The sequence below is a fragment of the Lynx canadensis genome, chromosome A1, assembly GCF_007474595.2.
Source record: "Lynx canadensis isolate LIC74 chromosome A1, mLynCan4.pri.v2, whole genome shotgun sequence".
Classification (NCBI taxonomy): Eukaryota; Metazoa; Chordata; class Mammalia; order Carnivora; family Felidae; genus Lynx; species Lynx canadensis.
In genome coordinates, this window is record NC_044303.2 from 143,417,958 (window position 1) to 143,562,136 (window position 144,179).

At 39.5% G+C, this 144,179-nt stretch overlaps 1 protein-coding gene and 1 pseudogene across 1 annotated transcript; one reads left to right on the forward strand and one right to left on the reverse strand.

The window, feature by feature from the left end:
* Positions 1-14,575: 14,575 nt before the first annotated feature.
* Positions 14,576-119,982, forward strand: JMY (junction mediating and regulatory protein, p53 cofactor). The gene is made up of 11 exons (XM_030323683.1): positions 14,576-16,130; positions 54,916-55,089; positions 72,725-72,875; positions 81,402-81,571; positions 96,089-96,254; positions 96,987-97,174; positions 100,129-100,215; positions 105,927-106,022; positions 107,385-107,982; positions 109,899-110,209; positions 114,579-119,982. The coding sequence occupies exons 1-10, from the start codon at positions 15,102-15,104 to the stop codon at positions 110,204-110,206; spliced, it is 2,967 nt and encodes a 988-aa protein (XP_030179543.1). The 5' UTR covers positions 14,576-15,101; the 3' UTR covers positions 110,207-110,209; positions 114,579-119,982.
* On the reverse strand, positions 40,416-41,591 carry LOC115513586 (annotated as a pseudogene).
* Positions 119,983-144,179: the final 24,197 nt, after the last annotated feature.

Below are 144,179 nucleotides of genomic sequence, written 5' to 3' on the forward strand. Positions count from 1 at the left end.
ACTTCTGTAACATGACAGATTTGGAAATCAAAATTCATTGTTCTTCCTTCAAACAAATTTCAATTTTTTTTTAACGTTTATTTATTTTTGAGACAGGGAGAGACAGCATGAACGGGGGAGGGTCAGAGAGAGAGGGAGACACAGAATCTGAAACAGGCTCCAGGCTCTGAGCTGTCAGCACAGAGCCCGACGCGGGGCTCGAACTCACGCACCGCGAGATCAAGACCTGAGCCGAAGTCGGATGCTTAACCGACTGAGCCACCCAGGCACCCCTCAAACAAATTTAAAGCTAAACAATGTTGAACTCCTAAGATTCCATTTTGTACTATTAACTTAAAAAATGTCTTAAACTGGAGTTTTCTGACCATTTAAAGATTCAAATAACAAGGCACGGAATGGGCAAGAAAAAAATAACACCTGTAAATAAAGGAACATAGTTTTCAGGAAGTTGAGAGCTACAGTCTATCCTTTGGGTCTTGGTTCAGTATTTATGTTACATCGAACCACAAAGACAGGCCTATATGAAACCTAAACAAATTGAGCTTAAATCAGCGGGAAGTAAGTGATAAAATCTTGCAACTTTATTCAGAGTTAAAACAAAGGGAGAGAGAATTTCCTGGCATTATGATACAATCACTTGATTCAGCATTTTTAAAATTAATCCCTACATCCCTATTATTTCTATCAACTATAAAGTGTGCATTTTAAAAAGGAAAAATTTTTTTTTAATCCAGGGTATTTTCCTAAAAATGTGGGTGCTTAAAAGATGTTAGAGTCCAGTATATCATTATATCATGTGTGGTTTTCCCCCTGCAACTCAGAATAGAGGCTAGCTACTTACTGATAGAGGTTCCTGCTAAAAAAAAAAAAAAAAAAAAAGAAGAAGAAAAAAAGGTCAAGAATTAGCTCTGTTCTCAGGGTGTTGAAAGATTTTGTTTTAATAAAGCTGAAATTATATCTTACAATAGGATTTTTAAAAACTGGTTAGTTACCTGAAAGATATCCTGCTCAGTCTGTTATGCTACATTTTCCAAAAAACAATACTAATGAAGAAAAATATATCTGGAGCAGTGTTCACCAAAGTGAATACTGGCCAATGGGGAGCAAAAGAGAACAAAAAGGGAGATGTGGTCAGAGCTTTATTCTGCACCCTCCACAAGGAATTCAATAGGGGCTAAATTCCTCCCTCTACCAAAGATCTCAGCTCAGCTCTTCTAAGGTAGTTATATGATCCACACTACCCTCTCTGTGTCTCCAGTTCCAGGAACCAATCCCTTCCCTGGCCCTCAGGGATGGTTCAGCTATTTGCCTCTAGGTGCTATGCCTTGTGGGTTCCCTACACACATTTCACACCTTTGCTCCTACTCCTCAAATTACTGCAGTATGAATGTTCAGTCTTTCTATTGCTGACTATCATCAAGAGTTTGGGCCATGGTTCTGAACCGGTTTGAATCTTTAACGGACATTGAGTTGAGTTGGATATTAGGGCATAAGATAATGCAAAAATAATGATGAGGCCCAACACAAGTCTAGCACAAAACTTAACATGCTTTTGCTGGAATGTGGAAAATGTTGACCTCTTGAGTTTATGAGTGAGCACAGTCAGAGTAATAAGTTATGTAACTCAAACAGCAGCCCAGGGTTTAAGGATGACCAGCAGAGTAGTACATTTTGTGTGGACACTTTCATGGACAAGGCTATACTGTAGCAATTGGTTATAACTATTGCTGGCTTGCTTTGTGTTCATTCTGTGTTTTAACTGCTTCACACATTAAACCAAAAGTATAGTTGTAAAATAGTGTCTTGAACTCAAAACATCAAGAATCTCTAGGCTTAGTGTTTAAGCCTTGAATAATACCTCTTGCTTCAAGCCTTAGAAATTAGGTTAAAATGCAAAGTCATTTGAAAGAAGTAATACTGATGGATTAAATGCATAAGTCAGTACTTCTCAAATTTAAGAGTACATAAGAATCATCCAGAAGCTTGTTAAAAATATAGATTTCTGGCCCCTATTCCAAAGAATTTTTCATTCAGGTGTGACCTAGGAATTGCATGTTAAGTAATCTCTCCAGGGGCACCTGGGTGGCTCAGTCAGTTAAGCCTCTGACTTTGGCTCAGGTCATGACCTCGCAGCTTTGGATTCTGCTTCTGTCTCTTTGCCCCTCCCCTGCTCGCACACTCTCTCAAATATAAATAAACAGTAAAAAAAAAAATTTATAAAAAAAATAATAGGGGCGCCTGGGTGGCTCAGTCATTAAGCATCCGACTTTGGCTCGGGTCATGATCTCGCGGTTCGTGGGTTTGAGCCCCAGGTCGGGCTCTGTGCTGAGAGCTCAGAGCCTGGAGCCTGCTTTGGATTCTGTGTCTTCCTCTTTCTCTACCCCTTCCCCACTCACACTCTGTATCTCTCTCTCTCAAAAATAAATAAACATTAAAAAAAAAAATCTCTCCAGAGAATTCTAATACAGACCACATGTATTAAGGAATTATTGCTGCATAACAAATCATCCAAACTTAGCAATTTAAAATTGTACCTATTGACTATCTCACACAGTTTCTAAGGGTAAGGAAATGTGGAGTGACTTAGGTGGCTGCAAGTGCCTCTCATGAGGTTGTAGTTCAGCTGTTAGCAGAGGCTGAGGTAATTTCAACGCTCAACTAGGTGGGAGAATGTGTCTTTCAAGTTCACTCTTGTGGTTATTGGCCTGAGGCTTCAGTTCCTCAGCACATGAGCCTCTCCACAGGGCTCCTCACATCATGACAACACGCTTTCCCCAGAGTGAGTGACCAGACACAGAGAGAGAGATGAGAGAGAAAGAAAGCCCAAGATGGAACCCTCACTCTTTAATAACCTAATCTTGGACGTGGCATACCATTACTTTTATCATACTCCATGGGTCACACAGACCAATCCTCATACAATATGGGAGGTGACTAGACAAGGGTGTGATACCAGGAAGTGGGGATCATGGGGGGCCATCTTGGGGGCTGGCTACCACACCACATTTTGAGTACTTCTGGCAAAAATGATGAATATCAGCTCATACTAAGAGCTGCTTCTTGTGCGAATTCGGGTAGGGAGAACAGATGATCCAGTAAGGAAACAGAAAAAAGAACATGACCAACCCAGTGCCAGGCTGGCCCCTACGGACCCATACTCCAGACTGGCTAGGTCAAGCACCGTGCTTGAGGCTTATGCCCAGTATCTTGTCTCCTGTTGGCCTGGGCTCCTTTTGTGTCTGTCATTCTTGCTTAATGTACCCTGGCCTGACCCAGCACAATCTGTCTTGATGTAGAATACCCATCACTTCTCTCAGCCTCTCTTTGGATGCAAAATTGAAAGCAATCAGTTTCTACCACTGAAGACATTTCCCTTTATATAAAATTATTTATGTACTGCCTATGTATTTTAAAGTATTTGTCATATGTTTTTTATTATTCTATTCATTTAATCCTTTTTTTGTTTGTTCACTCAATGATTCCAACTGATATTATTTGTCTATCACATGCCTGGCATATTTCCCCTGCTTGAAACCTCCCATGGTTTCACACATGCTGCTCCTCTCCATCCAGAGTCGAGTCTGTTTCCTCTCTCCTTGAATCTGGCTGGCCTGTGGCTTGCTCTGACCAACAGAACATGGCACAAGTGGCACCCTTCTGGTCACAGGCCAGGGGCGTCAGAAACCTGGCAACTTCAGCTTTTGCTCTCCCGGGGGCCCTGAGCCACTGTAGAAAATAAGTGCCGCCTCTTTGTTGGAGAAAACGAGACAGCTGAGGCACCAGACATGGCGAATCCAGAATCTTGGATCCTCAAGCCCCAGTTAAGCTGTCCTAGCCAATGCCACATAGAACAGAGACCAGCAATCCCCACCTAGCCTTGCCCACATTGAAGAATCAGAACAAAGACACGATTTTTGTTGTTGTAACCCACTAAACTTTGGGGCAATTTTCAATGCAGCGATAGATAATGTGTATTAACAAGCATGAAACTTCAAAATAAACAAATACGAAATTCCTAAAGTAACAGGAAAGATATACTGGGGGCAGAAGACCCAATTTCTAGACCTAACACCTATTCTCGTGACTGAATGGTGTTGAATTTGATCAAAAGGAAGTTACTAGTTTCAGTAAAACAGAAGACTCAGTTTATAGAGAGTTAAGGAGAAAGTGATCAGTGAATAGTAAAAACATGCAAGTATAGAATAATCGTTCTAGAAATTAAAGCAACATAGTTTTCAACACCCCATATGTTTTATTTATTTTTTAAATGCTTATTTTTGAGAGAGACAGACAGAGAGAGAAAGAGAGGGAGAGAGAGAGAGAGAGAGAGAACATGAGCGGGGGAGGGGGAGAGAGAGAAAGGGAGACAGAGGATCCAAAGCCGGTACCACACTGACAGCAGAGAGCCTGATGTGATGTGGGGCTCAAACTCACAAACTGAGAGATCATCACCTGAGATCTCTACTGAGTCATCATTGAGCCACCGAGGGGCACTTTTGACAATGCATATTCCTGGGTCCTACCCTTTAAGATATTAATATAAATAATCTGGGGGTGAGGTCAGAGAATAGTGCTTTGAGATACTGGTAAGGATTAGAACCAGAGACTGTGAAGTATAAAAACAAGCCTGTAACTGAAAGGTCCAATAGCAGGAAATAAAAGTTTGGGGAGATTGGCTTATATTGGAAGTTTGAGGGAAAAGAGTTGGTCAACAGAATAGTGCTGTAAATTTGAAGAGAAAGAAAGTAATTGAAAGAACAGCAAAGTCAAGAGGGAAAAGAACCAAACACATAGGATGGATTGGTTGGGTGGGTTTCTAAAGAATTTATAAATGTTGCCCGAAGTCCCAAGAATGAAAGTATTGCGTGCATTTAAAATAACATGAAAGAATGTAAACCAAATAGGAGCATGGAGTCTTTTAGAGGTGTAGGTTTGTTTATTTATTTATTTTAAAAAAATTTGGGGGGGCATCTGGGTGGCTCAGTCCGGCTTTGGCTTAGGTCATCATCTCTCAGTTCGTGGGTTTGAGCCCTGAGTCAGGCTCTTCTGCTGACCGCTCGGAGCCTGGAGCCTACTTCAGATTCTGTCCCCCCTCACACTCTGTCTCACTCTGTCTCTCAAAAATAAATAAACATAAAAAAAATTGTTTTTAATTTTTTTAACATTTATGTATTTTTGAGAGACAGAGACAGAACATGAGGAGGGGAAGAGCAGAGAGAGAGGGAGACACAGAAACCGACAAACCCACAAACGCTCAAACCCACAAACTGTGAGATCATGACCTGAGTCGAAGTTGGATGCTTAACCGACTGAGCCACCCAGGTGCCCAGGGGTGGAGGTTTAGAGGGCACTTTCACTTGCTTCATTTTACTTTTTCCATAATGAGAGAGTATTACTCTTAATTTTTTTTTTTACTCTTAATTTTTAAAAAAAATTTTTTAATGTTTATTTTTGAGACAGAGAGAGACAGAGCATGAACAGGGGAGGGGCAGAGAGCAAGGGAGTCACAGAATGGGAAGCACAGAATGGGAAGCTCTCAGCACAGAGCCCGACATGGGGCTGGAACTCATCAACTGCAAGATCATGACCTGAGCTGGAGTCAGACTCTCAACCGAATGAGCCACCCCGTTGCCCTGAGAGAGTATTACTCTTAATAATTAGGCCAAAAAAATTTTTTTTTAAAGCATCTGAAGGAATTTTTAATTAGGTAACTTTTAACAATCATTATATTGTTATAACTAAATTTTAAAAAATATATTAAAATGTATAAATCCAATATTGTTGGGCCTACAGTAAGTTGATATAATAATGGCATATGAACTCAGGGTTGTAAAACTATTCACACCCTTTGGCCTAACTCCACTTTAAAATTATACCTCAAGGAAATGGCCAGAAAGGAAAAAAAGTACAAAGATGGTCACAGAAACAATACTTATAAGACTGGGAAGTTGGAAAACTCTCAAAAATTCAACAATAGTGTTAAGGTTAAATAAATTGAAGTACATTATCAAGCTGGAAAACTACAGAAGACTGACTAGGTGAATGCACAGAAATGCTAACTGAAATTAAATAAAAAGATAAAAAGACAACAACAAAATCCCTATGGAGGGATTGATACCTATGCAAAACAGAGATCTGTGAATTAATAAAGATCAGAGAGTAAGTAATAGGAAGGGAAGTAAAGAGCTATGACTTAATATTCCTTTTCCATAAAATCTTTTAAAAATATGCATTTTTAGTGGGGGAGGGGGGCACAATCTATAGCAGAATTAACTACCACCATGTTTATTCTTTAATTTTCTGTGGCTGACTACTCCAGTGTTTCTCTCCCACTGAAGCAATGTGAGTTAGCACCCACAAAAATCACTGGGCATATAAGCATTGGGGAGTATTTTTAATTAGTGATATCACGCCAGTGTTTTGAAAAATGGGTGCAGCAAAGGATATATTGGAGAAGAAATGGCAAGTATAGATTTATAAAAGACATTCTTTTACTTTGCTTTTCATACCAACCAAGCAATGGTATATTCTTATGTGGTCACTTTCATCAGAACCAAAGGAAAGGGGCGCCTGGGTGGCTTAGACGGGTAAGCATGTGACTTCGGCTCAGGTCATGATCTTCCAGTTTGTGAGTTTGAGCCCCACGTCAGGCTCTGTGCTGACAGCACAGAGACTGGAGCCTGCTTTGGATTCCGTGTCTCCCCCCTCTCTCTGCCCCTCCCATGCTCATGCTCTCGGTCTCTCTCTGTCTCTCAATAATAAACAGACGTTAAAAAAAAAAAAAAAAAAGAACCAAAGGAAAGACCCGTTGGAATGGAATGTTTACATTCTTTCAAAATATGAAGTATCTCAAACATATCAAGAAGTACCGAGTGTAATATAATAAACACCCATGTACTCCATACCCAGATTTAGCCAATGTGAATATCTGGAAATCCTCTTTGTATCCCTCCCCAATCTTATTCATCTCCTCTCTCCTCTAAGGAAAAACTATTTGAATCTTGGTGTGTGTCCTGCCCTTGCATTTTAAAATATTTTTACCACCTAACTATAGATCTGTAAATAATATAGAATGTCACTTTGCTTATTTAAAAAATTGAAATGGCATCAGGACATATAGAGCTGACTGCAATTTCTTTTTTTTCATTTAACGTTGCTTTTGAAATATATCCATGTTAATATGTGTAGCTGTAATTAATTTTGTTTTAATGACTGGTATTTTTTAATTATTAATTTTATTATGAATTATTTTTAAAATACAGAAAAAATAAAGTAATAAACAGTCATGTACTTAAGACCCAATTTCATCATATATTAGCATTGTGCCAAAATGCCATACTAATTCAGACCTTTTTTAAAGGAAGAACATTTTTAGGTACAGTTGTATAGCTTCCTGGGTGAAGTGAGGAAGAACCCAAACCCCATTTAGTATTTAGCTTAGAACTTACTTTAGAATGTCAAATCATTTCAAATAAAATAATGAAGCCATACCCTGAAGATCTGCCTCAGGAGATTCTCAAAATATGTCTATTTCTATTCCTAATTTCTGAAAATTATTCATGATAATCCACTCAAACTGAAGCCAATTGCTAGAATGTGAGCACTACATCATACACATATTTGTGCCCTAGATGCGTCATGAATCAGTGAATAAATAGTTCCAAGTTTTTTTAAAGCACAGATGGTGTTTGTGGCAGCCATAAGAATGCGTCTCTCGGATCTCCAAGCATAATACTGATGGCCTGGGCTGCTATGTTATGAATCTACTACACTTCTCATAGGCTGCTCCCAGCTAAGGACTGAGTGAGGCAGGGAGAGAGGAAACTCCCCTGACCGATGACCTTGGCTTGAGGACTCCCCATTGGCCTCGTAAAAACTTTCTTCAACTACTTTGTACTCTAAGATGCTTTCTGTGGAGACTTCCTTTCTTCCCTCTCTCCATCATAATCTACCAGCTCTCCACCTGGCTCTGGCTGCCTATCTATTTTCCCTCACAGGTGTTTCCCTCCAAAATCTTTCCCACATCTAATCTTGGAATCTGCTTGGAGGATCTTCAGTAACACAGTGGTTAAATGTATGGGTTTCAAAGGATTCTCTAGATAGGTCATTAAGAATAAAAAGAAATAATTATGTGCTCAAAGATTTAGGATACAAATATTTAGGATTAGGATTTAGCTCAAGGATGTAAGTGATGACAACTTAAAGGTTACATGAGGCCAGGAGAAGGATTATGTTTCCCAGGAAGGTCCAAAGGATTTGCCATTCATCAAGAGTGTTAGAAATGAGCTAGTACATGGTGTCCCAGCATCACTATGAAGTGTAGTGTGGCTCTCTTCTGAGGCCAGGGCTAATGGCAGAAGCAGTTACAGAACTTAACTCACTGATAGCAGTGAGGATGAAAAGGCCCTGGAGTAAGAAAGGCTGGTGGTAGTATTTCACCACCAGAAGCCAGAGGGTCACAGTGTCCACAGTTATGGGAGGGTTAAGAGAACACAGCGTCTTGAAGGATAAAATAATTGTACAGCCAAAATGCACTGCTTCATATACATAGTCAAAACAGAGCAAGAGTGGATGAGTAGGAGGTTGAACGAAGTTACCCCAAAAGAGTCCTTTGCCCAGTCTCTGGACCCGAACAATTTTTCAGTTTTCAGACCTGGTGCCCAATGACTGAAGAGATGATTGGGTCTCAGGGGGAAGGACTCTGTAATACATAAAGATTTCCCCAGTGCTTCTCCAAAGGGATCTAGGCCACGTATGGCGTGAGTGTTCACTGCAGAAAGGGAAACTTTCAGACATTTCAAGTACTGTTGGACACAGGGTCCAAGTTGGTACTGATATTCAAAGACCCAAAACTTTGTCCCAGGCTCTGTATTATAGTGAGGACACACACACAAGGGCCAGGTGATAAATAGAGTTTTACCCAAAGTCTGGGTCCACTCGGTCTCTGAACTCACCTGGTACTCATTTCCCAAGCCCTCCGATATATAATTGGGATTGATATATGTGGTGATCGGAGTCACCCACACATTGGACCTGTTGGTGAGAGCTCTGATAGTGGGGAAGGCCAAGCAGAACCCTCTGAGACTGCCTAACTCCCAGCAAGATAGTGTTACATCAGAAACAGTGTAACCCTGGAGAGGGATGGCAGAGATTAGTGCCACCCTTAAAGATGCAGGCATGCTGGTCCCCCGCATATCTCTGTTTAATTTGCCGGTTTGGTCCTTGCAGAAACCAAATGTATCTTGCAGACTCCTGCTAGCTCAACCAAGAAAGAGCCCTGATCGCAGTCATCCAGCCAGATGTAGTTTCTTTGCGAGGACAGATAATATGGTATGTAGTATGCAGCCACTGGTTTGGTGAGTGTATATTCTTCTATACCAGTCAGGAAAGATGATCAGAAATGGTTTGCTCCAGGGCTGTGTTAACTCTCCCACCATTTGTCATCGTGTAGCCTGAAGACATCTGGACCATCTGGACATATCACAGAACATCATACTGATTCATTACACTGATGACATGATGACAGTCTGGCAGATGAGTAAGTAAGAGGGTACTAGAGTGCTATTGAATTGGTAAGACACATGTACTCCAGACGGAGAGAGACACACTCTACAAAAATTCAGGTACTTGGCAACTCAGTAAAGTTTCTGCACATCCCACAGTCAGGAACATGCCAAGACATTCCCTTCAAAGTAAAGGGAAAATTGCTGCATCATGCATCCACTGTTACAAGAAGGAAATACAATGACTGTGAAGCCTTCTTGGACTTTAGAGGTAACGGTCCTAACTGTAGAGCAAGTAGCCCTGCTGTTTAGAACAATGATTTCAGCACACTCTATGGCATTTGAGATGTCAGTAGTACAAAAAGATATGACAAGAAGTTAATGACAAGTTCCAAAGGAACAACCACAACTCAGGCTCGTGGGGTTATGGAACAAGGTCACCGCATCTGCAGCAGAGAGTTATGCCCCTTTTGTAAAATAGCTCCTAGCATGCTAACGGGCCCTGATAGAGCTGAAATGCTGGACTTTGGTATGCCAAGCAACCACAGTCTGGAACTGCCCATCATCAGTTAGGAACAAGTCATAAAGTAAGCAATCCATCATAAGATGGATATGGTACATTTGAGACTGAGTATGAGCAGGAAAAAATGACGCTGCCAGGGGCATGAACAGTGGATCCAGAACCTCATGGCATCCACTATGTAGGAGTGTCCCTTCTGAGTTCACACCAGTGGCCACATGGATCTCCTATTCAATCAACTGAAGAAGGAGGAGTCCCCCTTCCCCATTTGGTTTATGGATGGGTGATTCAGCATTAGGCAAACACCCAAAGTGGATGCTGCCTGCATTATATAACTTATTCAAGGTGGCTGTGAAAAATGGTGATGAGACTCTTTGTGAAAGAAAAATCTTCCCAATGGGCAGAACTTCAGATGTACCTAGTCATCCACTTTGTGTGAAAGGGAAACTGGCCTAGAGTCAAAACATAGATGGGCTCTGGCCAATGGGGAATGGTCAGAAGCCTGGAAGGAGAAAAATACAAATATCAGAGATAAGGAGGTCTGAAAAAGAGACATGTAGACAGACATTTGAGAGTGGGAACAAGGTGTGAAGATTTTTATATTGTATTTTAATACCCATCAGAAAGCACCCACATGGTCTGAGACCCAAATGACCAAGCAGACAAAGTAACTTGACTAGCTGACATTCACTGGCATGATAGGCAAACAGATGACATGATCACAGTGAAAGAGATAGACACTTTGCATGGGTCAAAAAACATGACTTCCACTTATGAAGGTCAATCTAGTGATTGTCTGCTTTGAATCAATCTGCCAGCAATAGACACCAATGTGGAGACTCACTGGCCACTTGGTAGCAAATGGTCTACGGGGGACCATTTTCATCCTGGAAGAGGCAGTGGTTTTTCTCACAGGACTAGAAACTTAATCTGGGTACGGGTTTGCCTTTCCTGTGCACTAGCAAGCCACTTATAGAATGCCTGATCTACAGACATGAAACAACGTAAGATCCAATCAGGGAACTCATTTTACAGGTCCAGTGATCATGTCATATACTGTGTCATCTAGAAGCTACTGGCTAAATAGAGTATTGGCGTGGCATGTTGAAGGTACAGCTGTAGCATCAGCTCAGCAGCAACACCCCAAAAGGATGGGGGTACCATCCTCCAAGACATATATAAACATTGAATCACAGAACTTTATATAGCACTATGTCCCCAAGAGGAAGAATACATGGGTCCATGAACCAAAGGACGGAAGCAAGAGTGGCCTCCCCGTCACTTTGAGTGACCAAATGAAGGCCCCACAGCTCTGAATTCTGCAAGGTTAGAGATCCTGATGTTCAAAATACATATGCTCTTGTCACAAGATAGCCAAGACCTTATTGAACGATAAGCTACCGCTGCCACTTGAACACTTTGGGCTCTGTGTGGCCAGAAACTAGCAGGCAAGAATAGGAATCACCATCTTGTTAGGGGTAATTAACACAGCAGAAGGAGGCAGGGCTTGTGTTACTTGATGGGAGAGGGGAGGAACATGCTTGGAACTCAGGTGGCGACTGGGTGCCTCTTGGTACGTACTTGCCTAATTGTGACAAATGTAATGATGTGGTAATGGAGGTAAGGTCAGGTAAACACAGGTAAGGTCACCAGGAGCTCAGACCCCTCAAGAATGAGCGTTTGGGAAACACCACCATGTAAACCACTGAAGCCAAGAGAGGGATTTTAGAGCAGGTAGTGGAGAGGGGACTTAATGAGTACCAGTTTTGGCTGTGAGACCAACCACAGCTGTGGAGACTATAGTCTCTTTACTTCCTTCTTCTAACTTTCCCCTCAGGATGAGGAGCCAACCAGAGCCCTGACGGGGCCGCTCCCCACATATGTTATGAAGTAGATCCACGGACACACAAGGTAAACTGGCAGATGTGGGGATGTGTCAATCAGATCGTCTTTTAAGAAAGGACTCACTCTGTAGCTGCAAGGAATGTGGTTAGCTGGCTGACAGTCTCTCCAGCTGTTTGTGTCTTCAATTTCTGGTTACCATCCTATGCTTTTCTCAGGGTTGTCCCCAGTTAATGACTGAGCAAGGCCTAATCATTTCTACTCAATGGGGGAAGTTTAAAGAATAACCTTTGTTCTGGAGCTCCCTGTTGGAGTAGCCTGCCCAGTCCTGCTTCTGCCCCTTTTCTTTTACAGGTGTTACCGCCCGCCCCCTCCCCCGCCCCCCATAAACTTTTGCATCTGCTTCTGAGAGAATCTAATAGAGACAGATGCATCCATTAGGCCTCTGAACTCAAGTCATTCCCTGTTCCCAGTTCTGGGATGTGTGACCCAAGTAATAGAACTGCTGTTTTCTCACATGTTAAACTAAAGACTTGTTCCTTTCAAAAGTACATTACATGATTGATGTGAGGATAAAATGAAAATGTGCAGGAAAATGCTATGTAATTTGAATATTGCTATGTAAATGATTACAGTGTTTATTAAAAGGCCTACAGAGTTAAATCATTTTGCAGATTACCTAACAGTCCTCAATAGTTAAAAAAAAATTCACACAGATAATTGTTTTCAAGGCCTTTCAAAGCTGGTAAGGTGATGTGGTTTTCTATGGCGTTACTAACTCCTAGGGAGTAATTTATATACTCAAAGATCTTGCTTGACTGACAATCAGATGCATACCTAAATAAAGAATTGTTGAGTAGTATACAGTAAGCTGCCATGGGAATTTTGGTTTCTTTCTTTTCATTTCTAGGATAACAATTACTTAGAGGAAATGAGAAACATCGAAACAACCCTTTTGATCAAACACAGTGACCAGAGTATTTGGGGAAAATGCTTAATACCTGTGTGACCACCAAACAATGTTCTCCTGCACTATTGTGATCAGACACAATTTAATATCTGTGGATAAATATTGCAATTTTAATAAACATAATAAAAATATTTCCTATGAACATATCCTTTTAATGCTCATTCTTGGTATTCATAGTTATCTGTAATGTACTATGACAGCTAGTGATCATGTCATCACTTTTTATCAGAAAAACTTTTAGTGGTACATTTTTAGCAGAAGACAGGAAAATAATGTTTGCTTACCTGGTGATACAGATTTGCAATGGGTTTTCTGTCTCTCTTTCTTCCTGCCTTTTGAAAGTTAGATCTCTGATTTATTTGCACTAGACAGTTGGCACAAGTTCGGTTACAAGACTTGAAAATTTGTGGTTCCACATAAACAATAGTAAAAAAAGAGTTAAAAAATCTGTCCTTTCCCCTTTTTGCTCATCCTGCCCCAATTTTTTTTTTTTTTTTTCGGTACAAGTAGATCTACAGTTCTACAATATCCTCCTGAGTGATAGGGTTAAAACTTTTGGCTGTTTATTCAGATGTCAGTATACTGAAGTAAACCTAGATAATGGTTTTAATCCAAATGGTTTTGCATAAATGGGGCGCCTGGGTGGCTTAGTCCGTTAAGCCTCCAACTCTTGGTTTGGGCTCAGGTCATGATCTCACAGTACAGGAGCTGGAGCTTGGAGTCGGGTTCTGAGCTGACAGCACAGAGCCTGTTTGGATCCTCTGTCTCCCTCTCTCTCTCAAAACAAATAAACTTAAAAAAATGAAATATGGACAAAAGTAAAAGAATAATTCCCATGGTACTTTACTGTGGATGCAGAATACCTGCACTATGAATGGAGTGCTAATGCGAAAGAGAATGCCAATAATATAAACTAGATAGATCCACCAGGCAATTTTAAAAATGTGTTTCGTCATCGTTCAGCATAAGTAGAATTCTTCAGATTTACATGATTTTTTTTTGTATGTGCATTCTGTGATCTCTGATAATTGAATTCAACTTCAAAAGGGTTTAAGCCAGTGACTTCAAAACGAGGTTCACAGAACAGTACACAATGATGAAATCAGAAGCAATAAAACACGGCTGAACTGGAACGTAAACATTCATACTATTAGAACAAGACTGAATTTTCATTTAATTTAATTTAGTTTTGGAGTTCTCTTGGGTTGTCTTCAGACAATTCTCTTTCATATCTTAAACGGTGTCTCAAGAGTGTTAGGGAGAATCCAACAATCTGGGGTATCCTAGTAAAGTTTAGCACATAGCTCCTGTGATGTTACCGAGTATTTTCTGAATATAGGAGTTATCGATACCGACTTCCACCAGAGCGAAAAGAAACACATTTACATTTCAAGGTCCCTTTGAATGACGGGGCTTCGAAAAATCTCAGTTCCTCCACCTTTGTTCCTTCCTTCTCGAGACTCAGAGGCCACCTGTACCGCAAGGCACACCTGGCACTCTGACCGTCTCCAGAGCCAGCAGACTGACTGCTGCCAACTGCGGGCTCCAGTCTTGGGAGATGGAGTCTGCGCGGAAAGATGGACAGAGTCCTGCGCGCGGCCGCTTGCAGGCGAGGGCGGGGGACGCCGAGGGGCGGAGCCGGCGCGCGCGCACGGGGTGTGCGCGCCGCCGCCGCGTCACCAGCGTGCGGCACGTGCCCGTGTTTACGTCCCTCGTGGAGCAGCCTACGTCAGCAGCCAAATGGCAACATTGTGGCGATTCTGAAGCTCAGAGTTTAGGAGACGCGTCTCTCCGTCAGGCCGGCTCCGGGCGGTCGGGAAGAAGAGAAGAAGGAGGAGGGGCGGGGAGATCCGCTTGGACGAGCGGCCGGTCTTGACCGCCTACCGGCCTGCCTGGCCCCGCGGGACCCGCGCCTCACCTTCAGAGAGCCGAAGACGCAGCACCGCGGCCTCGCGCTGGGGGCGGCCGGGTCGGACGCGAGGCGCCGCCGCAGCGCGGGGCTTGTAAACAGATCCAGCCGCACGTGACCATGTGAACTACCTGCTCCGGGGACGCGTATTGTCTTTCCCGCGAGCCCCGCCACAAAGAAGCGCGGCGGGTTCGAGTGCTGAGGGCCGGGCGAGCAAGCGGGGAGAGCCGGCTGGCGCGCTAAGATGGCCGAAGGCGCCCAGCGAGGGTGAGCAGGGGGCGCGGTGCAGCCAGCCGGTGAGTCTTCGGGCGGGCAGGGCCCTCGGCGCCTCCCCCGCGGCCTGGCTCCGGAGCCACCATGTCTTTCGCGCTGGAGGAGACGCTCGAGTCGGACTGGGTGGCCGTGCGGCCCCATGTGTTCGACGAGCGCGAGAAGCACAAGTTTGTCTTCATTGTGGCCTGGAACGAGATTGAGGGCAAGTTTGCCATAACCTGCCACAACCGGACGGCCCAGAGGCAGAGGAGCGGCTCCCGGGAGCAGGCGGGGGCGCGAGGGGGCGCGGAGCCCGGAGCATCCATGTCGGACGGGACCCGCGGGCCGGGCAGTCCAGCTGGCAAGGGCCGGCCCGAGGCCACGGCCTCTGCGATTCTGGGCAGGAGCCCGGGACCCCGGAGGAGTCCGGCCTGGGCGGAGGGCGGCTCTCCGCGGAGTGCGCGCAGCCTTCGAGGGGACCCGCTGCTGCGGAGTCCGGCCGGCAAAGGGGCGAAGAGCCCTCTCAGAAGCCCAGTGCGGGCCCAGACTAGCCCGGTTCGAAGGGGATCTGAAGGCAGAGATGTGGCGGGGGCCGCCCCTTCGGCGCCTCCGGAGGCCCCGGTGTCCTCGGTGCGAGTAGTGAGCGCCTGCGGGGCGGTCTCCGAGGAGATCGAGGTGCTGGAAATGGTGAGGGAGGACGAGGTGGCCCCGGGAGCCCTGGCGCTCTCGGACGCGGAGCAGCCGCCGCCTACCGCCGAGCTGGAGTCTCCGGCAGAGGAGTGTAGCTGGGCTGGGCTCTTCTCCTTCCAGGATCTGCGTGCTGTGCACCAGCAGCTGTGTTCTGTGAACTCGCAGCTGGAGCAGTGCCTACCCGTGTTCCCCGAGGAGCCCTCTGGCATGTGGACCGTGCTGTTTGGGGGGGCCCCAGAGATGACCGAGCAGGAGATCGACACTTTATGTTACCAGCTCCAGGTCTACCTGGGCCATGGCTTGGACACCTGCGGCTGGAAGATCCTGTCCCAGGTACTTTTCACTGAGACCGACGACCCTGAGGAGTATTACGAAAGCCTTAGCGAGCTGCGGCAGAAGGGCTACGAAGAAGTGCTTCAGCGGGCCAGGAAGCGCATCCAGGAGGTAAGAACCTAGTCTGGGCTGTAGCAGTCCTTGCTTTTGGTTACTCACTGCCGGGGGTTGAAACCTCAGTCTGGACTGTGCGCACGTGGGAAACTTGTTTTTCTGGACAAGAGAAGGGGAAGAAGATGGGTTCCTTACCATTCTCCCCCTTAATTCCTTTCAGTGGTAGGAAACCCGTGCTTTACCTTTATTGGCCCTCTGAAGGAACTTTGATACAAGTCTTTAGATTTTCTTCTTCCATTTATCAAATAGATTCTATATAATAAAAGTTCGGTTTACTCCTCCGTGCTGGAAATAAAATTAGAGCCACTGAGGCCAAAGGCGTCAGGTAAATGGACACCGTGTGTTCATTTCTCTCTTGCCTCTCTTTCCAGCAATAACTGCCCAGATGTTAACCCTACTTTTCTGGTCCTGTTCATTTACTCATAATAGTTTGTCTTTGGGAATACACTTGGTCTTTTTTTTATCTTCATACATAGTTTGGCACTTAGGCAAATTTTAAATTCGTTTTCCTCCAAATGAGTGGCCTGTCTAAATGAAAAGGCACCACTCTCCATTGGATGCAAATGTATTTTTAAAGGTTTATAACTACTCTCAGAATCTCTCAAGTCTTGATAACTGGCTCATGTTTCATTCCTGTTTTAGGGAGGGAAAACAAGGTCCTGGGCAGGAATGTTTATTATACTTTGTGTCCTTCTAAGAGTAAAAGTAGTACCAAGCCTTTTCAAACTTTCTTAGGCTTAAAATTACATGAAATAATGGAAAAAGTCTGCATGGGTATGCATGCGGAGCTCTACAAGCAAGATAAGATATGCATAATTTGAGGTCCTGCCTACAGAACAGCTTCTGCTGAAGGAACTTTACTAAAAGAGTATTCCAAAATATATTTTAGTTTTCAGGTAGTCTGTATGGTTCAGTCTGTATAGAGTGTGCAACTACTGATCTCCTGGTTGAGTTGGAGCCCCAAGTTGAGTGTAGAGATTACTTAAAAATAAAACATCTTGGGAAAAAAAGATACACTTTAGTTTTTACCAATGGACACTAACAGATAATTCCTCAAAGCTACTATTTTTAGTATTACTACTAATTGAGGTTAGAGGTGGGGTGGGGAAATGCTCCTTTTTATGGTGTTTATATTCCTGACATTGTGTTGTCATCTGTTAACCATGCCTGTGTTTATGTAATACTTGAATCCTGCTATTAAGGCTAGGATGCTCATCTCCTGGTTTCTTCATAGAATAGTATGGTATTTTTCATTGCTAGACTTGGAGACTTAGGAAATAACTTTTTGTTTCCCTAATCCCACAGTGCTCTCTTAAAACTTACTGAATTCAGGTTTTCATTCCTTCCTGTTAGTTTATTTAGTGCTAAGCATCACCCACCTGGTAATGTGATCCTAGAGTTCCAGTGATCTGTTTTTATTTTCCACCTTATCATCTTCTGGCATCTGTGTTCTCCCTTAAATTCTTTTTGGAAGGAAGTGACAAATTTTAAATGGTCACATATATTTTCTTTAGAGTTTTGTTAAAACTGACCTGTATTTTTTTTTTTAAACTGGAAGGACAAATTAGTGCTTCTTTCTCTTACACTTTTTTGTTACATTTTGCAATTCTTACATTTCTGAAGATGTAGGCAGGTTTAGTTTTAGTTTTGTTGATATTCAGAAAAAGTAATTTTGTCTGGTTTAATTCAAATAGGGTCAAAAATGAGGATTGCCAAAAAATGTAGTTAATTAATTACAGTTATCTGGAACTCTTCCATGGGGGTGGAGTGTTACATTTTTTTAAAAGAATATCTTTTCCTAATTAAGGTTATATTGACCATAATAAATTCTCCTTAACGGAGAGAGGTTTAAAGTTTTAAAGAGTATTTTGTGTTCTGGAAAACAACTCAGATGAAGTTTATTGTAAATTCGTTGGACATTAAATACGTACATACATTTTTGGTGCTTCATTTAGTTGGCTTGAACAGTATTTGAAAAATAACAATAACAACAAATTCACTTATAGTGCTCACCCTGATAGCTACTGGAACTTTATTTTGAAAGAAATGAGGCTTAGTGGGGAAAAAAGGGTGGTGTGATTTAATTAGTGACGTCTGCTCTGGGCTTGATAATGGGAGTTTAAGAGCACACCAGCCTTGTTTTTGTTGTTGTTCCCTAACTGCTTAAGTTTTTTACTATTTTAATAGTTTGCCATAACTTTTTTAAAGTAAAATATTTATGGAAATTTTGTCAGTTTAGTACTAATGATTCTGTTAAGTTTAGTTATTACCTCTCATTGAATGGTTTTTTTGTTCCCAGTTTTGAAGTTGACTTAATTTGTGGCAGTGGCTATAGGTGTTCAAGCCAGGTGTACCTGGTAAATTAAACACATTTTTAGATACATGTTACTAGAAAATTTAGTCTTTGGTTATGGTTTTCCCTCTTTTTAATTTCTCTGGGTCTATTCTGCTTTTTTTTCCTCCATAATATTCCTTTTCCTATCTATTTAAAGGCTTCAGCTTAAAAACCACACCTGTTTTTGTTCAAAATACTCAGTAAATTGTTGAAAGGAGTTGTTTTTTTTTGTTTTTTTATTTTTTTTTAATTTTTGTTTTTTAAGTAGAACAGACTGTACTGCTAGATTGTAAACTTTTCAAGGTCACTGGCCTTGACAGTATCTTGGAATTCTCTTTGCCATCCCTGGTTCAGGGCCACACATCTTGTGAGCACTCAATATTTGTGGACCAAGAACATGAGAGGTGGTTGTTTTTTTTGTTTGTTTTTGTTTTTGTTTTTTTAGTATTATGAGAATTTAAAGGATTTGGAAGAATCTTTTTGATTTATAGTTGTAGGTAAATAAAATTTTAAAAATTGATAAATGTAAATTCCTTAAGGGACTGTACAATTTGAGAAGTAGGAGTAAAATGTTTTAAAACTGTAAAGAACTTTCTAAATAAGAGGTTGTTATCTGGCATTGATGAATTCCCTATAAATTGAGGGGAGCTATAGATGGACTTTAATGGGGTCCTTTAAGGTAGTGAGCCAAGTTTTATATGCACAGACATATTTGGATTTTTGGAGAGAAAGACTATCAGATTCTTCAAGGTGTTCCTCAGAAAGGGCTTTAAATCTGTACTGGTAATTCATTTGCTTTGTAAACTTTGGGCATAACTCTTGGAGTTTAAGTATTGGAATACACTTATGATTTAATATGGGTTATAAGAAATACTCCTATAGCTTTGTTTTGTGAAATAGTGAAGAATGAAAATCTTAGGTTTTCTGCTAAAAGTTTTATTAGTGATTCACAAGGTGGGTCGACTAGAAATAATCTGAGGAGCTGCAGTTGACACAATATTAATGAAAAAATTTTAGATGACATAAGAATTGTAAGTAGAGCTTTAATCTTGAAATTTATTACAGGGTAGATTAGATTTGTCTTGGACTTTAGAAGGGTTTAGTGAAGTACTGCTATTTATATAGCAGGCACTCAATCCCTGAACCCAGTGCCACCAGGGCCTCTTGGAATGGTTGCAGCAGTAGTGTTGGTTGTAGGTCAGAGCTGAGGATCATATTATAGTGTATGTGCTTGGGTGGCCCATACTATGGCTTACTTACCTGTGATGACCTGAATTTTGTAAATAATTTCTGTGTAAGGACAACTATTGTTGAAATGGTTGTGGTCCTTTAGATAGTAAACTTTATGATAGTAGGCTTGATTAAGATCTAGTAATCATTGTTCTCTTTGAAATTTATTATGTTTATAAAATTGCTCAGGTAACTTCTTCCCAGTGATTTTAATTTATTTCCAGTAAGAAAACAAAACACTGAGAGCTGCATGTGTTTTCATAAGTAGCCATGTAAGGAATGCTGTAGACAGAGCCTACCTAGTGTTTGGAGTCAGAAAGACCTGGCTTCCAAATAGGACTCACCACTTCTCTGACCTGCTTAGTTATTTAACCTTTTTAAAACAGGGAAAAGGGAAAGATATTTAAAGGATATCTTGAGATTTAAGTAAGATACTATGAAAAAGTACTTAACATTGTGTCTGGCACGTATAAAGGAGGCTTCAGGAAATGTTCATTTTTGGGTTTATTTTGGTTTTTTTTGTTTGTTTGTTTTGTAATAAGGATTCTGCAGAGTTTTCACCTCAACATTTATTGCAGGGAATGTAACTAGTATTTATTGGAACTACTTAGGTATTGGAGTTTCTTATTTACTCTCTCTTCATCATTCCGACTCTCTTTTTTGATAAGTGGTATTTTATACCCATTTTACTGGGGCTGAAGTTGAGACTTGAAGATGTTGGATTTGGCCAACCTTAAACAGCTAAGTTGTGATCAAACTCAAATTCAAATTTAGATTTTTCTTAATCCAAACGTATTTTTTCTGCAATGCCTTATTGAAGACAATAAAAGGGATGTCAGTCTCCTGAGAATGAGAGAATGGTACTATTTAAACATATTAGTTCAATAATGTGTTTTAAATTAAATAACTCATTTGTTTAATTTCAGGTTCTTTTTGATAGGTATGTGTGGGGCAGAGTCTCCATGTTGTGTTACAGAAGAAAGAGGTTCCCTAGTGGTGTAAGGGTGGGTTTATGTTAGATAAGAGTGCCTAATTGCTGTTTTCCTTTCTATCTTAAAATGACTCAGCTATAGATGACTCCTGACTTGAGAGGTTATTTAATGTAAAGGGCCAGGAGCTCTAGGAAGAATGCTTACCATCCCTTCTCCCAATTATGACTTAATTTTTGTGAACAACTAAGATTACAAAACTCTAGAGCCACATTGAAATCTCAACTATATATAGAGTAGATAAGTCACAGTATTTTTAGAGCCTTAGGGTGCTGGCCTTTCATTGGGCCGGTGTGCCTTGACCCATGATTAGGTATAAATAATAGAAGCAGGCTCAGAAAGGACATAATATAGTTGCAGTGGGGAGAGCTGTTCTGCTTGTATATTCCCATAAAAACAGTGTAAACACAGTTGAATAATGAAGCCAAGTGAATTTTGTGCGATTCTTGAAAGTTGACGAAAGACTTGAACGGTAGAGGCTATGAAAACAATGACTTAGATACTAATCATTTTCTTCAATCATGTGCCGAAATAAACTTGGCCATTTTTCACATCACTGAAGAAAAAGTATAGAAAAGAGATGAATATATGCTTTTAGGTTAGTGTATCTGTAATGCAGAAGCATGGAGGCTGGTGGCAGGATAGCAGCACCCTTCATGATAACCGGTTCATGTTCACTTCATTTCTCTACTTGCTGTTTAACATCACATGATGCCCAGTCCACCACATATTTCACAGGCATGAAATCAGGCATGTTTCCTCCTTGATAAAACAAGGCCAACTTTGACAAACACTTGAGCAATGTGAGTTCAAGGGGTTTTTTTTTGGGGGGGGGGGGCAGGGAGATAGAAGGGAGAAGGTGAGTGGGAGGTTTGGTTTGTTAAACACAATTGTTAGGTTTGAATTAGCAATCTTCACTCCTGAAATCTTCACATGTAACTTTAATCAGTCTCTCAGTGTTCTCCATTGCTGCTTTATTTGAACTTTGTGGAATATTGTGAGAAGTGGGAATTGAAAGCAAAAGGTGGTCTTCCATTGATGCTTAAAAGTCTGTGTGCTTACTTTTTTTGTAATGTAAAGTTTCTCATGGCTCTTTTCACTCTTTAATAGGCCACGATCCGCTCCCTTTAACTCTGTCCAGTTCCCTCAGTGATTGATGGGAGAAAATTTAAGTTGCAAGGGTAAGAAAAGACAATGAAGACTAAACTATAGTTCTTGATGCTGTTTAGTTTTTGGTAGAGGTGGTGAAGTACATTTGGCCTTTCAGGCTTCCTGTAGAGGACTTATTTCTCAGTAGCCTTAATGCAGTAAGTTGTTAAAGCTCCACAAGGGCAGAGAAGGATTCATTCAGCAAAAACCTAGAAAATTTCGTGAGTTTTCTTAAGTGTAGAAAATCGCCTTTTTATGTTTGTCCTTGAATGTTAAATTTTATATGGTTATAATTACATATGATAGACTCTTTTCACTCTGTGTTGAAGGTTTTATACTATAGGCTGTGAAATGAAAATAGGCCTGATGGGCTAGAGGAGAATGGTCTTAAGGATAAATATATGAAGTTCCTTTGTTTAAAAAAATTGTTTTTAAATGTTTATTTGGAGACAGAGAAAGAAAGCGAGCAGAGGAGGTGGGGGGGGTGGGGGGGGGAATCCCGGGGAGGGGGAATCCCAGGCAGGCTTCGCTTGATCTCACGAACCATAAGGTCTCATCTAAAACCAAGAGCTGGATGGCTAACTGAGCCACCCAAACGTCCCTGAAGTTACTTCATTAACATGGGGTTTTATTTGTAACTTTAATATTTGAAGGTGATGGCTAGAGGCTTAGTTTATATAATGAATATTAATGCATTTAGGTAACATAAACATAGGGAGAATACAGTGATAAAAATGTCATTTTCTTCAGAAGAAATTTTGAATATGGTTCATCACCAAATTGGCCTGCTGCTAGGAATTAGTTGAGGCAGGTTTTTTTTTTTAAATGTTTATCGACTTGGTTTTTAGAATGTTTATTTTTGGCGGGTGGGGGAGACCGAGACATCCCAAGCAAGCTCAACACTATAAGCGCAGAGCCTGATGTGGGGGCTTGAACTAATGAACTGTGAGATCATGATCTGAGCAGAAATCAAGAGTTGGATGCCCAACTGACTGAGCCACGCAGGCACCCCATTGTTTTTATTTTCATCTTATTTTTTAAGGCAGGGTATTTTTTACAGAGGCTCTCACTACACTGCCTTTAATTAGTGTTTAGGGGAAAGAAAACTTACTGAACATGGCTCAGGAAAATGTGTATTTTTCTCCTAATTCTGATACTAGTGGCTTGACCTTAGGGCTGTCACTTACCCTCTGTCTTAATGTCTGAGGTAAGACTGAGGTTAGAGATAAAGGATCTGGGTGATTTACAGTCCCTGTGTAGCAAGTGTTGGGACCTGATCCATTTGTTTTATGTGCTTGTATCCAGGTGTAGGTCTCCCTGCTGTAAGGTAACTGTTTAAGTCACAGCATTTTTCATTTTACTACATCTTTTTAGGCTCCGAAAAAAGCCCTGATGCATTTTTGGGTGCAGAGAGCGTTAGAAGAGGGCAGAAGTGTTTCTTCCTGTTCTTGGGCTCCCTTTGTTCATTACTTGTTGTTGAAGGTGTTTTGTTTTGTTTTCCTTTCCTTTGGTGCATTTCCCTGTGGTTTCTAGTATTAAAACTGCTTTTCCCAGTTTTAGATAACTTGAAGTTACATTTATAAAATAAATGTCTAGGGGCGCCTGAGTGGCTCAGTCTGTTGGGCATCTGACCTCAGCTCAGGTCATGATATCACGGTCCGTGAGTTCGAGCCCTGCGTGGGGCTCTGTGCTGACAGCTCAGAGCCGGGAGCCTGCTTCAGATTCTGTGTCTCCCTCTCTTTCTGCCCGTCGTCCCCCATTAACGCTCTGTCTCTCTCAAATAAATAAATGTTAAAAAAATGAAACAAATGTTTAGTTACTAAACATTTAATAACTAAAGCTATTTCTTTAAGCTTTTCTTCCTCTTCACCTTCCTATCTAGGTGAGTCTCTTTCCTCTTTACTGACACCAGTGGGGCCATGACTGGAGTGACCTGTTTAAAGTGATGTATGTGAGATTTTAATTTCAGTCATCAAAGTAACCTTTATTGAATGCTCCCCGCTTTCTGTTGCTCAAGCACTGTGCTGAAGTATTTAAATACATTATCTAAATTAGCATGTAGATAGGAGTTGAGAGGTAGGATTTGAGTTTTTTTGAGTCTTTGCTCTACTTAATAGCTTTGTGAATATGGGCCTTACTAATTCTTCCTTGGTTGCTGCTTCTGTAAAGTCAGGGAGTACTGCTTTTGTAAACCGAATATGGCTCTCCTCATCTGTAAAGTGAGGAGAATACTGCTGCCTTTAAAAATAGATCTAATGTAGGGACACCTGCGTGACCCAAATGGTTAAGCATCCCACCTAGGCTCAGTAAGCATCCGACTTTGGCTCAGGTCATGATCTCACAGTTAGTGAGTTCCAGCCCTGCATTGGGGCTGTGCTGTTAGCACAGAACCTGCTTCTGATCCCCTGTCTGTCTCTGTCTCTGTCTTTCGCTCCCCGCCCCCCCTTGCCCTGTGCGCGCGTGCTCTCTCTTTCTCAAAAATAAATGAACATAGGGGCGCCTGGGTGGCTCAGTCGGTTAAGCGTCCAACATCAACTCAGGTCACGATCTCGCGGTCCGTGAGTTCAAGCCCCGCGTCGGGCTCTGTGCTGACAGCTCAGAGCCTGGAGCCTGTTTTGGATTCTGTGTCTCCCTTTCTCTCTGACCCTCCCCCGTTCATGCTCTGTCTCTCTCTGTCTCAAAAATAAATATTAAAAAAACATTAAAAAAAATGAACATAAAAAAATAAAAAGTGTACATTAAAAAAAAATTATTCAAGTACTTAGAACAGTGCTGTATGCCCAGCAAAACACTTGGTAAATGTTAACCCTTAATATTAATCTTCATATCATACTAAGATGTAGGGATTTTACAGTAGAGGAAACAGATTCAAAGAGAGTAGATAAATTTGTCCAAGGTAACATCTGGCATATAAGTGGACCAGATTCAAATTCAAGCCTGATTGATTCTATACTGCTTTCTTAACCATAGGCCCATCCTCTTTCCTGTAGAAACAGAGTGAGGCTAACTGATAAACATTGTCAAATTGAAACACACGGTCAATGTCTCATCCCTGGGTGAAAACATTAACAGTGTTTGGCTGCTGAGTGTTTTTGGAAAACCTTGATTATATAGGAGGCTAATTTAAGTTTGTGCCTGCATTTATGGTACATGAAGCTCATTTGTGAGATAGGATGCATATGTCCGTCTTAAAAGAATCATTTATAAAAATAATAATTTTGGGTGGAGCCTGGGTTGTTCATTCAGCTAAAATGTCTGACATACGCTCAGGTCATGATCTCAGGGTTCTATTTGTGGGTTCAAGCCTTGCATTGGACTCTGCTGTCAACACAGAGCTCACTTCAGATGCTCTCCCTCCCTCTCTCACTGCCCCCTCACACTCGTGCTTTCTCTCAAAAATAAACATTAAATACAATTTTTTATAACCACAGGAAGAAAAAATGTACTGATATTTAAATATTCTGTTGTAAATTCTTCTGCGTATATAAGGTTGCTAAGGGTGAGTTGGTTTAGACAGTGTGATGATTTTCCTTTTCACAAGTGTATTTTACTTTAAAGATGATTTATTTTCTAATGCTTTTTTCTCCCCATGGTAGAGCTAGAGAATTTGATATAGTCTGAGTTAAGACCTGAAATCTACCTACCTATTCTGCTGTTTATTCTCATTTAAAGAATTAGTCCATAACATCTAATAGTGAATATTTTACTCCCTTTTCTTTAATTACTTATTCCTCTTAAATAATTATCTTATTGGCTAATTTTTTTCTGGCTAGACAGGGGAAGAGGGCAGTTAAGTGTGTTAACTTCTCTTTATCTTTTTAGTTGGAAATCCTACCCCTTTTTTCTCTTGTATTAGGTGATGTGAATTTTGGTAGTGGGGTTGCTAAATGAAAAGGTTATGAAAGGTAGGGTTAAAGAAATGAAGAATTAAGAGAGAAAGGGGTCAAGAATTAACTTCAGTATTTAAACTTGAAAAATTAGTGGGAATGGATATCTTTGTTTTAGGAAATTACATGCCAGCCCACAGTTTGAAGCCTTTGTGGGTGCTTGTTGGAGGGCCTTGAAGTTGGCTTTTTATTTTTATTTATTTTTTAACATTTATTTGTTATTGAGAGATAGAGGCAGAGTGTGAGCAGGGGACGGGCAGAGAGAGAGACAGAGACACAATCCAAAGCAGCTCCAGGCTCTGAGCTGTCAGCATAGAGCCCGACACAGGGCCCGAACTCACAAACCGCGAGATCAGGACCTGAGCTGAAGTTGGTCACTTAACCGACTGAGCCACTCTGGTGCCCCTTGAAGTTGGCTTTTGAATTGGTTTTATATTACACATTGCACCTTTCAAATTTCAAATAAGACTATTTTATGTATCTTGGTGGAGATTATATAAATGAATGTCAAAATGGTAATAAAAGTGTGACAGTTTGTTTTTAACTCTTACTGTATCCCCAGTAGAAACTCCTAATCCCTGGTTCCCAAACCCCTTGTTGCTGGCTCATGTGAATATTAATATTTTGGTCGACTTTGCAGGATAGGATGGTCTTTTTAAAAGCCAGCCTTTTCTATAGCTCTTCCTTTTTTTTTTTTTTTTTAAATATTCCCTATTCCTTTTGTTTGTAAGTATCCCAGACAACCCTGATCACAATTGATTTGTAGATACTCTAACTGAAATAATTATTTAAGAAAATAGTAAGGGTTGGGGTGCCTGGGTGGCTCAGTTGGTGAAGCCTCCGACTTCAGCTCAGGTCGTGATCTTATGGTTCTCGAGCTCCAGTCCCACTTCAGGTAAGCTTGAGGCCTGCTTCCAGATCTGTGGTGACAGTACGGGAACTGGGTGGGATTCTCTCTCCCCCCTTCTCTCTGCCCCTCTCTCATTCATGCTCTGTTTCTCAAAAATAAATAAGTAATATTTTTAAAAGAGGATAGTAAGGATTAACTTCTGGAAGTCCTTATAGCCCTTAAATCTCCTCATTGGTCATCTATTTAGCATATCCTTTTGTGCCAGGTGCTAGGTGTGCCATAGAAAACAAAGACACAACCCTTTTCTTTAAGCTTCACTACAATTTTTTTTTTAAGTTTATTTATTTTGAGAGAAGAGAGAGAGTTGGTGATGAGCAGAGGGAGGAAGAGAATCCCAAGCAGCTCTGTGCTGTCATTGCAGAGCCCCACACAGGGCTTGATTGCACGAACCTAGAGATCATGACCTGAGCCAAATTCAAGAGTGGCCTCTTAACTGATTGAGCCACCCAAATACTGTCATTCTAATTGAACTTAATTTATGTTTTTGTTTGTTTTAATCTTTATTTTTGAGAGAGAGACAATATGAGCAGGGGAGGAATGGAGAGAGAGGGAGACACAGAATCAGAAGCAGGTGTCAGGCTCTGAGTTGTCAGCACAGAGCCTGGCATGGGGCTTGAACCCATAAACTGCGAGATTATGACTGGAGATGAAGTTGGATGCTTAACCCACTGAGCCACCCAGGCGCCCCTATTTTTTATTTTTAAAAATGTTTATATATTTATTTTTGAGAGAGAGCACAGTTGGGGGTGGGACAGAGAGATAGAAGGAGACAAAGAATCTGAATTAGGCTCCAAGCTCTGAGCTGTCAGTGCAGAGCCCAATGCAGGGTCAGAACCTACGAACTGTGAGGTCATGACATGGCTGAAGTTGGATGCTTAAGTGACTGACCCACTCAGGTGCCCTGACTTTTTTTTTTTTTTTTAAACAAGTCAAATTTGAGAATTTCCATTTTTTTTTGGTTGAAGAGGAGTGGATAATTAATGTGCTCTAGGACAATTGGGTATACCTTTGGTTTTTTCCTTTACTATAAATAACATATTTTCTTCTACAGATGAAATAGAATTTGTAATTGTTATTACAGGGAAGGTAAAGCATTTGGGATACAGAGTCTAGATGGTAATACAAATTTTGCTTCATCTCACCCTTGAATTCTGTATACGTAAGCTACCTAATTGTACTAGTCTCATAATGTTCACTTTTTGAAATGTGAAGCCATTATAGAAAATAATGTGCCAAGCCTAACTCCAGTCATTACACAAGAACAGTACTATTAGTGCAATTTTTTTTTTTTTTTTTTTCTGGAGATAGTCTTAAACCTCTTTTCTAGCTTAATGACATGAAAAGTGTAGCAGGGCTGGTATACTGCAATAATACCTTTAGAATCAAGTAGCCATTTTGGAAAGTGCAATGGAATAAATCGGTAGAGGGAGGATTACAGCACATCACTTGTGCTACAGGTCAAGGTTTTTGGAGATAAAGTTTTTGAGTTTTCATAATTTTTAAAATTTTGTCATTTTCTCATGTAGTGTGTGAATAGGTTGTTTTTAAAACTGGTGTTTGATGTCTATGTGTGCATGTGTGCTCCTGGAGTCTTAAGATAAGTCGAGTTTTATTCTCCTTCTACCCTGTGGTCATCTCATCCTAGAGTAGTATGTATGTATGTATGTATGCATGCATGTATTTATTTATTTATTCTAGGGAGAGGGCAAGAGGGGGGCGTGAGGGGCAGAGGGAGAGAGAGACAGAGACAGAGACAGAGAGAGAGAGAGAGAGAGAGAGAGAGAGAGAGAGAGAGAATGAATATCTTAAGCAGGCTCCATGTCCAGTGCAGAACCCAGTACAGGGCTTGATCCCATAGCCCTGGGATAACCCCATAATCCCATAACCTAAGCTGAGTTCAAGAGTCTGATGTTCAATTTATTCAACCACCGAGGTACCTCTCTCATCCTAGAGTTCTAAGTCTAACATTTCCAACTTTCCCTTGATCTGGGTGCTCTATTGAGCTTCTTTTCATTCCATTTATCCAGAGCACATCCTCCACCTGCCATCCCTGAGTTGGTCTGTGGATCTCTGTGGAGCAGCACCTTTAATCTGAGTCTTTGCTATTTCTGTGGAAATGCCTTACTTCCCTCAATTCCTAGAACTATTACTCAGTTCTTCCAAATCTGGTGTTGGTTTTAAGAAGCTATCGATTATGACATATGTTTGATTTTATGACAGATTTTCTTCAGTGTGAGGGAAAAAAACACTTTTATGTACACATTGATTTGTAAATACATTTGATTCAGAAATACTAAATATGAATTTTAGTAGTAAAGAATAAAATACACAGGGGTGCCTGGGCGGCTCGGTTGAGCGTTGGGCTCTTGATTCCTGCTCAGGTCATGATCTTGTCGTGGGATTGAGCCTCCTCTGTCTCTGCTGAGCATGGAGTCCATCTGAGATTCTCTCTCTCTCCTTGTTTCTCTGCCCCTCCCCTGCTCGCGCTCTCTCTAAAAACAAAACCACACAGAGAACAAACTGCACTCTTCCCATTGCTTACCTCTGGCCTTGTAGACAGAGCCCAGATTCCTGACATTCTGAGCCATCCATGTTTTGGTTAGCCTGTTACCCCCTAATGTCTTCCTTTTTTGGTCTAAATTCTACCCTTCTTTCCAGGGCCAAATGAAGTGCCCCTCGTAGCAAGTCATTTCTGACCACTGTCAGGAATTTCTGTCAGAAATTCAGAGATCATAGAGGCCTTATGTTACATATGATAATTGCTGCCCTGTGTTTTTCTCTATTTGAGCCATTCCTGCCCTTTAAAGTGCATTATATGCCCCTAAGAGACAAAGATGGATTTTCTTGTTACTGCTTTCTAATGCCTCAGATTCCCCAATGTCTCTGTATACAGGAGGTACTCAGTTAATGTTCTTTAATCTTCAAAAAATTGGCTGTTCTACATGACATGTGTATGTAGCTAACATTTTGATTAAAGGTATGTGTTTCTCCAGGAGTAAAATCAAATTTACCGCTTCTGTGGAATAAAGAGGCTATAAATCAATGTTTGAAATACCAGAATGAGTAATTACTGTCAGCAGCCCTTATACTTGATAAAACTGGGTTTCAGCTTTAATAGTTATTAATAGATAATCAGTGATTAACATACAAAATAACATGAAAATGATTCAGCAGTTTTACAGAACAAGAACAGAATTGAGCAGTGTGCTTTGTGAATGTGGAAAATGTTTGGCTTTAGTCCTTACTTTTCACTTGAAGAAACAGATTTAATAGACCTAAGGGGAGTTCAAGGGCCACACATCAAGTTTCATTACTGGGTTAGGACTCTCCTATCTGAGGACCCTAGTGCTAGTCCAGAGTCACTCCTTTTTACCAGCAGGTAATTATTTGCATGTCTTAGCAATAATATAAAAGTGAAGATATTTGTAGATTTCATTATGTTGCTTCTTAAACATCTAATTAAAAAAATATAAGAAGACACTCAGCCTTGGGGTTTGACACAGAGTAGGAAGCAAAGTTATGAAACTACACAGGAGAGTTTAGCTTCTAAATTTTATGTCTAGAACTTCAGTAATTATTTCATGTTCTTCAAGGATAGTAGCAGTCCTCTAATCCTGAAGTTAGAGAAATAATGCTTGAATGAACTCAGTTTGGGAAGGTACAGAATGGGGACTCCATACATAGTTAGACAAACAGGAGGTGTCTTCTCCGTCTCTCCTCCTCTACTGGTATTGATCATTGGCAAAGAAACCAAGTTGAATAGGACTGGGGAGAGGAGTGGTGCACGGTTATTTGCAGTGATTATAGGGAGGCTCTAAGTTTTTTTAACTGTTGTCACGGACTCCTTTAAGAACCTTTGCCCTAGAAAAATTTTGCGGAGAGCAGAGTTTTATTTCAAATACTGGGTAATTGAGACCTCATAGGTTAAGAGCCTAGTTCTTATCAGGATTAGATCAGAGGAGGCAAAAATAAAGTATCCATTAGGGAAACGAGAAAGAAGGGAAAGATAAAAATGTTCTTACGAGGCTAATATGTTTGTTTAATTAATGCTTTATGCAATTGTGCTTCATTTCTTTTAAGTGTATCAATAGAGCAAAATAACTTTCTAGAATTGCATGAAATGTGCCAGGTCTTGAAGCAGAAATTAACTCAAGTTGGTATTTCTGTGCCCCTGTTCCCTGCTGTCTCTTCTTTCCTCTGCATCCTACTACTATGAGCATCTCCGTATTGTGTTGGCTGCCCTTGAGCCCATTCATTCTTGTGTCAGGCATGTTATGATTCTCATTCAGATCAGTCTACATGCTGACTCAGTTTGTGTCCGTCAGTGAATATTTCCAAATTTAGCAAACCTGCATTTTCTGTATTTTAACTTCAGGCCTTTCCTATACATGGCAAACATCCTTAATCCTAAACAATCCAACTCTATCCAATTTCTTTGTACTTTTTTTTTATTTATAGTATCTTGCACATTTCTCAGTTTGTAACCTGCTAATGTCTGCAGCACAGTTTATTTATTCCCAGGGTTTTGTGAGTTTTGGTTATCAAAATAAAAAAATAAATTGTTATTATAATAGGTTAGTGATTATATTCTTTGATCAGTTAAATTCTTTTATCATAGGTTATAGGAAATGGTTTAGGCTAAAGTCTAATGCTTACTAAATTGCATCTTTTGAAGTTCTTTAAAAAAAATTTTTTTTTCAATGTTTATTTTTGAGACAGGGGGAGACAGAGGGTGAGTGGGGGAGGGGCAGGGAGAGAGGGAGACAGGCTCTAAAACAGGCTCCAGGCTCTGAGCTGTCAGCACACAGCCGGTTGCGGGGCTCGAACCTACCAACTGTGAGATCATGACCTGAGCTGAAGTTGGATGCTTAACTGACTGAGCCAACCAGGCACCTCGCATCTTTTGAAGTTCTAAAATGCATAGACTTTGAGTATTTTCTCTATTTTTTCTCTATATTTAATCTATTTAGATTAAAATAGATTGCTAATTGGAGCTATAATTGGTTTTAAGGTAATCTAATGTTGGAATAACATGAAACTTTATAGCAGAGAGAACAAATTAATAAATTAGCAGTGTTAGGTGAGATGCCTTGGGCTTCTCTGCAAGAGTATTAAGTTTAGTTGCTGCATAATAGCCTTCTAAAGTACTTTTCTGTTTCAGAATAAAACCATGTTGCAAATAATACGTAAATATATTAACATTTGGATGCAGTAACTGATTTTTGTCTTGTCAACTACACATCCATGTAGAGTGGTAATGTGATTTAATTAATAAGTGTATAGTGACTTAACGTTTTGTGTTGGCAGAAAATAGTGTCTGTTTAGTGTATTACATTTACTTTAGTGTCTCTGTAAGAAGAGCTCAAAGAAGCCTAGTGTCTGAGGATTGTCTTACTGTTAAATGGTAGCATTTGATCCCTGGTAAATGACTCCAGAAACTTTATTATTGAGAGATGTTCTATAGTTTTGTTTTCTCGTTCTTTTAATAGTTTAACTTTTCTAAAACTTGGTAGAAAATCATTATCTCAAAGAAAGTCATCCACTTTTAAGTGGAATAAAAGAGGGCTGTGAATATACGTTTTCTGGCAAGAAGGAAATTACTACCTTTACTATAAAAGGATAGTTTCTAATTTATTGTAAAAATTCATTTTAATCCATTCTTTGGTTGCTATTACACATTTACTTTTCCCCCTAGTTTTCTTACTCTTCCTTAATCTAGTTACATTTTTGATATGCCACAGCCTTGAGATGGTAAGCCATGGTGGAGGTGAGCACCTTTGCCACCAGTTAGAACTGATTTTCTGGGACTGTGCTGTGATTAGAAATTGATCAGCTGCAGAGCGCCTGGGTGGCTCAGTCGGTTAAGCGACCAACTTTGACTAAGGTCATGATCTCATGGTTGGTGGGTTCAAGCCCTGCATCAGGCTTTGCTGGTAGCTTGGAGTCTGCTTCAGATTCTGTGTCTCCGTCTCTCTCTGCCCCTCCCCCCTCATACTCTGTCTCTCTCTCAAAAATAAACATTTATAAAATTAAAAAAAAAATTGATCAGCTGCTGTTACTTTCATAACTCTACTTTTTAATTGTAGCTAAAAACAGATGATTCAACACATGACTTAGCTACTTTTTGAATAGTAGGTGGGTGGGCACAGGAAGAGAAACATGTATCATTTTCATATTTCTCATACCTTATCCTTTGGAAAAGTTAAGTAGTTTTGGATGTTGTGGCAAAGGAGAAAATTTAATTTTCCTATTTTTGATGTGTAAGCCAGAATACCTTAGAGTTAGGGACATAGAGAAGGAATAGAGTACAAACACCTGCTTAAAAAAAAAAGTACGGGGGTACCTGGGTGGCCCATTAAACATCTGGCTCTTGATTTTGGTTCAGGTCACAATCTCAGGGTTTATGAGTTCCTGCGGAGCCTGCTTGGAATTCTGTCTCTCTCTCTCTGCCCCTCCCTGACCATGTGCGCGTGTGCTCTCTCTCTCTGTTTCTCTCAAAAAAACAAAACAACAAAAAACCTTAAAAAAAAAAAAAAAAGTATGTATTTACTTGATCATGACTGGAAAAAGTATAAATGTAAATCTCCTCCCCAGTCACCTCCATTTCCCTGTCTGTGGTTCCTATTCTCAGAGGCAATCAAATTTCTAGTGTGTCTTTCAGATTTAGTCCTATATACAGAGATACATAGGAGATACATAACTTCCCATCTTTTTAACATTCAAATGGTAGCATTCTACATACTGTTATATATATATATATTTTTTTTTTCTCTTAACAGGCTGCATTTTATTTTGTTTAATTTTTTTTAATGTTTTTTATTTTTGAGACAGAGGGAGACAGAGCATGAGTGTGGGAGGGACATAGAGAGAGGGAGACACAGAATCTGAAACAGGCTCTGGGCTCTGAGCTGTTAGCACTGAGCCCAATACGGGGCTCGAACCCACGAACCGTTAGATCATGACCTGAGCGGAAGTCAGACACTTAACCGACTGAGCCACCCAGCTGCCCCAGGCTGCATTTTTTTTTTAATGGCTAAATAGTATTCTGCTGAATGTATATTTTTTTGATAGTTTTTTGTTTTTTGTTTTTTTTTTTTTTTTTTTTTGCTGTTGCTGTTAAAATAGCGTATCTTTTCCCACATGTACTAGTATATTTGTGAGCTAAGGTAGATTTCTATAAGGGGAATTTCTGGGTCAAAGAATGCATTTTGATTAAAATTGTTTTCTGTAGAGGTACACCAGTTTACTCCCTCTCAAACAAAAGGTTGCCTTTTGTTTCTACATCCTTTTCAAGACTAAAGTGTATTTTCATTTGTTAAAAATATTTTTAAATGTTTATGAGAGAAAGCATGTGTGCACGTGCACTGAAGGTGGGGAGGTGGGGAGGTGGGAGGGTGGGGGTGGGGGGGCGGGGAGAGAGGGAGACAGAATCCCAAGCAGGCTGAGCACTGTCAGCACAGAGCCCAATGTGGGGCTCAAACTCTTGAACTGTGAGATCATGACCTTAACCAAAAATTGAGTCAAATGCTTAACCTACTGAGCCACCCAGTCACACCAAGAGTATGTTTTCAAAAACTTTTTGGTCTTACTGGTGACAGGTTTTAGTTTGTAATTTATTTTGCAATTCTCTTACGAGTAAGTTTTCATTTGTTTAGGAGTCATTTCTTTGAATCCATTACATTCTTTACCTATATTTGTATTGTTTGTGGAAATTGTCTATGTGTTGAAAGTATTTTTCCTTTAATAATTTGCCTCTTGGGGTGCCTGGGTGGCTGTTGGTTAAGCATCCAACTTTGGCTCAGGTTGTGATCTCCCCGTTTGTGAGTTCAAGCCCTGCATCAGACTCTGTGCTGACAGCTCGGAGCCTGGATCCTGCTTTGGATTCTGTGTCTCCCTTTCCCTCTGCTCATGCTCTGTCTCGCTCTCTCTCAAAAATAAATAAATGTTAAAAAAATTTAAAAAAATAATTTGCCTCTTGATTTTATTTTGTATGCCTTTGTAGCCAGATGAAAATTTTTGCAGCAAAATTTATTAGTCTGTTTTGATAGTTTCTGGATTTTGAGTCATGCTTTAAAGCCTCTCATGATGAGATTATTTAAAGCAAGAACAAATAAACAAAACCCTACATGTCTTCTCCTAGTTTTATGATTTTGTTATTTGCATTTACATTCTTGATCTAGCTGAGATTTATTTTGGTGTAGGGAAAAAGATACAGATCCATCTTACTGTATTTCCTGATAAATGAGAGTTACCACACAATTTCTTGAATGATCATATTTATTGTGCACTAAACTTTGATATAGCTGAACTCTTTAATACTTCATTGTATTTGTATTTGATGCTTTTATCAAATAATATCAATAGTAATAATACAAATAATAAGGCCATTGCCCCCTCCATAGTTACTCTTCATAATTAAAAAAAAATTTTTTTTAATTTTTTTGAATGCTTATTTTTGAGAGAGAGACAGCATGTGAACGGGGAAGGGGCAGAGAGAGAGGGAGATTCAGAACTGAAAGCAGGCTCGAGTCTCTGAGCCGTCAGCACAGAGCCCAATGCGGGGCTTGAACTCAGCACCCGTGAGATCATGACCTGAGCCCAAGTTGGAAGCTCAACCGACTGAGCCACCCAGGCGCCCCAGATTTTTTTTTAACTTTAAAATTGCCCTTTTCTTATGCAATAAAAAAGTCAAGTTATTTTTTTACCATGTGGAATTTATAGATTAATTTAGTAAGAATTGATAGTTTTGTTATTAGTCTTAAATTTATATCATCTTTTGGTACCTTTAAACATTTTATGTGTTTATATAAACCTCTTAAGGGGTTTAAGTTTATTACTATTTTTCTGGTTTTTTTTGCTGTTTTGTTGTAAATGGAATCCTTGCTAGCTGTTTTTACTATAATAGGGTTGTTGGTTTCTGCATACAAATTATAACTAAGCTTATTGAATGCTTTTTCTGTTGTAATTTTTCAGTTTATTCTAAATTGCATTCTTAAATTGCCAGTTTTTATTTTTTAATATTTTTAGAAGTTTATTGAGAAGAGAGAGTGGAGGAGGGGCAGAGAGCAAGAATACCACGAAGCAGGCCTCCTGCTGTCAGAACAGAGTGTGATGCAGGGCTCAAACTCTCAAACCGTGAGATCATGACCTGAGCTGAAATCAAGAGTGGGTAGGTTGCTTAACTGATTGAGTCTCCCACGTGCCCCAGAACTAGAATATCTTTATGATCATTTTATTGTTTGTTTGTAGGAGTAAAAAGCTAATAATAATAAAAAAAAGCAAGCATGTCATCAGAATGAAGAGAGTTAATTTGATGGTCTCAAATCAGTGGCCATTGCCTTTAAACTTCCACCTTCACTGAATACATGAAGGCTTACGTACTGGAGATAAGATCCTGGCCAGTGCTAAAGAAAAGACCAGACTTATTTGTCACCCTTTACCTGTCTTTTTTTTTTTTTAATTTTTTTTTTTTTAACGTTTATTTATTTTTGAGACAGAGACAGAGCATGAAGGGGGGAGGGGCAGAGAGAGAAGGAGACACAGAATCGGAAGCAGGCTCCAGGCTCTGAGCCATCAGCCCAGAGCCTGACGCGGGGCTCGAACTCACGGACCGCAAGATCGTGACCTGAGCTGAAGTCGGACGCTTAACCGACTGCGCCACCCAGGTGCCCCACCCTTTACCTGTCTTAATGATTTTTCTGTGATTAGCTTCAGTCATAACTTTATTTTTTATTTTTTTTTTTTAAATTTTTTTTTTCAATGTTTTTTATTTATTTTTGGGACAGAGAGAGACAGAGCATGAACGGGGGAGGGGCAGAGAGAGAGGGAGACACAGAATCGGAAACAGGCTCCAGGCTCCGAGCCATCAGCCCAGAGCCTGACTCGGGGCTCGAACTCACGGACCGTGAGATCGTGACCTGGCTGAAGTCGGACGCTTAACCGACTGCGCCACCCAGGCGCCCCATAACTTTATTTTTTAAAGAATACCTAAAAAATGCTTTTTTTCCCCCCTCCCATGTAAAAATGCATCAGTAGAGAACTGAGCCTTGAGAAATGGGAGTTGGGGCTAAATTTTAGTTTAAACCTGAGCATACCTTAGAGATACTGTGGTTTTGGTTCTAGACCACCACAATAAAACAAGTTAAATGAATATTTTGGTTGTCCAGTGCATATAAACATTTCCACTGTACTGTAGTCTGTTGAGTGTTTAGTAGCATTACATCTAAAACAAAAACAAAAACAATGTATGTACCTTAATTTGAAAATACTTCATTGCTGAAAAATGGTAATCATTTTCTGAGCTTTCAGAAGCGAGTTGTAGTCTTTTTGCTGATAGAGGGTCTTGCTTTAGTATATATTTTTTTAAGTTTATTTTGAAGGGGGGCGAGAGCACGTGAGTGTGCCCAGTTGGGTCGGAGAGAAAGGGAGAGGGAGAGACAGAATCTCAAGCAGGCTCCGCACTAACCGTACTGAACCCAACATAGGTATCGAACTCATGAACCATGAGATCATGACCTAAACTGAAATCAAGGGTCAGATGCTTAATGGTCTGGGCCACCCAGGCACCTTGGGTCTTGCCTTAGTATTGTGATTGTTGACTGATGAGGGTGGTGGTTGCTGAAGGTTAGGGTGGCTATGGCTATTTCTTTTTTTTTTTTTTTAACGTTTATTTATTTTTGAGACAGGGAGAGACAGAGCATGAACAGGGGAGGGGTAGACAGAGAGGGAGACACAGAATCGGAAGCAGGCTCTGGGCTCTGAGCCATCAGCCCAGAGCCCGACGCAGGGCTCGAATCCATGGACCGCGAGATCGTGACCTGAGCTGAAGTCGGACGCTCAACCGACTGAGCCACCCAGGCGCCCCGTGTGGCTATTTCTTAAAATGAGACAACAAGGGAAGTGTTCTGCATCAATTGACTCTTCCTTTTGTGAACAATTTCTCTGTAGTTTCTGTTACTGACTGGTAACATTTTACCCATATTAGAACTTCTTGCATAATTGGAGTCAATTCTCTCAAACACTGCTCTTGCTTCATTACCTAAGAGTAAGTAATATACTAAATGTTGTGTTGTCGTTTCAGCAGTCATTATAGCATCTTCTGTCTCAAGGAACCACTTTCTTTGCTAATGCATAAGAAGCAGCTCCTAATCTGTTTTATAATGAAATTGTAGCAATTCAATCACGTCTTTAGGCTGCACTTTTTTTTTTTTTAATTTTTAAAAAAATGTTTATTTATTTTTGACAGAGACAGAGCATGAACAGGGGAGGGGCAGAGAGAGAGGGAGACACAGAATGGGAAGCAGGCTCCAGGCTCCGAGCTGTCAGCACAGAGCCTGAATCGGGGCTCGAACTCACAGACTGGGAGATCATGACCTGAGCTGAAGTCGGACGTTCAACCCACTGAGCCACCCAGGTGCCCCAGGCTGCACTTGTAATTCTAGTTCTCTTACTGTTTCCATCACATCTGCGGTTACTTCCTCCACCAAAGTCTTGAACCTCTCAAAATTATTCATGAGATTGGAATCAACTTCTTCCAAACTCCTGTGCATGTTGATATTTTGACCTCTTTCCATGAATTGTGAATGTTCTTCACGGTGTCTGGGATGGTGAATCCTTTCCAGAGGTTTTCACTTGACTTTGCCCAGATCCATAGAGGAATCACTATCTTTTGCCACTATAGTCTTGTGAAACGTAGTTCTTAAAGAATAAGACTTCAAAGTCAAAATTACTCCTTAATTCATGGGCTGCAGAATGGATGTAGTGTTAGCAGGCATGAAAAGTATATTAATCTCACTGTTCATCTCCATGAGAACTCATAGGTGACAGGTGCATTGTCCATGTGCAATGTTGTGAAAGGAATTGTTTTTTCTGAGCAGAAGATATTTTTTTTTCTTTTTCTTTTTTTTTTTTTTCAACGTTTATTTATTTTTGGGGACAGAGAGAGACAGAGCATGAACGGGGGAGGGGCAGAGAGAGAGGGAGACACAGAATCGGAAACAGGCTCCAGGCTCTGAGCCATCAGCCCAGAGCCCGATGCGGGGCTCGAACTCACGGACCGCGAGATCGTGACCTGGCTGAAGTCGGACGCTTAACCGACTGCGCCACCCAGGCGCCCCTGAGCAGAAGATATTTTAAGCAGTGAGATTAAAGTACTCAGTAAACCATATTGTCAATAGATGTGTTGTCATCCAGGCTACACTTTGGCATTTGCACAGAGTAGATCTACCATAATTCTTAAGGGCCCTAGTATTTTGGGAATGGTAAGTGAAGTGAGCATTGGCTTCAACCAGCTGCATTAACTGTTAACAAGAAAGTTAGTCTGTCTATCCTTTGAAACTTTGAAGCCAGGCACTAACTAAGTTCTCTTCCCTAGCTATGAAAGTCCCAGAAGGCATCTTCTTCTAATGTAACAATCTAAGACTGTTTGTCTGTATTGGGACTCTGTTGTTTAATGTAGCCATCTTCATGATTTACTTTATTTAGCTGGATCTTCTGGACAACTTACTGTAACTTCTATGTGCATACTTTCTGCTTCACCTTGAACCTTTATATTATGAGGGAGACTGCTTCTCTCCTTAAACCTTATGAAAGTCAACCTCTGGTAGCTTCAGACTGCTCTTATGCAGCTTCCTTATGTCTCTCAGCCTTCAAAGAATTAAAAAGAGTTAGGGCTTTGTCTGGATTTAGGCTTTGGCTTAAGTGAATGTTGTGACTGGTTTGATCTACTCAGGCCACTAAAAGTTTTCTGTATATCAGTAAGGCTATTTTGCTTATCATTGGTGTGTTCACTGGAATAGTGCTTTTAATTTCCTTTATTAAGTCTTTCTTTACATTCACAAGTTGGCTAACTGAGAGGTCACTCTTGGTGTTCATCATGCCTTCTTGATTAAGCTTAATCATTTCTTGCATTTGATTTAAAGTGAGAGACATGTGACTGTGTTCATTTGAACACCCTGAAGCCATTGTAGGGCTATTAATTAGGGTAATTTCTGTATTGATGTGTCTCGGAATAGGGAGGCCTGAGGAGAGGCAGAAAGTTGGGGGATTGGCCAGTTGGGAGAGCACTCAGAACATACAACATTTATCAGTTCTGTTCACCATCTTGTGTGGGTGTGGTTCATGGTGCCCCAAAACAATTACAGTAACATCCAAAAGTGCTGATCACAGATCACCTAACAAAGATAATAATAATGAAAAACCTTGAAATGTGAAAATTACCAAAATATGACCGACATGAAGTACATGCTGTTGTAAAAATGGCACTGATAGACTTGAATGATACGGGAGTGCCACAAACCTTGAATTTGTTAAAAGCAAAAATACCTGAAGTATAGTGAAGGGAAGCACAATAAATAAAAGAGGTATGCCTATAGTGCTAATTGATCTAATAGTAAATGAGAGGGAAAATTTTTGATTAAAGAAAATTTAGGGGCGTGGGGGTGGCTCACTTGGTTGAGTGTCCGATTTCGGCTTTGGTCATGATACCCTGTTCGTGGGTTTGAGCCCCATGTCAGGCCATGTGGTGACAGCTCAGAGTCTGGAGCCTGCTTCAGATTCTGTGTCTCCTTCTCTCTCTGTCCCTCCCCTGCTCATGATCTGTCTCTCAAAAAATAAAATAAAACCTTAAAAAAAAAATAGATCTGCCATTGTCTGTATAACTACAGAGACTTTTAACCTCATGTTATTGTTCATTTTTTCTTGTGTCTCTGTTTTAATGTTGTGTACGTGAACACAAGCAAGATGCTGCCCCTCTGTTTTCATGAATGGCACAATAGACGACAGTTAACCAAGTTTACATTCCATCGTCAAGTGTGATTCTCCCATTAGTTCACTATTTATTTATTTATTTATTTATTTATATTATTTTTAAAATTTTACATCCAAATTAGTTAGCATATAGTGCAACAATGGTTTCAGGAGTAGATTCCTTAATGCCCCTTACCCATTTAGCCCATGCTCCCTCCCATACCCTCTCCAGTAACCCTGTGTTCTCCATATTTATGAGTCTCTTATACTTTGTCCCCCTCCCTGTTTTTATATTACTTTTGCTTCCCTTCCCTTAGGTTCATCTGTTTTGTCTCTTAAAGTCCTCATATGAGTGAAGTCATATGTTATTTGTCTTTCTCTGACTAATTTCACTTAGCATAATGTCCTCCAGTTCCATCCACGTAGTTGCAAATGGCAAGATTCATTCTTTTTGATTGCCGAGTACTACTCCATTTGTGTGTGTGTGTGTGTGTGTGTGTGTGTGTGTGTGTGTGTGTATGTATACACACCACATCTTTTTTTTATCCATTCATCCATCGATGGACATTTGGGCTTTTTCCATACTTCGGTTATTGTTGATAGTGCTGCTATAAAAATGGGGGTGCATGTGTCCCTTCGAAACAGCACACCTGTATCCCTTGGATAAATGCCTAGTAGTGCAATTGCTGGGTCATAGGGTAGTTCTCTTTTTAGTTTTTTGAGGAACTTCCATACTGTTTTCCAGAGTGGCTACACCAGTTTGCATTGCCGCCAACAATGCAAAAGAGATCCTCTTTCTCCACATCCTTGCCAACATCTGTTGTTGCCTGAGTTGTTAATGTTAGCCATTAGTTAGCTTTTTGATGGGTCATTAATATCTTCAAATCCAGTAGTCTCATCATTACCCCTCAAAATCGTCAGTGAAAGGTTTGATCTTAAATGGAAGAGGCTGAATCCACTATCCTGCCTTGAATTCCATTTGTAATTATGGTGGAGTAAATAGATCCTGCATGTTTCTGAGTTTGGGAAATTCGTTTTATCTTGGTTGAACTGGAGATTTTATTCTGGTAATTCAAGAGGATAACTGGGCAAAAGTTTGTTTTTCTCACAAGGAAGATCTTTTTGAAGAAGATCATGACTTTGAGAAGGTCCACTTGTGGAAAGTTGAGTTACTGGAATACTCTTTAGCTGAGATCTAAATTCCTCTGGCATTCACCTTCAACTTGCTCTGTGAACAGCCTCTCAGCCTTGTTACCATCAGCCGGCCCTGCCGCTCACTTATGCTTCTGCCTCATGTTGTTAATATGGGTATGTATATTAAGGTGTTACAGAAGCAGAGTTTCTCAAACTTTGGTGTGCAGCTCAACACATGACAGTCTTAACTAAAATGCAGATTCTGATTCTGTGGATCTGGAGTAGCCCCTGGGGTTCTGTATTCCTAAAAAGTTTGCACATGATGCTGGTGTTGCTAGTCACAGAGCATATTTTGAGTACCAAGGTACTAAATGACCATCATTTAAATATGATTATTTAGCTAAGTTGACTCTGCCAACTAAAAATTAAAGAGGGCGAATTGACCACAGACAACATTCTTTATTCCTATTCCATAGATGGTTTCACTGCTCATTGGAATGTGCTGCATTTACAGACTCAGTGTGATGCTCTTTTCCCTAGTGTGTACCTTGTAGGTAGACTTCAGGGAACATAACACTTGGTTACCTCATTCATCCTACCCAGAATTCTCATCTGAAATGCTTTTATTCACATGATTTCTCAAGTCTGGGCTGCTCTCCTTCACCTACCCAGCACTTCCCATCCTTCAAGACCCAGTTCAAATCCTAGCTTTAGAACACCTTTTCCAGCTGCTCTAGCCTCCTCTATCTAATCCATCTTTTCTCTAAAATTTTACTGTCTTTAATAATCAGTATTTTACTTTTATATCTGTTGCTTTGCTTCCCTATTTAGATTTTAGACTTAAAAAAAATTTTTTTTTAATGTTTATTTTTGAGAGAGACAGCACGAGCAGGGGAGGGGCACAAAGAGAGACACAATCCCTGGCAGCCTTCAGGCTCTGAGCTGTCAGCACAGAGTCCAATGCCGGGCTTGAACCCATGAACTGTGAGATGATGACCTGAGCCAAAGTCGGACGGACACTCAACCGACTGAGCCATTCAGGCGCTCCTAGATTTTAGACCTCTTAAAGATAGTTTATCTTGGATGTTGTACATCCCCTATATGACCTCTCCTCTTGCATATCTAAAACAATTTGGATATAGTGTCTCTGAATCTGTTAATCATTGTCTCTAAAAACTTGTCTCTCTTCCTTTGTTTGTCTCAATTAGTGTCAGAAGCCTAGTAGTCTTTGCCCAAGTACTGTTGATTTTTATTTCCAAAGCATTTCTTGAATCTTGTTTTTCTCTACCCCAAAACGTAAGCTTCCACCAACTTTCATGGACTCATCTAGGAGCCTGTGAACTGATCCCTCTGCATGCACACTGGTGCCCCCTTCCAATATTTTCTCATTGTCGTTGTATAACTCAAGGCTAGCCGGGTCTGTTAGTGTCTCCAGAATTCTTCCATTGTGTTCTCCCCTTCTATTCTCCAGTTTGTTAACCATGTGTTATGGTATGTGTGGACGTTCCTCTCTGTCTTTCTGACTCAGTCTTCCCTTCCCACTTTGTCTAGTTTGTCTTTTCATCATTCAGAGCACAGATAAGGTTCTTTTACCTGGGAAAGTATTCCCTGATATTTTCTTGTAACCAGAGAGGTCTTGAGAGGGAAAAATAATACAAAAAACCTTTAATGATAGCTCTTCGCTTTCAGCATAAAGCAAGATCCCACTTGGCCTGGCTTCTTTCCACATCTTTAAATCATTTATATATTATCAGTTTAATTTTTTTAATGTTTGTTTACTTTTGAGGTGGGGAGGGGCAGAGAGAGAGGGAGATACAGAATCTGAAACAAGTTCCAGGCTTACTGTCAGCACAAAGCCCGACGCGGGGCTCAAACTTGGGAACCACAGATTATGACCTGAGCCAAAATTGAATGCTTCAGTTACTCAGCCACCTAGGTGCCCCATATATGTTACCGGTTTAGTCACTGATATCTGAGTTGATTCTTTTTGTTCTAGTTGACTTATATTAAAACAAACTAACAAAACCAAACAAGTAAAAACTACTTGTTAACAAAGCAGAAAAAGACATTGATCTGATCACCTTATGAAATAATAGGACTTAGAGATGAAAATCAGTGTTAATACGTTATTATGAATTTATTTTTAAATCTTTTTTTTGTTGTTTTACTTTAAAAATAAGCACACATACGGTGAAATACAAAATTATCTTTAGGGGTATTTTCGTGGCTCAGTTGGTTGAGTATCCAACTTGATTTTGGCTTTCTGTCTCTTAAAAAAAAAAGGTTTGTATCAGTTAAAAATTAATAGGCTTTGCTTTATATCAACTTTAAGTTTACTGAAAAATTGAGCAGAAAATAGAGTTCTCATTTATTCCCCTCCTGTCCACAGTCTCCCCTGTTATTAAAGTGCATAGTTTACATTAGAGTTCATTCTTTGTGTTATGCAATTCTGATAAGTGCAGAATGTCTGTATCTACCATTACAATATTATACTGAAAGAACAGTTTCGCTGCTCTGAAAATACCATGTTTCCCTTATTCATTCATTGGGGTGTGCTACATCTCCAACTCCTGGCAACTAGTGATTATTATTATTATTATTTTTTTTTTACTGTCTCCATGTTTTGCTTTTTCCAGAATGTCATGTAATTGGAATCAGACAATATGTAGCCTTTTCAGATTGACTTCTTGTCACTTACCAGTATGTATCTAAGGTTCCTCCCTGTCTTTGTAGTTTGACAGCTCATTTTTTTAAATTGTTGAATGAGTATTCCAGTATATGGATGTATCGCAGTTTGTTTATCCATTTACTTATTGGAAGATACCTCTTGCTTCCAAGTTTCCATTTATGAATAAAGCTCCTATAATACTTATGTGCAGGTTTTGTTTGGATTTAGGTTTTCATCTCATTTTGGTAAATATCAAGGAGCAGGATTGCTGGATTATATGGTGAGAATATATTTAGTTTTCTAAGAAAGAAATACCATGCTACCACTTAACAAAGGAAAGCTAAAGTAGCTATATTAATGTGAAGTAGGTATATTAATTTGAGACAAAGCAGACTTTGGAGCAAGGAAAATTATGAAGGATCAAGAGAATTACATAATAATGAAAGGGTTAATTCTCTAAGAAGATCTAATAATCCTTGATGTGCACATGCCTAAAAACAGATGATAAGAATACATTACCACCAGCAGTGAGTGGGAATTCTGATTGCTCTACCTCCTTGCCAATATTTGGTGTTGTCAGATCTGTAGTGGCATCTCACTGGTCTAATTTGTAGATCCCAAATGATAGTATGATATTGAACATCTCCTCTGCTTACCTGACATCTGTATATCTTATTTGATGAGATATCTTCAGATCTTTTTTTTTTTTTAAGATTTTTTTATTTTTTAATTTGGAAGTTCTTTTTTAGTTTATTTATTTTGAGAGAGACAGAGGCAATGTGAGTAGAGGAGGGCAGAGAGAGGGAGACAGAGAATCCCAAGCAGGCTCTGTAGTGTCAGCACAGAGCCCAAAATGGGTCTTGAACCCACAAACTGTGAGATCATGACCTGAGCTGAAACCAAGAGTCAGACACTTAACCACCTCAGCCGCCCAGGTGCCCTGAGATGTTTTCAGATCTTTTGCTCATTTTTAAATTGGGTTGCCTTTTTTTTTTTTTTTTTTTTTTAGTTTGGGATATGACCTTTATTGAGCTTATCCACTGGAGTGGAAATAATGTCTGTACGAAACCAATGTTTGTTACTATAACTTCTGCATCACAATTAAAATCCAAACAGTTTTTTAAAAACAATCAACTCAATCAAAACCCACTACTTCAGAATCAGTAGCTTCTTTGAAACCCCAGTGACACTTAAATATGGATGGTTAAGACTCGAATGCAGAAATTTGGTTGGTTGGAAAGCGAATTAAACTTCCAACTTGCTCAATACAAAAAGGCAAAATTGTGTTTTCACAGAGATACAGTCCACTGGAATCACCAACACTGGACAGCTATTAAGAGTATTTAGAGTCCTGAGATAAGAATATTTAGAGTCCTGAGATAATAAGGAATCCAGGCATCCTTGAAACAGTCTTCTGTTGTCCTTTCTTCCCAATCAGAGATATGTGGATGTGTGGAATGACACCACCACCAGCAATTGTAGCTTTGATGAGAGAATTCCTCATCTCCACGAATAACAAGTTGCAAGTGATGAGGGGTAATACACTTTACCTTCAAGTCTTTTGATGGATTTCCTGCCAATTCAGGTACCACCTTTGTCTTCGCCTTTCCGGAATCCTTCCCAGCCTTACCATCTCAAATTCTGCTCAAGCTCAAACAAGGCAGAGAAAAGATTAGTCAGATAGCCAGGGAGATCCCACCTCCTACTTCATCGCACCACTATTCAAACTGCTGGGTTGCTTTCATAATGTTGAGTTTGGGAGGTTTTTTTTGTATATTTTGCATAACAGTGTTTTATCAGAAATGTATTCTGCAAGCGTTTTCTCCCAGTCTGTAGCTTGTGTTTTCATTCTTTTGTATGTCTTTTGTAGAAGTTACTAGTTTTAGCAAAGTCTAGCTTAATAATTTTTTTCTTCATGGATTGTGCTTTTAGTGTTATGTCTAAAACATCGGTCAAACCCAAGGTCACCAAGATTTTCTCCTATTTTCTAGGAGTTTTATAGTTTTGCATGGTCCATTTTGCATTAATTTTTGTGCAAGGTATAAGGTCCACCCCCTTTTTTGCATGTGCATGCCCATTTGTTTCTGTACCATTTGTTGAAAAGACTCTTCTTCATTGAATTGCCTTTGCTCCTTTGTCAAAAGTTTACTGGACTGTGGGTTTGTTTTGGACTCTCCTCTGTTGATGTGTTTTCATTACCACACTGTCTTGATTACTGTAGCTTTCTAGTGACTAATGAAGTTGTATAGTGTCAGTTCTCTGACTTTGTTTTTTAATATTGGGTTGGCTGTTCTGGGTCTTTTGCCTTTCTGTATAAACTGCAGAATTGGCGTATTAATGTCTGCAAAATAACTTGATGATACTTTCATTGGCATTGCATTTAGTCTATAGATCAAGATGGAAAGAACTGACATCTTGACAACAGTAATCTTCCAATCCATATATGTGGAATATTTTTCCATTTGTCTTGATCTTTGATTTCCTTAATCAAAGTTGTGTAACTTTGCTCATACAGATCTTGTGCATTGATTGATATGTATTTCATTTTTTTTATTTCTAATGTAAATGATATGTGGAAGGTTTTGTGTTTTGTGGGATTTTTTGTTTTTGTTTTGTCTCATCCTTTGGATTTTCTACACAGCAATGTCATCCACATAAAGACAGTTGTTTCTTCCCAATCTGTATGCCTTTTATTTCTTTCCTTAATTGCATTAGCTAGGACTGCCAGTACAATGTTAAATAGGAATGATGCGCGGGGACATCCTTGCCTTGTCCCTTAAGGGAAAGCATCTAGTTTATCACAGTTAAAAATGTTAGCTCTAGGTTTTTTGTTGTTCTTTATCAAGTAAAGGAAGTTTCCCTATATTCCTAGTATGCTAGTGGTGTTTTTCATGAATGGTGTTGGGTTTTTTCCACTACTTTTCCTGCATCTATTGATGTCATATGATTTTTTTTTCTTTAGACTGTAATGTGATGGGTTACATTGATTTGTTTTTGTTTTTGTTTTTGTTTTTCAATGTTTGTTTATTTTTGGGACAGAGAGAGACAGAGCATGAACGGGGGAGGGGCAGAGAGAGAGAGGGAGACACAGAATCGGAAACAGGCTCCAGGCTCTGAGCCATCAGCCCAGAGCCTGACTCGGGGCTCGAACTCACGGACCGCGAGATCGTGACCTGGCTGAAGTCGGACGCTTAACCGACTGCGCCACCCAGGTGCCCCTGATTTGTTTTTTTAAAATGTTGAACCGTCTTGCATACCTGTAATAAATTACATTTGGTTGTAATATATAATCTTCTTATAGAGTGTTGGATATACCTCCCTAATACTTTGTTGAGGATTTTTGCATCTACATTCATAAGCAATGTTGATCTATAGTTTTCTCGTATTGTTTTGGTTGGGAGAATTTACCAGTGAACCTGTCTGGACTTGCTTGGTATTTTCTAATTTGGAAGGTTACTGATTATAAATTCAACTTCTTGAGTACATAATAGGCCTATGCTGATTATCTATTGTTGGGTGTGAGTTTTATTAGAGTGTATCTTATAAGGAATTCATCCATTTCACCTAGGTTGTTGAATTTGTGGGCATAGAGATCTTCTTAATATTCCTTTTAAAGTTCATGGCAGCAGTAGTTATGTCCATTTTTCTAGTAACTGTTTTCTTTTTCTTTGCTAACCTTGATAAAGGTTTATCAACTTTATTGATGTTTTCAAAGAACCAGAGTTTTTTTGTTCATTGTTCTCTATTGATTTCCCCGTTTTAATTTCACTGATTTAAACTCTAAATTTTATTCTTATGTACTCTTAAAATTATAATTTGCTTTTTTGGTTTTCTAAGGTGAAGGCTTAGATTATTGGATTTAGACTTTTGTAATATATGCATTCGGTGCTATAAACTTTCGTCTAAGCACCTTTAATGCATCCCAGAATTTTTGATAAATTGTTTTCATTTAGTTAAAAATATTTTAAAATTTCTCTTGACTTTCTTTGATCCAGCTACTGTTTAAAATTATGTTCTTTGGGGCACCTGGGTGGCTCAGTTGGTTAAGCGTCCGACTTCGGCTCAGGTCATGATCTCACGGTCCATGAGTTCGAGCCCCGCTAGGGCTCTGTGCTGGCAGCTCAGAGCCTGGAGCCTGCTTCGGATTCTGTGTCTCCCTCTCTCTCTGACCCTCCCCCGTTTATGCTCTGTCTCTCTGCCTCAAAAATAAATAAACATTAAAAAAATATATGTTCTTTAATTTCCAGGTGTTTTAGGGATTTCCAGCAATATTTCTGTTAGTGATTTCTAGCTTAATTTCATTTTAGTCTGACAGCATACTTCATGTGACTTCTTTCAAATTTGTTACGGTGTGTTTTAGGCCCAGAATGTGATCTGTCTTGGTAAATGTTCCATGTGAGCTCAAGAAGAATATGTTGGATGAAGTAGTTAATAGATGTCAATTATGTCCAGTTGATTCATGGTGCTGTTGAGTTCACCTATATCCTTACTGATTTTCTGACTGTTGGCTCTGTCCATTATTGATAAAGGGGTCTTGAAGTCTCCCAAGTATCATAGCCTTGTAGTTCTATCCAATCTCCTTTTTCTGATAATTTTCCTTACTCCAAGGTCTGCTTTGTCGAAAGTAATATAACTACTGCAACTTTCTTTTGATTAGTGTTAGCATGGTATGTTTTTATCACCTTAACCTATCTGTGTGTGTATTTAAAGTGAGTTTCTTCTATACAACATATAGTTGGATCTTGTTTTTATATTCACCTGACAGTGTCTTTTAATTGGTGTATTTTAAACATCAATGTTTAAAATTATTATTGATACAGTTGGAGTAATATCTATCCTGTTACTATTTTCTGTTTATTGCCATGTTGTTTTTTTCTTTTATCCATCTTCCACTCTTTGAGCATTCTGGTATTAATTAAGCATCATATATTCTGGTTTTTTATCAATTAGTATATCCTCAATTTAGCATATCTGTGATACTTTTTTAAACTTTTTTTAGTGCTTGCATTCAATTTTGGGATATACATTTGCAATACTAACCAAGCTTTCTTTCAAATAGTGCTGTTGCACTTCATATTGTAGCGCAGGTTCCTGGTAACAAGGTGTTCCCAGTTCTTCCCTCCTGTCCCTTTTAACATTTCTGTCGGGGTTTTTTTTTTTTTTTAATTTATCTTATTAATGCATAAGATGTAATTGCTGGATATATTATGGCTACTATTTTGAGCAAACTATTATCTGTTAGTTGCCTGGAGCCTGCTTTGGATTCTGTGTGTGTGTCTCTGTCCTTCTGCTCACACTCTCTCAAAATAAATAAAAAAAAAAAAAAAAAAGAGAGTTGGATGCTTAACCAACTGAGCTACCTAGGTACCCCAAAGGTATTTTTTCATTTTATTTCCTTTTGATTCTTAGTATTTCCAACTCTCCGCTTACATTTCATATGTTCATTCTTGCATATTGTCTGGCTTTCCATTAGTTCCCTTAGCATATCAGTTATAGTTTCAATTCCCAGTCTGATAGTTCCCATATCCCTGCTATACCTGCATATGGTCTTGATGCTTGCTTTATCTCTTCAAACTGTACTTCTAATATGCCCTGTAATTTTGTTTTTCTAAATTTTTTAAATGTTTGTTAATTTTTGAGAGAGAGAGTCAGGTGAGGAGCAGAGAGATGGGGAGAGACAGAATCTGAAGCAGGCTCCACATTCTGAGCTGTTTGCACAGAGCCCGACTTGGGGCTTGAACCCACAAACCGTGAGATTGTGATCTGAGCCAAAGTCAGACACTTAATTGACTGAGTCACCCAGGTGTTCCTTCCCTAGTTAGTTCTTAAATAAAAACCTAAGGTATGAAATTTTTTTGGTTTTATTCTCCTTTTACATGGGAGGTCTGCTGATGCAACGGTAAGGAATTAGGGGAAGTGCTAATCACAGACTTATGAATACTTTTTAACCTGTCTGTACCCTGGGACTATTACTCTCACAAGTGCTCCTCAGTATCCCACTTCTCAACCCCCACTCCTTAGTGAGACAGGAGTTGAGCATTTCTCTTCCCTAGGTCATTTAGGGTCTGGTGAAACCCTAGTACATAAGGCTATGGTAAAATAGTTTTTCTTGAGGACAGGCCTTGTTAAGATGGAATGATCCCTGAGCATATTGCAGAATGGCCACACTACTCATTCTCTGCCAGAAACACAAGGGTTTTGGCCAGTCTTCATTTAGAATCTGGTAGAACTCAGGGAGGTAAAACAAAGAAAGTGTAGGGGCACCTGGGTGGTTCAGTCAGTTAAGTATCCAGCTTCAGCTCAGGTCATGATCTCCTCATTCCCAAGTTCAGCCCCCTTCTCCCCCCCCCCCCCCCAACCATCTGAGTCTGCTTCGGGTTCTGTGTCTCCGTCTGTCTGTGCCCCTCCCCTGCTCACGCTCTGTCTCTGTCTCTCTCAAAATTAAAATAAACATTTTAAAAAATTAAAGTTTATGTTTTTGTTTTTGTTTTTTTTTAAAGTAATCTCTACACCTAACATGGGGCTCAAATCCATAACCCTGAGATCAGGAGTCACACGCTCCTCCAATGAGTCAGCCAGATGCCTCCAAGCCTAATTTTAGTTCTTGTAGTAACTTTAGTTACTGTGCTAAGTGATGCCAAGAAGGCCCAGGCAGATAAAGGGAATGAAGAAGTGGAAGGGCAAAACAGGCACAATGGAGAATGAGAGAGGGCCTGTGCTAGTCCTGGAAATTGAAGTTAGGATTTTCTTCTGCTGTCCACTACTGGTGTAACTCTGCACAGTAGTCAGTCTTTGTGGAGTGAGTAGTCTAGAAAGCTGTGTAGCCTGAGGCTCTGCAATTGTAAATGGGATCAATTCCTTGATTGCTCTTTCTCCTTCATCATTGTTTAGATATACAACCAGTTTCTGTACATTGATTTTATATCCTGCGACTTTGCTGAATTCATGTATTGGTTCTAGCAGGTTTTGGGTGGACTCTTCTGGGTTTTCCACATAGAGTATCATGTCTTCTGCGAAGTGTGAAAGTTTGACTTCCTCCTTGATGATTTGGATGCCTTTTATTTCTTTGTGTTGCCTGATTGCTGAGACTAAGACTTCCAATACTATGTTGAATAACAGTGGCGAGTGTGGACATCCCTGTGGTGTAGCTGACCTTAGGGGAAAGTTCTGTTTTTCCCCCATTGAGGATGATACTAGTGGTGGGTCTTTTGTATATGGCTTTTATGATCTGGAGGTATGATCCTTCTATCCCTACTTTATCAGCAGTTTTTGTCAAGAAAGCTTGCTGGGTTTTATCAAATGCTCACTCTCTATTGAGAGAATCATATGGTTCTTAACCTTTTTTAAAATTAATGTGGTGTATCACATTGATGTGCAGATACCGAACCATCCCTGCATTCCAGGAATAGATCCCACTTGATTGTGGTGAATAATTCTTTTAGTGTATTATTGGATCTGTTTTGCTAGTATCTTGTTGAGAATTTTTGCATCCATGTTCATCAGTGAAGTTAGTCTGTATTTCCCCTTTTTAGTGAGGTCTTGGTCTGCATTTGAAATCAAGGTAATGCTGGCCTCCTAGAAATGAGTTTGGAAGCTTTCCTTCCATTTCTGTTTTTTGGAACAGCCTCAAAAGAATAGGTGTTAATTCCTCTTTAAATTTTTGGTAGAATTCCCCTGGGAAGCCATCTGGCCCTGAACTCTTGTTTGGAGATTTACTGATTCAGTTTCTTTACTGGTTATGGGTCTGTTCAAATTTTGTTTCTTCCTGTTTCAGTTTTGGTAGTTCATATGTTTCTAGGAATTTGTCCATTTCTTCTAGATTGCCTAATTTTTTGGCATATAATTGCTCATGATATTCTCTTACTATCATTTGTATTTCTGCAGTGTTGTTTGTGATCTCTCCTCTTTCATTCATGATTTTATTTATTGAGGTCCTTTCCTTTTTCTGTTGAATCAAACTGGGTAGGGTTTTATCAATTTTGTTAATTCTTTCAAAGAATCAGCTCCTGGTTTCATTGATGTGTTCTACTGGTTTTTGTTTTTGTTTTTGATATTGTTGATTTCTGCTCTAATCTTTATTACTTCTCTTTCTCTGCTCATTTTTTGGCTTTATTTGCTCTTCTTTTTCCAGTTTTTTTTTTACGTGTAAGGTTAGTTTGTGTATTTGAGACCTTTATTTCTTCTTTAGGAAGGCCTGGATTGCTATATACTTCCCTCTTAATGCCCACCTTTGCTGCATCCAAGAGGTTTTGGGCTGTCATGTTTTCATTTTCATTGGCTTCCATGTACTTTTTAATTTGCACTTTAATTTATTGGGTAACCCATTCATTCTTTAGTAGGATGTTCTTTAATCTTCAAGTATTCATGGTTTTTCCAAATTTTTTCTAGTGGTTAATTTCGAGTTTCACAGCGTTGTGGTCTGAAAATATGTAAGGTATGATCTCGATTTTTTTGTACTTGTTGAGGCTGATTTGTGTACCAGTATGTGATCTATTCTGGAGAATGTTCCATGTGTACTCAAAAAATGTGTATTCTGCTTTAGGATGAAATGCTCTGAATCTATCTCTTAAGTCCATCTGGTCCCATGTGTCATTCAAAGCCATTGTTTCGTTGTTGATTTTTTGCTTAGATGATATGTCCATTGTTGTAAGTGGAGTGTTGAAGTCCCCTATTGTTATTGTATTATTATCAATGAGTTTCTTTATTTTTATTTTATTAAAAACATTTTTTTTTTAATGTTTGTTATTGAGAGACAAAGAGACACAGAGCGTGAGCAGGGAAGGAGGAGAGAGAGGGGGAGACACAGAATCCGAAGCAGGCTCCAGGTTCTCAGCTGTCAGCACAGAGCCCGACGGAGGGCTCGAACTCGTGATCTGTAACATTATGACCTGAGCTGAAGTCAGTTGCCCAACGAGCTGAGCCACCCAGGTGCCCCACAATGAGTTTCTTTATGTTTGTGATTAATTGATTTATATATTTGGGTGCTTTGGCGTTGGGGGCATAAATATTTACAATTCTTAGATATTTTTGGTGGATAGGCCCCTTGTGATATAATGCCCTTCTTAATCTCTTGTTACAGTCTTTATTTAAAAATCTAGTTTGTCTGATGTAAATATGCCTATACCAGCTTTCTTTTGACAACCATTAGCGTGATAGCTGGGTCTCTATGCACTTTTAATCTACAGGTCTAAAATGAGTCTCTTTTAAACAGCTTGTTTTGTTATCCATTTTGATACCCTGTGTCTTTTCAGTGGAGCATTTAGTCCATTGACATTTAGGGTGAGTACTGAAAGATACGAATTTAGCACCATTGTGTTGCCTGTTGAGTTGGTGTTTCTGATGATGTTCTCTGGTGCTTTCTAGTCTTTGTTGCTTTTGGTCTTTTTTGTTTTGTCTTTTTTCGATTCAAAGCGTCCCCCTTAAAATTTCTTCTAGAGCTGGTTTAGTGGTCACAAACTCCTTTAGTTTTCATTTGGGAAACTTTTGCTCTCTCTGTTTTGAATGACAGTCTTGCTGGATTAAGAATTCTTGGCTGTGTATTTTTCCGATTCAGCACGTTGAATACATCCTGCCACTCCTGTTTTTGTCCTGCCAAGTTTCTGTGGATAGGTCTGCTGTGAACCTGATCTGTCTTCTTTATAGTTTAAGGACTTTTTTTTCCCTTGCTGCTTTCATAATTCTTTCTTTGTGTATTTTGGAAATTTGACTATGATATGCCTTGTTGATTGTCATTTTTTGTTGAATCTAGTGGGAGTTCTATGTACTTCTTGGATTTTGACATCTGTGTCCTTCTCCAGATTAGGAAAGTTTTCCGGTATAATTTGCTCACATAAACCTTCTGCCCCTTTTTGTCTCTCTTCATCTTCTGGGACCCCTATGGTTCAGATGTTACTCCTTTTTAATGAGTCACTGAGTTCTCTAATTCTTACATTGTGCTATCAAAAGTTAATTTGGGAATGTTCCAAACTGGGAGGAGGAGCAGAGTGGCAAGGAGATTTGGGGAAATTAGTAAATAATATTGCCAGGGGTTGATAACTAACTACTGTGTATATTAGCAATGAAAAACATTTTTTTAATTTATTTTTGAGCGAGAGAGAGCGAGCAAGTGGGAGATGGACAGAAAGAGCATGAGGCAGAAGATTCCAAGCAGGCTCTTTGCTGACCGCAGAGTGTGATTCAGGGCTCAAACTCACTAACTGCAAAATCAGGAAGGACCTGAGCCAAAATTGGATGCTTAACTGACTGAGCCATCCATGTGACTCCCCCAACTCCCATTTTTTTTTTTTCTTCATATAAAAACAGAGAAAGCTATGACATAGGTGGGGGAAAATTTTGTAAGGATATAAGCCTAGGTGGATAGATAGTATGGAGTCCCAGGAAATACAACAGGAATAATACTGAGAGCAGTATTGAAAAGCTGATTGAGACCATGGTCTTGAGTAGTAATACATCTTAGGGGCATGGAGATGAGTTATGAAAAGCTGAGAGCTTTTTTCAGAGAGTTTTTTTCAGTTATGAAAAACTGAGAGCAGTTTGAAAAGCTGATTGAGGCCATGGTCTTGAGTAGTAACACATCTTGGGGCATGGAGATGAGTTATGAAAAGCATTTAGTCCCTTTCGTTCCATCTGTGTTTCAATATTCCAGGGTCGTAAGATAAGAGAGAGAGTTAAAAGCAAATGTTTATAGGCTATTATAATCAGATTTCTTTATAATAAAACTTTCTTGTTCCACAGCTGTTGGATAAGCACAAGAATACAGAAAGCATGGTTGAGCTTCTGGACTTGTATCAAATGGAGGATGAAGCGTATAGCAGCCTTGCAGAAGCCACAACTGAACTATATCAGTATTTACTACAGCCGTTCCGAGACATGAGAGAACTTGCCATGCTACGGAGACAGCAGATAAAGGTATTTTTTTTTTTTTAACCTATACAGTAGCCTGCCTGTTTTATAGTCTCAGCCTGGCTGGCCATCCATCTTAATTATAAGAGGAGCTTTTTTTTTTTTTTTTTCCCTTCAATATATGAAATTTATTGTCAAATTGGTTTCCATACAACACCCAGTGCTCATCCCAAAAGGTGCCCTCCTCAATACCCGTCACCCACCCTCCCCTCCCTCCCACCCCCCATCAACCCTCAGTTTGTTCTCACTTTTTAACAGTCTCTTGTGCTTTGGCTCTCTCCCACTCTAACCTCTTTTTTTTTTTTTTTCCTTCCCCTCCCCCATGGGTTTCTGTTAAGTTTCTCAAGATCCACATAAGAGTGAAACCATATGGTATCTGTCTTTCTCTGTATGGCTTATTTCACTAAGCATCACATTCTCCAGTTCCATCCACGTTGCTACAAAAGGCCATATTTCATTCTTTCTCATTGCCACGTAGTATTCCATTGTGTGTATAAACCACAGTTTCTTTATCCATTCATCAGTTGATGGACATTTAGGCTTTTTCCACAATTTGGCTATTGTTGAGAGTGCTGCTATAAACATTGGGGTGCAAGTGCCCCTATGCATCAGCACTCCTGTATCCCTTGGGTAAATTCCTAGCAGTGCTATTGGTGGGTCATAGGGTAGGTCTATTTTTAGATTTTTGAGGAACCTCCACACTGTTTTCCAGAGTGGCTGCCCCAGTTTGTATTCCCACCAGCAGTGCAAGAGGGTTCCCATTTCTCCACATCCTCTCCAGCATCTATAGTCTCCTGATTTGTTCATTTTGGCCACTCTGACTGGCGTGACATGGTATCTGAGTGTGGTTTTGATTTGTATTTCCCTGATGAGGAGCGACGTTGAGCATCTTTTCATGTGCCTGTTGGCCATCCGGATGTCTTCTTTAGAGAAGTGTCTATTCATGTTTTCTGCCCATTTCTTCACTGGGTTATTTGTTTTTCGGGTGTGGAGTTTGGTGAGCTCTTTATAGATTTTGGATACTAGCCCTTTGTCCGATATGTCATTTGCAAATATCTTTTCCCATTCCGTTGGTTGCCTTTTAGTTTCATTGGTTGTTTCCTTTGCTGTGCAGAAGCTTTTTATCTTCATGAGGTCCCAGTAGTTCATGTTTGCTTTTAATTCCCTTGCCTTTGGGGATGTGTCGAGTAAGAGATTGCTACGGCTGAGGTCAGAGAGGTCTTTTCCTGCTTTCTCCTCTAGGGTTTTGATGGTTTCCTGTCTCACATTCAGGTCCTTTATCCATTTTGAATTTATTTTTGTGAATGGTGTGAGAAAGTGGTCTAGTTTCAACCTTCTGCATGTTGCTGTCCAGTTCTCCCAGCACCATTTGTTAAAGAGACTGTCTTTTTTCCATTGGATGTTCTTTCCTGCTTTGTCAAAGATGAGTTGGCCATCCGTTTGTGGGTCTAGTTCTGGGGTTTCTATTCTCTTCCATTGGTCTAGGTGTCTGTTTTTGTGCCAATACCATGCTGTCTTGATGATGACAGCTTTGTAGTAGAGGCTAAAGTCTGGGATTGTGATGCCTCCTGCTTTGGTCTTCTTCTTCAAAATTCCTTTGGCTATTCGGGGCCTTTTGTGGTTCCATATGAATTTTAGGATTGCTTGTTCTAGTTTCGAGAAGAATGCTGGTGCAGTTTTGATTGGGATTGCATTGAATGTGTAGATAGCTTTGGGTAGTATTGACATTTTGACAATATTTATTCTTCCAATCCATGAGCAGGGAATGTCTTTCCATTTCTTTATATCTTCTTCAACTACCTTCATAAGCTTTCTATAGTTTTCAGCATACAGATCTTTTACATCTTTGGTTAGATTTATTCCTAGGTATTTTATGCTTCTTGGTGCAAATGTGAATGGGATCAGTTTCTTTATTTGTCTTTCTGTTGCTTCATTGTTAGTGTATAAGAATGCAACTGATTTCTGTACATTGATTTTGTATCCTGCAACTTTGCTGAATTCATGTATCAGTTCTAGCAGACTTCTGGTGGAGTCTATCGGATTTTCCATGTATAATATCATGTCATCCGCAAAAAGCAAAAGCTTGACTTCATCTTTGCCAATTTTGATGCCTTTGATTTCCTTTTGTTGTCTGATTGCTGATGCTAGAACTTCCAACACTATGTTAAACAACAGCGGTGAGAGTGGGCATCCCTGTCGTGTTCCTGATCTCAGGGAAAAAGCTCTCAGTTTTTCCCCATTGAGGATGATGTTAGCTGTGGGCTTTTCATAAATGGCTTTTATGATGTGTAAGTATGTTCCTTCTATCCCGACTTTCTCAAGGGTTTTTATTAAGAAAGGGTGCTGGATTTTGTCAAAGGCCTTTTCTGCATCGATTGACAGGATCATATGGTTCTTCTCTTTTTTTTTTTTAATTTTTTTTTTTTTAACGTTTATTTATTTTTGAGACAGAGAGAGACAGAGCATGAGTGGGGGAGGGTCAGAGAGAAGGAGACACAGAATCCGAAACAGGCTCCAAGCTCCGAGCTGTCAGCACAGAGCCCGACGTGGGGCTCGAACTCACGGACCGTGAGATCATGACCTGAGCCGAAGTCGGCCGCTTAACGGACTGAGCCACCCAGGTGCCCCTCTTCTCTTTTTTTTTTTTTATTAATGTGATGTATCACGTTGATTGATTTGCGAATGTTGAACCAGCCCTGCATCCCAGGAATGAATCCCACTTGATCATGGTGAATAATTCTTTTTATATGCTGTTGAATTCAATTTGCTAGTATCTTATTGAGAATTTTTGCATCCATATTCATCAGGGATATTGGCCTGTAGTTCTCTTTTTTTACTGGGTCTCTGTCTGGTTTAGGAATCAAAGTAATACTGGCTTCATAGAATGAGTCTGGAAGTTTTCCTTCCCTTTCTATTTCTTGGAATAGCTTGAGAAGGATAGGTATTATCTCTGCTTTAAACATCTGGTAGAACTCCCCTGGGAAGCCATCTGGTCCTGGACTCTTATTTGTTGGGAGATTTTTGATAACCGATTCAATTTCTTCGCTGGTTATGGGTCTGTTCAAGCTTTCTATTTCCTCCTGATTGAGTTTTGGAAGTGTGTGGGTGTTTAGGAATTTGTCCATTTCTTCCAGGTTGTCCAATTTGTTGGCATATAATTTTTCATAGTATTCCCTGATAATTGTTTGTATGTCTGAGGGATTGGTTGTAATAATTCCATTTTCATTCATGATTTTATCTATTTGGGTCATCTCCCTTTTCTTTTTGAGAAGCCTGGCTAGAGGTTTGTCAATTTTGTTTATTTTTTCAAAAAACCAACTCTTGGTTTCGTTGATCTGCTCTACCGTTTTTTTTAGATTCTATATTGTTTATTTCTTCTCTGATCTTTATTATTTCTCTTCTTCTGCTGGGTTGAGGCTGCCTTTGCTGTTCTGCTTCTAGTTCCTTTAGGTGTGCTGTTAGATTTTGTATTTGGGATTTTTCTTGTTTCTTGAGATAGGCCTGGATTGCGATGTATTTTCCTCTCAGGACTGCCTTCGCTGCGTCCCAAAGCGTTTGGATTGTTGTATTTTCATTTTCGTTTGTTTCCATATATTTTTTAATTTCTTCTCTAATTGCCTGGTTGACCCACTCATTCTTTAGAAGGGTGTTCTTTAACCTCCATGCTTTTGGAGGTTTTCCAGACGTTTTCCTGTGGTTGATTTCAAGCTTCATAGCATTGTGGTCTGAAAGTATGCATGGTATAATTTCAATTCTTGTAAACTTATGAAGGGCTGTTTTGTGACCCAGTATATGATCTATCTTGGAGAATGTTCCATGTGCACTCGAGAAGAAAGTATATTCTGTTGCTTTGGGATGCAGAGTTCTAAATATATCTGTCAAGTCCATCTGATCCAATGTCTCATTCAGGGCCCTTGTTTCTTTATTGACCATGTGTCTAGATGATCTATCCATTTCTGTAAGTGGAGTGTTAAAGTCCCCTGCTATTACCACATTCTCATCAATAAGGTTGCTTATGTTTATGAGTAATTGTTTTATATATTTGGGGGCTCCGGTATTTGGCGCATAGACGTTTATAATTGTTAGCTCTTCCTGATGGATAGACCCTGTAATTATTATATAATGCCCTTCTTCATCTCTTGTTACAGCCTTTAATTTAAAGTCTAGTTTGTCTAAGTATGGCTACTCCAGCTTTCTTTTGGCTTCCAGTAGCATGATAAATAGTTCTCCATCCCCTCACTCTCAATCTAAAGGTGTCCTCAGATCTAAAATGAGTCTCTTGTAGATAGCAAATAGATGGGTCTTGTTTTTTTATCCATTCTGATACCCTGTGTCTTTTGGTTGGTGCATTTAATCCATTTACATTCAGTGTTATTATAGAAGGATATGGGTTTAGAGTCATTGTGATGTCTGTATGTTTTATGCTTGTAGCGATGTCTCTGGTATTTTGTCTCACAGGATCCCCCCTTAGGATCTCTTGTAGGGCTGGTTTAGTGGTGACAAATTCCTTCAGTTTTTGTTTGTTTGGGAAGACCTTTATCTCTCCTTCTATTCTAAATGACAGACTTGCTGGATAAAGGATTCTCAGCTGCATATTTTTTCTGTTTAGCACACTGAAGATCTCGTGCCAATCCTTTCTGGCCTGCCAAGTTTCAAAAGAGAGATCAGTCACGAGTCTTATAGGTCTCCCTTTATATGTGAGGGCACGTTTATCCCTTGCTGCTTTCAGAATTTTCTCTTTATCCTTGTATTTTGCCAGTTTCACTATGATATGTCGTGCAGAAGATCGATTCAAGTTGCGTCTGAAGGGAGTTCTCTGTGCCTCTTGGATTTCAGTGCTTTTTTCCTTCCCCAGTTCAGGGAAGTTCTCAGCTATTATTTCTTCAAGTACCCCTTCAGCACCTTTCCCTCTCTCTTCCTCCTCTGGGATACCAATTATGCGTATATTATTTCTTTTTAGTGTATCACTTAGTTCTCTAATTTTCCCCTCATACTCCTGGATTTTTTTATCTCTTTTTCTCAGCTTCCTCTTTTTCCATAACTTTATCTTCTAGTTCACCTATTCTCTCCTCTGCCTCTTCAATCTGAGCCGTCGTCATTTCCATTTTGTTTTGCATTTCATTTAAAGCGTTTTTCAGCTCCAAAGAGGAGCTTTTTAAAAGTGCTGATAGGTGGTCCTTTCTCCCCAGAGATTCTGTTTTGCTAGATCGAGGTTCTATACAGCCTGAGCACCTCATTTTAAAGAATCTCAGAAGCAATTCTGTTAAGTACCCGGGGATGAGAAGAGTCTAGAAAGTTAAGTTGTAGATACATTGAGAAATCCCCATCTTCCTCCCATTTTCTTGTACTTTTCTTCTTCCTCTATTCCTCCTGTTTAATGCTTTGGGAACTGTGTAACCTTAAACTTCCTTATCAGAAGTTTTGAGAACAGTTTTTCTGGGAAGATGTTAGTTAGTTTAGTTAGTTAGTTACTTGGTTACTTTTTATTTATTTTGAGAGAGAGAGAAGATGCTCAAACTCACGAGCCATGAGATCATGACCTGAGCCAAAGTCAGTCGCTTAACCAACTGCACCACTCAGTGCCCCTAATTTCTTTAAGAAAAATTTTTTTTAAATATGTATTTATTTTGAGAGAGACAGAATGAGTGGGCGAGAGGGAGAGAGAGAATCCAAGCAGGCTCTGCACTGCCAGCATGCAGCCCGATGGTAGGGTTTGAACTCACGAACTGCGAGATCATGACCTGAGCCAAAACCAAGAATTGGATGCTTAACCCACCGAGCCACCTAGGAACCTCTGTTACCTGATTTCAAAGCTTAGTAAAAAGCTAGAGAATTCCAAATTTAAAAAAAAAATTGTTTTTAAAAATTAAAAAGCTAGAGAATTCCAGACATTGTAGTATTGGCTTAGGATAGAAATGTAAATCAAATGAATAGACTAGAACCCAGAAATAGATGCATGGTTATATAGTAAGTTAGTTTTCCATCAGGTTAAGAAAGCAATTTGGGAGTAACCATTTCCAACAAATGGTTACTAGAAGAACTGTATACCCATATATAAAAATCGATCTCAATCTTTATATCCTATGCAAAAATTAATTTGAAAGCCATCTTAGACCTAAGCATAAAATCTCATGTTCTAAAACTTATATAAGAAAACAGAAGAAAGTTTTCACAATTTGGAGGAAGGAAAGGTAAAAGTTAATGTAGACAGGATGTAGAAACCTTGAACAGTAAACTAAAAATTGATAGGTTGGAATTCACCAAAATTAAAGACTTCTACTTTTTGAAAGATTGTTAAGAAGATGAAAAGACAAGCCACAGACTGGGAGAAATATTTAAAGAACACTTAAAGACAGCACCTGCATGGCTCAGTCAGTTAAGTGTCTGACTCTCTGATTTTGGCTCAGGGTCATGATCTCCCAGGTTCCTGAGTTGCATCTCCTCATCAGGCTCTCTACTGTCAGTGCAGGGCCTGCTTGGGAGTGTCTCTCTCCCCACCCTCCTATCCCTCCTTCACTTGTGCTGTGTTTCTCTCTCAAAATAAATAGACTTAAAGACTTGATTTACTTATCTAGTTACTTATTGAAAGCCATAATGAGGTACACACCTATTAGAATAAATACAGTTAAAAATTCTGGGGTGTCTGGATGGCTGAGTGATTTTGGCTCAGTTCATGGTTTCACAGTTCATGATATTGAGCCCTGTGTTGGGCTCTGCTGTCAGTACAGAGCCGGCTTGGAATTTTCTCTTGGCTCTATGTGCCCTACCCCCTGCAGGGGGAGAGGGGGCGCTCTCGCGCGCGCTCTCTCTCTCTCTCTCTCTCTCTCTCTCTCTCAATAAACATTTTAATAAGCTCTGGCACTTGAAAGGGCTGATGAGGATGTAGAGTAACTGGAATTCTTAGATTGCTAGCACATTTTATATTGGTAAAATTACTTTGGAAAACAGTTTGGCTGTTTCTTCAAAAATTAAATGTATACATACCTTACGACTCAGCTGTTCAAATCCTAGTTATTTATACAAGAGAAATGAAAACCTCTGTTCACAAAAAAGGCCTATACACTAATACTCATGCCACCTTCACAGCCTCTAAGGAACAAGTCCAGATAACCATCAACAGGTGAATGGATAAGCAAAATGTGGTATTTCCATATGAGAGAATAATACTCAGCAACGCAAAGGAATTAACTATCGATAGGCACAACAACATGGATGAACCTCACATCTTGCTAAGTCAAAGAAGCCAAATACAAAGGAGTATATACTTGTGTGAAGGGATGGATGGCAAAGGGGCATGGGCAATCTTTTGGAGGTGATAGAAATGTTCTTTATCTCAATTGTGGTGGTTGTTTCTTGGGTGTACAGAGAATGCATAAAATAGTTGACAAAATGATACTGAACAAAAGACACAGTGTGAACTGTGTGAATCTATTTACATGAAATTCTGGAGATGATAGTTCTGATCTACATCAACAGAAAGCTTAACATTTGTTGCCTGGGAGTGGAGCGGTGGAGATTGACGGAGAGGGAACAGGTATAACAGCATCCTTAGGGTGATTGATAGGTCTAAATTTTAATTGTAGTGGTTCCATGGATATTTAAACTTGTGAAAATTCATCAAAATTTATACTTAAAAATCAGGAACATTTTGTTATACGTAAATCATAACTTAAGGTGATTTTTTCTTTTAAATAGGAAAATGAGCACCGTGTAAAAGTTGACGTAGAGGCACACAAACTGGAGTGATCAAAACTACCTAAAGATATAATGAAAGATTATATAGAGAACTTAACCCCTGAAGATTAAATAAGAATTCAGCAGGAAGGGGGTATATATGTATGCAGTGGAGATTGGAATAGAGATTATTCCAGATAAAGATAAAAACAGAAATGGTACAGTGAATAGGCATGTGTTTATGGTTTTAGTCGAAATGAATTATTGAGCAAATTACCAAGGCTTCACTACCACCTAGCATCATTGGTGGATGCCAGTAAATAGCGTGGCTGAGACTGAAACACGTGTGTGTTTGACTGCAAAGCTTGCTGTTTTAGTTACACCACAGGGTGTAAATTGTTTGCTATGTCGTGGGTCTAAGGGTTTGCAGGAAGTTAGAGGAAAGTTGGTCAGGGGCTAGAACACTAAAGGATCCTGTGGAGTTTGACCTTTGCTCTCTAGATTGTTTATTAATATTTTTTAAATAAATATTTCTGAGAGCGTGCACAAACAGGAGAAGGGCAGAGAGAAGAGGACACAGGATCCAAAGTGGGCTCTGTGCTGACAGCAGAGATCTCGGTGTGAGGCTTGAACTCAAAAACCGTGAGATCACCACCTGAGCTGAAGTCACTTGCTTAACCTGACTGACACACCCAGGTGCCCCCCTAGATTCTTTAGAAAGAAGGTAATTTCCACTGCTTTCATTGACTTACATATTAAAGTGTGATAGAAAAGTTAACTTGGCACCCTGAGTGTATAATGCGTTTATATGTTTTTATGTTTAAAATTATAATAGTTATGTATTATATTAAATATACTGTAATATAGTTTTAGTTGTATTTACATAAATGGCAATTAATATAGATTTTTCAGTAATTCTCTTATGCCACAAAGCATCTAGAACATATTCATGAAACATACTCTATAAATAGGATTTGGGGTGCCAGTGTGGCTCAGTTAAGCGTCCGACTTTGGTTCCGGTCATAATCTCACAGTTCAAGAGTTTGAGCCCCACATCGCGCTCTGTGCTGAAAGTGCAGTGCCTGCTTGGAATTGCCATTCTGTCTCCTCCTTTCTGCCCTTTCCTAGCTCTCACCCTCTTTCTCTTTCAAAATGGATAAAGTTAAAAACATTGGTTCTGAAAACTACAACCCCAGACTAGTTGCATCAGTATCACCTGGAACCTTGTTACAAATACAGTTTTCGGTCCTTAGGTCAGATCTCTACTGAAACTCCACTGAGGGGCTCAGCAATCTTTAACAAGCCTTCCAGGTGTTTATGATACGTACTGAAGTTTGGGAACCATAAGTTTAAAAGAACTTTAAACAGCTAAGGGAAGGAACACACTGAACTCAAAGTTAAAATCTCTCTGGGCCTTAGTTTTTCTGCATCTGCAGAGTGAGATTCAATCTAGATGATTCTATATAGATGTTTAAACCATGCATAATAATGAGTCAGGGTCAGTTACTGATTGGCCTATTGTCTTTGTGAGTTAGCTAAAAGCACTTCAAACACATTGGCCAACTTTTATTTTTATATATTTTTTAATGTTTATATTTGACAGCACCAGTGCACATGAGCAGGGGTGGGGGAGGGGCAGAGAGACACAGACTCTGAAGCAGGCTCTAGGCTCCTAGCTGTGAGCTGTCAGCACAGAGCCTGACGGCAGGGCTTGAACTCATGAGTAGTAAGATCATGACTTGAGCTAAAGTCAAATCCTCAACCAACTGAGCCACCCAGGCGCCCCTTGGCCAGCTTACTTTTAATACTTGCTGAAAGTAAATAAACTAGGATCTTGAAGGCATCCTGCATGCTTCTCTCCCCTTTGTAGCCAGGCACTTTGTTTTGCCAATTGTCTCCTACGTGTATCTTAAATGTGCTCTTCCTCCCTTTCCTTTCCCCCAGGACCAAGCAAATCTGTAGGTGTCTTCATGTAAAATAGATACACATTCCCCAGCCCATATTCTAGCAGACAAGTTAGAAAAGGGCCCTCTTCTGGGCATATGCAGCAGTATATGGCTTGGCAAAAAGATGCACTAAATTTGAGTCACCACTCTGTGCCCCCTTGACTGGGTGCTTTGCGCAGGGTTCAGTTTTTACACTATTGGACAACTATATACTGTAAGCATGCCAACTGTGAACTATATAGTGCCATCAATGTGCATTAGGGTACTTATCTCTTACCTGAGCTACTTTCTCTTTCTCTTCTTTGCTTTTAATTTTCTCACCTTAAAACTATCATTTCATGCTTGTCCCTGAGAATGTTACATTTAGTATTTACTTTGTATATAAAAATACATGAGCAGATGCTTCCAAATCTAATCTCATTTGAAAAGTTTTTTTTTTTTAATTAAAAAAAATTTTTTTTAGTGCTTTTTTATCTTTGAGAGAGAAAGCAAGAGCAGGGGAGGGGCAGAGAGAAATGGAACCATAGAATCTGAAGCAGGCTCCGAGCTGTCAGCTCAGAGCCTGATGTGGGGCTTGAACCATGAGATCATGCTCTGAGCTGAGGTCGGACCCTTAACCGACTGAGCCACCCAGGTTCCCCTCATTTTGTTAATCTTAGTCACATTCACATGATTCCTGGGCCTGGAAAATTTGTGTTAAAGGTACTACTACATCAGTATTTATACAGGTTGATCTTGGCATCTGTTTCATCTGAGAATTGGAGATTTTTTTTTTCTTTTCCCCCTCTTCTTGAGTCACTAATCCAGCAGTGGACAAGAATACCACTTAAGTTTCTCATATAAAACCCAGTATCCAAGGAAGTGATGCACTTCATAATAAGTAATTGATACCAAGAAATTTGTATTTATAAATTAGTCTCACTATAGCTACCTAAACTGACGCATACTTTTTTTCCATTTTAAAAACAGGCACTGTTTTCTTTCTAGCTCTGAAATTGAAAATAGAGATGTCATTGTTTTTAACGCATGATTCAGCTGACCAATGCCGTACATTTTCAAACTTGCCAAGTTAGGAAAAGAACTTAGTATCCTGGCTTAATGTCTTCAGTACAATAAACTATAATAATACTTTTAAAAAGTCTGCAGCATTAACTACTGAGTTTCAGAAGTCCTTTAAACAGCATTAAAGAAGCATAGTGAACGTGTTTGTGTTGTGTATATTTGAATATACCTGTACAGTGAAGGTAAAGATAATTCAACAAAGCACAAGTTGTCTTCAAATAATTACCACCAGATTTTTAAATTTTTTTTCTCTTTAAAAAGCTGTAATGCAAGTTTCCTCACTTCTGTATGGTATTTAGCAATGCAAGTGAAAAGGATTTCTGTTTAATCTGAGATTTTTAAAATTTGAACACTGTTCTATTTATTAAATTTCTATCCCATAGCTGTGTCTTTAGGGGTTTGATTGGAAAAGTATGCCAGTTATTTCAGCAGAGGGAACTTAATATGAATAATTGTTAACTTGGTATAAAGTTGTTACCCAGATAGTTAAGAATATAACTCTAAAATATGAGAGCTAACAGTTGCAAAAACAGCCACTACTCGTGGCTTCGGCACACAGGAAAGAGATGGTAGTTTTAACTTTAGCACGGAAAATGGACTGTGTGGAGTTGAAGTCTGGGGTAGGCAGCATTGTTTGTCAAGTGCTCATGTGTCTGAGCTCAGTGGAGAGACCCATATTTCTAAGAACAGGGTAGGCTGGTGCTGGATGGCCTTAGGGGCCACAAAGTGAGGCTAGTTCTACTAAGGGTGAGAAACTATAAACTGGATTCTGTTAACTGCTTCAGGAAGTAATTGCAGATGCTGGAATGAAGATGTGAGTCAGTGGTGATACTCAGGGGAGTAGCAAACAAGAAAGTCAAGTGATACATGTAGGAAGAAGCATATGTCTTCTCCCTCCTTAAACCCTTTGTATTGACAAGGCTTAAATGTGGTTTACAGAGCCCTAACCCCAGCATCAAAAGGCATAAGGATGAACTTGGGAACTGATAGACAAGAATTTACATACATCTTCAAACTTTTAAAGTTAGAAAAAAAAAAAACCTAGTAACCTAGCATGGCCTTGGGTACAATAAACCAAGTCCTTTAAAGGGCACAAAGTTTAATCATGTCTTTGAAGAGAATTTCTAGGGGAGCCTGGGTGGCTCAGTTGGTTAATCATCCAACTTCAGCTCAGGCCATGATCTCACAGGTTTGTGAGTTTGAGCCCCATGTCAGGCTCTGTGCTGACAGCTCAAATCCTGGAGCCTTTCGGATTCTGTGTTTCCCTCTCTCTCTACCCTCCCCTGATTGTGCTTGCTCTCTCTCCTTCAAAAATAAACATTAAAATAAACTAAAAAAAAAAAAAAAAAAGAGAGAGAAAAGGACTTCCAACGTATTGTACTGAGTAAACGTTAAAAATTTGGCTGCAGTATTCAACATATTAAATCTCTATTCCAATCTTGTGAATGTAAATCTTAAGCCTTTTGAGTGTTTAAAAATCAGAGGTAATTGTAACAAAGCACAAACCTTGATGTTTTTGTTGGATATATAACAAGTCTTCTGGTTCCCCCCTTAAGTTAATTATTTAAATTATTTTTGAGGGAGAGTGTGTGCCCCCATGCCAACGAGGGGGGGGGCAGGGAGGGCAGAGAGAATCTCAGACAGACTCTGTGCTGTCAGCTGAGAGCCCGATGTAGGGCTTGATCCCATGAACTGTGAGATCATGACCTGAGCCAAAATCCAGAGTTGGGTGCTTAACCTACTGAGCTACCCAGGTGCCCCTTTTGGGGGCCTTTTACGTGAGCTAATGTCTAAATATACCACTTACTGCTAAGAATCCCACAGTGGTTTCCTTTAGCCTGTCAAACCACCTATAAACTCCTTTGCCTGACATTTAAATTTAAAGACCCCCTAATAGTGATCACAGCCTCCTTCACTATTCATATCTCCCATTATTTTTATCTATTTTACCTAAACTGCAACCATGCTGGACTGTCTGTGACCATACACTGAACTTAAACTGCCTCTAGGCTTCTGCTGAGATTAATTCTTGCCTCCAGTAGGCCTTTTGGGTGGTTCTCTTTCTGTATATATATTCCATATGTATCTCTCAAAATCATACCCCTCTTTCAAAAAGCCCTCTGTAGTTTTGAACCTCAGTAAAGTATATCCTGATCTAAACAGCTAAATGAGTTCTCTTCCTCCAAACCTTTGATTTTTCTTAAAGGTCTTAAATACCTTTATTCTTTTTCAGAGACATCCTTCACCATTTTTGATACTTGGATAAAATTCTACTTATTTGTTAAGAATTTACTTATCATTCCCTTTAGAAATTTTGTTCCCAGACTCAGTACTGCACCCTGCACAGCTGGTGCTTGCCATGGTATCTTAGGTATACTTGATCATGATATTTTTTCATACTCTGTTGTAATTCTTTATTGCGGTTCCTCTGTCTTCAACTAGGCTGAATACATATTGCTGTCCCTAGTGTCTGGTACGATGCTGGCACTGGGAAAACAGCATGTCATCATTTTGAAGGAATAATTGAATGTTAAGTGATTTTGTCAAAGGTCTCCCACTTAATAAATAGCAGACCTAGGTCTGCTAATTTGAAGACAGATCTCTACATCACAGATATCTTTGCTTACCCCACCCTCCAATTAGATTGTTCAGTTTCTTAGGAGGAGATTGTGTGCCTCACAGTATTTCCCCTGAAGCACCCAGTACAGTGGGTTCTTTATTCAAGTTAGATAATTGAATGAATCCAAATATTAGCCATAGTAAAGTCTAAAAAAAAAAAAAAAAAAACCATATCCAGTAGTATCATATATGTTTAACTTTAGCAGTATGTGATTGGAGATAGAGTAATCATTTTCTGCGAGTTTAAAAAATCGAGTCCAGGTGAGTAGGGAATCCAGTATCAAGAATCTAAACTTTTGCTACTGAGTTAATTGTCTTTACTTGGCACTGTTTTTGTAGTTCCAGAAATGGAGCTCACAAAATTCTGTTTTCCAACTATTAAGGAAGACATTTAGGTTCTGATCATATCTCCACTTCCCCTCCCTCCTACACACACTGGAAAAAAGAGGTAAGTCTTAGAATTTTGCCTCTTGCTGGTCCTCATATATGAAAACAGGAGCTCATTGTTTGCTTGGCCAGAAGTAGGAAACCTCTGGGATACAAATCTTCAGCTTGTCTAGTTGGTATGGTTTTGAACCCAAGAAGAGATAAAGCATTTTTTTTTAGTTTATGATTGTAAAAGCAACACAGATACAATAAAGATTTGGAAAGTACAAATTCTAAACAGGAAGAAAAATAGTCACCCATAATCAGACAAAAGATATCAGTAATACATTCTACATATTTTCTCTTTTTTTTCTGGACATTATTTTATGTAGTTGAAATTATGTCTGATTTGATTTGACTTAATATTAAAACATTCATTTTCCTTTATTAAAAACTTCATAAGCATTTTTGTACATAATTGTGTTTTATAGGTGTATCATAAGTAACATTCTCTATTATTAGATATTTGGAACACATTTTTTTATTTTGAACAGCACTGCAATTAACATTTTTGGTTATTATTCTTTGAAGACATTTTCTTAAATAGGTAAGAAAATGGTATTTTAAAAAATACTGTCCATGAGTATGGTATCATAAAACACTTCCCAGAAAAGTTTTTCATGAGCTTATAGTTCTACCAGCAGTATGTGAGTTTCTGCCTGTTTCACCATGACCACACTAACCCTGGCTACTTTTTAAAAAATATTTACTTACTGAGTCTTTCTAAATCCTACTATCTAAAAGCAGCCAAGTTGTATCTTTTCTCCTCCCCTCTCCTGTACCAACCTATTTTCTGGATTCTTTCTTCACAGGGGAAAATTGAGGTAATCAAACAGGAGTTCCTCCTCATCCTTCTACCAAATCCGAAACCCGCCTTCCTTTATGTCCATGGAGGAACTACCCCTACATTTACCAAGAGCAAATCACTACACCAGTACTCGGAATCCTGTCCTTTCCCATGTTCTATAATTAGCCCCATTTCCCCCCTGGTATCTTTGTTTTTCCTCTGCTGGATATTTGTTGTCACTACTCATCCGTGATCTCTCATTAGAGAAAACAAAAAGCAAAGGGTCTACCCTTAAGCTTTTACTTCTTCTAGCACCACCCTTTTTTCCGTTTACTCAGACAAATCAGTCAAAGGAGTATTTATTTATACACACTTCTACATCTCTCTCCTCATCAAAAACAGGTGTAGAGTGAATTTTTAATTTACTCATCCATTTGATTGCCTGGATTGTGCCTGGCATTGTGCTAGTGAAAAGCAAAAAAATTAAAAAACCTAATTACCCCCCCCCCCACACACAAAATGTATTCTCTGCCCTCATGGAACTTTGAAAGGGGGAAGCAGTTAATATTTAAAGTTCACAGGAGGTGCCTGGGTGGCTCAGTCAGTCAAGCGCCCGACTTCAGCTCAGGTCATGATCTCGCAGATGTGAGTTCGAGCCTCACATTGGGCTCTGTGCTGACAGCTCAGAGGCTGGAGCTTTCTTTAGATTCTGTGTCTCCCTCTCTCTCCAACCCTCCCCGCCTTGCGCTGTGTCCCTCTTTCTCTCAAAGGTAAATAAACATTTAAAAAATAATAAAAAACAATATTTAAAGCTCATGAAATCATATAAAGTATGATTATGGTAAATGCTATGAAAGAAAGAAAGTTAAATGTGTTGCACTGAAAAGGTTATGATGGGGGGAGTCAGGGAAGAGTTCATGAACTAGTAGCTTTATGTCCAGAACTGAGATCTGAGGATGTGATGGGAGTTAATAGGCAAAGGATGTTTGTCTATACTTCAGAACCGATGTTGCTAAGTTCAGTGATCTTAATGCTGTTAGATCTGGGATACTAGTTGTCACCCTACTTGACCCCCAAGTGGTGCTGCACAAGGTTAATTTCTGTTATGTGAGTCCATACTTTTCCTGGTGTCCCCACTTCCTCTGGCTTGGTTTCTGTATGTTGTTCCCCCAGTTTCACAATGTTGGAATTCCTTAGGGCTCCATCATGAGCCTTTTTCTCCTGACTTCATTAGATAACCTCATTCACTCTCATGGCTATAAATATCATCTGTCAAATTTATATTTCTAGCCATGACCTTTGCAAAATCAAACTTAACATATGTAAAATCAAATGCTTGATCTGCTCTCCTTTGAAACCAGCCAGTCCTCCATTGTTCACTTTTTGAGGAAGTGGCAGTTCCACATGAAAATTTTTTTCCCTAGTCATTCTTGATCCCTCCTTGTGGCTTGCCATTGTCCATTCATAACACTGCTAATACATTACTCAGTGTGTGCTGGGCTCTATATTATGTGCTCTTTCATATATTTCCGCCTCTATTCAAGAGTAAAACCAAATGTTAACCTTCCTGTAGGTTAAATTTCCTGGTGATTAAAATTTTATTTTGGCTTTAGGCTATTATTTTAATTTGTTTATTGCACCATTTAGAGAATATGGCTTGTATTATGCTACTTCTGAATTTTTTAAACAAATTTTTTGGTGGCTCATGATAGTTGATTAGTTTTTCAGAATTGTGCCAGGGATGAGTTTATATCTTTGTCTGTTTTTTTCATCATCCTAGTAAGGTGTTAATTTCTCATTTAATTTTTTTAAGTTTATTTTGAAAGGGGGTGGTGCAGGGAGAGAAAGAGAGTCCCAAGCAGAATCCGCTCGGTCAGCGCAGAGCCCACTGTGGGGCTCGAACCCACAAACTGTAAGATAGGACCTGAGCCAAAGTTGGACGCTTAACCAACGGAGCTACCGAGATGACCCTCACCGCCCCCCCCCCCAATTTAATTTTTTAAACGGTCTTTTTTCACTGTATGATAAAGCAGGATGGAGAGCACTGTCACTTGTGTGATTTTACTTTAGTGCTCATCTGGTACCTCCCTGTCCATAATTCGATTTTCAACTCTTCTTTGTCTTTTTGTTTTAGTTGTAACTCTTGCAAGCAGTAGTGAATTTTTGTCTATTGCTTCTGACCAGAGATTGTTAGTAGATAGATGGACTGATTTTTTATTTATTATCAGTCTTAACAAGTTGAGTTTTCAATTATTTTATTTCTTTATATCAGTTATAAGTATTTTGGTGGCACAAATAATTCTTTAAAATTTTTTTAGCATTTATTCACCTTTGAGAGAGAGAGAGAGAGAGAGACTATGAATGGGGCAGGGGGAGAGAGAGAGAGAGAGAGAGAGAGAGAGAGAGACAGACAGACACACACACACACACACACACAGAATCCGAAGCAGGCTCCAGTCTCTGAGCTGTCATCACAGAGCCCAACACAGGGCTTGAACCCATGAACTGTGAGATCATGACCTGAGCCGAAGTTGGCCGCTTAACGGACTGAGCCACCCAGGCACCCCTAGAGGCACAAATAATTCTTAACCTGAAAATGCAACTATCATAAAGGAGGTAATACATTTCTTGTTATCTCAGCACCCAAAAATAACATCTTAACATTTGCTGTATGTCCTTTGCTTATATTTGGAGGAGGGGAAGGATGAAAAAGAAGATAAAGAGGAATGGGAAACAAATTTCTGTATTAAATATCTTTAGGGGCACCTGGGTGGGTCAGTCTGTTAAGCATCCGACTCTTGGTTTCAGCTCAGGTCATGATCTCGTGGTTTGTGGGTTAAGCTCTGCACCAGGCTCTGTGGTGACAGTGCAGAGCCTGCTTGGGATTCTTTCTCTGTTCCTCCCCTGCTCTCACTCTCTCTCAAAATAAATAAACATTTAAAAAAATATGTCTTTAACATAATGGGTTAATTGTTTTGTAAATTAATAGCTTATACTCTAGAGCAAGAAAATACAAGCATTCTTTGTTTTGGCACCAGGCACAATGCCTGATGTCTAAATATTCAGTAAATGTTTAAGGAGTGAATAAAGAAATAGACTTCGTAATTTTTCTTTTTTTCCTCTAAAGATTTCTATGGAGAATGACTATCTGGGTCCCCGAAGAATTGAAAGTCTACAAAAAGAAGATGCTGATTGGCAGCGAAAAGCTCATATGGCTGTTTTGTCTATTCAGGATCTTACTGTCAAATATTTTGAAATAACAGCTAAAGCACAAAAAGGTGAGTTTCCTAGTAAAGTTATCCTTGTTAGATATTTTTGGAAAGGAGTGGTTTAAATATTTTATGTTTGCAGCAGGTTTGTAGAAAAGTGTATAAAGACCATTCATAGTCTTGCCATTGAAAAAGATTACTATCAAGAAATTAAGGTATGTGTTTTCATTCTTTTTGGGGCATGTGTTTACATATACTCCACCTGAAAAAATAGTAATGGGGTATTATTATAGCATAATTCAATTCTGACTAACAAATTACAGACCCCACAGCTTAAAGGCAGAGTTCCCAACAAGACTGCCCCCATTGAAGATACAACTTGGAATTTTAGAGGATTCCCAGGTCATCTGCACTTCTCACCAACTGCTACAAATTTGGGGGTTCATACAGCCTTTTTAGGTTTGATAATTTGTTACAATGACTCACAGAACTCAGGAAAGCACAAAAAATTACTATTTTTAAAGGATACAAATCAAGACAAGCCAAATGAAGAGATACATAGGGCAAGGTCTGTCAAGGTCCATTTCTTCCCGCTTCCTTCCACGGGGCCACAGAAATCCTTCAATAGCTGTTTAAAACCACTGCTATTTGCTGTTTTAATTTTTTACCTGACGTTAACACAGTTTAGCTTTTAGGTTATTCCTTCAGCAAATCCACACTTGCTTAAAAGGTTTATTTGAAGCAGCTTATTCCTTCAGAATGCCACTGTGCCAAAGGAGAATGCTTTCCTTGGTTTTTCAGAATCATTTGACATTGTCACTAACACACATACACAAAATAGTTTGCTAGGTGAAAAATAGTATTGTGTTTTTAAATTTTGCATTTCCTTGATTATTACTAAGTTGATCTTTTTTGTTTTCATGTAATAAATGGTATTTTCATATCCTTTATTTCCAATTAGTCATACATTTGCTTATTTTTATATGCTGTTTTTTCTATTGATGAATAAGAGGTTCTTATATTCATTGATATTTTCATTTATGTTATATGTTAACTCAAAAGACATCTGTTATAAGTATTCCTAAATTTTAACTTTTTGTATACAAATTATATTTGTAAACACCACCAGCTTTTATTTATTTTATTTATAATTATTTTTAACATTCATTTATTTTTGAGAGACAGGGCATGAGTGGGGGATGGGCAGAAAGAGAGGGAGACACGTAATCTGAAGCAGGCTCCAGGCTCTGAACCGTCAGCACAGAGCTTGATGCAGGGCTGGAAACCACGAACTGTGAGATCATGACCTGAGCCAAAGTAGGATGTTTAACTGACTGAGCCACCCAGGTGCCCCTATTTTATTTTTTTAATGTTTTTTAAATTTATTTTGAGAGAGAGATTGAGAGAGTACACATGAGTAGAGGAGAGTCAGAGAGAGAGGGAGAGAGAATTCCCAGCTGGCTCTGCGCAGGGCTCCATCTCACAAACCATGAGATCATGGCCTGAACCGAAATCAAGGCTTGGATGCTTAACTGACTGAGCCAACCAGGCACCCCAAAATTAATGTAATTCTGATAAGAACTGTAATATTGTAGAATTTGACAAGAGGATTTTAATATTAATGAGAAGAGTAAATGCTTTATTTTTATGTTAATATGATTGAAAAAAATCATATAGTTTGTATATCTTGCCATTTTATTTACATCTTTTGTTTTCTTCGGGAGAGTTTCATATATATATATATTTTTTTTAATTTAGATTCTACACAATTCTCAGTTCACTTCTGGGTGTTTTATTGAAAATTTTTTTTTAATTTTAATTTTTGAGAGAGCAAAAGGGAGAAGGGCAGGGAGAGAGAGAAGGGCACAGAATTTGAAGCAGACTCCAGGCTCTGAGTGAGACACAGGGCTCAAACTCAAAAACTGCAAGATCATGACCTGAGCGCAAGTCGGGTGTTCAACCAACTAAGCCACCCAGGCAGGTGCTCCTTGCCCAAAAAGATAATAAGGGAATATTGCCAACAACTCTGTGCATTCAAATCCAGCAAACCTGATTCAGTGCCACAATTTCTTCTTCTTTTTTTTTTAATGTTCATTTATTTTTGAGAGACAGAGTGCCAGCAGGGGAGGGACAGAAAGAGAGGGAGACACAGAATCCGAAGCAGGCTCCAGACTCTGAGCTGTCAGCACAGAGCCCAACACAGGGCTTGAACCCACCAACTGTGAGATCATGACCTGGGCCAAAGTGAGATGCTTAACTGACTGAACCACACAGGACCCGCCCCCACCGTCCAATGCAACAATTTTTTGTAGGAAGATAAAATTATCAATTCAAGATGAAATCAATAACCTGAATATCCCTATAACTATTAAAGAAATCGGATTTGTAGTTAAAACTTTTAGAAAAAGAATTCTCTAGGCCTAAAGAGGTACACTGGCAAATTTTTACCACATTTGAATAGTAGGACCAGCTTCACACAAGATCTTCCAAAAATACAGAAGAGGAAGGAATACTTCGAATTTATATGACTGAGATCAGCAATATCCTAAATCCTAAACTACATAAAGACAGTATTAAAAAACCCTACAGATCAGCATCCTGCATACATATTGGCAAACTTAAAGTATTGTACAAATTTTTAAAGAAATTAACCTTTGTGACCAAGTAGGATTTTTCTTGATTCAGTATTTGAACATCAATCAATGTAATCCACCAAATTGAAGGTTAAAGCTGTGGTTTTTAACTAGAGATAAATGTATCACAAAAGGACATTTGGCAGTCTCTGGAGACCTTTTTGGTTGTCATAGCTACACAGGGTGTTAACTAGTATCTAGCAGAGGCCATAGATTATGTTAAACATCCTATGTTATACAGGACGGCCCAACCTACCACAAAGAATTTTGTGGCACACAATGTCACAAGTGTTGAGGTTGAGAAGCTTTAGTCTTTTCAAAAAACTTGCATGGTCAGTCATATCAATAGATGCCGAAAAAGCATTTGACAAAATAGAACATCCTGTATGTTGAAAACACTCAGCAAGCTAGGAATAGAAAAGGAACTTCCATAACTCGATAAAAGGCATCTGCAAAAACCGTGTAGCCAACATCACATTTAATGAAGGGCCGAATTGTTTCCCCCATTTTAAAATAGGTACAAAGTCAAGGATGTTTACTCTTAACACCACCCCTGTTCAACATAATATAATATTAGTTGTAATATGGCAAGAAAAATAAAATTGTCCCCATTTTAGTTAATATTGTTTATGTCGAAAACTGTATGGAATCTATTTTTTAAAACTCTTTAAACAAGTGACTTTCTACCAAAACATGTACAGAATTTGAATGCTTACAATTACATAACAGGTCTTTGATTTCTTTATCATAAGTAAATGGATAGACATGTTGTGTTCACATATTGGAATATCCAACATAGTAATGATCTCCGTTCTCCCCAAAGTGATGTATAGACACCTATAGTACCTATGGAAATACCAACGGGACTTTTTCTTATAAACATAAACCAGCTAATTGTAATGTACATGAAAGGGAATAGAGGAGCTGAAATACATAAAGCAGTTTAGGAAAAAAGAAAACCACAAGCAAAATCACATTACCTGACTTTACAAATTATAGAGCTACTGTGGTATGGTATTAATGGAAGAGATAGACATGTATATCAATGGAATAGAATGGAGAATAAGAAATAAATGCACAATACGTGGACATTTACTCTTTGATAAAACAATTCAGTGGGAAACAATAAGTGGTATTGGAACACTTGGCCGTCCACTTGTAGAAACATGAACCTTGACCAAAACCTCACACCTTGTACAAAAATGAACTCAAAATAGATCTAAATGAAAACTGTGAAACTTCCAGAAGAAAACTAAGAAAAAAACTTAGTAACCTAGAGAGTTAGGCAGAGTTTGTAGCAGTGGCACTACAAATACAAACTGTTAAAGTAATTGAGGAGTATGAACCATAAAAGAAAAAATTGATAAAATGAATTTCACCAAAGTTAGAAACTTTTACTCTGGCAGGTACTACCAAGAGAATGAAAAGATAGTATTCGAGAGAAAATATTTGCAAATAACATTTGACAAAGAACTTGTATCCAGACTATATAAAGAACTCTTAAAACTAAACAATAAGAAAACAGTTCAGTTAATAACTGTGGAAAGGACTTGAACAGAGGATAAAGATGGCAAAGAAGCACTTAAAATATGTCCAAGGCTATTTGTCATTAGTATAATGCAAATTAAAACCACAGTGAGATACCAATACACACCTATTAGAATGTCTAAAATAAGGGGCGCCTGGGTGGCACAGTCGGTTGAGCGTCCGACTTCAGCCAGGTCACGATCTCGCGGTCCGTGAGTTCAAGCCCCGTGTCAGGCTCTGGGCTGATGGCTCAGAGCCTGGAGCCTGTTTCCGATTCTGTGTCTCCCTGTCTCTCTGCCCCTCCCCCGTTCATGCTCTGTCTCTCTCTGTCCCCCCAAAAAATAAATAAACGTTGAAAAAAAAAAAGCTTCAAAAAAAAAAAAAGAATGTCTAAAATAAAAAATACTGACAATACCAAAAGCAGAAAAGGATGCAGAGTAACAAGAACCCTTCCTTTATTGCTGGTGGTAATGCAAAATTGTACAGGCAATCTGCAAAGTGAATGCAGTTTCTTATATAAGTTAAAGATATGCTTACCATATAACCCAGCAGTCCCACTCCTGAGTATTTAACTTAGAGCATTAAGATAATTATAAAAACTAAAATTTTAATTTTACAAAATTAAGAGAACAGTACATTAAAACGTTAATGGTAGCTCCTTTAAATGTTTAAAGATGTCATTTCCTACTGTAAACTATATGAAATAGTTGTATGTATACTATTTGGCTTGGAGTCTGCTTTCTAGATGCACTTTTTAATATTTAAAAAAAGTTTGCATTATGCTAAAAATATATAATCATTACAGAAAATTTAGAATATGAGAGGGGAACCCCCCCCCCACACACACATCTGTAATCCTACTGCCTCTGCAGCCACTTTGTGTGCCTATCAGTTTTTTAATATATGGTTTGTTACATAATTGCAATGATTATATGTTCTCATATATGGCCTATAGTTTGTGGGTTCTGGTTCTTTACAGTTTTGATGATTGTTCTTTATACTGTGCTTCTCCAGTTTTAATCAGAACATTTTTTACATATGATTAACATCATTCTAGGATTTCAAATAATTCATCAGAGTCACTGTAGCCTTCTTTACACCTCAATTCTGGTGACTTTATCCTAGCAGGAAGCCCTTGAACCTAAACACATATTTGCTTGGACTTTTAATTTTCCTTTCATGAGTGTGTTTCCTTTCCCCTGTTAGAGAAACGAAGTGAAGATCTCTCTTTGGCTTTATGCTGCTGAGAGTAAAAGTCCTCCTTTGTTTCCAAAAAGAAGGTTAACTTTCTAATTTCTCTTTTTGGAGGAAGAGTAAAACAGCCCCTTCTTTTCTTTCTTATACAGAGCCACATGTAACCTAATTTTGATATATTCTTGCTTAGCTTTTTTTTTAGTTTTTTTTTTTTTACGTTTGTTTATTTTTGAGAGAGTGAGACAGTGCACGACTGGGGGAGGGGTAGAGAGAGAAGGAGACCGAATCCGAAGCAGGTTCCAGGCTCTGTGCTGTCATCACGGAGTCCGACGTGGGGCTCAAACCTATGAACTGAGAGATCATGACCTGAGCTGAAGTCGGACGTTCAATTGACTGAGCCATCCAGGCGCCCCAAGCTTTTTGTTTAATGTTTATTTTTCTGAGAGAGAGATAGTGCAGAAGTAGGGGAGGGGCAGAGGGAGAGGGAGACACAGAATCCGAAACAGGCTCCAGGCTCTGAGCTGTCTGCACAGAGCCTGATGGTGGGGATTGAACTCATGAACGGTGAGATCATGACCTGAGCCAAAGTCGGATGCTTAACTGACTGAGCCACCCAGGCACTCCAATTTCTGCTCAGCTTTTAAAAACATCTTAAATTGGCTCATTCCTGACAAGTATACATGTTAGCACATTAAACTTTTTTTTTCTTACAGATTTAACATGATACTTTGTGAATACCAGAACTGCATTGCCTTCAGAGCCTTTTTTTTTTTTTTACATTGACTGATCTTCGTAGACCATTATAATAGAGTTGTTATTCTGATAATGTAAATGGTCTCCTTAGCAAGAATCTTTATTCTTGTCATCATAGGGAGAGAAGAATCTGTTGTAGAGATATCCTATACTGTTCTAGGGGTATTGCAAACATCGTACATTCACAATTTTCTTTATTACTGTCATATTTCTGAGCTGTTGGAGAATAATTCTAAATGAAGTGAGTTAACAGTGAGATGTAAGACTATGTTCTAGTCAAGGTATTAGAAGACTAAGTTATTGACTAGCTGTTGTGGTAGGTAAAACATGAGACTGAATTAGGACAGGGAGCTACCCCTCAGACTAAAGTAGGGAGGAAGTGATGGTGCCATGTGAAGTGGAAGAGACATTTAAGTAACTGTCATTCTCTCAATTCCCACAAAGGCTTTTAGACTTAGGTACGATATTTCCTTTTCTAACTCAATGGAATTGAACCCAAGAACAATTAAGTTTCTTGCCAAAAGTTATGTGTCAGTTATAGGTAGAATTGGGAATTTAACTCAAAATTACTTCACTTCAGGGGCGCCTGGGTGGCGCAGTCGGTTAAGCGTCCGACTTCAGCCAGGTCACGATCTCGCGGTCTGTGAGTTCGAGCCCCGCGTCAGGCTCTGGGCTGATGGCTCAGAGCCTGGAGCCTGTTTCCGATTCTGTGTCTCCCTCTCTCTCTGCCCCTCCCCCGTTCATGCTCTGTCTCTCTCTGTCCCCAAAAAAATAAACGTTGGAAAAAAAAAATGTTTAAAAAAAAAAAATTACTTCACTTCAAATCCTTTTTCCTCCCTACATTGTACTACTGTATTGATCTTATAGTTGCAGAAATATTAAAATACAGTTTTAAAAGATGGGCAGAAATTTAAAATTGCAGAATCATTTGTTCAGCCAACATGAATAGATTTTACTTGTTCGCCTAAAACTGAGATTCAGAGCAAAGTTATGCACTAAAAAATTAACCCTTTTGTGTTAGCGCTCGAAGGCCACAGGAAAACAGAAATCAAAATAATTGATTTAACTATATTCAGAGGAGATTATAAGTCAGCAAAATTTCTTATCTAATAGGAACTCAAAAGATAGTTTTTAATTGTAAATTGATAAAGAGCAGTATTTTTTTTTTTTTTTTATTGAAATAACCACCAGAAACAATTAAAAGCATTGGGCATTGAGACTAGGGGGTAGGGAAGAGCTGAGCCTGAGAAACTGCTCTTGTTAGTTATAACCCTGCCTGTAAAGTTTTAAGTTTTACGTATGTACTTGTGTTACTGGAAAAAACATTTTTTTAAGATTTCATAAAACTCTGAGGCAAAGATAACTGAGATATACTTCCTTGCACAAGATGGTTAGAACACAGTGGTAGTACAAAATTAATTATCATTTACCTCTGGACATATAAAAGATACTACTAATCAGTGTGTACTGACTTAAAGATGATGTTCAGTACTAATGACATTGCCTACCTCTTTTATAACGAGTGTATCTCTGACCTGTTAAAGTGGGTGGGCATAAGGATGGTTTTATTGCGTAAGGACCCAGGATAAGCCACTACTGTACTATATTATTAGTGGTAAACTTCTTTAACTAGAAGATACTAGCTGTTTGATGTCAAGAAGTATCTCTTGACATAGGGCTCTGTTGTTGTAAATAAAAAGTTCTTTTTTCTTTTTGGGGGAGGTGGAAGATGAAACTAGATGTTTTCTTTGAGTCTTGATTGTGCCGTTCCAGCTCTAACCTCTGAGTAAGCTCCCTGATAACATCTAGGATTTGTTTTTTGCTCCATCAGATCATTGTATTTTTGGAGGACTCAGAATGATCAAATTTAACACATGGATTTAAATAAATAATCTTAAATAGTTATGACTGATTTCAATTAGCATACCCAGGAAAAAGTATAAACCTTTGTAGAATAAAGTATAAAAACTTAGAATTTAATGACACTAAGCATATGGAAGAATATTCTTAAAAGTTTGAAAATCAGGGTCCCCGAGTGGCACATTGGGTTAAGCGTCCGACTCTTGATTTCTGCTCAGGTCATTATCTCAACAGTTCATGGGATTGAGCCCCATACCCAGCTCCCTGCTGACAGTGCAGCACCTGCTTGGGATTAATATTCTCTCCTCTTCTCTCCCCCCCCCCCCCACTTTCCCCTGCTTTTGTGTGCTTACTCTCTCTCAAAATACATATTTTCAACAAAAGTCTTAAAATCTGACAAATCAGTTTTATCTTCAGAAATTTCTGAGGATGATTATTTAGATTTCTTAGTGATGATTTTAGAATCTAAGATACAGTTGAGTTGTGTTTTAGAGCCGCTATATAGGAAACCTAAGGGAGTAGGATTTGTATGTTTAAGTGTGTGGTTAGTGAAATCTGAAACTTTCAAATTGTTTAGTATCAAGTTGTCTTATGTCTTAATGTCTCTTTAAAAAATTATTATTAATAGCTGTGTACGATCGAATGCGAGCAGATCAGAAGAAATTTGGTAAAGCATCGTGGGCAGCAGCTGCAGAACGAATGGAAAAGCTCCAGTATGCTGTTTCTAAGGAGACTTTGCAGATGATGAGAGCAAAAGAGATCTGTTTGGAACAGAGGAAACATGCACTAAAAGAAGAGGTAAGAAAAACCATCAGAAAAATATATAATATTTGAAGATAAGATTTGCTATTTCATTTTTGTATTTGTACAGGACTGGCATTTTCTGACTCTGTAGGCAGTTAATTTTGCAGTGTTTCCATGAGATGGTACTCAAGATGGGGGCCTCTGATTTGAGTTGGCCACTAGTAAGAGACGTATAAGGTATTCTCATAAGCATCGCAATGTGACTGTAGGCAGCAGTACACTATTTAAAAAGTTGACATTAGAATTTCATTGTTGTCTTTTAAATGTTTTGTACTGTAAGGTTCAAAGGTCTGACAGTTATTTTTTAAAATCTTCTAAAAAGGTTTGTTTGTTTAGAGAGACAGAGACCTTGCAACTGGGGTAGGAGAGAGATGGAGACGAACCCAAGCAGGCTTGGTGCTGCCAACACACAGCCTGACATGGGGGGTTGAACTCGTGAAACCGTGAGATTGTGACCTGAGGTAAAACCAAGAGTCGGATGCTTAACCGCCACCAGACACCCTTTAAAGCTCTGACAATTATTTAAAAAGTTGCACTGCCCAGAGCAATAAAGAAAAATCCTAATTCAGAACCATTACCTTTTGGAGTTTCCCATTTTATTACTGAACACAAAACAGGTTCAACAGAGGTCCGTTTTCTTGACTGTACTTAATTTAAGACCTCTTCATGAACCCTCCCCACCCCCCCAAAAAAGACTAGTTTTACAAATCCTTGAAAAGGTTGCTGATAGACATATTTAAAATTTATCTAAATGATCTTTTAAAATTTACTTTTTCATCATTGTCCTGTTCATCAGTGGTTTTAGTATCCTCATACTGTCCAGTGCAATGTGGAATAACCACCCCCCCAGTCTTGCTTGACAATATTGAAACCATTAATTATACTATTTTTTATTACCTCTGAGGCCATTATCTTTAAACACTGTTAAACACTTCATTATTAAATTTGACCAGAACAGATGGCCTTTTTAAAAATTTATTTTTTAATTTACATCCAAGTTAGTTAGCATATAGTGCAATAATGATTTCCAGAACAGATTCCTTAATGCCCCTTACCCATTTAGCCCATACCCCCTCCCACAATCCTCCCAACAACCTTCTGTTCTCCATATTTAAGAGTCTCTTATGTTTTGTCCCCCTCCCTGTTTTTTTTTTTTTCAACGTTTATTTATTTGTGGGACAGAGAGAGACAGAGCATGAACGGGGGAGGGGCAGAGAGAGAGGGAGACACAGAATCGGAAACAGGCTCCAGGCTCTGAGCCATCAGCCCAGAGCCTGACGCGGGGCTCGAACTCACGGACCGCGAGATCGTGACCCGGCTGAAGTCGGACGCTTAACCGACTGCGCCACCCAGGCGCCCCCCCTCCCTGTTTTTATATTATTTTTGTTTCCCTTCCCTTATGTTCATCTGTTTTGTCTCTTAAAGTCCTCATATGAGTGTAGTCATATGATATTTGTCTTTCTCTGACTAATTTCACTTAGCATAATACCCTCCAGTTCCATCCATGTAGTTGCAAATGGCAAGATTTCATTCTTTATGATCGCCGAGTAATACTCCACTGTATATGTATACCACATCTTTATCCATTCATCCATGGATGGACATTTGGGCTCTTTCCATACTTTGGCTCTTGTCGATAGTGCTGCTATAAAACATTGGGGTGCATGTGTCCCTTCGAAACAGCATACCTGTATCCCTTGGATAAATACTTAGTGCAATTGCTGGGTTGTAGGGTAGTTCTATTTTTAGTCTTTTGGGGGAACCTGCATACTCTTTTCCAGAGTGGCTGCACCAGCTTGCATTCCCACCAGCAGTGCAAAAAGAGATCCTCTTAGTCCGCATCCTCACCAACATCTGTTGTTGCTTGAGTTGTTAATGTTAGCCATTCTGACAGGTGTGAGAAAGTATCTCATTGTGGTTTTGATTTGTATTTCCCTGATGATGAGTGATGTTGAGCGTTTTTTCATGTGTTGGTTGGCCATCTGGATGTCTTCTTTGGAGAAGTGTCTATTCATGTCTTTTGCTCATTTCCTCATGGATTATTTGTTTTTTGGGTGTTGAGTTTGATAAGTTCTTTATAGGTTTTGGATACTAACCCTTTATGTGATATGTCATTTGCAAATATCTTCTCCCATTCTGTCGGTTGCCTTTTAGTTTTGCTGTTTGTTTCCTTTGCTGTTGAGAATCTTTTTTATTTTGATGAGGTCCCAGTAGTTCATTTTTGCTTTCATTTCCCTTGCCTCTGGAGACATGTTGAGTAAGAAGTTGCTGCAGCCAAGGTCAGAGGTTTTTACCTGCTCTCTCCTCAAGGATTTTGATGGCTTCCTGTCTTACATTTAGGTTTTTCATCCATGTTGAGTTTATTTTTGTGTACAGTGTAAGAAAGTCCAGGTTCATTCTTCTGAATGTCGCTGTCCAGTTTTCCCAGGACCACTTGCTGAAGAGACTGTCTTTATTCCATTGGATGTTCTTTCCTGCTTGGTCAAAGATTAGTTTGCCATATGTTTGTGGGTCCCTTTCTGGGTTCTCTATTCTGTTCCACTGATCTGAGCGTTTGTTCTTTGCCAGTACCATACTGTCTTGATGATTACAGCTTTGTAGTATAGCTTGAAGTCAGAGATTGTGATGCCTCCTGCTTTGGTTTTCTTTTTCAAGATTGCTTTGGCTATTCGGGGTCTTTTCTGGTTCCTTACAAATTTTAGGATTATTTGTACAAATTTTAGGATTATTTGTTCTAGCTCTGTGAAGAATGCTGGTCTTATTTTGATAGGTATTGGCATTGAATATGTAGATTGCTTTGGGTAGTATTGACATTTTAACAGTGTTTGTTCTGGATAGGAGCATGGAATATTTTTGCATTTTTTTGTGTGTGTCTTCTTCAATTTCTTTCATAAGCTTTCTTTCATAAGTTTTCAGTGTAAAGACTTTTTACCTCTTTGCTTAGATTTATTCCTAGGTATTTTATGGGTTTTGGTACAATTTTAAATGGGATTAATGCCTTGATTTCTCTTTCTGTTGCTTCATTGTTGGTGTATAGGAATGCAGCCAATTTCTGTGCGTTGATTTTATGTCCTGTCACTTTGCTAAATTCATGGATCAGTTCTAGCAGTTTTTTGGTGGAATATTTTGGGTTTTCCATATAGAGTATTAGGTCATCTGCGAAGAGTGAAGTGTGACCTCCTCCTGGCGGATTTGGATGCCTTTTATTTCTTTGTGTTGTCTGATTGCTGAGGCTAATACACTCAATACTATGTTGAATAACAGTGGTGAGAGTGAAGATCCCTGTCTTGTTCCTGGTCTTAGGGGGAAAACTCAGTTTTTCCCCATTATAGACGATATTAGTGGTGGGTCTTATTATTCATATACGGTTTTTATGGTCTCGAGGTATGCTCCTTCTATCCCTTCTTTCTTGAGGGTTCTTATCAAGGATACTGTATTTTGTTAAATGGTTTCTCTGCATCTATTGAGAGGATCATGTGGTTCTTGTTCTTTCTTTTATTGATGTGAATTAATCACATTGATTGTTTTGCTGATACTAAACCAGCCCTGCTGCCCAGGTATAAATCCCACTTGGTTGCGCTTAATATTTTTTTTTAATGTATTGTTGGATCTGGTTGGCTAATATCTTGTTGAGGATTTTTGCATCTGTGTTCATCAGGGACAGATGGCTTCTTATGAAAGGGTATTCACCATGGTCATTTGCTGATAGTTTTCCTAACTATTAGAAGAAGCAAATCTCCTTGTTGTTAATGGGTCACCTGTAGTTTTAAAAATGAATGAAGATTAAAGCTTGTATTAGGGATAAACCTAAGATGGTGTCCTATATGGTATATAATGACATTTCATGGTTTAGGCACAACTGTTCAGTTGGTGCTCTTTTTCTTAATGTTTATTTTGAGAGAGAGCTCAAGCAGGGGAGGGGCAGAGAGAGAAGGAGAGAGAGAATCCCACGTAGGCTCTGCACTGTCAGCAATGTATTGTATCATACATTATGTCATTAAGTCATTTTTGGAAAAACATGAAGTCAGTTTCTTTTCACCAGTAGGCCGTATGTAAAATATATATATATATACATATATATATATATTTTTTTTAATTTTTTAATTTACTTTTGAGAGAAAGAGTACGCGAGTGGGTGAGCAGCAGAGAGAGAGGGGTGGGAGGGAACAGAAGATCCCAGGCGGGCTCTGCATTGACAGCAGAGAGCCCCCATGCAGGGCTCAAACTTACGAACTGTGAGATTGTGACCTGAATCAAAGTCCGACACTCAACTGATTGAGCCACTGCATTCATTCTTTAGTAATTCTTTAGTAGTATGTTCTTTAACCTCCACGTTATTTGTGGTCTTTCCAAATTTTTTCTTCTGGTTGACTTCAAGTTCATATCATTGTGGTCTGAAAATATGTGTGGTATTGTCTCAGTCTTTTTGTACTTGTTGAGGGCTTGTTACCCAGTAGGAGATCTTAAAGGATGTTCTTTGTGCCCTCAAAAAGAGCATGTATTCTGCTGCTTTAGAATGAAATGTTCTGAATATATGTTAACTCCATCTGGTCCAGTGTGTTACTCAAAGCCATGGTTTCAGGGCCCCTGGGTGGCTCACTCAGTTAAGCATCCACCTTTGGCTCAGGTCATGATCTCTTGGTTTGTGAGTTTGAGCCCCCCATCGGTCTGTCTGCTGTCAGCACTGAGCCCATTTTGGATCCTCTTTCCTGTTTCTCTGTCCCTCCCCCACTCATTCATATTCATTCATTCTCCCCCCCTCTCTCCCTCCCTCCCTCTCCCCCCACCCCCCCAAATAAATAAATAAATCAACTAAAAAAAAAAAGGCAATTACTTTCATGTTGATTTTCTGCTTAGGTGAACTATCCATTGTTGTACATGGTGTGTTAAAGTCCCATACTGCTTTTGTATTATTATCAATGAATTTCTTTGTTTATTATTAATTTATTTATGTATTTAGGTGTTTCACATTGGGGGCATAAATAGTTACAATCGTTAGATCTTCTTCTTGGATAGACCCCTTAATTAGGATGTACTGCCTCTTTTTCATCTCTTTTAACAGGGTTTGGTTTAAAATCTAGTTTGTCTGATAATAAGTATGGCTACTCTGGCTTTTATGTGCATTAGTATGCTAGATAGTTCTCTATCCCTTCACTTTCAATCTTCTGGTGTCTTTAGGTCTAAAATGAGTCTCTTACAGGCAGCATATAGATGTGTCTTGTTTTTATTTATCCATTCTGATACCCTGTGTCTTTTGATTGAAGCATGTAGTCCATTTACATTTGGAGTGACTATTGATAGATACGAATTCAGAGTCTTTGTGTTATGTGTAAAGTTGGTGTTTCTGTTCCTTTCTAGTCTTTGTTGCCCCTCTCCCCCAACACACCCACAGTCCCCTATTAATATTTCTTTCAGGGTTGGCTTAGTGTGGTCAACAACTGCTTTAGTTTTTGTTTGGGAAACCATGCATGCTTAATTTAGTTTTTTGATAGAATGATCTTTATATGGTTAATACCACATTTTGTGCATTCATCAGTTGATAAACATTTGGGCTCTTTCTGCTTTTGGAGCTATTATGAACCATGCTGCTGTGAACCCTGTCATGTATGGGGTTTTCATTTATCTTGGTATGTCCCTAGGAGAAAACTGTTTAACTTTTTAAGGAACTGTCAGACTGTTTTCCTAAGCAGCTGTTCCCAACAGCAGTGTACAACAGTTAGAATTTCTACACATCTTGTTCTACACAATCATTAACACTTAAAATGTGTCTTTTTTATTATGGCATCTTGGTTGAATGTGAAGTGGTATTTCATTGTGTTTTTATTTAAAAAAAAAATTTTTTTTTTAACATTTATTTATTTTTGAGACAGAGAGAGACAGAGCATGAACGGGGGAGGGTCAGAGAGAGAGGGAGACACAGAATCTGAAACAGGCTCCAGGCTCTGAGTAGTCAGCACAGAGCCCGACGCGGGGCTCAAACCCACGGACAGTGAGATCGTGACCTGAGCCGAAGTCGGACGCTTAACCGACTGAGCCACCCAGGCGCCCCTCATTGTGTTTTTAGATGCATTTCCCTCATGGTATTTATATTGAGTATCTCTTCATTTGCTTATTCCCTACTTATTTATCTTCTTTGGAGAAACATCTGTTCATACCTTTTACATTTTAAAATTGTGGTTTTCTTTATTACTAAGTTGAAAGACTTCTTTATATATTCTACATACAAGTTTTTTATAAGATACATAATTTGAAAATATTTGCTCCCATTCTATGGATTGACTGTATTGGTTGTTAGAACACTGGCTATATGTAGCAGTAGTATATTTTAATCTCTAAGGAAAAACAAAATGTCTCCGCTTTTATTAGTACAGCTGTATGAAATTTTTTTGGCTTAGTTGGTCCCTGTTGACATTTTAAAAGTGCATATGCTTATCTACTCTTGTTAAAAAGTAGTGAGATAGCTTATAATGTATAATGACTATGATCTAGAAAGAAATCTTTTTGTTAATGACTTTAAATTGTGATTTTTTTCCCCTTATATTTTATTTGCTACTAGTGTTAAAGGCAAAATTGTAACTTGTCTTGTCCTGGAACTTTTTCACCCCGTATTCAGAATCTCTTCGCAAGGATTTCAGTCCTACTCATGTTCTCCTGAAGCATTTCTGTTGCAATCTCCTTTTCCTAGTAAGCTTTCTCATTTATGTCACAAGCTGTCTGAAATACTAAGTTCCAGAACTTTTAAAACGTAAAATCCTAGGTTTTGGTTTTTGGTGTGTGTGTGTGTGTGTGTGTGTGTGTGTGTGTGTGTGTGTGTGTGTTTTAATCCTAGCATTTTATTGCCTGGGAAGTTGAGTACCATTCTTTGTCTTTATCACATGTGCTAGCTTTGTTGTTCTAACCAGGCTGACAGTGAATTATAGAGTGCCTAAAAGAACTGCTTAGGGTAAGATTTCTGACTGTTTGCTATTGTAAGAACATTGTTCTTACTGGAGTTGGTCTAGGGTTGTAGAGGAAGGGCTGGGCTACAATGGGCCCCAGGAGTCTAGGATGATTACCTGTGGGGTCATTTTCCCTGGGGCCACCCCATTACCTTAATGGTCTCCTTCTTAATGTTCTGGATTGTGTTTAAATTCTTCAAAGGGTTTGGTAAACATACCAGTCATTCTTGCCAGGTTTATGCTTGAGTGTATATAATGTACATATTGTGTTTTTTATGTATATCTATGATGTATTACACCAGTTTTATTAGCATTAATTTAAGGTGACCACATTACTCATGAGAAGCAGAGCAAATATGAATTAAGTCCATCCCAAACAGATGATTTTCCATTGAACACTTGATAATACAGTACTGCTCTGTTATTTAAATTATGGGGAGACTTTTGTTCTTTAAAAAAAAATACATTATATTGTGTCTGGTTTTTTTTGTTTTTGTTTTTAAAGAGAAAACTTCTTCCTGATGTGACAACATAAAATACTTTAAAAATTAAAATCAGAGGAGTGCCTGGGTGGCTCAGTCGGTTAAGTGTACGACTTTGGCTCAGGTCATGATCTCACAGTTCATGAGTTTGAGCCCTGCGTCAGGCTTTGTGCTGACAGCTCAGAGCCTGGAGCCTGTTTCAGATTCCGTGTCTCCCTCTCTCTCTGCCCCTCCCCCACTCACGCTCTCCCTCTGTCTCAAAAATAAACATTAAGAAAATTTTTTTTAGTTAAAATCAGAAAGTTAAAAAAAATCAAATTAAAAAATATTTAGTAATAATCGATATGAGTGTAGTGCTAAACTTGTAAATTCTTAAGTACCAAATTATACCTCCATAAGCAAAACTATATTTGACATTTAAATTCTTTAACTCCTTTAAATATGCTTTAGGAGTACATACCATTTCTTTTAATCTGTCTCCTTTATAAATGTTTCTGGATCTTGATTGTAGTCATTCTTACCCTTTTGAGGTCCAGACTCCTGCACTATTAAGAATTTGAAAGCTGGCACGGTGTGTGTGGGGGGGGGGGGTGGGTAGGGGTGGGGCGAGCATGCCCGGGTGGCTCAGTTGGTTGAGCATCTCACTGTTGACCTCGGCTCGGGTCATGATCACAGGGTAATGGGATCGAGCCCCTTGTTGGGCTCTGCTCTGAGCATGGAGCCAGCTTGCAATTCTCTCTCTGTGTCCCTTTTCCCCACCCTCCCACTTGCATATGTCTGTGCTCTCTTGCTCGCTCGCTCTCTATAAAAAAGAATTTGAAACCTAGGAATTCTCTACTGAGAGAAATATGCATATACTCACAGTTCTGCAGACAAATTTAACAGGTTTGCAAATCATCTGTACCTGAACCTTTGATCCCAGATTGCCACTGGTGTTCAAATTTTCCCATCAAAAACTCCTGAAAACATTGATGTCTCTTTGGCTCAATACCTTTGAAAGAACCCAGGGTGAGTTTAATTAGTCACAGCCACAGAACAAAATGAAAATACATAAAATGACAAAGGGTTAGGAATAGTATATGTGTAAAAAGTATTAGTAAAATAAGGATTATTAATGAAATAAGGGGATTCTGTTTGTAGTTATTAATTGAAATAGGAGATGCCAAGATTGAGATGCTAGGATGAAACATCAGAAAATACAATCACATCTCATTTAGCATGTTCTCTGCTTAACAGAGAATTAACCAGAAAACTTTTTGGATGACAGTCCTTCCTTGTTGAACGTTCTAAGAAAGATACCAATGTGCTTTCTTTTCTCGGCAGAGAATGCCAACCATTCACCATACATTTTTTAGAAACTTTGATTCCTTGAGTTCCTCTCTATGAACATATATCTACTGCTAGAATATTGAGCTAAATACATACCAATCCTGAGGCTACATCCTCACTATCCATAATTTTGTTATTCTTCTAAAATCATACAGCTAAAGTGTTTTTAAGGTTATATTCCCCCATGTCATTTCTCTTTAAATCATTAAGCATTTATGGAGCATTTACAGTATACCCTAGGGGACCTAAGCTTAGGGTCTAGACAGTGCTATTCAGTAGAACTTCCTACAACAATGGATGTGTTTTATATTTGCACTTTTCGGTAGTGTACCTACTACTCAGATATCTATTGAGCTCTTGAAAAGTGATTTATGTGACAGAGGAACGGAATTTTAATTTAATTTCTATTTAAATAGCCACATGTAACTTTAGGCTACCATATTTGGACAGAATAATGTAGATCCTGCTTCTGCAAACTTATTACTTACATAACCTTGGGTAAATTACTTAACCTCTCTATAAAATAAGATCAATAGATACCTTTTAGGAAAGTGATGATTTCATTGGTTAATGTATATAAAGTATTTAGCATAATGCCTGGCACATAGAGTAAGAACTCCATAAATCTTAGACACGATTACTCTAATCTGTGTTACATATTATGCAAGTATCAAGGAAGGGAATAGAAAGATGGGAAAAATACAATTCCCATTCTTCAGACAGTTGTATTTCAAATGGACCTTGCCAAGAAGTTTCAACAGCAGGGAGCTTTGGTGTGATGGACACAGTCTGAACAGAGGTAGGGCAGCTAGGGTGCTAGTCCAGGTAGTGACTCTCTTTTTTTGTTTTTAATTTATTAACAAACATGTAGATAGTCTGTTCTGTATCTATACATTAGAAATTTCAAAGTCTTTAAGTAGAAAAACCTAGGTAATACTGTAAAAGTTTTTATATTACTTATGAAATTCTCTTTTAGTCATCTTAATATATTTTGATATTGATTACAAAAAAATAAATAGAAAAGTTTAAAAATGTTTCTGGCCCTATCTTTAGTGTTTTATGTATATTATCTCTTAAATCTAAAACATAACCCTTTATACTACAAGCCTATAAGCCATTGTCTCAAATCTCTGAGGCCAGATATGTTTTATTAGAGTTCTAAGTTTTCCAAATTTTAGACAGATTACGACATATAACTTCAGACAAGTGTTGTTATTCCATTAATGAAACATACTTTCATTAAATGGAATAAATAGGGATTCACATCATTTCTGGATAGCTTACTACAAATGGATTACGAGATTAGGTTTTGACATCAAAGAAATTATGGCTGTGTTTAGTTTTCAAAGAGTTCTGAAATGTGGAATTCTACATAATTCCTTGTGTTTATATGTATTCTCCATATTTGTGAAGCTGTTATTGGTAGAACCTCATATACTCAGGTTTGTTTGTACCAATCCTCATGTACTTTCCATCCTTGCCACATAGTAAAAGGGCTAGTCTTGACTGACAGCTTGCTGAGCTTGCCTTTAATGTTATGTCTCTTGTGCGGTACGTGGTTTTCATGATGACTGAACCCTCATTTCATTTATTGCTAACTGCTATACTTTCCATAACTCAGACAGCCAGCAGGTGCCCAGTGAGAATTTATTGAATGCATGACTCCACCCACAGATACTCTGAAAGTTCTAATTTTTGTAGCTCCTCACATGTCATAGAGTTTTTCGAGCATAGTAGAGTGAAAGGCAAGATATGGGCATCATTAGTTGGTATAAATTGCTTCATGTCTTGTTTCATGGTATAGTATAGTCAAAATAGGAAACAAGAACACCACTGTTATTGTGCATAGTGGGAATGATTATCAGTGGGGTTAGTAATGAACGATGTCCTTATGTGGATGTTGGATGTTGATTGGTACTTCATTTCCTTGCTAGATTTACTGTAAAAACATTTTTCTTTTTTTTCTTTTCCATATTTATTAGAATGGTGCTCCCTACTTATGTCTAGTGGAAAGGCCATGCTTATAGGAATTGGGAGGATTGGGTCAGGCACAATGTTGCTGGTATTACCTGCATTACACTGGGAAGGCAGTTTGTTTTGGGGGTCTTGATATCCTGATACCAGAAGTTTGTTCAGAAGGTAAAAGTTGAGCTGAATAAAATTTCAAGATAGCAAAGTGTGAAAACTTGGCAATTTGATTGTCTCCTTTGAGCACTTACCTTACTTTCTAGGCTCTTTATTGCCCAGGGAAGCAGTGACCCTAGGCGTAACAAAGGTGCCCAACTATGGCACCTACCTTCTCTGCATTGTTTCATTGTCCAGAATTAGTGTTGCTTGTACTCTTGATTCCCATTCCCTTAGTTCTGTGCCTGTCCCCTGAATTAGATACCAGGAGAAAAATCAGTTTGGAAATTAAGATATTTTAGGGAAGGGATTTGGAGCAGCATACACTTCATATAACTCTGCATGTCTTTCACTGCTTCCATGTCAAAGTTTAAATAAACCTTAGAGCACAATTTTATCCTCCCAAATTTCCCTTGTCTCTTATCTCTCTCTCCTTAGTTTATCCCATAAAAAATCCTCTCTACTGCAGTCCCTACAACCCTTTTACTTGTCATGATGCCCACCCCTGCTTTATTGTTTGTTCTTTCAGAGGTTGGGATTCAATAGATCCTCTGCCTGCACTTCTGCGTCTGAGGTTTTTTCATTTTTGTACCTTGCGATAGCAGATCTACCTCTTGACTTCCTTGCTTTGAATGGAACTCAGTAAACCAGAAAGTTGGCGATGAGGTCACTTCTTGTAAGAATACACCCCTTCCTTTCTCAGTTTGATATTTGATATTGGCTGACAGTGTAAAAGTATGCCAACAAGGGGCTTTCAGCTTTCTTTTCCTTAAGCAAAGTATTGGACCAGAGTCAAACTTATAGAGTATAGGGGAAGCCCTAGCACAGTGATATGAACACGGCAGACAAATGGTTGCTTTCAGCTGGAGAGAACTAGAGATAGTGAAGGTGGAACTAATAGTTCCAGACCTTGATCTGAACAGTGTCACTGTTCATGAAGGTTTTAGACTGATACACACTAAGGTTTTATCTTAACTGATTATAATTTTCCAGAGAATAAAGCCTTTAACATTATGTATTTTATTTATTTTTTAAAGCTTAATCTTCTCACTAGTTGTTTTTTTTTTTTTTTTAATTTATTTATTTTTCAGACTGAGTGTGTGAGCAGAGGAAGGACAGAGAGAGAAGAAGAGACAGAATCCCAAGCAGGCTCCGCGCTGTCAGTGCATAGCCTGATGTGTGGGACTTGATCTCACAAACCGTGAGATCATGAGCTGAGTCAAAACCCAAGAGTTGGATGCTTAACCAACTGAGCCACCCAGGCACCCCAACATTATGTATTTCACATGTTTGTATGCTGTGCTCACAGAAAGTATGAGTGCTAATAACAGAGGAATGAATATGCATTCTGGAGCTGTGGTCTCCAGAGCTAGATAAGAAGCCCAAGGTTGTATGCAAAGGGATGTTTGTAATTTATAGTGAGACTGAAAGTCTCAGAGAAGAAATGACACGTTCATATTTTATGACTTAGGACCAAAACACCAGGATTTCATTTTGTCAGTATTCTCCTCCATGAGACACTGTAATGGAATCTTGTGGTTTGTTCCATATTTACTGTTTGTCACTCATAAAATATTTCCTAATGCAGCAGGATCATTGGCCTACAATTCATTAAATATTCATTGTAAAAATTTTATAACATTTATGAAAGAGCACTGTACTTAATTAACCTGATTACTAAATGTATACCGTTAAGTGTATACCATTGCACATTTAGATTACAGGCTAAGTGTTGCTTTGCAGTTTACAAGGAACTTGAGGGGCATCTGGGTAGCTTAGTTGGTTAAGCATCCAACTCTTGATTTCAACTCTGGTCATGATCTCACAGTTCGTAGGATCGGTTTGTGGGATTGAGCCCTGTGCCAGGCTGTGCGCTGACAACACGGAGCCTGCTTGGGATTCCTTCCCTCCCTCCCTCCCTCCCTCCCTCTCCATCCCTCTCTCTCCCTCCCTCCCTCCCTCTCTCTCTCTCTTCCTCCCTCCCTCTCTCTCTTTCTCTCTCTCAAAATAAATGAACCTTAAAAAAAATAAAGGACCTTGAAATTATATGCTAAAAACTATTCTAGTCTTCAGGTAAGACTGTGTTGGATATCTAGAATTTAAAGGAAAGGCTGGACTCTTGTTTAGTCTTTTTTTTTTTTTTTAAGTTTATTATTTTGAGAGAGAGAGAGCGGGGGAGGGTCAGAGAGGGAACAGGGGCTCCACACTGACAGCAGAGAGCCCGACACAGGGCTTGAACTCATGAACCATGAGATCATGACCTGAGCCAAAGGCAGACACTTGACTGAGCCACCCAGGTGCCCCAGGCTGGACTCTTGTTTAAACATACTCTCTTTATGTGCTAACATGATTCACCAACCTCATCAGACAGAAGGGATCATTTTGCAGCCATAAGAATTCACTGTCTTTGCTGCCAAGCCTGTCCTGAGGGTACCAGCCAAGTATCTCCTTGGTATTCTGGGAGCCCCAGGTGATCCCTCAGAGGAGCTCACAAACATTTCCCTCCTTTTCCTCTGTTTCTCCTCCACCCCCTTTGGTAGTCATCCCCTGGGATGCCACTTGAGGCCAGGGCCTCCTCACCAGTGTTGCTTGTTCTTCCAGGGCACACTGATACCTATGACCGTGTCCTGCAGTTTCTAAGCATGAACATTTAATATGCTAAAGTGGTAGTACTATATTCTTAGATGTTTTGAGAGGAATGCTTTACTCTCTCACATGCCTGTCCTTCAATGACTCCTGAAAAGCCATCCTGTCAGCTCCTCCTTAGAGCCATCTTTCTTCACAGATCCAAGTAGGAATCCATGGAAATAGTGGGGTTGGGGACTAGTATCTGAAGCATACTTTGTTCATAGTAATTTCCTTCGGTTGCTTGGCAAAATCTCTTCTCCCTCTCCTTTCTGGACCAAAAACTAATCAACCGACCAACCAAGCAAACTTCATACGAGAACACCCACCACTTCATGAGACCTGTCTAGAAACCATTCAGTCTCACCTTAGGTTGGATGTAGGATCCTAACTGCATTTATGTAAAGATACTAATAGTTATCATTGTTAGTAGATTGCAGGGGTTTTCCTGCAGTCATTTCTGTCCTGCTATTCACCTTGCTCCCCCAGTGACCAGCTCCTAGAAGCTAATGAGGCTGTGACCATGGAGCAAAACACAGCTCACAGCTCTGGATGTGTAGGGTGACCAGACTTCTACCCCCTGGTTATAACTATCTGAGTATGGATGAATCTTATTTACATATCTTACTCATTCATACATAATCTCATTCATATATGGAAGGAATAACTGCATAGGTTAGTACATCCACTTTTGAGCGGAAAGAACACTATTAATATTTATGTCAGAATAATTAGAATAATATAGTATCCTAAATATGACCTGTGATATGAGTAAACTTAAAAACGTTATTTTTACCATGTATGTTTAGTTATTTCCAAAACTATATGTTTGGATTATTGCTGTTTTTCTGTCTTTTAAAAAAAATCTTTACTTCTTGTTTATAAGGTTCTTTCTTGGAACAGTTGCTTCATGGATTTATGCTGTATGATTAGTTTTCATTTCTAATCCTAACCTGATTTGTTTTCCTTGTCCCAACCAATTAGAAATGTTCTTATTTTTATTTTCAATGCAGATGCAGAGTTTGCAGGGTGGTACAGAGGCCATAGCCCGGCTGGATCAGTTAGAAGCTGATTATTATGACCTACAACTTCAGTTGTATGAAGTACAGTTTGAAATCCTGAAGTGTGAAGAGTTACTATTGACCGCACAACTGGAAAGTATCAAAAGACTTATATCAGGTATGGTGTGCATTCAACCACATAAATCCAGGAAAAAAATTAATACATAGGGGAAATACACATAGTCGTCAGCTGGTTCTTCTGTTGAGACTAAGAATGTCTTAACATAAAGCCTTTTATTTTTTAATTTTATTTTTTAATTTTTTTAATGTTTATTTTTGGGAGAGGGAGAAGAGGGAGGAGCGGGGGGGGGGGGGGGGGGGAGGGGAGGGGGGCAGAGAGAGCGGGAGACACAGAATCCGAATCAGGCTCCAGGCTGTGAGCTGTCTGCACAGAGCCTGATGCAGGGCTGGAACTCAAGAGCTGTGCGATCATGACCTGAGCTGAAGTCAGACACTGAACCGACTGAGCCATCCAGGCGCTCCAACGTAAAACCTTTTAAAGGAGCTCTGAAAATCAAGTTATTTAGTAGACTCAGCAATGCAACTATGCTATTACCTTTGTAAAATACTCACTTTGTAAGGTTGTTTCAGCCAGAAAAATTTTGAATTTGAGGGATGTTGATACTTAACATTTATCGAGCATTTAACTGTGCCACACACTGCTGAGCATTTTGTATACACACTCACCCTAGAAGGTATATTTCCTAACAATTGCTATTTTACAAAGAAGCTCAAGAGGTAACGGCTTTGCCTGAGGTTACAGAGTTAATAAGTAGCTTAGAACTCTGTTCTTTCTGGCTCCATGAGCTCCTGCTCTTAACCACTACCCCTTGTTGCTGTTTTGTTACAGAAAAGAGAGATGAGGTGGTATATTACGACACTTACGAAAGCATGGAGGCCATGCTGGAGAAGGAAGAGATGGCAGTGTCTGTGCACTTACAGAGAGAAGAGCTACAGAAACTTCAGCAGAAAGCACGCCAGCTGGAAGCAAGGCGTGGACGAGTTTCAGCCAAGAAAGCCTACCTCAGAAATAAAAAGGTATAATAGCTTAGGTTATTTATCAAATATATAGCCTTAGTTTTAAGACTTTTTGTTAGTCATTACTTAATCCTTGACCCATATCTAATAATTGTAACCTGATTTGTCACTAGCAGTTACATGTTTTAAAACTAAGTGAGAGTTACCTCTTCTCAATACTCAAGCCATTATGTTAACATTATAGAGTTTTCTGAGAACTGCCTTGTTAAACACATTAGAACAGCCAGTGATGATGTGCTATTTACCCCTGACACCCCGTAAGTGACTCTGGTAAAGGACAGGGTTGCAGGATGCCATGTAATGCAGTTCTCTGCTCCTGATTATTTAAGGAGGCCAGTCCTGTTGTATAATTATGTCTTGATTCTGATCTCAACCTTTAAGGAATTCTATATATAAAAAAATTAATCCATATTCTTTACTCTTCACTCTTATTAATCTAAATCTGAGGTAGGGAAGTTCACTCCTGGAGAATCTGCCCGTTTAGACCAGCAGCCTCAGACCTCCTGCAACCCATCACATCACACAGAGTCAGGGGCTCTAAATGGTCTTGCCCTCCGCCATACCTACCCCCAGCCCTCACCCAACACCTGAGGTGGGAGAACTACAGGGGGTAAAAGGAGTGATAAAAGATGGCTGAGAAGAGAGGAAACTAGAAACACTAAGTCCTAAAAAGAAAGATAATAAGAAGATCCACCTCTATGATACAAAAAATGAAAGTATGCCTTTCTGTGTAACATCGTCCTATATTCCTTGTCTACATGTCAACATGTTCACTGTCACAGGGTGTTTGGTCTATCCAGCATCCTTGGTAGGATTTCATACCCAGGGGAGTATTTGTGACTTTAAGTCATGCCCTGCCTTTCCTCTTGAAAAAATGATGGTCTCTGGCTATGCCATGACGACTTGAAGTCTGTACTTTGTGATTAGATTTTTCTTTTTCTTTTTTTTTTTTAAAGAGAGAGAGAGTGAGCAGGGGAGTTGCAGAGGGAGAGAGAGAATCTTAAGAAGGCTCCATGCCCAGTGCAGAGCCAGACTCGGGGCTCAGTCTCAAAACTGTGAGATCATGACCTGAGCCAAATCAAGAGTTGGATGTTTAACTGACTGAGCCACCCAGGTGCCACTGTGAATACACTTGTAAAGATGAATATTCTTTATGCATTTTTATTTTCTTTAATGATATCGATGGTCAAATGAGATAATATTCTTTTGCCTAAAGTTGAGAAAGCTCCACAAAAAACATTCTCATACTTGATGTGGTGACAAACCCAGAGCTGAGAGGAAGCTGTCCATTTGAGAGTCTCTCTTACTTTGACTATTCATATGTTTCACTGCAACAATGTTAGTTTTAGTCTTATAGGGTGCTACTTCAGATCTTGCTGGAGTTACTAGATACTGTATATGTAATGTACCATCTTTCTAAAGTCTGAAAATAAGGGATTATAGACCTATATCCTCATTTTATAATCAAGGGAATCAAGGCGACTGGTAGTTAAACAGATCACCCAAGGAAAAACAGCTAATATGGGGCAAAGGTAGAATTCTATCTTAGGTCTGAGTGACATAGAAGCCTGAGTCATTGTATCACTATATCCTGTTACTTATATACAATACTACTTTTGTTATCCCCTGGAGATTGCCCCAAACAGGTTAATTTCTTCATTCATACTGGTTAGGCCTTAGAGTCAACCCAATGTGGGTGAAAAATATGATACAAATGCTTTAAACTCTGGTTCCCTAGCTTAAAAGATCATTTATCATATCACTTTCTCTGGTTAAAAGTTTGTATAGTTTTGAGAGTGTTGTAAACTAATGGCCACCTTTTTACCTGGAATACTTCTCCAGGAAGACCCAGGGAAAATGAAGACTTAGCATGGTGCTACTATGAAGTTTCCAGATAATAGTGCATTATTTTGTAAAGAGGCACATAGTTCCTAGTTCATTATCATGTTTTTATTTATTTTGAGAGAGAGAGAGAGTGCTAACAGGGGAAGAATGGAGAGAGAAGGAGAGAGAATCCAAATATGTGAGGCTCAATCTCAAGAACCGTGAGAGATCATGTCCTGAGCCGAAATCAGGAGTCGGACGCTTAACTGACTGAACTACCAGGCTCCCCTCTTTCTTTTTTTCAAATCTTCATTTACTTTGAGAGAGAGCATGTGCAGGGGAGGCGTTGAGAGGGAGAGAGAATCCCAAGCAGGCTCTATTCCGTCAGCACAGAGCCTGATGCAGGGCTTGATCCCACCTACCATGAGATCATGACCTAAGCCAAAATGATGATTCAGATGCTTAACTGACTGAGCCGCCCAGGTGCCTCTGGACAGTCTCTTTTCCTTCTGAATTCTCTAACCATAAGATACAGATTTCATGTTATTATTTAAAGCCCTCCAGGCAACGTCATGTTTTTTAACCCATCAAAGTTAAAGAACACAGATTTTAAGCCAAAAGTTGTAAATCCTTTTTTTTTTTGCCCAGCATAGTTTAAAGACTACAATAAGGGGCCTCGCTGGCTCGGTGGGTAGAGCGTGTGACTCTTGATATTGGGGTTGTGAGTTTGAGCCCCACATTGGGTGTAGAGATTACCTAAAAAAGATAAAGACTACAATAAGACTTAGAATCTTTTGGCCACAGACTTCAGAACTAAAAGAGACCTGTGAGATTATCTAAGGACACCCTCTTCAACTCTGTCTTGTCCCATCCCTCCCCATCAAAGAGAGCGAGAAATGAGTTCTAGGGAAGTTGATATATATAATTTTTTTTTTTTTTTTTAAGATCTTGATGATTTGGCTCATGCTGCTTCAGTACTCCAGTTGAGCAATCAGAGGTGGCTTATTGTTTGGTGTTTTCCTGTAGGGACATGTTAAGATTAAAATTAAACCCAATAAAATAGGCCCTGGTGTGGTGTTTTGAGTCTTTCAGGTTTCAGTTATATTAAAACACATTTTATGTATTTACAGGAAATTTGTATTGCAAAACACAATGAAAAGTTCCAACAACGCCTTCGGAGTGAAGATGAATACAGAGCCCATCACACAGTACAACTAGTAAGTTTGGACTCGGAGAATTAGAACAAAACTGGTTTTTTACCTGTCTCAAAGTGGATAAAATTTATAGAGAATAAGAAAATGTAAACAACTAGATATTAGCATTAATTCCATATATATGTATGTTTGCAGTTCAATACGTATGCATATACACACACATTAAGAGCAGTTTGAGACATACTGAGCAGAAGATAATAGACAGTTCCCATATACCTCCACACACTCACAGCTTCCCCTACCAAGCAAAGAGTAGTACATTTGTTACAGTCAGTGGACCAACACTGATACATCATTATCACCTAACGTCCATAGTTTACATTAGAGTTCATTCTTGGTGCTATTGTTGTTTTTGACCAACGTATAACGATATGAATCCACCATCATAATATCATACAAAATGTTTTTTACTGCCCTCAAAATGTCCTGTGTTCCATCTATTCATCTCTCTTTCTCTTCAAACCCCTGGCAACCGCCGATCTCTTTTACTGTTTCCACAGTTTTGCCTTCTCCAGAATGTTTAATTGGAATCCTACAATATGTAGCCTTTTTAGATTTGTTTACCTTAGTACTGTGCTTTTAAGATTCCTCCATGCATTTTCATAGCTTGATAGCTCATTTCTTCTTAGCACCGAATAGTAACCCATTGTCTGGATAACCACACTTTATTTTTAAAATTTGTCTTATGTAGGCTCCACACTCAGTGTGGAGCTTGAACTCAAAACCTCGAGATGAAGAGGCGCAGGCTGTATTAACTGAACCAACCAGGTGCCCCGGTACCATAGTTTATCGATTGACCTACTGAGACATGTTGGTTGTTCCCAAGGTTTGGCAGTGATGAATAAAGTTGCTGTAAACATTGATACAGGTTTTTGTGTGCACATAAGTTTTCATCTCTTGGGTAAATCCTGAGGAGCAGTATTTGCTGGATCATAATGTAAGAGTTTATTTAATTTTGTGGAAAACTGCCGAACTGTCTTGCAGAGTGGCTGTACTGTTTTGCATTGCCACCAGCAGTGGACAAGAGGGTTCCTGTTGCTCCACATCCCTACCAGCATTTGGTGTTGTCAGTGTTTTGTACTTTAGCCCTTAATAGGCATGTGGTACGTGATGGTTATTTTAGTTTGCAATTTCCTAGTGGCATGTGATAATGAGTATCTTTTCATAATGCTTTTTTTGTCATCCATCTGCTTTGCTGAGGTTATGTCCAGATCTTTTGCTCAATTTTTAATTAGGTTGTTTTCTTATTACTGAGTTTTAAGAATTCTTTGTGTATTCTGGACTTTGCAAGTATTTTTTCCCCTATTTCTGGCTTGTGTTTTCATTCCCTTAAAAACCTATCTTGCAGAATAGAACTTTTTAATTTTAATGTTAATGAAGTCCAACTTGTCAGTTATTTCTTTCATGAGTTGTACTTTTGGTGCTGTATCTAAAAACTCCTCACCAAAACCAAGGTCATCTATATTTTCTCCTGGGTTATGTTGCTGGAGCTTTATAGTTCTGCATTTTACATTCAGGTCTGTGATCTGTTTTGAGTTGATGTACATGAAGAGTGTAAGGTCTGTGGCTAATTTTTTTTTGGTGGATGTCTAGTAGTTCCAACACCATTTGTTTAAAAAGCTGTTACTTCTCTTCATTGGATTGCCTTTGCTCCTTTGTTAAAGATCAGTTGATTGAATGTGTTTGGATCTCTTGTGCTCTGTGTTCTCTCATCTAAGTCTTTTGCCTCTCCAAAGAAACCTTACAATCAGCTTGTCAGTCTCCACAAAATAAGCGACTGAGATTTTGATTAGGATTATGTGAGGTCTGTAGGTCAAGTTTGGGAATAATTGACACCTTAACAATATTGAGTCTTCCTTTGTGTAAACAAGGAATAGCTCCCCATTTATTATATTTTACTAGATTTATACCTAAACTATTAGATTTATGCCTAAGTCTTTTTTTTTATGGTAATATAAATAGTTTTTAATATCAAACTCTAGTAGATGTTCCTTGCCTAGTATATTAGAAAGCAGCTGACTTTTGTATGGCGGGGGGCGGGGGGGGGGTAGGAATCCCAAGCAGGCTCTGAACGACGGCGTAGAGCCCGATGTGGGTCTTGAACTCACGAACCATCAGATCATGACCTGAACCAAAGTTGGATGCTCAACTGACTGAGCCACCAAGGCGCCCCAGGGTATTTCTATTTTTAGTTTTTTGAGGAATCTCCATATTATTTTCCATAGTGGCTGTACCATTTTACATTCCCACTAACAGTGTATGAGGGTTCCTTTTATCCACATCCTTGCCACCACTTGTTACTTCTTTTTGATTCTAGCCATTCTGACAGGTGTGAGGTGATATGTCATTTTGGTACTCATTTGTATTTCCTTGATGATTAGTGATAATTACTGACATTGAGCATGTTTTCATGTGTCTGTTGGCCGTTTGCATGTCCTCTGCCCATTTTTAAAGCAGATTATTATTTTCCTTGCTATTCTTTATATAGTTTGGACATTAACTCCTTATTGGACATATCATTTGCAAATATATTCTTCGATTCAATAGGATGCCTCTTTGTTCTGTTGATGGTTTTGCCAGAACTTTTTATATTGGTGTAGCCCCAATAGTTGATTTTTGCTTTTGTTTCCTTTGCCTTAGGAGACCTATCTAGAAAATGTTGCTAAGACCAATGTTTAAGAGATTACTGCTTGTGCTTTCTTCTAGGAACTATCCTCCTTTTCACCACCTCCTCCTCCAGTAGGGTCAGTTTCTTCCTTGGTGCTTGACAGCTAACCCTCTCTGCTTAACATGCCTGCCACTTACCTCACCACCACTTACTCATTCCTGCTTCTCTCCTAGGGCTTAATATAGGGCCTGGCTGACACGTAATTGGTAAGCATTTCATGGAAGAATGGTATTTCCTTATCTTAAGCAGCTTTTCCCCTACCATTTTACTCTCTTGGGTGGTATATTTTTAAATATTTATTTTGAGAGAGAGAGTGTAAGTAGGGGAGGGGCTGAGAGAGAGGGAGAGAGAATCCCAAGGAAGTTTGCACTGTTAACACAGAGCCCGGGTACAGGGCTTGATCCCACGAACCATGAGTTCATGGCCTAAGCCAAAATCAAGAGTTGTACACTTAACTGACGGAGGGACCCAGGTGCCCCTCTCTTAGATGGTATTTTACATGCTGTCTTTTTTACTCTGTGAATTGATAAAAGTTTTCTTGCTTTTTAGTTAATATTTTGTAATACTGTCCTATTATCTAAGCAAGGTGAATTTTTTTCTGAGTAATTATCTTGCTGTGTGTATGTGTATATATATGTGTGTGTGTGTATGTGTATATACATACATACATTTATATATATATAAACATTCTATATACATACATATATATATATGTATGTATATGTACATATATATACATCCATATATATATATATATAAACATTCTAAATTTCTTGACTCTTACTTTAAAAATCCTTCTATTATGAGTAGTTTTAATTACTGGCTTGCAAAAGTGCTTCTCTACCATTCCTATACGTTTTTAAAAAGAAACCTCATTGTGTTTATATAAAGAGATATGCATCATCATTATAAAAGATTAAAGCAATACAGGAAAATGTGAAAAAAAATCAATACCAAAATAGATTATCACAACTTTTCTATTCCTGACTTTATTTTGATTTTTCTTGGCATTAGTTAACGTTCATGAAGGTACTACTTCCGGAACGTTTCATGGTCCTCATACTGTGTTTTGGCATATTTTGGGAATGCTTGTCCATTTCCTTTCTAAGTCAGAAACAGTTTGTCTAGGTCACAGTGCCATATTTTCTCTCTGTCAAACTTCTGGAGACATTGAATGTTGTTGCTGTCGAGAGGCGTGAGGTCTCCCTTCCCTCAACCCATCTTCTGCCTGAATATTCAGTCTTTGTTTATTGTGAAAGTCCAGTGACTTTACCAGGTGATGAGTGTGCAACAGAGTTTTCTGAAACAGGATGTTCACTTTGTGCCTGAAGATTCAAGTCACCCTGTAGATTCCGATGTGGTCATCCACGACAAATGAAGCAGTAACTCTGACGAGAGGAGCTGGTGGGGAAGAAGAGAGGTAGTAATGTAAGGGAATAATGGAAGATTGAATTTGAACAGGATGAGTGGAAGAGAGACAAGTTAATGACACACTGGAGACCACTGTCCTGTGCACACAACATTAACTGGTCTTGTAGGAGGTATCTCCAAGTTTTTAAAACAAAGTAGGAATGAAAGCCATAACCTATCTGCATAGCTCGATAGCCTTTTAATATTCTGCAAAATGAGATGTAATTAGATATCTTTTCATTGTTTGAACAGTATAGAGAATTTTTTTTATTCCAGTATAGTTAATATACACCGTTCTATTTGTTTCCGGTGTACAGTATAGTGATTCACCAATTCTTTACGTTACTCACTGCTCGTCGTGATAAATGAAACGTACTCCTAATCCCCTTCACCTATTTCATCTGCCCCCCGACCTGCTCTGATAACCATCTGTTTGTTCTCTGTAGTTAAGAGTCTGTTTCTTGATTTGTGTTTTTTCCTTTGCTCATTTTTTAAATTTCTTCAACTCCACAGATGAGTGAAATCATATGATACTTGTCTTTTTCTGATTTTTTTTCACTTTGTATTATACTCCGTAGCTTCATCCATGTCGCTGCAGATGGCAAATTTTCATTATTTTTGTGGCTGAGTAACATTCCATTCCATGTATATATACCACACCTTCTTTATCCATTAATGGACACTTGGGCTGCTTCCATAATGTGGCCATTGTATATAATGGTGCAATAAATATAGGGGTGTGTATCTCTTTTTGAGTTAGTGTTTTTGTATTCTTTGGTTAAATACCCAGCAGTGGAATTACTTACTAGACAATACAGTAGTTCTATTTTTATTAATTTTTTTTTTTTTTTTTTTTTTAGAAAGAGAAAATGCACAAGTGGTGTAGAGGAGCAGAGGGAGGGACACAGAATCTTAAGCAGGCTCCACTCTCAGTGTGGAACTCAATGCAGGGCTTGATCCCACGACTCTGGGATCATGATCTGAACTGAAACTGAGTCGGGTGGCTCCCTGGACTGAGCCACTCAGGAGTCTCTGCTTTTAATTTTTTGAGGTGCCTCCATACTGTTTTCCACAGTTGCTGCACTGGTTAGCATTAACATGGGAAAAAATTTTAAATTTCTGTGCTGATAACTCCCAACTTTAAGGGGTGATATTGAGCCAAATGATTCATGTAAAATGCAAGAAATACTTTTTCTAGCTGCTGGTTATGTTGGTTGAACTAAGGTGCAGTGTCTAAATTACTGGCCAGGTGGTTGCTGATTTTGTTTTTAAGGTCAACTATTTAATTTAGCAGAATATAGCAGCTACAGGTATTTTACACTTAAGCTGTTGAAGCCACAACCCTACAGGAACATTTTTTAGTTCAGAGAAAATTTGACTTTATTTCAGCGCAAACATCTTTAATTGTGGGTAAATGCAAAAATGAAACAGTATTGTTTTTGTCAGCGTATCATTCTGGATTTTAAAATCATGATTTCTATTTAAAACTGGTAGTTTCATGCCATAAACACTGTTTAATGAATCATTCATTGGAGTTATCCATTTTACTTAACTGGGAGAGCTCTCTTTTTTTCCCTATTAATAATAAAAATGAATGGGACACATCATAATGGAATTATTATTAATTTTTTATCAGAAGAGAGAAAAATTACATGATGAAGAAGAAAGAAAAAGTGCCTGGGTTAGCCAAGAGAGACAAAGAACTTTGGACAGACTTCGAACTTTTAAACAGGTAATAAAAGTATGGCCCATCTGTTGTTTTTCATTGCTTTTCAAGCAGAGCTGCATACACACTCGTGTTACAAGATTATGATAAAAACTTGGTTTTCCCTTTTATTATTTAGAAAATAAAATTTTAAATTAACGTTTGATTACAGGGCTGCCCTTCTTCCAGTTGTATCTGGAATTAATATTCTTGTGCCGTTGGCCTTCCACTTTAGTAGTGTAGGAGGAGTGGTCAGGGCCTCTGGCAAACCTGAATTCTTCTTGAGTTTTATAAAATTAATAGGCTCACAAGTGACTGTCCATTTTAGGCATGAACTTGTCACCAGAACACATTCAGTAACCTTACGGTGGTAATCTGTGGGAGGGACCAGTGGCAGAATTAGAGAATGGATCAGCTTACGTCAGAAATGGTTTGGCAGTTGTCATAAGTGCTCAGGAATCTACTTCCATTGTCTGTGTGCCGAGGGATCACCTTATAGGTGCAGGAAGCTTTTGATGAAATCCTCTTAGTATTATAGTGAAGAGAGTATATGGTGGTTGTGGACCACCCTGTGTTGAGTAAATGTTGTTCACCAAATCCATTAATGCTAGGTTTTATTATAATAAAAGAATGAGAGTTATGTATGTCAGTACTTGAAAAATTTTATTCCCTCTCCTTCCATCATAAAATGTACATACTGTTTTTAGAGTTTTTTTAAATGCCAAGAAACTTTTTAAAAAGATTAATGTTTTAATCTGTAAGCATTTGAAAATACATGTAAGAAACTAATAGTTCCATAGCTTAGTATATACCAATGGCATGTATTAAAACCATTTTTTTAATGTTTAATGTTGAGTGAGAGTGCAGATGGGGGAGGGAAAGAGAGAGAGAGAGGGAGACACGCAATCAAAGCAGGCTTCAGGCCCTCAGCTGTCAGCACAGAGCCTGGCATGGGGCTGAAACTCACAGACCACGAGATCATGGCCTGAGCCAAAGTTGGACGCTTAACCAACTGGGCCACCCAGGCGCCCCAATAGCATTGATGTTTGATATTTTATACTGCTATTATTTTTCCACTTAAGCTAGTAATTTCACTAATTAAAGATCTTTTTTAAATCCTGTGGTAATTTTGAATAGTTGACTTCTTAAGTGGATAAGAGGGAATAGGGCCTTGATAAAAGATTTGATAAGCAAATAGAGTTGGATGACGGCTGTTGAAAGGGATTATGCTTTGGTATTCTGGTCTTCTGTATAACTGTATCAAAGAATTTCCCCCTGAAATCACAACAGCTCCGAAACAACATCTTGGACCTGAAGGAGAAAATAGCCATCAGTTCATTGATTGTTGTAAACTAATTTGACCAGTTACAATCACTTCTACTTTTTTAGAGGTACCCTGGCCAAGTCATACTTAAATCAACCAGATTGCGACTGGCTCATGCAAGAAGAAGAAGCACAGCCAGTCCTGTGCCCTGTGAGGACCAGTGTGACTCTCTGCCAGGAGCACTACAGGTAGAAGAGAAAAGTGCAAAGGCAGAGGAAGGAATAGGCGAGCTTGGGTCGTCACACAAAACAGAAGCCCAAAGCCTCGCACACCTTGAAGATACTTCGCTAGCACAACTTGAAGCCGCTTCATTACCTCTCAGTGGTGTTACCTCTGAACTGCCGCCCACTGTTTCTCTTCCACTTTTGAATAATACTGACCTCGAACCAGGTTCCGTTACCATAGATCCACTCCCCCCACCTCTTCCTCCAACACCACCTCCCCCGCCACCGCCTCCTCCCCCTCCCCCACCACCACCTCTGCCTGTTGCTAAAGACACCTCCCCAGAGACACTGGAGAAAGGTCTGCCTAGAACAGAGGCGAATGAGAAGAGGATCCCCAAGTCTGCGAGTGCCCCCTCAGCACATCTCTTTGACAGTAGTCAGCTGGTCAGTGCCAGGAAGAAGCTCAAAAAGACTGCTGAAGGTTTGCAGAGGAGGAGAGGTAAGTTAGAAACACACTTTTAATCTGTTGAGTAAAGTGAGTCATAAAGGCCCTTGTATTTCATAGGACCCAACAAAGCTTAAAACATTATTTTATTTTGGGCATTATTTGATTGCAAATAGGTTTCAAAGTCACAGCCTGGCAGAATTCTACCAACCCACATCAACAAATGAGCCTAGACACAAATGTGTACCTTCTTGAGTTCTTAGGGATGTTTTAAAAATTATATATTCTGAGGTAGTACTTAATCTAACTGGTAATAATAGTAAGTGGCTCCTTTTGTGTTAAGAAGAAAATCTGACTTCCTTTTATCATTTTTTAAATGTATTTTTGAGAGAGTGCACATGTGCACAAGCAGGGGAGGGGCAGAGAGAAAGGGAAAGAGAAAATCCCAAGCGGGCTCTTTGCTGTGAACATAGAGCCTAATGCAGGGCTCAGTGTCACCAACCATAAGATCATGACTTGAGTCAAAATCAAGACTTGGATGCTTTTTTTTTTTTTTTTTTTTAAATTTTTTAATGCTTATTTATTTTTGAGAGAGAGATTGACAGAATATGAGCGGGGGAGGGGCAGAAAGAGAAGGAGACACAGAATCCGAAGCAGGCTCCAGGCTCTGAGCCATCAGCACAGAGCCTGACACGGGGCTCGAACTCACGAACCGTGAGATCATGACCTCAGCTGAAGTCGGACGCTCAACCGACTGAGCCACCCAGGCACCCCAAGAGTTGGATGCTTAACCAACTGAATCACCCAGGCACCCCAAAAATCTGATTTTAAACCTAGGAAATACAAGCACAGTATTCACAGAAAAAGTAAGACAGTTGGGAAGGGCCGTCAACACTAAGATGGCTTTGGCAGGACCATGCAACATTTGGTCACATATTTATTGAGGGCCTTGATACACTCTTTGTATAAAAAAAAAAAAAAAACAAGGAAAGATAGGGAGTAATATAGACAATTTATTGTGTGTCTGATATGCCTTAATAAAGCTCTTTTTGAAAAGAACAGAGAATAATCCCTGTCTGTAGCTTTCATTGGGAGAACATTATATAAAACAATTTGCATATGACATTTTAATCTGAGAGACCGTTTAGTAAAATATTTCTTACCATAACTGGAGAATTTCATATGTAAAACAACTAAATGGTAAAACAGAACAATCATCGTAGTAGGGGCACCTGGCTGGCTCAGTCGGTAGAGCATGTGACTCTTGATCTCAGTGTTGTGCATTTGAGCCCAACATCAGGGGTAGAGTTTACTTAAAAAACAGACAAACAAAAACAAAATAAAATCTCTTAAAAAAAAAAAACATACTGGATCAAAACTTAGTTCTTTAAAATTACATTTGTAACTCAAATTGCTCTCTGAATTTAGATTGTGCTGGTGCCTTTAGGAGTCTCAGCTATGAAATTCCTAAAGACTACCTCCCAGCTCCCAGTCTGCTTTGGTGTCTTAAGGGGAAATTATGAAAATACTCATTTCGAAGTTGAGTCTGGCTTTTTTCCTTTAGGTTTTATTTTTGAGAGAGAGAAAGAGAGAGAGCGGGGGAGGGGCAGAGAGAGAGGAAGACACAGAATCCGAAGCAGGCTCCATGTTCTGAACTGTCAGCACAGAGCCCGACTTGGGACTCGGACTCAGGAACTGTGACATCATGACCTGAATCGAAGATGGAGGCTTCACCGACTGAGCCATCCAGGAGTGCCCGGCTTTTTTTTTTTTTTTTTTTTTTTTTTTTTTTTTTTTTTTTTTTTAAACAAGTACAATTGGTATTTCATGTGTTTTTGGCACACCTGTCCATGGTTCATGGTTCATTTTGTTTTCAGTGTCCTTGGCTATCACAGTCCTAAAGTCTAGAGGTTATCACTTTGACTCTAATTGTGATCCTAACTGTAATTCTTCTCTTTCATTTTATAAAGTGAGCTCACCCATGGATGAGGTGCTAGCTTCCTTGAAGCGTGGTAGTTTTCATCTGAAAAAGGTTGAACAGCGAACTCTGCCTCCTTTTCCTGATGAAGATGATAGTAATAACATCTTGGCACAAATACGGAAAGGGGTGAAATTGAAGAAGGTACAGAAGGAAGTTTTGAGAGAATCCTTCACACTTTTGCCTGACACAGATCCTCTAACACGGAGCATCCATGAAGCTCTTAGAAGAATCAAAGAAGCGTCCCCTGAGTCAGAGGATGAAGAGGAGGCTTTACCCTGCACAGATTGGGAAAACTAACAAGTAAATGGTCTTAATTTCTTTAGTAGCATTCACTAATAGTGGATGATGAGGTCTGTTATATTTTATTGATGAGGTTTATTGTTATATAGCTCAGCTATAGAATCGACCATAGATCTGTAAACTTCAGGTTTTGTGTAGTTTCTAGAAACCTAACAAACAGTAAAGCACTTTTCAAAGATATTGTTATATAAATGCCAGGTTTATACCTGCTCATTAAAAATTTCTACAGTATAGCCCAAATAAAGAGGATAGACTGATTCCAGTAAGGTGGCAGTCTTATTCTTACTTTAAAACCCAAAAGCTCTTTCCTCACCAAAGTATTTCAGGTACAAACTGTTATATATATTGAATTTTGATTTTTTTTTTTTTAACGTTCATTTTGAGAGAGGGAGGAAGAGGGAATGAGTGGGGGAGGGGCAGAGAGAGGAAGAGACACAGAATCTGAAGGAGGCTCTAGGCTCTGAGCTGTCATCAAGGAGCCCTATGTGGGGCTCAGACTCAGGAACTGTGAGATCATGATCTGAGTCGAAGTAGGACCTCAACCAACTGATCCACTCAGGTGCTTGCTCCCTTGAATTGTGATATCTGCTCAGCTGCCCAGAAAGGAATTGTCTGAGATCAATCCAGAAAAATTACTGCATTGTTTGGTTATTTAGCTTTCTAAGCCTTTAAAATTAAGGTTAAAATTATCATTTTAAGGTTTATCATAGTTACTGCATAATCCAGATAAAATTGCAGCTAAAATAACAAACATGTAATAAGCATATGCATACCTTATTGGGTATGCCCATGGTATTGGTTACACATTGGACATTTTCCTAAAGTAATAGAGTTGTTACTCTACCACATTTTAGGAAGCTAATTACATAGTACTATGGCACAAATTCTGCTAAATATAGAGTCAGTAAAGATAACATGCTATATATAGTATATAGAGAACTGATATTAGTCATAACTGAAATTATATAATTTGTGCAAACTGTAATGCAACTATGCAGATATATTCTATTAAGCATCTTAATTGCTCTCTTGATGGACTGTTTCTGTGGGCTTCACAATATTCACCAAACTGGTAGACTCATAGTTCTGGAAGGGGAATAGATAAAGGAATAATAAACTTACTTATTAGCCAGTGCTTTTTAAGCATGCCTGATGGTAAGAATTCCCTGAGAGATTATTAAAAATGCAGATTCCTGGCTTTCACTCCTGTGAATTCTGAGTAGATCTGAGGTATATGCAGGCATACATGTGGCTTTTGAAAACTCCATACAGAAAAGGTAAAGTATGTCATTAATTTTTTTATACTGATTACATGCTAAAAGATAGTTTTGGATATATCAAATAAAATACTACTAAAAGCAGTTTAACTTGTTCCTTTTGGGCATGGGGCCATCAGGAAAATTTAGATGTTCCTGTATTATACTCTCATCTGTACCACTTCCCTTCAGCATCTCCTGTCAGTAGCTTTAACAAAATGGGGGTGAAAAATCTCAATAAGTGGTTATGCTCCAGACAACATTTGATAGCACCAGTGTTATGCCATGGGTATTGGGCTGTTGGTATCTTTTTCCCCCTGTTATTTATAGAGGCCCTAATGATCATGTTGTATGATTCAGTGTTTTTGAATCCCAAAATAATTTCAAACCATTTGTGCTTAACATATGTACACTATGCTTTATAGAAGATAGCAAATATATTATTGTGTATACTCAGTGCTAGAGACTCAGGGTGTCTGACTGGGAATCTTTTTCAATCTTGTAGATTGTCTCCCACTTTACAGTGCTTGTTACCTGTCGTCTTGTCTCCTGCTTGAAGCTTCTCAGTGAGCTGCTAAGCCTATGCCTAAAACTACCATCTTAGCACAGATTGGGCCTTCATATAAGCGAGTGTCTAGTCCTTTTGATACAGCTGCCCACAGTAGCCCAGTTGGGGTATGTGACCCACCTGCTGTTGTTCAGGCCAGCCCATCATTTCTGTTTTCTGCCATCTCACCGGATCCTACCCAAGACATAGACATTACAGCAGCATTTTGTATGTTCAAGTGCCTCCATGGTTATTTATAGCTTTGGGCTGCTAATTTACCCTTACAGCAGATGTTAAGAATATGCCCAGGATGAATATCACTTTGAAAGTTGCCTAAAAACTCTCTTTTTTTGGCCGATTATTTATGACTGTTGTATGTGTTAGAATGTTGAGAGAAACAATGAAATGGTCCCAGAAAATGTATGAGCTCAGATATCTGCAAAGTCACTTAAAAACAAAACAAAACAAAAAACAATGCATCCTACACCAGAAGCAAACCATAGACTAGTTGTGATCCCCACCAATTTGAGCAGGCAGTGATAAAGGAGCTATTCTCACTGCCTTGTCTTGTGGTCTTGGGAAATCATTAAAAAAAAAAAAATTTTTTTTTTAATGTTTATTTTTGAGAGGGAGACAGACAGAGGCCAAGCAAGAGAGGGGCAGAGAGAGGAGGAGACACCGAATCCGAAGCAGGCTCCAGGATCTGAGCTGTCAGCACAGAGCCCAATGTGGGGCTTGAACCCACGAACTGTGAGATCATGGCCTAAGCCGGAGTCAGACACTTAACCAACTGAGCCACTCAGGTGCCCCTTGGGAAATCATTTTTAAAGACTGAACTTTTAGATGGCTTCTCTACAGATGGCTAAACAGGCTATAATTTGTATTTCCTATTAGTCAGTTTTTTGTAGATTTTAAATATTTTTTTGTTTCTTTTTCAGAGAGAGAGAGAGCAGGGGGGAGGGGCAGAGGGAGAGGGAGATTGAGAATCAATCCTGAGCAGGCTCCACACTGCCAACGCAGAGCCCAACGGCAGGGCTAGAACTCATGAACTGTAAGATTATGATCTGAGCTGAAATCAAGAGTTGCACACTTAACTGGTCAAGTCACCCAGGCACCCCTAGTTTAAGATTTTAAACCATTAGCTCTTCAAAGAAGATAATTTCTCGAGGTCCCTGGGTAGCTCAGTTGCTTGAGTGTCCCAACTTCAGCACAGGTCATGATCTCACATACATGGGTTCAAGCCCCGCGTCGGACTCTGTGCTGACAGCTTGGAGCCTGGAGCCTGCTTCAGATTCTGTGTCTCTCTCTCTCCCCTGCTCACACTCTGTCTCTTGTTAAATAACTAACTAACTAACTAACTAACTAACTAACTCAAAACTTCATGAAGTAGAAAGTGAAGATATCCTGTTCTGCTTTGTCTTTCTTGAAAACTCTTCTTGGGATAGCCATAGGTAATAGTGTCCTTGAAGGAAATTTCTAAATGGAATGAAATACATATATAAGCTTTTTATTTTCTATTTTGTTTTCTGTGGGTTCCTTCATAAAGTTATGAAGTAACTATGACAATACTGTCTGTTAGAAATACAGTTTGAGGGATGGATGGAATTTAAACAGTTCAAGTCACATTAAAAAGGTAAAAAGAAACATGTGAAATTGATTTCATTAATACTTATTTTATATGATGTATCCAAAATCGTATGTTTCAACATGTTATCACTATCAAAAATTCACGAGGTATTTCACATTTGTTTTGTACCTGGGTCTTCAAAATCCAGTGTGTATTTTAACTAGTAGCACATCTCAGTGTTGATGCTAAGTATTCAGTGGTTAAATGTGAAATGTCTTACCAAAACAATAAAATTATATTTAATGAACAAATATTTTATGCTGCTTCAGATTTCAATTTAAATCACATTAAAAATCCATTTTCTCAGACTAGCCACATTTCAAGTGCTCAAAAGCCACATGTAGCTATAGCATTAAATAATGTAGAACTAATAATGCATGTCTGTTTTTATCTGCCAAGTAGGTCTTTCAAAGAATTATTCCTATGCCATATGTAAGCCATGGATCTCAAACACAACTATTCTGAAACTTAAAAAGCCCTACCACAAGGATCCCTTTAAAGACCAGTACTAATCCTATCCTCTAAATAGCAGTATAACAAAAACTCACAGTCTAGTGAATTTTTAAAATATCATTTAACAATTCTTACTACACTGGCAGTTTGACGCCAATATTTTAGACTGTTTTTTCCTTTTTACCATATATTTTTGACATAAAATGTTAGTAGAAGAAATAAAAGTGAATCTACCCTACAACCTTATGTGATCAAAATCCATATTCAGATTATTTTGTTTTCATTTTTACTGTTTTATGAATAGAAATGTATCCTTTTTTTTTTTTTAAAGTGTCTCCTGTATGCTGTTTCTACAAATGGGTATTTCTAAGCTATTTATCAGTGTTCATCTGGGTGTTACAGAAGTTGTGTGGTAACATATATATACACACTGACCTTAATAAGCCATCATTTTTTAATACATTGTATTATTTTTTTTCTAAACAGGTGACTCAACAGAAAGAAAAAATACAGTTGAAGATCAGTTCTTACTGTTTTGGAAAACAAAATTTTAAACATGCGATTTCCCAATTGGATTCCATTAGATGCAAAGTGTATTGGCACAGTGGTGTGAAAAAACGGAGGCACAGTTGGCAAGTTATCGCTTTTCCAGTCATTCCAGTAGTTGGTGGTTAACATGAGTTTTAGATGTGCAGTGCTCCTGATGCAGTGAAGAAAAGGCCTTCTGGACATGCCTGGTTTTTTTAAGCACCTTCCCCTCCTGTCCACCCAGTTACATCCTTGTAGTGGCCAGTAAAGCTAGGGGTTGCTCTGAGTTGGAAGAACACTGGGTTGACAGAGATCTACTGTGAGCTGTATTGAGTCTGCTTTGAAATCCATCTTTAAGTGCACTGAATAGTCCTCTGCTTGAAAAGACAGCACCTCTTCCATACCAGCTTATATAAATAGTGCAGCACTCTGAAAAAGAAGTGTATCATGATAGCTATAGGACAGGAATTGGAAACAATCAGGTGGAAATGCACTGAAAATGTTCACATTTTAAAGATGTTCAACATCTGAAAAGATAACATAACCACAGAGATGCATTTAATGTGTTTACCACAACATGATAGATTTACCATGGCATATTTTTAAAAGACCACACACTCTTACACTTTGTAAGGTTTTGAAGTAAAAATTTCCATGCTTTTAAATAGCTCTTCATAATTGTGAATTTATAATAGTTTGAATTTCATGTGCAACTTTGTGTATGAAAAGCAATACTTTGTAACTTGATAATATTTCAAATTATTTTTAGTCTTTTTGTTTGAACGATTGCTTGATTAGTGTAACGCAACATGACTTTCCTATTGAGAATCAAAAAAGAGGATTCAGTAATAGGGATGCTGATCTTAAATCTTTGTAACGGGCACATTTAAGTTTCTCTTTGTTATGCTCCACAGTGAAATGTGCTCTACAAATAATTTAGAAACTAGACAGGCAGAAAAGCCTTCTGGGCTGGCATTTTACTATCCTCACATGTTTTGAGTGGGATTTTGGGAGACAGCCTTTGTTACTGTCAGGAGACTTTTTAAAATATAGGCATAAAGTTCTAGGTGCTGATTTTGCTGTATTGGAGTCCTGAAAGATGCATTTTTGTGAAAGGAGCCATTATGAATTCTCAGCAGGACTGCTGGGGGCTTGACCGAAGGTAGATCTGTTGGACCCAGTCTATAGTATTCTGTAGAGTGTAATTCTGTATAAGACACATGTTGGCCTTTATATGAAGGGAGTTAAGGACTGAGGAACCAAAAAGAACTTTTATTTTGTCTGAGGCATTTCTCTGGCCTAGACCCAGAAAAGCAGTCCTAGAGTAAAAGTCCTTGAATGTGTATAAAGTGGTTTTCATGGGGAGAAAAAAAAATGCTCACAGATTTGTCCCTTTAAGATGTTACTTCCTTTAAAATAATTAAGGAGAAAACTTCCTGCTTACTGATGAGTAGGAGCTTTTGCACAGCATTTTCACATGTTTCATATTTTATTCATGTTTTATTCCCACTTCTTATCTTGGAAGATTACATCTGTACGCCAGATATATATTTTAATGTTCATCTCACAGTGGGGAGGTGTGTGTGGACCCTCCCCTCCTCCCGTTTCCTTCAGTACAGAACTGAAGCATTCTTTTCAACCAAAGACTGATTGGTTTGATTTTTTTTTTTTTTTAAGCAAGTTTGCAAACCTTTAAAAAATCACGTATCAGTTTCAAACCTCTGGATGCTTATGGATCAGTTCGTTTTTTCATCCATTGACATTCTGAAAAATACAGGAGAACCTAATATTAAACGTACAGCAAAAGCACTGGGATTTTTCTATGCCAGGAATTGCTCCCCATTTAGTGTTAGAGCTGGGATTCCATCAAAAGACAGGTTCTCTTAGAAATGGGTCTTGTGACTTGTCTTTCACAGCCATGTTCTAGTAAGTCTCTGGCAAATACTGGAGGGGTACAGACCCCTGTGAATCCTTTGGAGGTGCATCCATACCTCTGAGAGCATCCCACTGTGGCACTCCATGAAGGGCATCTCACTTGATGATGAGCAGGTTAAAGTGCGGTCTTGTTAGCAACCAGCTGTGCTTATTCTCTGCTGAGTAACTTTTCCAGTACACGTATCTTCTGTCCTTAAGATTCCGATTCCTCCTTCCACAGAAGTACAAGTTAGTGCAGATCACCATCCTTTGGAGCTCATAAATAATGCTAAAATTTCAAATAACTCCAGTCCATTTGTCCAAGATGACATTACCAGTTGAATCCTCGTGTTAATTTTATTTTCTCCCCCCAACCTGTTAATTTTAAAGAGGTTTTGGAACCCAACAAAATTATGTAAGCATGGTTAAATTCCCCTTTTCTCCACCTGCCCTTAAAAAAAAAATGAGCATTTTTGCGCTTTACATTAAGGTTTTATATATTTAGTTAGGATGACATTTACAGGTGATCATGTTTCAAGTACTGGACTTGCCTGTACTATTTATATGGTTTAAAATATTTGATAGTTTTATCTCAGTGTATCATTTGTCATAAGAATACACAAACAGCTGCTTGCTTATGCCGAATCAGTTTAGGAGTTGATTTATCAGTCTAGTCTCGACTGCAGTATATTTTAAGTGGGGAAACAGATAACTTGGGGGTATTGTAAGGCTAATGTTACTGCCCACTTGAGTGCCACTTAATACTCAAACTGTTGTGTATATAGCCAATGTGGCACACAGAAAACGTATTCCTACCCATCTCCAATATGGGGGGTACCGTGGGGTAGCAGTATGACAAAAGGCCTGGCTAAAGAGGATTTTTAAAAGATGAGCAGTTGTCTTGTTTGCTGTATGTTTTATAGGTTTTGAGTTGGTGAGTAGTATTGAAAACAATCATTCCCTAGTTCTTCATTGCAGAACTGAAAGATTTCTTAATGTGTATTTTTAAAACAACTAGGCACAGCTCTAAGAGTGGATCAGGTGTAGGATTTCCACAGCGGGAATCTGGGTTTTTTCTCATTATGTGAAACCATAGAAAATCTTCAGCACTTTCATTTACTCTGTATAATGGGGGGGGGGGGGGGGAGGTGGAAATCCTTGTTTCTACGAAGCTGAACTGTGTACCAATATTAGGTAACATGGCACGACCACTTTGCGATAAAAGAGTGTTAAATTGTAAAGCATACTTAGATCATAGCAGGCACCAAGAATTAAAACTCATATATCAGTGGAACAAAAATGAACGGGCAGCATCCTCTGTTTGGAATGGGACCAGGATACAATTAACACAATTTTATACATTCCCTAAGATGCCATTTTTTAATTGCATTCATTGAGTTTGTGTATAAATGTGAATCCGTGCTTTTAGCCTAAGGAAAGTTTTTCTTTCACTAAATACAGGTTTAAAAAAAAAAAAAAAACTTATACGTATCATGAGATAGCAATCTGTAAAGTACTAATGGGTCCATGACGGCCTTATCAGGGAGTTGAAATTTCATATGCTTTACCAGGTTTATTTTAAGAAATCTTCTTGAACAGCTGTAAAACATTTAAAAATCGTGGCAGATGCATTGTTAACATGCAACCATTTGATAAGGAGAACAGAAACCCTAATAAGTTGTCCCTAACTCTTGCACTGAATTTAAATGATAATGTAAAGTTAAATGTGCATTATAAACAGATTTTATTTCACCTTTATTGCTTAGAAGAGCTATGCTTAGTGCTAGAGGATGGGCCAGCACGATTGATTTCAGAGGGAAGAGGTAAAAAAAGTAGAAGCACCTTACTTACTGTTGGAGCGTGTTGCATTGATTTAGTGCTGCTGAACAATTCAGTAGTTACTTCTGAACTTTGCTACAAAGTGCTCTTTAGTTAAAGCACATGAGGAGGAACCTCTGCTTAAATTGCTTTGTAAAATAAAGCAATGGTATTTTTTATCCTATAAATAATCTAATTTAAAAGCTTTTCTTAAAAAATGAGTTTATATTGCTGCCTAAACTATCATGTATGTAAACAGAGGGTTTTTTTACGGTGAGAGGGAATTTGGAGACTGTGTGTGTGTGTGTGTGTGTGTGTGTGTGAGAGAGAGAGAGAGAGAGAGAGAGAGAGAGAGAGAGAAATGTTTGCCCATTGGGTTATTTTGAAGATGTGTTCATTCTAAAATGTTTTGCCCACAGTAAATGTACAGCTTGGTATTTGAGGAATTTAATTGAGAATCCAAATTTCTAAATGTTTCTCCCCTTCCCTCTATAATTATGCCACTAAGGTGCATGTACAGAAAATACCTCTGAGGTTGACATGTTAAATATTGTATCAATGCTCTTTCACACTGAATCTCAAAGCAGTCATTTGTTTTGAGAGGTAAGGGAAAGTTTTTCTGTTTTTTTTTGTTTTGTGTTTTTAAAGTCGGTTATAAGAGTGCCTCAATTTGGGGGAATTAAGGGTGGATAGGAAAGGCTGTGCAAAGTGATTTTTAGATGTATACAGAAAGGTATGGGTGTTGGTTATAGAGCTGAATTTTAACAAGGGAAGTTTGGGTTTTTGTTTTTTTTTTTAACTTGCATGTTCTATGGTTAACTATCAAAGAGTGTAACAAGTTATAGCTTTTCCCAATACTAATTACATTGGTTTTAAGAAGTCTTCATGATCACAAGATGGCATTTTCCCTTCAATTGTGAACCAAGAGGGGTAGACGATACAACCCAGACAGTGACTTCTGACTTCTTCGACTAGGACAGAATCAACACTGTCTCACTGAGTTTCTTACTGTACTGTATGTCTTGCCAAGTGTGAAACCATAATATATATATTGTTTGTGAAAATTCGAAGGCTACAGATCATTTTGCATGATGAAAGCCCATAAGGGCTAATGAAACTGACATGTTTTTTAGCCTTTCTGGTTCAATGAAAATTACAATGGCAGACCAATTCACTATTTACTAGCTTTGTGCAATATTACAATGGTAGAAGCAAAACACTAGCACATTGTGCTTGGCTTTTAAAGATGGCTTTAACACCGTACATTAGATGGAAGTATGCACAGTGTATTGTAAATGCCACTCTTGCAAATTTACAATACTTATATGCTCCATTAATAATATTTTAAAGTATTAAAAGTACAAAGAAAAAACTAAGCAGGCATTTATAGCAATACTCTGAAATCTCCAATAATTGTTTTGACTGTTGCCTTTTGCTCTTTAGTGCAACTTTTCTGCATTGTAATTACTGCTTTGTATTTCCTGTTTTTTACACTTACGACTTCAGAGTTAAGTACTTGTACAGCAAGTATTGCAGTCACCTTCTCTTGTACATGCAATGTAACAACATACAGTTTTGGTGCTTAACAATATTCCTCTTTTTCTTTAATAAAAGATATTTATTGAGTTAACTTCATTTTGTTTGTTTAAAACAACATTGGTGGGGCGCCTGGGTGGCTCTGTCAGTTGAGCACCTGACTCTTGATTTTGGTGCAGGTCATAATCTTACCATCTGTGGGTTCGAGCCCTCCTCCCCAGTGTGGAAGCGACTTGGGATTCTCTCTCCCTCTCTCAAAATAAATAAACTTAAAAAGAAAAAAATGCGTTGGTGGTGTGCTTTTGCTATAAGATGATAAACAGGCTTCAGAGATGGTGTACCCCTGTACCAGTGCCTCTTCCTATTTGTAATGAAGCATTTTAACGGTAGCTGAATTTGTGGTAATAACCGCCTTATTTATGTGATCTAGAAAGCTGTCCACATCGTTGGGCAATGTTGGCTTTCAACGTTGGAAGGTCTTTAAATACCTTTCATTTTAGCAAGCAATTTGTGACCATTTAAATTGAGATTATTGGTTTTACACTTAAACATGGGACTGACCTAAATGGAACCCAGCAGATACCCTTATCCAGTGCTGACCTGATGTGGCCCCTGACATACACAAGGCACACATTTCAGGGCAGGTGTCCTTAAAGGGACTTAGATCCCAGATGGTACCCTGGTCCCTGAATAAGGGCTCCAGTTCCATCTCTCCCTGTGCAGTTGAAATCAGTTTTGCCCCCTTAGAGGATTTTTATTGCTGATTTTTTATTACTAGGGCTATCTATGTGAAAAGGTTCACAGGCTGGTATTAAGTGATTTATTTGTTCCTTCCCCAAACTACTATTTTTAAAATGACAGGCTGAACACAGTAGAATTTGGTACTTCTTCCAGCTTCAGAATTTTGTATTAAGTGAGAAATTTCTCTGAAGGAAGGGGCCTTAATTCCATGTGTTCTGTCTGCACATACATCAGAAACTAGCCCGAAGGGTTTGATTACTAGAGGATGTCTAGCCAAACTGACAAGTTATCACCTCTGCCTCTTGAATTAAACTCTTAACACTTCAGAAGAATCCTAGTATCTAGTTCATCCTTAGGAAAGTCATGGTGTGGTGGCTTAAGGGTAGCCTCAGTGGGTGACCCCTCTGTTGGACTAGCCACCTTTACTACGACAGGTAAAAAAACACAAAACGTGGAAATCTCGGCCCGATAGAATTCCTCAGTCCTTTGCAACTGTCCCACATCCTGACCTTGCTGAATTCCATAAGCCGGTTGAAAACCTTGTCAATTCTTTGCTCAAGTAAGCTGTTTGGGAGAGGTTTGAGATTCTTTGGTGCAAAAATAGCAACATTCCATCACATGCTAACAGTTACTGATGGATAATAAAGTTTGATCATATTTCCCAAGCTGTCCCTCTGTCACGTTACTACATGGATACCCTTTGCACAAAGATACCACAACTCTGTTGCTAACCAGAAAACAAGATCCTCTTGCATGAGCTCAGGCCCCACTCCAGGCTCTGCGCTCCCTCTCTCCCTCTCTCTCGGCCCCTCGCTTGGGCGCACACTCTCAAAAATCAGTGTGAGTTCACGTGGGTCTCTCCAAATCACAGCTACCTCTCTTCCTCTTGCCTCCTCCATCTGCTCTTGGCAGTTGCTATGAATGACTCCATATACTCAGGGCATTAAGCATCTTTCTGATCTCACATTCATCCCTGTCACTAATTCCAATGGCCAGGTTTGCAGGGCAGTCAGTACAGTCCTACACTTCCTGCCTCTGGCCAGTAAAACATGCGCCAATATACAAGGCTTTCAGTGGGCAGACTTTGGTCTCCTTTCCAAGCCTTTAGCCCTACTGTTTCTATTTTAGATGCTCATCTCCTGCCTTTCTACCTGTACGTGTCTACCTAAAATGTTTCTCTTACATCGACACCATCTAAATTCCATCCGTTGTTAATTTGGAAAGCATGTAGGCAACTATGACCATCCCTATGTGTCAACATTCTTAGAACATTGGAAGTAGGGGAATAAGAAAGTTAAGATGTGGAGCGCCTGGGTGGCTCAATCGGTTAAGCATGCAACTTTGGCTCAGGTCAGTCTCACAGTTGGTGTTTGAGCCCCTGCGCTCCCTGCTGTCCGTGTAGAATCGCTTCATATTCTCTGTCTCTCTCTACCCCTCCCCCGCTCACCTGTACACTCTCTTAAAAATATATTGTTTAAAAAGGTGTAAGAGGAAGAATTAGAGAAGCCAATATAATCCTTACAATTCTACAAATGTTACTCCTCATTTGAGGCACAGAAAAGGAATAAAAAGGTTTAGATGTTCTCCACGGTGACGGCTACTAAGTGGCAGCTTTGATTTAACCCCTCCATTATGCCCAACTTCCAATTTCACTCTTAACCCTATAAGGTTCTAGTGTTCAGCTTTAGTTTTAGACTGTCATGAAAAGAGCTCATTCTAAGCTAATACTAGACTTGAGTCTCCTGTTTTGAGATGTGCTAGAGAAAACCAATGAAAATTTTCAAGAGGCAGGAAAAAGTCAAAGGCATCAAAATGTGACTTCAAATAAAGTCAGTCACAGACTATAATTATGGTTAGTCATAGGGCTAATAGTGTAGATGCAGGAAACTTGTTCCCCACAACACAGTTTCTACAAGGGGAGTCACAGGACCATCTGTATCCCCACATACATATATGCCTACACAGTTCTCTGTCTCACTTCCATCCAGTTAGGTGTCTAAACTGCAGATGCTGACACTTTTAGTCTCAGCAATTTCTTTCTATCCACATGATTCTAGAGCTACAACATCCCCACTGACTGGGGCCAACTTGAGCTCTTTCAACTCTCACTAAATGCCTTGCATATTCTCTCTCTCTCTGATCTGGAGACCCTTTATGTTGAAATAATCTTAATGCTTTAATCAAGTCATTGCAAGACTAGGGATATGATGGTTTTTGAAGAAAAGCCTTACATCAGTTAAACCTGCTAGTTGATTTCTGTTGGAATAGTTTACTACCACGAACAATTAGTTATTTATCCCTAAGGGCACTGAACTCCATCAACAGAGGTTTTCTGTAACCAATGATGATGAGAAATTGGAAAAGTGCAAGAAACCTTTATGTTGTTTGTGACCATTTTTTTTTAATGGAAAGAAAACGAAGTCTGGCAGGAATCAATCCTATATTCTTAAAACTTCTTATGAAAGATTTAGAATAAGCCCTACTCTGAATTTTTAAATTTTCGTGTATGTGGTACAGTGTGTAAATATATACTTAAGCTAGAAGAATAAATTAACACCATTAAGTGACTTGGGAGAAGAATAACAAGATGGGAAGAAACTCACCACACGTAGCCGTCAAGAGCATATCGTGACATCATCTTTTTCAAAATTACATTATGCGGGGCGCCTGGTGGGTAAGTTAAGCTTCCAACTCTGGATTTCGGCTCAGGTCATGATCTCACGGTTCATGAAGCTGCCCCCCTCATTGGGCTCCGTGCTGACATAGAACTTGCTTGGGATTCTCTCTCCCCCTCACTCTGCTCCTCTCCCACGTGAGCATGCACACATGCATGCGTGTGCTGTCTCTCAAAGATAAACCTCACACACACACAAAATTCCATTGTGCAAAAGCCATACTATGGTTCTATGGTTGAAGTAGTCCCGTTGGCACCAACATCCCAGCCATGTTGTAGGCCAAAATGATCGTTTTCTTGCTTAAAGAAAAACCAAAACCTGTGGGATCTTCTCTGAGTAAATGTTCAAGTGTTTCAGTGGTTCAGATCCACCTTTAAAAATTACTTTTTAAAATTACTTTTTAGGGGCGCCTGGGTGGCGCAGTCGGTTAAGCGTCCGACTTCAGCCAGGTCACGATCTCACGGTCCGTGAGTTCGAGCCCCGCATCAGGCTCTGGGCTGATGGCTCGGAGCCTGGAGCCTGTTTCAGATTCTGTGTCTCCCTCTCTCTCTGCCCCTCCCCTGTTCATGCTCTGTCTCTCTTTGTCCCAAAAATAAATAAACGTTGAAAAAAAAATTTAAAAAAAAAAATAAAATTACTTTTTAAAACTATCTCTGTGACCCACCTCTGGGCAGATATATGGGTCAGTTCCACACTATTTGAAATGTTAACTCTATTGCCCGACAACCATCATTAAGTGCAACTGTAAGTTTACTGTGACCCAGCACTTGCTGGAAGGTTTTCTAATGTCAACTATAAATCTCTCGTGTTATCTCAGCTGTGGTATCACATTATGTTGAGTCCTCAGGAGGCGGGTTACTAGACCTATTACCTCACCAACCCCAGCATTAGGGGTTCAGTGAGTCACTGCATTAGATACAAGTACAATGACTTTATACCTTGGCTTTCATGGATGGTTGATAAGAAGACAGACCTATTTCTAAATGTTCGTAGACGTTCTTCATAACTGTTTTCTCTTCCTAGTTAGCCGTGCTCTTTCCCATGGCTCTAAATGACGTGTCTTGATGATTCCCAGTTTTGTTTTTGTTTTTTCTTTTTTCTGATCTATACCTCTTCTCAGAACACCAGATCTGTATGTATTCAGCTGCCTAATGGTCTGTTCATTTGGATGCCCCATGCATATCTCAAATATAACATGTCCAGAATGGTGCCCTTGACCCCCATCTTGTCGAAACTTGAGCCCAACCCTTCCCAGGTTGCCCATCTTCCACACTTCATCCAGTTCTGCAATTAGGAAACTGCAAGTTCTCCTTGCTGTCTTTCTTACCCTCACCCTCCACATCCAATTCTCCAACAAGACCTATGAAGCCTAGCTCCAAATTATATCTGGCCTCCCTCCATTGCTTTCTCTGTCCCTTACCACCCTCATCTGTCATCACTCTCTGTCCAGACCACCTTCATCTCTCAACTAAACTACTCCACTGGCCTCCTAGCTGATCCTTCCATTGCCACTCTTGTCACCTTCCAATGTTCTCCACCCATAAAGTGGTTAGATCACATCTCTCTCCACAGAGACCTCCAATTACTTTCTACTGCACTTAGAATAAAATTGCAAGTCTTCCTATGGACTGCCAACGAAGCTGGCTGTGATTTGACCCTTCCTACCAGCCCCATGGCTTGCTGAGTTCTAGCCACATGAATAATCTGTTTCTTATCTTAGGCCCTAGGCAAACTGTCCTCTTCCTAGAATTGTTCCCCCTCTTTTTTAGTATGACCAACTTATCTGTCTCCTCAGAGTATATGTTGAAGGCCTAACCCTCAGAAGGTGGAGATAGGGTATTTACAGCAGTAGTCAAGTTAAAGTGGGCCCCAGTCCACTAGGGTATCTGTGTAAGTGGGGAAATTTAGATACGAACATGCATAGGGGGACGATGATATGGAGAGACATCACAGGAAAGATGGCCATGTACAAGGCGAGGAGAGAGGCCTGGACAGATCCTTCCCTCACAGTCCTCAGAATGAACTACCCCTGCTGACACCTTGATTTTGGACTTCTAACATCTAAAGACCACAGGTGAGACAATAAATTTCTCTTGTTTAAGACACCTTGTCTGTGGTACTTTAATACAGCAGTCCTAGGAAATGAATACATCATCCTTCTGGTTTCCATGTAGATATCATCTCATGAGGATGTCCCACCCATCCTTGAGTAGGTCCCCCCCTTATCCTCTGTCACAGTTCTGCTAACCAGGTAATCTACAGATTCTCCCTACATTTGCTAGCACCTGTGCAGTTAGAAGAGCTACATAACTGGTCCTGTCTGTCCAATGAAATGAAAGAAGCAGTAATAAGCATCACTTTCAGCCTGAAGCAGTGAAGAGTCCATAAACATTGCTCTAATATTTCTCTTTTCTAGTGACAAACAGGCCTCATGCACTACCAGACAATGGAGCCTCCTTTTTGGATTGTGAAGAAGACGAGGGTGGCCTCTGTCACTGCTTCCTTTCACCACCCTATCAGGGGAACTAACATTGCAGTCGGGCAAGAAAAAGAAAAGGTGAAGGATCAGAAAGAAAATGACAGTGTTGGGCACATTTATGGTTATGTATGTAGAAAATCAAAACAATATCTATTAAGAGTTTTAGTAAGAATTACTTGATAAGATTTAGTATTTGGGTATCAACAATTTCTATATACTGGTATCAGGTAAAAATTAAACTTGTAACAGCTATCACTGTTTAAAAACTGATAAGGAAAAGAAGACAATGTGGTAGAAACCTGGGCATGAAGCTTGAGTGGGCAGTGAATTCATAGAAGAGATTCAAAAGGTGAGCACACAAAAAAGGCTATGTCACAAGTAATAAGGAGAACACTAAGATACCATTACACCCTCAAGAATGGTTAAAATGCAAAAGACTGAATTTCAAGTGTTCTCAAGAATTTAGAAAACTTTCAGGGGGCACCTGGGTGGCTCAGTTGGTTAAGCATTCGACTTCGGCTCAAGTCACGATCTCATAGCTTGTGAGTTCAAACCCCACATCGGGCTCTGTGCTGATAGCTCAGAGCCTGGAGCCTGCTTCGGATTCTTTGTCTCCCTCTCTCTCTCTGCCCCTAACCTACTCACATCCTGTCTCTGTCTCTCTCAAAAATAAATAAACATTAAATAAAATTAAAAAAAAAAGAATTTAGAAAACTTTCATACATTACTAGCAGTGGTTTAAATGGTACAACCATTTGGGAAGACCACTAGGCATCCTCTACAAAAACATCCTCTATGTTCGCCCTGTGACCCGGCTGATATATGCACACACTTCAGTCAGGAGACACACATGAGAGTGCTCACAGCACCATTCTCCATAGTAGCCAACAACCCAAATAACCCAAATGTCCACCAGCTAAGGAGTAGCCAAACTGTGGGAGAGTCCTAAATGTCGTCCAGCCAAGTACAGTCAAGTACCATAGTGCGATAAAAATGAATGTAGCTACACAGACCAGTTTGGATGAATCTCACGGACATAAAGTTGAACAGAAGCCAAAAAGAATAATGTGTGATGCTAATCATATCAAGATAAAAAAAAAAAAACAGGCAAAAATACAGTGTGTGTGCTATTTAGGTAGTATAACTGTAAAAAAAAAATAAGCAAAGAGATGATTGTCATAAAAATTATGATAATGGTCATGTTTGTGGGCAAGGAGAGCTTCTTTGGGGCTGTGAAGCTTCTATTTCTTGACTAGGGTGGGGGGAGGTGGTGTCTCTCTTTCCAACAATTCAGTCAGCTGTACATTTATGTTAAGGTATTTTTCTGAGTATTACATTTCACAATAAAAAAAATTTTAAGAAAACCTTAATATAGAATTCTTTTATTAGAATTCTAATATTAGAATTAGAATTAGAATTCTAATATTTAGAATTAGAATTAGAATTTATTAGAATTCTAATATTAGAATTAGAATTAGAATTCTAGAAATTGCCAAAACCTTTTCTCTGCAAAATAATTTGCATGCTTGCTCTACAAAACAATGAAAACCATATAATCTAACATTTCACTTTTTTTTTTCATTAGTTGCCAGGAAATCAGAGCAAATTTTGTGCTCCAATGGGGGGAAAAAAACTCATCTCAAACTTCTGGTCTACACAGTTCTCTGTTCCTTTTAATTCGCTGTGTGTGTATGTGGATGTGTGTGTGTGTGTGTGTGTGTGTGTGTGTGTGTGTGTGTGTGGAGAGAGAGAGAGGGAGAGACAGGAACTCCTCTGTGTTTTAATATCATGAGTTTCCTTTGAAGTAGGTGGACAGGTCTTTAACAAGTTCGTGACATACAAAGATGTTGCAACTTGGCATATGGCACAGTGGTCAACAGCTGCGACTCAGGACACCTAGTTGAGCTGTGTGAATTTGGGCAGATTACTTCTCCATGCTTCAATCTGTTCATCTGTAAAATGGAGACCGTAATATCTACTTCATTCGGTGGCTACATGGATTAAATAGAAGAGTGCCTTGCACATACGTAAATGTTAGCTATATACTCCTGAAAATAGGATACCAAAATTTCCCACAAAGAACCTCAAAGAGGTGAGGAATCTAGAAGCAAGAACATCTGAGATTAGAAGTAGATTGCTCCTGGACAATCTAAAAGGCAGCAATAATCCTGTATGTTTCCTTCTTTAAGGGAACGTAATTTCATTCACATGTCACAAAAGGAGTATTACGCAAGAGGCAACATTTTATATTAACAGTAAAACAAAAACAAAAACAAACCCTTACCTTCATGCTTTACTTTTTGTAGAGCAAATTGGGTGTCACTGAAAAATGCAGAATTTCTATTTTCTGATGTTCTGTGGGAATACAATCCTAAAGAATCAAAACATCCAAAAATATAAAGAATGACAAAGAACTTCTGGTTAAATATGATGGACTGAAACATGCTTTTACTGACCCTCCTTCCTAAATTCCTACCATGACAGTGAAGCAATCAAGAAGAGCAAAAGAGAAAATCAGGGACAAGGAAGGTCAGTGTCTGCAAGGAGCAGGGTGAGTAATGACTCAGCCGGGGAGGGAGCTGCCGGAGAGTCTGCGGGGAGTACTAGCAAGTGTTCCGAGAGCTGAGGGGCCTGGCGTGTGGAGATACCACCTCCCCTGCAAGGTGGGGATGAAGGAGGAGGCTGCAAAGGAGAGCCGCGAAACGTCTCAAACAGGCGCGACAGATTCCCCCCCCACCCCCCATTTCTCCCGCCCCCTGTCCAGCCAAGAACCTAGAGGTTCATTGTCTGGAATAAACAAGTCAGAGAGGGTCTGGAATCTAAGCGCAAGTACAAGAGGAGGGCAAGGGTGACGCCGAACGCTGGAGGATTAAGTTACAATCTACCTTCAGAACCAGGCGGCCCCTGGCTGCTTTCTGCTGCCTGGTTCGGAGAAGGGCCTCAGCTGGCCATCTATAGCCCCCAGAGGCATCTGGAAGATCCCTCTCTGGAGGAACTAAAAGGCTGCAGAGAAAAGACCACCCCATGTTGATATCTGTATGTGGGGATGGGAGGAGGGTCACCAGATGACAAAGCTGGCCTCCGACCGGTCAATGTCCCCCCAAAGCCACCAGCCAGCCTGCTCCACCCCACATCCCTCACCCCAGCGCCCCAGGGTTTCACTGTAGAATGTGAACACACTGCTTAGAATTGGAGACACAGTTTCAGAACATCTCCACACAATGGAGAGAGACCAAAACAAACTAAGGAAAGTAACTCTTGGAAAATAGACAATTCAGAGACTAGGGGGAAAAAGTTACTTCTATCGGGAAAAGGTGAAATACTACACCCATGAAATAAGAATGTGTTGCAATAAAAAGGAATATTCTGAGAACAACGAACGACACAAACAAAAACCGTGACAGGTGATATGACAAATTCAATGCAAGGTTTAAAAGCTAGAGGCCAGGAACTCATTGAGCCAAATAAACAGCTAAAGAGACGAACAACAGAAAACATAGTTAGGGTTAATTCAGCTAATCCAATATCTGACTGACGTTGGGGAGTAGAAAAAAGCAGAGAGGAGAAAATTATTTAAAAAACAGTACAAGAGGGGAGGCTGGGCGGCTCAGGTGGTTAAACATCCGACTCTTGATTTTAGCTCAGGTCATGATCTCACGTTTGAGCTCCGCGTCGGGCTCTGCGCTGGCAGCTTGGAGCCTGGAGCCTGCTTGGGATTCTCTCTCTCCCTCTCTCTCTCTCTCCTGCTCATGCTTTCTCTCTGTCTCAAAATAAATAACCATGAAAAAAAAATAGTCTTTCAAAAATGAAAAACAGTACAAGAAACTTACTCTTCTCGCTACAATCAGTTGGATTTTCTTTCATGTACAAGAGAAGGATGCTTCGCTGGTCCCGTGAGGAGCGTGCCAGTAAGAAGAGGCAGAAATGCCCCCCGGTGTGGCAAGCTGGAGGTTCCTGGTTGGCTTGGAGAGAGCGATTTTGGTGGAGCAGGCAAGGCAGAAGCCACAATGGAGGAATCTGAAGAGCAAGTGCAGAGTTAGGAAGTGGAGCTAATTCACGAAGACACCGTTTTTTTCAGAGTTTTTCAGTGAAAAAGAAGAAATCAACTGATAGGTCTGAGGATTAAAGGTAAACTTTAAAGTAAGAGACACGACAGTGTACTTGTATGCTAATTAAAAAAAAAAAACAGTACGAGAGGGGCACATGGGTGGCTCATTCGGTTGAGCATCAGACTCGTGATTTCGGCTCGGGTCGTGATCTCACAGTTAGTAGGATCAAGCCCCACATCGGGCTCTGTGCTGACAACATGGAGCCTGCTTGGGATTCTCTCTCTGCCTCTCTGCCTCTCTCTCGCACTCAAAATTAATAAAGTTAAAAAAATAGTAAATAAAAATTAAGATGATTTGAAATAGCTGTCCTATCCCTGGTTCTTAGGTAAGTAAAAGACCATATTTATAATTAATAAAGAGAAAATGGAGGAGAAAATAAATTATCCAGTTCGGGTGCCCCAAATACCTGTGGCCCCAATGACGGTAATGATTTCAAATCACAGGATTAGAGGAGGTGAAGTGAAAAGTACCCACCTCAATTCTCCATGGTTGTTATCTAACGCACATGAAAAAAGCCAGAGATCTATTCTGGTCATTAATGGATTTTCTAGAAGAAGTTTCAGTTCTTCTCCCACAGTGTCTTCCGTGATTTCTTGTATCACTAGTACACTTATTTGATTAGTCCACATTTAAGGTCAGAAACTTTCATCATCCGCTTGCTCAACACGTCACTTTGTCTGTCATTCAGCAAGATTTACTACACGCTGATGGTATGTCCTTGTGGGTATACAGGTATCCTCAACGTGAGGGGGTAGAGATAGGTTGCAAAGAAGACCAAGTCTCTGCCCTCACAGTGCTCAGTGGTGGGAGGTGTTGGGCACCAGTGTGACTTGTCCACGCTGCCCATCATGTCTGACACACAAAAGGTTTTCGCTGCAGCCACAACACAGCGTGACCACCAGGGCAAGACAAAGTGGCACAGAAAACAGTATCTCTGGGAAGGGCGGGTCTCACCACTGCCGACACCTCTGGGAGGTGCTATTGTGTGGCAATCTGGGAGTCCCCAGGTGGAAGCAGGGCGTGCGGATGCTTCTTCTTCAGCTTAGGGGGTGGGGGAGCTTCTCTCTAACAACCCGAAGTCTTCTTCCTGAAGTTTCCACCCTAATCATTCTGCCAAATTCTGCAACTTCTATTCTGGGGAATCTGCATGAAGAACAAAACATGTCACCAGTACAGCAAGCAATGCAAAGGTCCAAGACCACTGGTAACTACACGGCTGTCATCTCTGCGCGCCCCCCCCCCCCAAGCCAACACCAGCATTGAGGGTGCTGCTGGGATACTGCTGGGAAAGAGCGGCACGATCCCCAAGGAACCCTCAGCTGCCTGTACCCCAGCTCCTGCCCAGGCACCGATGGGCCAGATGCGAGAGGAGAGGGTTGAGGACACCGAGACCTGGGCCTGCCAAACTCTAGTTTAAAACTAGAGCCGTGTGGGACTGTTAGTGGAGCTTCCAGAAAGGTCTCATTTACTTTCTGGCAGTGGCTACTTCACTGGAAGAATCAGATTCAACTTCAAGAATCCGCCATGATGAATGTTCCCTCTGTTTAAAATATCTGCTATTTCAATAGCCATCAAGGAAAAATATATGAAGAGTGAAAAGAGCAATAATGACCAAGAGGCATTTCCCAATCACAAAGATTGTTCCTATCCCAGAAATACTTTTATTTTACTTTTATAAATGCAAATGAGAACGGAAATTTAACACGGTCGCTTCCACCATGGAACAGGCTTTTGTAATTGCTGCCAAGTTCTACGATAATCATAAATGCCTCTCATTCATTCCCAAGCTGAGGTCTGATCCTTATGTTTCCTCATAGGAGGTCAGAACTGACTCTCTGCTGCCTTTCTTCCAGCTAGAATCCAACCATTTTGCAACTTTCGTTCTTAAAAAAAGTACCGCACACTGAAGTCGATCTTGGGTTTCGGCCCTAGTTTTTGACAGCTAGGGATCTTGGGCTGCAGTTTCTCAGCAAGTCAGAGCCAACATAAGGAAGCAGAGAGACCTGGGAAGACAGTAATTGATAGTCCTGCCCTGGCTGTGTGAGCCTATGCCAGTCACTAACCTTCTCTGGACTTCCGTTTCCTCCTTTGGGATGTTGGCCAGGACGATCTCTCAAGTTCTTTCTAACATCCTGTGATTTCTCACATCCTGTGATTCTGTAAGTGGAGCCAACTAAAATAGGTCGCTCCAGGTGGCCTATAAAGGAAGAATGTGGCCTACAGCTTTCTAGTTTCAAAAAAGTGGAACGGAATCTCCCCAGGTGGACACATACCACCTCAGGCGGAGGGAAGGAAAATCGGTATTAAGAAGCCTGACATGCTAAAAAGACAGGAGACCTGGCCTTTGTTTGCTGAGCCAGCTGGCTCTCAGGAATCTGCACGAGGCTGGAGAAAGAGCAGGCTGGCTCATCCAGCCCAGGGCCCTGCTAAGTCCTCAAGGCAGTCCTTTGTCTGAGGCTTACCGGAAACCAGAAGGTAAAATTTTTGCACGACAAATTCATATGCGCTGCCCAGAAATTAAAGGGCTTTCCGGAATGTTTAAGATTATTAACCCTTTTGTGATGTCATAGCCCCGCAAAACTTCTCCGTTGCCCAGTAAGTATTCTCTTCAAGCCTCAGATTGAACAGTCGAGAGCTTACAAAAATTTTTCCTCAGTACCCTCGAGAAATGGTTTACATATAAGTTCTGTCCGTTTAAAGTGTGCAATTTGATGAATGTTGGCAGTTGTGGATACCCATGAAACTACCATCCTAGTCACAGCACAGAACATTTCGTTCACCACCAAAAGAGCCCTTGTCTTCTGCAGTCCACAGGCAGCAAGTGAAATGCTTTTTGTCACTATAATAGTTTGCATTCTCTAGAATTCTACATAAATGGACTCATACAGCCTGTATCCTTGTGTCTGGCTTCTTTCATTCAGTAGAATGAGATTCATTCATGTTGCATGTATTAGTAGTTTGTTCCTTTTTATTGCGAAATAGTAGTATATTGTATGGATACACTACATTTTGTTTATTCATTCATCTGTTAAAATTTTTTTTTTCAACGTTTATTTATTTTTGGGACAGAGAGAGACAGAGCATGAACGGGGGAGGGGCTGAGAGAAAGGGAGACACAGAATCAGAAACAGGCTCCAGGCTCCGAGCCATCAGCCCAGAGCCTGACGCGGGGCTCGAACTCACGGACCGCGAGATCGTGACCTGGCTGAAGTCGGACGCTTAACCGACTGCGCCACCCAGGCGCCCCTCATTCATCTGTTAATGGGCATTTAGGTTGTTTCCAGTTTGGGGCTATTGTGAGTAAATATTCATGCGCAAGTTCAGCGAAGGAAACCATCAACAAAATGAAAAGATAACATACTGAATGGGAGAAAATATTTGCAAATGACATATCTGATAAAGAATTAACATCCAAAATATATAAAGAACTTACACAACTCAACACTAACCCCCCTGCCCCAAATAATTCAATTTAAAATGGGCAAAGGACCTGAATACACATTTTTCTAAAGAAGATATATAGATGGCCAACAGACACATGAAAAACATATCCAACATCAGTACTTATCAAGGAAATACAAACGAAAACTCTAATATGTTATCACTTCACACTTTCAGAATGGCTAAAATCAAAAACACAAGAAACAAGTGTTGGCAAGAAAGAGGAGGAAAAGGAACCCCTGTGCACTGTTGGTGGGAATGTAAGTTGGTGCAGCCTCTGTGGAAGACGGTATGGAGGTTCCTAAAGAAATTAAAAATGGAAATACCCATGATCCAGTAATTCCACTGAGGTATTTACCCAAAGACTACAATAACACTAATCTGAAAAGATATATGCACCCTATTATTGCAACATTTACTATATCCAACCCACATGGAAGCACCCCAAGTGTCCACCAATAGATGAATCGATAAAGATATGGCGCGCACACACACACACTCATTCACATACACGCAATAGAATATTATGCAACCATAACAAAGGATGAGATCTTGCCATTTGAGACAACATGGACGGACCTCGGGGGTATTATACTAAATGAAATAAGTCAAAGAAAAATACCGTATGATTTCACTTATATATGGACTCTAAAACACAAATGAACAAAAAGCAGAAACAAACCCATAAAAACAGAGAATAAACTGAATGGTAGCCAGAAGGTGAGGGTGAGGGATGAAGAAAATGGATGAAGGCAAGTGGGAGATACAGGCTTCCAGCTATGAAATAAGTCATGAGAGCAAATGGCGCAGCATAGGGAATATAGTCGATGATACTGTAATGGCGTGGTAACAGATGCTGGATACACTTGGGGTGAGCACAGCATTGACGTACAGACTTGTTGAATTACTATGTTGTACAACTGAAAGTAATGTAGTTGTGTTAACTGTACTTCAAAAAAGTGAATAGATAATATTAACATAAAGATTCATGTGCAAGTCTTTGGATATGTTTTTATTTCTCTGGAGTCAATAGCTAGAAGAAAGGCTAGAATATAAGTGTATGTTTAAGGAAAGTTCACAAACTTTTGAGACAACAATAAGTGATTGCCAAGTGCCCCTTAGCCCTCAGATGAGAGAAACTTCCCAGTTTCTTTAAAGGCATTGGTTCTTAACTCAGTCCTTCTCTTAATGTATTGAATATTCTAGAGATGGAAGAAGAGGTTGGAACAGGTCATAGATCCTATCCCTCATTTGCAGAGGAGGACCTCGAGGCCTGAGGAGATAAAGGTGCCCACCAAAAACAGAGCTGCAAGGTAGGGTAAAGATTCTGGCAAGTCACAAGTGTCAAGAACACTATAGGGCAAACACGAGAACACAGGGTTCTTCACGGAAGGAAATGTCGAGAAGAGCTGCACAGCTGGGAGCTGGCTCACAATGTTAGGCTTGTGGACTGTCAGTTAGAAATGATCTATGGGGTGCCTGAGTGGCTCAGTCGGTTTAAGTATCTGACTTTGGCTCAGATCATGACCTTATGGTTCGTGGGTTCGAGCCCTGTGTCAGGCTCTGTGCCAACAGCTCGGAGCTTGGAGCCTGCTTCATATTCTGTGTCTCCCTCTCTCTGCTCCTCTACAACTCATGTTCTCTCTCTTTCAAAAATAAATAAATATTTTAAAAAAATTTTCAGAAATGATCTAGTCATCTACACTGGATGACATAGTTTCTCTACCTAGAATCTGGTGGGAAAAAATAGTGTTTAGCATAAGCTTCTGACAAAACCCCTCAAGTCCCTGGGACTTAACAGACATGTGCAGACACTCCCCCTGAGGCCAGCACTGCACATTCAAAGGGCTGGTCCTTCTGGAGGAGGAGCAAATCAGCACCTCTTTGGGTACAATCTCACACCTTTACCAAATGCAAAGCTACTTGGCAGTTTTTCATTTTGATGAAACTTTGCTTGAATTCATTCAAGAAGAATCCAGTGTGGAAATATTTGTTCCCTTTCTCAGTCTTGTTTGCAATAAAACAATAGAATAGAATCATTAGCTGACCACATCTCTTTCTTAATCCAAAACATAAGCAAAACAAAATTCTAATTAAAATATCAATTCATGGGGGCACTTGGGAGGCTCAGTTCAGGGAGAATGCAACTCCCAATCTTGCGGTTATGAACTCAAGGTCCACACTGGATGTAGAGGTTACTTAAATCAATAAAATTAAAAAAAATCAATTCATGTTTGCTTTCCATTGTCAATATTATTATGCATGACTTTTTATCTATAGTACTCTTTTTAAAATTTTTAATTTTATGTTTTTAAATTTACATCAAAATTAGTTAGCATATAGTGCAACAATGATTTCAGGAATAGATTCCTTAGTGCCTCTTACCCATTTAGCCCACCCCCCCCACAACCCCTCCCATAACCCTCAGTTTGTTCTCCATATTTATGAGTCTCTTCTGTTCTGTCCCCGTTTTTATATTATTTTTGTTTCCCTTCCCTTATGTTCAGCTGTTTTGTCTCTTAAAGTCCTCATATGAGTGAAGTCATATGATATTTGTCTTTCTCTAATTTCACTTAGCATAATACCCTCCAGTTCCATCCACGTAGTTGCAAATGGCAAGATTTCATTCTTTTTGATTGCCAAATAATACTCCATTTTATATATATATATATATATATATATATATATATATATATATATATGCATACATACACCACATTTTCTTTCTCCATTCATCCATCGATGGACATTTGGGCTCTTTCCATACTTTGGCTATTGTTGATAATGCTGCTATAAACATGGGGGTGCATGTGTCCCTTTGAAACAGCACACTTGTATCCCTTGGATAAATGCCTAGTAGTGCAGTTGCTGGGTCGTAGGGTAGTTCTATTTTTAATTTTTTGAGGAACCTCCATACTGCTTTCCAGAGTGGCTGCACCAGCTTGCATTCCCATATGCAGGACTCTTAGAAGGATATTTATCAGATCTTCTTTAGCAGTAACAGCAAAGCTTATTTTAGATGGGACACTACTGACACTAAGTGTTGCAATCAACACTGCAATCAGGTAAGTCAGAAAAGGCATACTTAAAGGAAAAATGTCATTAGAAAGAACTCAAATAACCCAAGGGCAAATAAAATTATTTTTATTCCTCTCAGAAAAAAAACTTCGAGAAGAGAATTTGTTATACAAAAAGAATATACTGGTCAAGTGTTTCTTGGTGTGACCATTTTTCACAAAGTGAAAAGAATTGGAATGGAATTTTAGGATCCTTTGTACCACATAATGAAGAGGAAGAAATAAAAGCTTATTGAAAATGTTATCTTTACCACATTTACAAATTTGTCAGTTTTCTCAAAGGAATCCCGGGCTACTCAGAGAAGACAAAAGCCCTCATCATTATTGCAGTGGGTTTTACGGCTTGAAGATTAAATTGAATTTCAGAAGTGTTCTGTGGCTTCCCTATTTGTTCCATGCTGCTTGTCTTTAAGGAACCCAACATCTTGTGGCCCCAAAATTACACTGCCTGCTTTCGGCCTGCAACAAAAACTATCTCAGTATTGAGGTAGGGATGGAACCAAAATCTCCATTTTGAAATCTGTGGATTCTAGCAAGGCCGAGGTGGAGGGGAGTTCTTTACTGGAGAATGTATATGGGGAAAGCTAAGAAGGGTCTGTAGGTAGAGGAATGGGGGTATGTCATCAGCTTCATCTTTACTGACCCCTTCTTTGTTTGATCCAATTCCAACAAACCTTGGGTCTCTTTCCAGACAGACAGGCACAGGAGGACTCCATATGGGGAGCACCAAGTACTATCATTACTGTCAGCACTTTGAACTTCCTGAACCCCAGGTCTTGGTTTTCTAAACCTTATCCCCGAGGTTCTTGAGTGCACATGAATTAGCCTACCTTGGCACAATGGCAGATTGTACTTTGAATGTAGTTCGGTCATTGCACACAACTTTCTTGTAGGTGTTTTCCCCATTATGCATGAAGTAGGCATCTTGGGAATCAAGACATTAGATGGGAGCTTTGCATATGACAGAGATTCTTAGCCTTTTTTTTTATTCACCCCCAAAATTATAGCACAGTCTCGGGACCAGGCAAAAATAAGCCAGGCAGAAGAAAGGAATGAATGAATCATGGTCAGCAATTCAGGAATTTTTCCAAGGACACTGCCCTATGACTCCAACAGGCCCCTGGCTCCAATCTTGTTACAGCCTCCTCAGGGAGCAGTCAACTCCGTGATTTCCATTATCTTTCTGTGTTTCATTGCTGAGGTTGGCCCAGAAAAATATGCCTCTTGGAGAAAAATAGGAGCCCACTGGAGAGTTCAAACTGGATTCCATCCTTTGTCAGTTATATGGTACCGGGTGACCCCTGGTTTCCTGGAGTCTCCCGGTGCTCATCCACTCATTTTTCTAGGGTTGTTGTAAGGACCCACTCTGGATCTTGTACATGCTGTGCCCAATACATGCTCTGTGGTTAATAAAAGTTCCTGTTCTCCTCCTCTGTAGCTCTTGCTCTTTCAAGTAGAATGAACTCAACCTAGAAATCAATTAAGACTAGAATTATAGGTTTGAGACATTTTGGTTTGGCGAAAAAATCATCAGACAAAAGGACAGTTTGGACCTTTTCTTTTTGTTGGAACCTGAGCTAGAATTTAGCAGACATTGGCTGAAGACCAAGGCTACATTAAGTCTTGCAATGAGTTTTATTTAAAGGACAGTTTCCTCCAACTTTCAAATCAGGTGGCTCAGGGCCATCTAAAGTGGGAGAATTAAAGCAATAGTGATTGGTAACTCCATTCTAGCCTGGTAAACGTGGCTCTATGATTAATTTTGACACCAGTTGAGGAAAAGAAAGATCACATGGTATGTGCTTCACTCTCTGAAGGAGGCTGTATCTGGCCCAGGGGGCAATCTCTGGCAGAGTCTTGGGGGAAATATTTGGTCTTAACCAAGTGCCATTCAATAGTTCACTCTTCACTTAGGAGGGATGCATTGTATCTTCCTGGCTGGTGATGGTAAATGTAGATCCTGGCACCTTAAAAAGATCTGATAGTCCCAAAGATGTGGCAAGTGAAACCATGTCCAAGGTTATAAACCAAGCACAGTAGAGGGAAACACATTATTATTTATTTTTGAGTTCTTGCCCATGATACTTCAACAGAGCAAGAAGTTTGTTATCAGCTCTCACATGGGATTTGGAGAAGGCAAATTTTATACAAATGACTTATAAGATGATTGGCCACATTTCTAAATAACACGGCCAAGATAGGTAAGCCGGGTTAAGAGATGAAAGAGGAAAGATGTCTGGTGTCACTTCACTGGGGTTACCTTGTTTCCCTAAATGACCTCTATCATCAAGCAATCAAATGTTTCATTTTTGCTACTGCCGTTGATAAACAGGTTGACTATGGGGTGTGCAGTGGGGGAAGCTTCTCTGAATTATTCATTAGAATGAACTTTCTAACTAAAATGAAGACCGTGGTTACTACCATAGACCAAAGGTCTCAAAGGTCAGCCTTAGAGATACAGGTTAAAAAAGAAACTGCAAAATTAGGACATGTCCTTTATTTTTAAATTAGCTATTCTGTTTCTTGCCAAACTCATAAAAGATTTGAGGTAGATTATAAAAATATAGGTACTACCAGATAGTACAAGACCAAACAACTGATCAAAAATTAGGAACAGGAAAAAATAAAGAAGGTCCAAAAAGAAGAAAAAAAAGCCCCAAATTCTAAGAGAACTCCTAGCTGAGGAATATGACAGCAATTAAGCCTAAAACCTGGTTTTCAGCTTCCTAGTAGCCAGGGTGATACGGAAATGATGGATTTATGTAGTTTTCATTACCCAGAAATAAGAAACATAGGCTTCCCCCAAATTTGCTTCGTCTTATTCTCAGAAAACAAGTTGTGATGGAGATTTTTTTCTTGAAAGGGTAACTGGGTTATACAGCCAAACATAAAAAAAAAAAAAAAAAAAAAAAAAAAATCCTGGCAGCATATTGACGTAACGTACATGAACTTCAATCTATCCTGCAGGAACACTAGGGAGGTAAGATTGCACTGTATCAACACAAATTAGGCTCCAGTAGTCAGAATCCCAGAATCCTCAAGCAACCAGAACATGGTCTCAAGTTGGAAAATGAGGCAGATAATTTCCTGGTCAATAAGGAGAGATGTCACAAAGAATTTTAGTTTAGGGGCACTGGGGTGGCTCAGTCAGTTAAGTGTTCGACTTTAGCTCAGGTTATGATCTCGTGGTTCATGGACTCGAGCTCCATGTCAGGCTCTGTGCTGACAGCTTGGAGCCTGGAGCCTACTTTCAGGTGTCTCCCTCTCTCACTCTGCCCCTCCCCCGCTCATGCTCTGTCTCTCCCTCAAAAATAAACGTTAAAAAATTTTTTTTAGGGTCGCCTGGGTGGCTCAGTCGGTTAAGTGGCCGACTTTGGCTCAGGACATGATCTCGCAGCCCGTGAGTACAAGCCCCGCGTCAGGCTCTGTGCTGACAGCTCAGAGCCTGGAGCCTGTTTCAGATTCTGTCTCCCTTTCTCTGACCCTCCCCCATTCATGCTCTGTCTCTGTCTCAAAAATAAATAAACGTTAAAAAAAAAAGAATTAAAAAAACTTTTTTTAAATAGTAGCCTTTACAAAAAAAGCAAACACATAAAATTTTAGTTTATAACCATGAACTCTTTTTGGGCTGGATCCCATTCACTATAAAATTAGATAGCTATCAATTTGATTACCTGGTGTCACCTGCTCGTTCTTCTCTAGGTTACTTGGACCTTTATTCACAGGGTTTTCCTAATTCCATTTTCTCTCCATGCCCCTGTAAATGACAGGGCTTCCTATGGCTCTGGGCCTTTTTTTTTTTTTTTTTTTTTTTAAGACAAGAGAGACAGAACCCAAGTAGGTTCCATGCTGCCAGCTCAGAGCCCTACGCGGGGCTTGAACTCACGAATCCTGAGATCATGACCTGAGCTGAAATCAAGAGTCAGATGTTCCACCTACTGAGCCACCCAGGCGCCCCTCTGGGCCTGTCTTTTTCACCCTCTATTTGAGTTCATCTGCCTACGGCTTCATCATCAGCCTGTTTTCTGGTAACTTCCAAATTTATTTCTCTAGCCTCCATGCTGGAGAAGTACCTCCAACTCAACATGTCCAAAACAGAACGTATCTTTCTTCACACCAAATCTGGAAACATAGAAATCCTCCCAACAGTTACCACGTCCTGCAAAGTCTACTGGTAATGAGTACATGTTCACAGGCCATGAGCAGGGTATGCAAATAATTTTGTTCTCAATTTTATTCTAAATGGTATTCTGCCCGGCAGCAGAAACATTGCTTTTGTCAACTCAAGATAAAGTCAGCCAGTTAAGGTTTCCCTTCCTACCACTTCCTTCCTAGGGATCCAAGTGAGTTCCATAAAGTGTCAAAGTGCTCAAGGGGCTAGGAAAGTGGCAGGTTCTGGTTCTCGATCCACTTCTATCGATGCTGGCATTTGTTTTGAGAGCCTTCTGCACCAGAATCCACGGAGATGTCCATCTGATCTTTGGTGCCAGATCCACACAGGTGACCCTTTCTCCCAGTTCACCGGCTTCTTCCTCAGTTGCTTCTTCACGTGCTGAAGTTGGGGCAGGGAGGCTTTTCAGGCACTTTCTTTGAGCTCCAACAAACTTGTTGGGGACTCTCTTAGTGGACACACCACATCATTTCTCCTCAGCAGCTGCTCCATCATCCTGGCCCAGGGGAATTCTTCTGTAGGCAAACCTGGAAACTGAGGCATGGGTCTCCAATCCTCCATCCTGTTGGGGGGTCATTTGTTTACCCTCCAACCTCTGATCTAAGGCTGGTGTCTTGAAGGGAAGGAGCAGTGTCCAGGGCCCCTTCTTAGGGGTACTTGCTACCTTCTCATTATCTTGTTCCCTTCAATTCCACTTCCCTGTCCCATAAGAACCTCATGTGAGTGCAGAAATTCAAAAGAAGCGAAATGACTGTCATTGGGGCACCGGGGTGGCTGAGTTAAGTGTCCGACTTTGGCTCAGGTCATGATCTCATGGTTCCTGAGTTTGAGCCCCGCGTTGGGCTCTGTGCTGACAGCTTTGAGCTCGGAACCTGGAGCCCGCTTTGGATTCTGTGTCTCCCTCTCTCTCTCTGCCCTCCCCTGCTCGTGCTCTGTCTCTCTCAAAAATAAATAAACATTAAAAAAAATTTTTTTAAATAAGAAAGAAATGATTGTCATTACTGCAGTAACAACCCAATCCTGAGGGCCAGGGAATAGAAGGCATTTGTTTGCCTGAATTGGGGGGTGGGAGGAAGGGAAACGAAGCAATAAATGCCACAAAAACAGAAATTTAGAATTTCAAAATATGTTCCCATTAGATACCTCTTGAGTCTCTCTCATATTCAGTTCCTCTTCTGGCATCATTTCCAGTTTTTGTTTGCTCTTACCTGGATTGCCACAATTAAAAAAAAAAAAAAACAGTCATCCTGAATTCTCAATCTGGTCTTGCAGAACCTTTAATCCATTTTCCCCAGCTTTATTGAAATATCTTTTACATATAACATTGTGTAAGTTTAAGGTGTGCAATGTGATGATTTGATATACGTATTTATTGTGAAATGATTACCACAATAAAGTTAACACCTCCTTCATCTCACGTAGTCTTAAATTTATTCTTGATACTGTGGCCAGAGTGATTTACTTTCTCTAAAATGTGAATCTAGTCATCATGTTACTTTCCTCATCCAAGGTTTCAGTGCCATCCACTCCCTTTAGGAGAAGTCAGAACTGCTGAGAACCCAAGACAAGGTTGCGGTCTGGAATGTGCCCACCTCATCCGCTCTGGATTCCTAGCTAAGCCACTGATGGGTCCGCCAGGGTGTTAGGCTAAATTGGTGTGTGTGGCTCTTTGTGATGTGCCCTTTCCCCTAGGCTTCTCATACATCCAAAGATCCATCCGAATCTTTGTCAAAGTGGACATGTATTCATCTTTATCTCAGCTCAAATGCCACCCCCTCAGTGACAACGTCCAACTTCTCCTGTCTATTCACCAGAAGCTATGACTCCGTTCAGTCTTACTAGCTCATTGTACCTATCAATTAACACGTCTGCTTCCTCCGTCTTGAGGGTAAGGACTGTGAATTATCACCTTTCTGTTCCTTGTGCTTAGTACAGTGCACTGTGGCACTGTAGGTACTCACAAAAAGTTTGAATCAACAGCCAACAGGCAGCATCTTCTGCAAAGCCACCATCAAGGTGACAAAAGGCTCTTGGCCTAAGAGGGAGGCATTGCCTGGAAATAACCAGTTTTTTTTTTAATAATTTTTTTTTAATGTTTACTTATTTTTGAGAGAGACAGAGACAGGATGCCAGTGGGTTGGGCAGACGAGAGGGAGGCACAGAATCTGAAGCAGGCTCAAGGCTCTTCCGAGCTGTCAGCACAGAGCCTGACGCGGGGCTCGAACTCAAGAGCTGTGAGATCATGACCTGAGCCGAAGTCAGACGCTCAACCGACTGAGCCACCCAGGAGCCCCGTGGAAATACCAGTTTAAGTATCTCTGTATTTCTCCTTTCCTTTTTAGTCCTGTCCCCTTCTTCTCTACTTTGAAGACTACAGAGCACAGCACCTTGCATTTTAAACTGCCCTATACACCCCTGATGGTCCTCCAGGAACCCCAGATGGGGACACTGTGTACAAGAGCTGGTGGACCAAGTCACTAAGCAAAGGTTAGTTTCTGTTAGGTGTCCCCTCTTTTCTAAGACAGTAAGCATGTTTAGTCATTCCACACATTTATCGAGTGACTGCTGTGTTCTAAGCACGTTGCTAGGTGTTGCTTATAGTGTAATTTAGAAATAATTTTATCAAGACCAGTTAAGTCTTTTTTTTTTGAGTTTTTGTTTTTAGGAAAATTTATCCACTTAAAGTTCATTTTGACTGGTGCTATAGAAGGCATTATGGGACATTTGGTAACTGAGCACTAACCAATCTTTAATACCCCTAATACTGTGCTTAATAAAGTAGCCTCCAGGTCAAGAACAAGAGGGTAGCATGAAAAAGGAAAGAAAAAAGATGGAAATGCTTAAACTGTAATATATCCATAAAATGGAACACTCTGAAGAAGTTAAAAACCATATGTACTTGCTGGGGCGCCTGGGTGGCGCAGTCGGTTAAGCGTCCGACTTCAGCCAGGTCACGATCTCACAGTCCGTGAGTTCGAGCCCCGCGTCAGGCTCTGGGCTGATGGCTCAGAGCCTGGAGCCTGTTTCCGATTCTGTGTCTCCCTCTCTCTCTGCCCCTCCCCCGTTCATGCTCTGTCTCTCTCTGTCCCAAAAATAAATAAACGTTGAAAAAAAAAAATTTAAAAAAAACAACAAAAAAAAAACCATATGTACTTGGATGGAGCTTCCAAAGAGATTAAAAAAACCCCAGCAAATTATAGAGCAAGATGCACTGTAATAGAATTTATGTGCCCCCTACCCCCCAATTAGATATTTCTATAAGCACATAAATATTATATATAAATGCATATAAATATGCTAAAAGGACATAATTCTAGGGGAGGAATTGACAGATCAAGGGTGCTTTTTGTTTTACTCTTATTAAGAATGTTACATCCATTCTTTTTCTTTTTCTACTGTACTATTAAAAATGTTTGCAAAAAGAAAGCATATATGAATGAGTAGAATAATTAAAGTTTTTTTCTACAAAAGGAGAAAGCAGAGACATAAATATTCAGAGACATTATACCATTGTTAAACAGAAAATGAACGATTTTTCTCATTAAGTGACAGGTTGTTAAATACCAGGAATTGATAAACTTTTGTACCTGTCATTTTA

Coding starts and splice junctions, on each gene's coding strand:
- JMY (XM_030323683.1), top strand. CDS start 15,102: ATGTCTTTCGCGCTGGAGGAGACGCTCGAGTCGGACTGGGTGGCCGTG. Junction 72,876..81,401: donor AACAGCTAAAGCACAAAAAG/GTGAGTTTCCTA, acceptor TATTATTAATAG/CTGTGTACGATCGAATGCGA. Junction 106,023..107,384: donor GACTTCGAACTTTTAAACAG/GTAATAAAAGTA, acceptor CTACTTTTTTAG/AGGTACCCTGGCCAAGTCAT.